The sequence below is a fragment of the Castor canadensis genome, chromosome 14, assembly GCF_047511655.1.
Source record: "Castor canadensis chromosome 14, mCasCan1.hap1v2, whole genome shotgun sequence".
Lineage (NCBI taxonomy): Eukaryota > Metazoa > Chordata > Mammalia > Rodentia > Castoridae > Castor > Castor canadensis.
In genome coordinates this window covers 79,346,444-79,490,198 of record NC_133399.1, presented here as the reverse complement: position 1 = coordinate 79,490,198, position 143,755 = coordinate 79,346,444, and the positions used below count along the sequence as shown (strand labels likewise).

Genomic DNA, 143,755 nt, shown 5'->3' with positions numbered 1-143,755 from the left:
CCCGCCTCACCCCCTCAGTTCCAGGCAGGTCCTGTTCTGCCCTCATCACTGATTTTGTTGAAGTTTTAAAAGATACAAGCATAATAAGGAAGACACATCGTTTTTGCTAGTTGAGTTAAGGATAGCTATGCAGAGAGATTCCTAACATTGCTTTTGTGTACCCATGCATAACGACCCAAGTTGATCCATCTGTAACTGATCTTTACACTGGTTCCTGATCGCCTTCTCATGATAACCTCTGTCGCTTTAAGGTTTCTGTATTAGTTCCTCTGGAGTGGGGACATCAAATGCTTTTGTGTTTTGGGTTTTCTACCTACCCCCATACCTCCCATATATGCTCTCCTTGTCATGTGACCCAAGTCCAACCACATTGCTGCATTCTCCCTAGATCTAAAGTCCCCGTATGAGGGAGAACATATGATTTTTGGTCTGAGCCTGGCTGACCTCACTCAGAATGATGTTCTCCAGTTCCATCCATTTACTTGCAAATGATAAGATTGCATTCTTCTTCATGGCTGAGTAAAATTCCACTGTGTACAAGTACCACATTTTCTTCATCCATTATCAATAGTGGGCATCTTGGTTGTTTCCATAACTTGGTTATTGTGAATATCACTGCAATAAACATGGTGTGCAGGTGCCTTTGGAGTAACCTGTGTTGCATTCCTCTGGGTATATCCCCAGGAGTGGGATTGCTGGATCACATGGCAGATCTAGGTTTAGATTTTTAAGAAGTCTCCAAATTTTTTTCCAGAGTGGTTGCAGCAGCTTGCATTCCCACCAGCAGTGTATAGGGTTCCTTTTTCCCCACATCCTCGCCAACACATGTTGAAGGTGGTGTTTTTGATGATGTCTATTCTAACAGGGGTGAAGTGGAATCTCAGTGAGGTTTTTATTTGCATTTCCTTTATGGCTAGAGATGGTGAGCATTTTTTCATGTGTTTTTTGGCCATTTGAATTTCTTCTTTTAAGAAAGTTCTGTTTAGTTCAGTTGCCCATTTCTTTATTGGTTCATTGATTTTAGGAGAGTTTATTTTCTTAAGTTCCCTGTATAGTCTGGTTATCAGTCCTTTGTCTGATGTGTAGCTGGCAAATATTTTCTCCCACTCTGTGGGTGGTCTCTTCAGTTTAGAAACCATTTCTTTTGTTGTACAGAAGCTTTTTAATTTTATGAAGTCCCATTTGTCCATCCTTTCTCTTAGTTGCTGGGCTGCTGGGGTTCTACTGAGGAAGTTCTTGCCTATACCTATTTGTTCCAGAGTGTTTCCTGCTCCTTCCTGTAGTAACTTCAGAGTTTCAGGTCTGATATTAAGGTCCTTGATCCATTTTGAGTTGATACTAGTACAGGGTGATAGACATGGATCTAGTTTCAGTTTCTTGCAGACAGGTAACCTCTTTTCCAAGCAATGTTTGTTGAAGAGGCTGTCTTTTCTCCATCATATATTTTTGGCACCTTTGTCAAAAATGAGGTGGGTATAGTTGTGTGGCTTCATATCTGGGTCCTCTATTCTGTTCTGCTGGTCTTCATGTCTGTTTTTGTGCCAGTACCATGCTGTTTTTATTGCTATTGCTTTGTAATATAGTTTGAAGTCAGGTATTGTGATACCTCCACCATTGCTCTTTTTGCTGAGCATTGCCTTTAGCTATTCGTGGTCTCTTGTGTTTCCAAATGAACTTTAGGGTAGATTTTTCAATCTCTGTGATGAAAGTCATTGGGATTTTGATGGGAATTGCATTAAACACGTAGATTGCTTTTGGTAGTATAGCCATTTTTGCTATGTTGATTGTACTGATCCATGAGCACAGGAGATCTTTCCACCTTCTGTAGTCTTCCTCGATCTCTTTCTTCTGGAGTTTGTAATTCTCCTTGTAGAGGTCATTCACATCCTTTGTGAAATTTACTCCTAGGTATTTGATTTTTTTTTTTTTTTGAGGCTATTGTGAATGGAATGGTTTCCATATATTCTTTCTTGGTTTGTTTGTTGTTGGTATATAGAAAAGCTAATGATTTTTGTAAGTTGATTTTGTATTCCACCACCTTACTGTAACTGTTTATGGTGTCTAAGAGTTTTTTTGGTCTTTAAGGTATAGGATCATATCGTCTGCAAATAAGGGTATTTTGACAGTTTCTTTACATATTTGTATTCCTTTTATTTCTTCTTCTTGCCTAATTGCTCTGGCTAGGAATTCCAGTACTATCTTAATTAGGAGTGGGGATAGTGGGCATCCTTGTCTCATTCCTGATTTTAGAGGAAATGGTTTCAGTTTTTCACCATTAAGTATGATGTTGGCTGTGGTTTGTCATATATAGCCTTTACAATGTTGAGTTACATTCCTTCTATTCCTAGTTCTCTTAGAGCTTTTATCATGAAGTGGTGTTGGATCTTGTCAAAGGCTTTTTCTGCATCTATTGAGATGATCAAGTGGTTTTTGTCTTTGCTTCTACTGATGTGCTGTATTTCATTTATAGATTTGCGTATGTTGAACCATCCCTGCATCCCTGGGATGAAGCCGACTTAGTCGTGGTGAATGATTTTTCTGAAGTGTTGTTGGATTTGGTTTGCCATTATTTTATTAAGGATTTTTGTGTTGATATTCATTAAGGAAATTGGCCTATAGGTTTCCTTTTTGGAGGTGTCTTTGTCTGGTTTTGGGATGAGAGTAATATTGGCTTCATAAAGTGAGTTAGGCTGTGTTCCTTCCCTTTCTATTTCATGGAACAGTTTAAGGAGAGTTGTTATTAATTCTTCTTTAAATGTCTGATAGAATTCAGCAGTGAATCCATCAGGACTTTTCCTTTTCGGAGGCTCTTGATGGCAGCTTCAATTTCTTTTTGTGTTATAGATCTATTCAGATAATTAATATATTCTTGGTTCAGTTTTGGGTGGTTGTCAGTTTCTAGAAATCTGTCCATTTCTAGAAGTCATTTTAAAAGTCATTTTGCTTCCCTTTTTAATTATTTTCATATTTTATAATGATATTTTAAAATAAAAGAGAAGCAAAATTTATAAAATGAACTTTAGAATATGTCTTCATGTAATTGGTTGGCTTCCCAGAAAGATGGCACTTTCCTTTCCTAGCAGAGCCAAATCTTGCTGCAGACTTTATCTTTTTCATGAGGTCTTATCTACAGTGGACCCCAAGGTATAAGCCCACAGTAGGCATAGAATCAAAAATAGGGTTCTGAGGCACTGTATAAAGAAATTCTATAGTCAAAGAGCTCAGTTGAGGCATGAGTAATAATTAGAAACTAATACATGGTTGTGGTTTGCGTGATGCTGTTTGTTACATTTAATAAGTGTGATCAATAAGTTCGTCACTTTTGGAAATGTTGAAAGATGTGGTTTCAGGGCGGGATGTGGTGATGCACACCTATAAACCCAGCTACTTGAGTCATTGAAGTAGAAGCACTTTGGTCTGAGGCCAACTTGTGCAAAAGTCTGAAAAACTAAACTAAAAAAGCAAAAGGACTGGGAATGTGGCTCAAGTGGTAGAGCACTTGCCTAGCAACCTTGAGACTCTGAGTTCAATCCCCAGTATTGGGAAAAAATATATATATAATTTTCAAATCTTTGTCAAACAGTATTGTATAATCATGAAGAATGCTCTACGTGATCTCCATTCTGCTTTCCAGCCTCCCAGCCTCCCATTTGCAAATCTTTGTTTAAACTTTATGGCTCAGAAACCTCTTGCTTTGTGAAGGCAAAACACTTTTTTTTGTGGTACTGGGATTTGAACTCAGGGCCTGCACCTTGAACCACTCCACCAGCCCTATTTTTTGGGAAAGGTTTTTTTTCAAGATAGGGTCTTGGGAACTATTTGCCTGGCCTGGCTTCGAACCACAATCCTGAGAAGCTGGGATTACAGGCGTGAGCCACTAGCACCTAGGTAGGAAGAGATCCTTGAAAGTGGCAGATGATCCTCTCAACCGGGACAAAGGCTCTCCCTTTTGACTTAAGGCGAGGAATCCGCTTTGGGTCATGTTGCATTCCTCTGGGCTGGGCCTAGAGAACACACTCAGTGTGATTCTGCATGGATTGCCATGATGCTGGCCTTTAAACCTACCCAGAACTGATACTCAGTAAAGGTAATGAGGGTACCTGATGATACTCAGCTGGAAAAAAACCAGATGAACTAATCCTAATAGGAGCCAGCACCATAGCTCTCTGCAGCACTTTTCCCTGCTGTGACACCTCATATGCAGATGAATTTCTTCTCTGGATTCAGTGACCCCAGAGGAGGGGAGTGATAACAAGAACAGAAAATGATTCCATTCTTTTGTTTGACTCTGCTCCAAATAGGCTGCAACCACCAGCGACCGACTGCAGCTCTGGGAAAAAAGCAGGTTATCAATTGTAGAGAAGAGAGCTAATTAGTGTTTTCTGCTTACCGTGTAATTCTTATACCACGTTGTCCCAAAAATGTTTCCTGAAGAGACAATTAATTAATATAGTATTGTTATAGAATGTAATGGAGTAGAGAGACGAGGGGAATTCAAAGAAGTGACCCTATTTAATTAAGCAGAGAAAACTGGGATCGTGCTCCTAAATTCTTTGTACCCGCCACTTTTGTTTCATCATCTCTCTTCCCTTACATTGCTACTGATATTTTAGCACAAGCAGCCTGGTTCCAGTTTAAAAATAGTTGGCCATGCTAAGAGATTTTTTTTTTTTTTTTGGTATATGAACTGGAGTTGTTTTGAGTAAGGTTGTTGGGTGGAACATTCCTGGAAAAAGTGCAGTCATCCTCAGTATACATAGAGAAGGGTTTCAGGACTCATCAGACACCACAGTTCTCTGGTGCTCATGTCCCTTGTCAAAGATGGCAGGGTATTTGCATGTCATCATATGAGAGCTAAGTACAAAGAAATAACCAACTCTCATTGCTTTTCTACCTTTTAGGCAACAATAAATTTGTGGAGAAATGACGGGACAGATAGACATCAGAGCTAGGACAGTAAATTCTAGGGATATTACTAATAGATGTTTTGGGGTTGAGTTAGAAGCTGGTGGAAGAGAGGGTGACTTCAAAGAGTTTGTTTATTCAGGTTCATTGCAGCCCTTGTTCCCAGCCTTGGTAAGTGAAGGAAGTGAACTGTCCCTCCCTAAAGACTCCTCATGTCCTGCCACATGTGGGAAAAACACAGGCCAAACGGCCCTCTTTGAAGTTACAGCTCCTCAAGTGGTTTCAACTCAACATTATCAATGTGCCAACTTGGTTTATGCTGAGATGGTGCATCCTTAACTCCTCAGTGCCCCTGGAGCTACCAGACTTGAGCAGATCCTGGTGCTACACTGAGCTCCACTTCTCTCATCTGTCAAATGTGGGACCAGATGGAGTGATCTCTGTAACCCTTTTCAGCTGGAACATTCCATGAATATCTATGCCCTTTGAAAAAGTAGTTTTGAATCTTTTCTCCGAGATGCTGTTTCAGTCTGCAGTGCCCATGAAATTTCACCTCCCAGTCAGGCTGAGTGCTTCATTTCAGAGCTCAACCCCTTGAGTGCCACCAGCTTTTCACACCCACGAGGCTGATGGATTTACCGGGCAGCTTAGACTCACGCTTCTGCAGCTTGCCTCTGAACTTCAGGCCTGAACTTGCTAATCCACACCAGCTGAATCTGAATCTGAATATTAATTCATCCTCAGAGCCAACACATGGAAAATATTAATGCCTCCTTCAAATAAATTTTTTTCCCTTTGGAAACAGACTTTTAAAGATGATTCTAGGGGGAACGGGGGAGTAATGGCCCAAACAATGTATACACATATGAATAAATGAATAAAAAATGATGATTCTACTTACTGTGCTACAAGAAGAAGGCAAAACCCCCATGCTTCCAAGTGCTGCATAGGGTCATTGCAATATCAGAAGTAAAGAAAAAGTAGTGTTTATTTATAAAGAAAGAATAAAAATGAAGGCAACAGTTTTATATTCATTAGAATTTATATTCGCTCAACAGTTTTATACTCATTAGCTCTAGTGAATGGGGCATACCATCAGAAGTATCCACGTGTTGCCTCTCTGCAGAGCTTGCTGGACTGGAACACAGTTTTGGGCTATTTACCTCTCAGAATCTTCCAGTACATTAGTTTCAAGTGTTGACCCTGGGCCAGCCCTGCTAGGGCCAAATCAAGTTAAAAATGTAAACACAAAATCTCTGAGCCCAGGAAGGGCAGTTCTCACAGCAACCACAGTCTGCCTGCCTGCCTGAAAGCCCTCTCGTGAGCTTCTGACTGTGGAGCTCAGGATAATGGAGTGAGTCCTTGTGCAGGGAGGGTCTTCCCAGAGGCCTCCCTCCCTCCCTTTCTTCTTTCCTTCCCAGTGCAGGGGATCAAACCCTGCTAGGCAACAGCTCTCCCACTGATCTATACCTCCAGCCCCAATGGTTGGCATTTTCTTAGTGTTCTTGACAAGACCTTCTTGGATACAGTGAGGACATTGTCCCCTGAATGACTCCATCCCTTCTCCTGAATAGTCCCCAACTGCATTCCTTGTAAGTAAATACAGTTTCCCATTCTTTCTATCCCTGGAGAGGACAAGTTCTGCAGAAGGGTCTCTAGAAAAGTGGATTTGGGTGGCGTTTTTCTGCCTCTTTTTTGCATGCCACCATTGAGAGTGGCCCCTTTCACTTTCAAGCAGATGAGCAGGCCAGTTTTCCACAGATCTGATTCTTAGACCAGGACAGAGAGCAAAGCCTTGTTTTCTGTATCCAAAGTTATTTTGCTGCTGTGCTAAATTCACGGGTGGTGTGCACAGCATGCATTGTAAATTATGTACTAATTATATGTTTGACTTCATTATCTTCTTTCTGAAAATGTGCAGTCTGTCCCAAACAATTAGCACTTAATTATGCTTCCATATTGTTTCCTAATTGTTCCATGTGTTGATTTTCACTCTCCATCCAGACTACACGCCCCTGGAAGGCAGAGATCAGTACTTAGGCTTCTTTGAACTCCCAGTGGGGCAGTACTTACTCGTCCTAATTATTGATTAGCACAGTCACTGGTGTGGTGGGTGTGTTAAGGAGGAGATGACACTATCAACTGATCTGAATTCCTTGGGAACAGACTGGGCACAGCTGTAGCGAGCTTAAAAAGAATGCTGAAAGCATTTTGGAAGTCCATTGATCATGCAAGTCCCCAGAAAGCAGGGGTCCTGTCTGTCTTTGTCACTGCTATACTCCAGCACCTACTTCCCAGTTTGCAGGAGCAGACACTAAATGACTCTGTAATTACAAGTCAAAAAATGAATTTCTTGAACTTCTGTTAATGCTTAGGTCTTGTGTTTTGTGACAAAGATACAAAGACAGTTTTCTCTCTTCAGGAACTTGCAGTTTTTGGAAGAGGAGAAATGGCAGAACTGAAAACAATTACTGTAAGATGTAAAGATATTTTAAGATATTAGGGTTCCTTTTTAAAAATTTTTTTTGGTGGGACTGGGGTTCAGACTCAAGGCTTCACACTTGCAAAGCAGGTACTCTGATGCTTGAGCCACACTTCCAGTCCATTTTGTTCTGGTTATTTTGGAGATGTGGTCTCATGAGCTATTTGCCCAGGCTGGTCTGGGATCACGATCCTCCTGATCTCAGCCCCCAAGTAGCTAGGATGACAGATGTGAGCCACCAGCGCTTGGCAAGATAGTTGCTTTCCCTTGTTTGCCTGTTTTGCAGTGCTGGGCTGTGCACACGTGTGTTAGGTAAACACTCTACCACTGAACCTCAACCCTGGCCCAGAAGAAGGTACTGCATATTAGGATTTCCTTCTGAGTGCTTTGAGATCAGAGAAGCAAGCAGCTAACTGACCAGGGGAGTTAGGAAAATTCCCATTTGAGAACACACACACAAACATTTGATGGATTTTGAAGAAGACTAAGAATTTGTCAGGTGGAAGCCAGGTGTGGTGGGCCATGCTTGTAATCCTGGCACACAAGAGACAGAGTCAGGAGAATCTCTAGTTCAAGGCCAGCCTGGGCTACAAAGTGAATTCTAAGCCAGTCTTGGCTACATAGTGAGACTCTGTCTCAAAACAGCAAGAGCAACAACAACAAAAAAGGTGCAAAGTGTGCAGGCATTCTGGACAGAGGAACAATTGGAAGAATATGAGAGCCATGAATGTCTGGGTTTTCTGGGAAGCCCATCACTCTTAAGGCTAAAGGATAAGTGAGAGGAAGTGAGGCTTGTCTGTGAGATTTTAGGATTGATCTTGCAGGCAGTGGGTTCCAGTGAGAATTTTTGAGTGGAGAATTGATGTGAGTAGGTTTGCATTCATGGAAGTTACTGTGGACAGCATGGTGTATGGACTGAACAGGAGAAACTGGAGACAGAATTACCTTGAAAGTGGCCTTGGCACTTTGCATTAGAGATTACAGAGGCAGAAAGTGGTGTAGTGAAATTATGGAGGGAAAAAAAATCGACTAACTTGAGCGCTAATCAGAAAGTAGAGTCACAGGAGGAGTAAGTGACTGACTAGATGTGGGAAGCAGGGAAGTGGGAAGACAAGAGTCCAGAAGGACCTCAGTTTCTAGTTGAAGCAAATGAAGAATCCAGGAAAGCAATAGGATTGGTGTGGCAGGAAAAGGAGGTTTTGTTTTTGGGTTGGAATGAAACCTCTTCTCTGAGTGTTAAATTGGGATTTGCTTTTCCTGGTCATGCTACAGAGAAGTGTCCCCTTTGTGAGGACTGAAGAAAAGTTTCTCCCAGTAGGTCACAACTTCAGTCCCAGTGGCAGCCATCTTGGAAGGAAGCAGTTTCTCTGACAGGAAGCTGTAATTCAAAAAATGTGGACTTAAGCAAGGGGAACTGTCTGGCCCTTCCTGAGTCTGATTGTCAGGAAATGCTTTACATATAGCTACAGATCAGATTGAAGGTAGGTTAAAGCCTACAAGACTCAGAGAAGGACATATTATATGAGCCAAGTGATTATATGTTGTCATGTACTTTTCTTAATATTTTTTATCCTTGAATAGAGTCTTATAAAAATACTCCAATATTATTGTAGCTATATTATAATTACTTTGAGAACAGAAAAGGAACAGTATAACCCTTCTTTCCTTCAGACCTGTCAGAAATAACTATCAAGAGAGACCCCTAAAGCAAAGATGAATTTGGGATGGGGTACAAGGGCTTCTCCCTTATAGAGATTCTTTCTCAATAGCTAACACTGAATGAAGAAGCTTAGGACTAGGGGTGTAGCTAAATGGTAAAATGCTTGCCTAGTATACATGAGGCTCTGACTTCTATCTCTTGCACTGAAAAGAAAAAAAAAGGTGAGGCCTTATTTTGTTAAGGAAAAAACCAACCCCCCCCCCACTTTCAACAGCTAGAAGGAAATAAGACATCACGCTCCTTGTATTAATCAGTGTTGTATTACTACAACAACATACCCAAGGCAACTAACCTTATAAAGAGAAAAGGTTTAATTAACTAATAGTTTTGGAGATTCAAGAGCATGGCATCTGCATCAGCACAGTTCTGACAAATGCTCATCTGGCTATAGTCACATCATTTTGGAGGCATCTGTATTTGGAAGAGCTTACATTGCCCAACAGGAAGTCAGAAAGAGAGACTGAACTCCCAGAATCACTTTCAAAGGCACACTGCCAATGACCTAAAAACCTTTCACTAGGTTCAACCCCTCAAATTGTCCACCACCTATCAGTAGCATTACCGTGGGGATCAAGCCCTCACTTACATTAGGAGGGACATATGAAACAATTAAACCACATCCAGACCCTAGCACTCCTTAATTTATCCTTCCCCAGATACAGATACTAACAAACTTATAGTGAATGGATTGTCAAATGGATCTCCAGCCTAATTTAGGTAAGGGTGTTCCTAGCCAATGGAAAGAACCCTTACCCAACAATTTTACAGTCTTCTTCAGACTGTCTACCCTTTTTTTAAAAGAAAGATAAATTTTAATTGTGGTAAAATCCTCATCTTTATTTTTCCCATTTTAAGTGTTCCATTTGGTGGTATCAGATACATTCGTATTGTTGTGAAATATCACTACCACCAATCTCCAGAGGTCTTTGCATTATGAAAAACTGTACTCATGGAAAAGTAACCCTATTCCTCTCTCCCCCAGCCCTTGGAAACCATCAATCTACTTTCTGTCTTTATGAGTTTGATTGATCTCTGTATTTCATATAAGTGGAATCATATAGCATTTGTAGCCAGTTTTTTTTTAACTTAGCATAATGTCCTGAAGGTTTATCTGTGTTGCAGTATATGTAAGAATTTCCCTTCTTTTAAAGACTGACTCTGTTGCATTGCATGTATATATCACATTTGTTTATCTGTTCATTTGTTAAGGACACTTGGGTTGCTTCTACCCATTGCTATGAACACATATGTATATCTCAATCCTTTTTTTAAAAATTTATTTGGTGATACTGGGTTTGAACTCTAGGCCTTATGCTTACTAGATAGACACTCTACCACTTGAACCAATGTCTTCCTTTTTGCCATATTTTCTTTTTCCTATAGAGCATTGGTCATTATCTGACATATTGTTTACTACTTTTCCTTCCCAACTAGAATGCAAACTTTTTAGGTCAGGAATTGTGTTCATCAGCTTTCTATCACTGTGACAAAATACAACTTAAAGGAAGAAAGATTTATTTTGGCTCAAGAAAGCCCAAGAGAATGAGAGAGAAATACATATATAAATAGAAAAAGGTACGGGATGGGTTGGCCCAACATGCCCTTCAAAGGCAACCCCCCATGACTTACTGCCTCCAAATAGGGCCACCTCCTAACACATTAGCTGCAGCCAAGCTGCTAGCACTAAGTCTTTGTGGGGTGGGATGGAATTTTAGACTCATCCCATATCAGGAATTTTGTGTTTTCCACAGTTGCATCCTCAAAATTAGGAGCAGAGTTTGGCATATGACAGGCATTCAATAAATATTTGCTAAATGAATGGATAAATGGGTGAAAAATCTTGACTGAACCAGAATTTCTGTACTGAGTTTTATTCTATTCTGTTGCTGACATTATTACTAGGCAGAGAAAGGCCTCCCCCAGCCCCCACACACTTTTATTGGCATGTGAAGTTGTACATACTAAGGGTTTTCGTCATGACACGTCCACACATACACATAATGTACTTTGATCATATTCACCCTCCCTATTCCTCTTCCTTATTCCCTTCTTCTCCTGCTCTTCCCCCCCACTTGTAGTTCCCCTTCACTTTCATGACCTTGTTTTGTTTTGTTTGCATGTAGCTTCCACTAATGAGAGAAAACATGTGAAACTTGTCTTTCTGGGACTGTCTTATCTCACTTAACATGATGACCTCCAGTTCTATCTATTTTTCAGAAAATGACAATTTCATTCCTCTTACTGGCTGAACTGTTATTTGTAGGAAGTGTTATATGGAGGAAGGGTTTTAACAAAATTCTCCAATTGTGCCTCAATTCCCTTATCTATAAAATGAGTATCAGTCTTTTGGATTTCTTTTTAAAAATTAGTTCTTTTTGACAAAAATTACATATGTACAGAATACAATGAATGAGATTTTTTTTTTTTTGGTTGCATTAGAGTTTGAACTCAGGGCTTCACACTTGCTAGGCAGGCCCTCTTACCACTTGAGCCACTCTACCAGTTAATTTTTGTGGTTTTTTTTTTTTTTTTAAGATAGGGTCTCACGAACTATTTCCCTGGGCTGGCTTCCAACAAGATCCTCTTGATCTTTGCCTTCTGAGTAGCTAGGATTATAGGCATGAGCCACTGCTGCCCGGTGAATGTGATGTTTATATATATATATATATATATATATATATATATATATATATATATATATGCATTGTGAAATGATTAAATCAAGCTAAAGTGTCACCTCAAATACTTATCATTTTTTGTGGTGAGAACATTTAAGATCTACTCTTTAAGCAATTTTCAAGCATACAATACATTCTCAGCTATAATCACTATGTTGTACAATAGCTCTCCAGAACTTATTTGTCTTACCTAATACTTTGTACCCTTTGACGAACAGCTCTTCATCTTCTCCTTCATCCCAGGTAACCATCATTCTACCTTCTATTTCTATCAATTCAACTTTTTTAGATTCTGCATAATACTGAGGTCATGCGGTATTTGTCTTTTTGTGTGTGGCTTATTTCACTTAGCATAATATCCTTCAGATTGATCCAGGTTGTCACAAATGACAAGATTTCTTTCTTGGAAAGCCTGACTTGTATTCCATTTAGCATATATACCACACTTTGTTTCTCAATTCGTCCATGCATGAGCATCTGGGTTGAGTCCATCTCTTGGCTCCATTGTGGATAATGCTGTAGCAACACAGGTGTGCAGATATCTCTTTGACATATTGATTTCATTTCTTTTGGATGATAGTCTTGATACTTAACAACAAGAATATGTTCTGAGAAATGTGTCATTAGGTAATTGTGTGAACATCATAGAATGTACTCACACAAACTAAGCTACCTGTTACGTCACTAGGCCATATAATCTTATGTGACCGAAGTCCTGTGTGTGACCCTTGGTTGACTGATATGCCATTATGCAGTACGTGACCACACCCTGTTGTACGACTGCCAGATTAACTGGTAGTTCTAGTTTTAGTCATTTGAGGAACTTCCCTGTTTTCCACAGTGGTTGTACTAACTTACATTCCCACCAACAGCACATAAGGTTCCCTTTCCCCTACATCTTTGCCAACACTTGTTATCTTCCATCATTTTGATACTAGCTATCATAACAGGTGTAGTAGTTATGATTTGCTGTTCCCTGAGGATTTGTGATTTGAAACCCTTTTCATGTACCTGTTGACCAGTTGTGTGTCTTCTTTAGAGAAATGTGTACGTGGGTCCTTTGCCCATGTTTTCTTGCTAGTGAGTTGTCTGAGTTCCTTACATATTTTCTGTATCAATCCCTTATCAGATGTGTGGTGTACATCCTAAGTGTAGCCTTTGAGAATTTTTTTTCCTCTGCAGTTTACTTGTGCTAAGAGTGACTGGCCTCTTGCCGGTCACCTGTGGCTCATGCCTATAATCCCAGCTACTTGGGAAGCAGAGATCAGGTGGATCATGGTTAGAGCCACCTGGTTGGCCCAGGCAAATAGTTCATGAGACCCATGAGACCCTTATCTTGAAAAAAAAAAACCAGCACAAAATAGGGTTGCTGGAGTGGGTCAACTGGTAGAGCACTTGCCTACTAAGAGTAAGGCACTGAGTTCAAACCCCAGTAGTACCAAAAAAAAACCAAAAAAAGAGTGAAAGAGTGATAGCTTCTTTTCTTGAGTTACAATTCTTTTAAATTAAAAGGTAAATTCCCCCAGAATAATTATTTGATGACAAAGATACTTTCTCAAATTATTATCTTAAACTGTAATCAAATGAAACTATGATTATACCAAACTTGAGTTATATCAGTTAGCAGGTTTAAACAATATTTTACATGTAAACATCCAATAAATCAGTCATAAATTGTACACAAACCATGAGTCATTCTGTTCAATTTGAATGATATTTGTATGTGTATTTATTATAATGGATTATTTGCAGAAAGCTTGAAAATGAACTCAAATGGAGTGTGGCTGTTCAGTTCGCTTGCTGTCAGGATATCTTATTTGTCTTGTGGAACAATCAGGCTTCTCAGAACTAGACTCCAGCACCGAAGCTTCTCATAAAAACTTACAAGCAGTGTGGAGCGGTGACTCCCTAGCAAATTTTACTTTTGCTGACCTTGCTTTACAGGTTTGAGAGCCATGAGTTTGTTTCCTGACAGCTTCCAATTAGCACTTTATATTTTTGTTCTGGGTAGGTCATCATAAAAGCTTTTTCTTCATGTGTTACTTTTCACAAACAAGGTAATAAACGGGTAATTTCTGAAAAATCATCTAGGAAGACAATTTTTTTAAATTTTTACTGTTTTATTATTCATATGTGCATACAATGCTTGGGTCATTTCTCCCCCCTGCCCTCAACCCCACCCTTACCACCCACTCCACCCCCTTCCTCTCCCCCCCACCCACTCGATACCCGGCAGAAACTATTTTGCCCTTATCTCTAATTTTGTTGTAGAGAGAGTATAAGCAATAATAGGAAGGAACAAGGGGTTTTGCTGGTTGAGATAAGGATAGCTATACAGGGAGTTGACTCACATTGATTTCCTGTGCATGTGTGTTACCTTAAGAAGACAATTTTTGTGTTATTACTTATTTAAGGCATACAGTATATTGCTAATGATTTGGTGACTGATAGACCAGAAAAGAAAAGGTATCACCTTTCTGTGCACCATCCTATCCTAGTCTCTTCAGGTCCATCAAGGTGGATCTCTGCACAAACTGCTCCTTTCTGTTCTGGCAAACGCTCTTTTTCTTGAGCAATAAGCCCAAGGTTGTGCTGTGTCTCTCGAGTTTCCTTTCATGTTAGCCGTAGTTTCATAAATGTCTTTTGCATTGAGCTGTCCTCTTCCTGAGTATGCTTCTTTTTTCCTGTTGGGTCCCTGTTTGAACCATAAAGTTTAAAACTTACATAAATAAAAAAAGAATCAATCTAAAAGTATGAAATGTACAGACCTTCTAAAATATGAGGCAATTCAGTAACAAAGAAATAGAAAATAAGAGAAAGAGAGAGGATAGGGAAGAGAGGTAGAGAGAGGGAAGGAAAATGAAAACCAGAAATCTTGGTGTTTTCAGAATTGGAGGAATTTTGAAGTTCAAAGCAACAGATGAATGTAAAAGCTACAGAGTACACAGAAGCAATAAGGATGACCACCACTACTTACTGGATGCACACTGTGTACTGGAGACCCGTTTAACTTATGTGCTACTGAACCAGGTGCACAATCCCAGGGGACAGGAAACAGGTAAAAGACTGGTGAGAGTGTATGTGGGGTGAGCAACCATTATGAAGGTGAGTTTCCAACTGGCTACAACAAAATGTCAAACCTGACCATAAGAGACCAACTTCTGAGATACCAAACTTGGGACACCATTCAAGGAAAGAGGGGGGAAAACTTTATCTACTGAGCTTATGCTGGTGTGAAGTTGGCAAGAGCCCATACAGAGCTGAGCCAGAGACCCTGGAGACAAGGGAGGCCAAGAGATCTGAGGGATGGGTAAGAGGCATCTGATACAACACCACAGCCAGTGCTTTCTGTGCATTCCTTCTAATCTTCATAGTAACCCTCCAAGTAGGTGCAGTACTGTTATCCCCCTTTGGGAAAGAGACATCTGGCATGAATATATTAGTCTGGTTACAAGTACAGTGGCACCCCACCCCCATCTGGAGTCTCACTTTCCTCATTTCAGTTACCTGTGGTCAAACACGGTTCTATAGAAGAAGGGTGACTACAGTACAGCTATTTTGAGAAAGCAAACACATTCACATAGTTATTACAATATATTGTTATAATTGTATTTTACTTGTAGTTATTATTGTTAATTTCTTGGTACATAATTTATAAATTAAACTTTATCATAGATATGAACGCATAGGAAAAACATAGTCATATAATTTGGTACTTTCAAGGTTTCAGGCAAGAGTCTTGTATGCCCAAGGGACAAGGGAGGAACACTGTAATACAAACTTACTTGGAAGGGGAAAGCCATTTCTTGGCTTAATAACCAGACTTTAGTTAAGACAAGGGTAGAGCAGACCTTAATACTGACTGGAACCAGGGACTTCCATATCAAGACTCTCTGTGTCTCTCTTAATTTTATCTTAATGGTTTTCCCTTAATTTTGGAACCATGATCTTGACAGATCTGACTCCAGCCACTAGAAACCAGAAAGAAAAGGTGTCCTTTTTCCCCTACCAGCTTGTAAATATTCCAGAGAAAGACTCCAACTTTGCTTTTGGTCATGTGACTGCTCCATGGGCCAATCACTGTAGCTGGAGAGAGGAGCCAGCACTGTGTTTGGCCATTATTGAGCCATGTGCCCCATCAGGTAGCTGAGAATCAGGGCTTCTTTCCAGAAGAAGGGAACAGCCTAAAACACTGTTCACCATGGAGCCTAAGTTGTTCACCATCAACTAAATAGTGAGGTTAGAGGTAAGTCTTTCCATTATTCCTTGCTCCTGTAAATAAGCCATGCCACACACCAAGAAGGAGGACATCAGATACCTTGTTTCCATGTGTATCTAAGGCCAGCCCTTTTTACCTTGCCCGGAAGGATATCTTAAGTAAAACATTTTACATTATTTTGCTTTCATTCTTTATGTGTAACCATTTACCACATTTGGTCAATTTCTGCTTTTTAAATGTCTTTTAAATTCTCCTTTCTTCCTGCTCTTGCTGCCACAGCATGGACCAGGCCCAGTCACTTGCCACTTGCAGTCACCAGCTATTTTCCTTGCCTTCCCATCTTGTCAACTCTGTGCTGTTGCCAGTTACTGCAAAAAACACATTTAATTAAACTATTCTTTTTAGAGGCCTTTGATAACCAATTGTTTTCTTCTGTATTCAGTATCCACTCTCTGAAACTTCCCTAGGAAAAAAGAATGGAAGAACTTTTTTCCTCCTGAAAGTGCCTTCCTAGAACTTTTTAGTATAAATAGTCCTCGTTAATATAAACACTCTTAGGATATTATCACATTTAATCGTGTACATGTTTGTGCATTCAGATGAATAGAAACACTTTATCTTCATAGACACAGTACTTTTCAGGCACTGGTAATTAGCATTCAGTAGCTACACTGCCTTATTCCATAGTTGCTGTAAAGGAAGCAAGAAAGTGAAAGGAAAGAACAATGGAAAGAAAAATGCAAAGGAGAGGGGAAAAAATGCAAAATTAAATTCAGTGTCCAGCTCCTATATCAAATAGATTTTGGAATATGTGAAGGTAAAAACAAGTTAACAAAATAATCATACTTCATATGAAGAACAAACATTTTTCTCTCTTGAAGATAATTTAGCCTGATATTTGTGGTTTGCTTCTTGGTCTTAAAGCACTATACTATTGAAATTAAGGTTGTGGATAATATAAATGCTAGAAAGAGCTCAAAGGTCAATATAAGAATATAATGACAGAAGTAATATATTAAGTTGTGTGTCAACAGTCTTTCAAATTACTTACAAGACACAGTGAAAAAGATTTTATGGTAGTCTTATTGTTTGCAAAAGAGGATTCTACATCCCTATTCATTGCAGGTGATTTCATGGCACCACTCTGTAAACAGGACCAGGGTGCACTTCCATATCCTGTAGTCAGGTTGTGCCAATGGAATATGACCAGATGTGACTTATGTCACGATTGAGCAGAAACTTCAAATGTGATGCCTAATGTAATGATTAATTTTAGTGTGAACTTGACTGGGCTAAGGGGTGCCCAGATAACTGGTAAAACATTATTTCCAGGTGCCAAAAAATTCAAATCAGTGCTCTTACTAATGCAGATGGGCGTCATCCAATCCGTTGAATACAAGGGAAGAGAAGGGAGACTTTCTTCTCTCTGCTTAAGCAGGAATTTCTATCTTCTCTTGCCCTTGTACATTGAAACTCTTCATTCTCAGGCTTTCAGACTCAATCAGGGATTTACATATAGCACTCCTCCCCCTATCCCACCCAAATTCCCAGACTGAATTATTCCACTGGCCTTCCTGGTTTTCTAACGTGCAGATGGCAGATCTGGGCTTCTCAGCCTCCATACCTATGATTGTTATCCAATTCCTACAAGAAATCTGTATAACCTGCTGGTTCTGTTTCTCGGTAGAGTTCTTCCTCATGAACTCTTGCTCTGCTGTCTGCTCTCTGTGGCACCAAACCATAGCCTAGGAGCAGCTCAGACACTGTTCTGTAACTGACTGACATGTAACATGAGCATGATATAGCAGTGTTTTCTGTTGGAAGGAGCTGACACTTTTTTGGAGTCATCTGTTACTAAGGCAAAGCTGACTACATAGAGAAGTTAATAAACATTCTTACATTGAAATAATCAACAAAAAACTCCTTAATGAGTCATTAAACCAAACATCATTGAAATAACAGACAATTATTGACGAGAGAAGGATATTCATTTTGAGTGTTAGAAGAATAGAATTTTCAATTATACAAATAGATAAGCAAATGCATATCATGCTATGGATTATGTTATTACTCCCAATTATTTGCTGCTTTTCCTGTAAGAGATAATTCTTCCATACATCAATTACATCAAACATGACCACGTGACTTGCTTTGATAAGTGAAGTGAAAATGGAATTGATACATGCCATATATATGGAGAAACTTTAATGAGGAGAACTTGAGCTGAAAATGGAAGTGTGGATACAGCAAGGGATCCTAAACATGGATTCATTCCTCTTTGTTGGGCTGTTTAAGGACCAGTGTCACCAGAAAGAGATCTTGTGGCTGGCCATCCAAGGAAAAGTGCTTCCTTTGTGACATTCTTGCCTTAGTTGTGCACATCCAGAAACTTTGTCTCCTTAGTATGGTTAGATCCCTGGGGAAAATGGCTCATGGTTGTACAACTCACAAGGGGACAGAGAATAAAATAAGATCACTAGCATTTTAATTTATAAGATACAATCCTTTCCAGTGTTGAAAGCTTCTTTTCCAGTTCCTTTCTAGTAGAAAGAGAGCATAGATTCCTTTCTATATTCCTCTGTCAGGAAGCTCAGGATAAATGGGTAAATGTGGAAAGATAAGGAAATAGCTTCTGAATCTTGTAAAGCTGGGATACCGAGTGCGATTAACAGAAATCGCTTGATTGTGCCTATCAGTTGAGCCATCAGTCTTGATGCTGCCTGGAGCTAGCTCCAGTCCTATTTTTGCCTCTCAAACCCTGCTTTTATTTCTGTGCTCACTGTCAAACATTCTTATTACTCCTCACTGACACTTTTCTTTAGCTATGTTTACAGCATTAATCAGTTTGCAATCATGTATTTGCTCTTCTAGTTCCTGGCAGATCTTTTGATTCTCAATCTAAAGATAGAGTGGGAAAAGGATGGATTCTGTAGCCATACAGATGTAGGTCCACATCCAGGCGCTATCCCTCACAAGCTGTGTATTTCTTAGTTATTCTTAGGTTTGCATTTTAAGCTATGAAATATAGGGATAGTCATACCTACCTCTCAGGCCTGTTTTGAGAAGAAAAAAAGAAACATGATTCTAACCTAGCTGGCACATAAAAAATGTGGGTCCCATTACTTTCAATTTCTATTAAACCTTAATATCAAGTAATCTTACATGTTGATGCGAACACTATCAACAACAGTTATACTTATAAACTCTCCTTTGTCACTGGTACTGTGTAGAAACTTGTCTGTTATTACTATTCACTGTTGAATTCAAAATGATCATTTCATGCTTTTTTTTTCCCTTTTTTCCTTTCCACTATTCTATATAAACCTTAGTTTTGTGTGGAAGCTAGAGATTTTCTGTAACCCAGATAGCTCTCGGTGTTGATGAAAACCTTCATATCTGATCCCATCTTATAATTACAAAGCCTCTTATCTGCACAACTGGTTCATTCTGAAGCACTCTTTCCATTATCGCACTGCTCTGATGAAGGGTTTATGACGGCTCTGCTCTTTAGTGTAATCACTGGAGAGATTAACTCCCAACTCCCCAGTCTCCTAACAGCCTTTCAACCTTTATTTCAGTAGGAGATTCCAGTTCTCTTTCTAACTGTCCAGCTGACATCGCCACCCAGCCCGTCTCTGGCCATGAACACATCCACATCTGCACCTTTAACTCACACTGATTTCTTTCATGTAAGCTTTACATATTCTTTTTCTCCTCCAGAACAAAAATTCTTGTCTTATTTCCCTTCCTCGAAATCCTACACTTCTTTCCAGGTCAAATTTGAAGTCCACAAGACTTTCCAAGACTAACCAAAACTCAAGTCTATATAATTAATATTTGTTTTACTTTTTAAAAATTCATTTATTCACATGTGCATACATTGTTTGGGTCAATTCTCTCCCCTTTCCCCCACCCCCTGTTTTACTTTAAAAATATTTTTTTCCAGGACAACAGGTCACATCTCTTCAGCTAGCACAGATTATAATACCTCAAGGATAAGAAAACTGCATTCTGTGACTTCATTGTTTCTCTCCACCTCTAAGCTTAACTCTGCCTAGGAGAAACAGTAAGTACTTAATAAGTGCTAAAATAAATTATTGTTATAATGATCAGTAGGTAATAGAACTGACCATCACAAAAACTTCTTAGACACCAAAAGATTTCAGAACATTCTGTGAAAAAAACCCTTTACTTAATTGCTATGTGCCACCCAAAGGGTTAACATCATTTTAAAATTCATGCATTTTTCAAAAAGCCAGCCTACTCAAAAAGAGTCCAAGAATTTACACTTGAGCTACATAAAGAATGATGAAAATTAAAATATGGATAGTTTATTAAGGACCATGTCAGGAAGGAGGAAGATAGTTGTACAGTTCTGTCTACAGATTGGTTGAAGGTTTACCTTCCTGAACATGAATTTTTCTGTTTTTTGGAACTTATCATAATTGCATATATGAATAAATGTCTTGCAAAGATGACAGAATGACAGTGACCAACCACTACCATTTAAGTAACTGCTACCATTGTTGTCCATATCTTAAAAAAGCAAATATAATTCTAATTGTAAATAAATTATGTGATTTATTTCTTAAGAGAAATATAAAACATAGTATCACATAGCATACCTTCTGTGTGTTGTCTTAGAAAAATGGATGGAACAGTTCTATAATAGACTGAAGAAAACAGAACATTTGTGGACTGGAGTCTTCCTGGAACCCACAGTGGGATAAAACCAAGTGGCAGGAATAAAATCTTCACTGTTCACACAGTTATGTGATTTTACATCATGGAAGGGACAGATACATGAGTATGAATGCCCCGAATACTTCTTAACTCAGGGATTCCTGTGCCAGGGTTCAAAGTTGAGTCCCACGTTTATGCTGGCTTCATGACAACCAAGGCGGGCTGATGATTTATGCGTCTTTGTTACTTCTTTTCCAGTGTCAAATGGAGAGAAACTGATCCTAGGACTCTAAACAGCTAAGACAGGGAGTCTTCAACAGAAATTTCAAAAGCATACGGCTTTTCTTGTTAAGTTCAAGAGCATAATATTCCAAGGTAGTCTTGTAACCTATTTTTACAGAGATCTAAAGTGACTTAATTTAAATAGTCCTTATATTAAGAAGAGAACTTGCGTGGACTATTTGACTTTTGTTTTTTAATGCTAAAAGCAGGACAAAAGAGTGGTTTAAGATAGTGTCAGGAATTCAAGTTAGCAAAGCCAATTCCTACCTTGTATTTTTTCTCATCTTTTTCTTTGTTCTATTTTGGTTTAGTTGTGGATTAAAAAGTAAATTATTTATGGGAACATTTTGTTACCATAGATAAGTAACATTTTTCAAACACTGAATGCTCCTGTGGTGTTTGTTGTGGGGGCGGGTTAGTTGTCTCTTCCCATGCTGTGATTTGGTGCATTGGCTCTTTTACGTTGACCCAAAACACAATCATCCCCTCCCATGGCATTCTCCCCACTCCCCACCCTCCAGCTTCAGCCAAGTGGTACATGGGAAGATGATGGCAGGTCTGGGCTGAATTGTTCCTGTAACTTATTTTCACTTTCCTCCATGAGCTTTCTTGCTCAGGGACCCTGGGCCATAGGATCAAGCTGTTCCACCCATGAGCTCTGACCCATGTGTGGCCTGAAGTCTTTCTTTGGCTCCCCTAAACGTTCATTGCATCTGGTCATTTAAAGATGGTTAATTCAGCATCTTTGTGGTGCTGTATCCTCTTCTAGGTTCTGAGCAGCAGGGCTGACTCAGGCAGACACGAGTTTTCCCCTCAAGAAGCTGTCATTTTAGTGGGAGTAACTATGGGTAACTATCATTCAGAGGCCATTCAGTAGTCACAAGAATTTGCACATATTGAAGAAAAGTAAGAAAGTAATATAAAGATCAGGGTTTTTCATTTGAAGCCAGCTGTACTGTAACTTCACAGAACTGGCACTTTGCCTGCAGCCCTCCTCCCAACATCCCTGGTCTACTAAGCTCTGTCAGTCACCTTGCAGCCTAGTCCTCCAAAGCTGTTCTAGTGCGTGGCTGCAATCCCAGATCCCCCAGCTCCTCTTTTCAACTCTTGTCAAAGGTCCTGGTCCAGAAACCCTCAACAAGTCAATGGTCTAGTAATTTACCTAAGGCAGTCCATAGCTCCACCATTCTCTAGTTCAGTCTCAGAATGCTCCAGTGGAATATGTTGCAGGGACCAAATGACCCCCAAGACTCCAAATGTGGGAACTAGTGGTGCTCAGAGTTCCACCATGGTCAGAATCAAAACATACCAGCTTCCCTTAATGAATGACCCTCAGACTGGATGAAAACCCTAACAATACAATTGATGAGGTTTGTTGGTTTACAGACTATGTCTCTGTAATGTGGAGGTTTGGTCATAGAAAGGACGAAAACCAGCAGTTTGAGAGGCTGGTGTTGATGGTAACCTCTGTGGATGTTATACACGGCCTGTGTCTGACAGGCTGGACCCACCATGCATAACAATACAGGAATCAGGCAATTATAGCCATGTGTTATTAAACGTTTCAATTTGAATCTCCTTTTCTCTGAATCTATGCCCATCAAGAATTATTCTGTAGAGAAAATAAGGTCTACTTGGGCCTACGGGCTCACAGGTTAGTTGTATTTCTTATTGAAATGAATAAATTGTAATTTTAATGTAGTTTAGTGCTTCGTCAGCATTTTCCTAAAGTCCAGTAAAATCTGGAACATTAGTCACATCTAATTTGTAAGTTTCAAAAACTTATATAGACTGCATTGGGAATTCATTTGACCTTTCATCCATTAAACTGAATATCTTTGGAAGCTTCTTACAGCCCAACCATTGTGCTTAGGAATACAGCATTGAGCAAAATAGATTGATCCTGACCATTAGTGAGCTCTCAAGCAAACAGGTACAATAAACTGTGACAAGGCATCTGTGTTTGAAGGAAAATGAGTTTTGAGTCTAAAAGAAATGACCAGTGGTGGGGTATAGTAGCTCATGCCTGTATAATCAGCTTGGGAGGCATAGGTCAAAAACAGATCAAAGCCAGCCTGAGCAAAAAGTTAGTGAGACCCCCCTATCTCACTAACTGGGTGTGGAGGCCCATGCCTGAAATCTTAGCTATGCAGGAGGCAGAGGTAGGAAGATAGTGTTACAGGCTAGCCCAGGGAAAAAGTGTGAGACCCTATCTGAAAAATGATATAAATAGGGCTGTGGGTGTGACTCAAGTGGTAGAGCATTCACCTAGGAAGCTCAATCAAGGCCCTGAGTTCAAACCCAGCACCACTACCAAAAAAAAGAAAGAAACAACTCGGGTCAGGAAGGCTTCCTAGAGTAAGCATATCTAAATAGAGGCCTGCATGAGAAGTTTCCCAGTGAATGGGGTAGGAAAAGAGAAGATAATGGAGGAATACAGGGGAAGGACGGAGGAGAGACAGGGTGAGAGGAGAATTACCTGGAGTTAGTTCAGTTGGGCCTGATTATTAAATGCAGTGGGGCAGCAAGACAGAGGACAGATGAAGGGGCTGGTGACCAAACTTTAAGGAGTTGGGGATTTACGCTCAAGCCAACAGGGAGCCACTGCCAAGCTCAGCAGTTAATTAGCATAATCAGATTTATGTTCTAAAAAAATCTCTGACTGTGCAGCCGATGAGTTAGGGAAGAGTGAGAGATGGGAGTGCCAGGAACTGGGGCAGGGAGGTCAATGAAGGACCTTTGGGATTTGGGTGAGAAGTGATGGTGTCCCAAGGCAGAAATAGGGACCAAGAGAGCAGTGTGCAGATTTGAGAGACATTTCAGAGGTGGAGCCGGTGCTTGTGGGTGGGTGAAATATGGGTGGGTGGTAAGGGAGCTGGAGGAGTCAGACATGATTTCCAGGCTGCTTGCTTTCCGGGGCAGTTGAGTGGACAGCGAGGGAGCCGCCTGACCTGGATGCTACTCTTGCACATGCACAGAAGAGACAGGTGTGCACAGGTGAGGAGAAGGAGCAGCTCTTCCAGGGCACATGGAGTCAACAGCAAAGCTGAGGATGGAAGCGAACAGCCCATTTTAGGACTTGCCTAATCTTCAGTAGTGAAGAAATTGGTTTACTGTTCAGATTGGAAATTGCTAGAAAAAGATCCCTTGCTGGTTCCCTACCAAGACTCCAGGAGATGGAAACCTCTAAGTAGTCAGATCTGACAATGATGGTGAATTAAAAGCTTTTCCCCTTAGTTCCTGGCTTTATTCCTCTTTCTATTTCAGATCTCTCTCAGAATGCTCATTTTAACACTCATCATCTCCCCTCTGTTTATTTCATAACCTTTGTCACCATATCAGCCTAGATTAAGGCTCTCCAGATTCAGAATCAATAGAATATATGTGGATTTATATGAGATTTATTTGGGGAATTGGCTCACATGATTATGGAGTCCTACATTTGCTATCTGCAAGCTGAACGCACAGTAAAACCAGTGGTATAATTCATTCTAAGTCCAAAGGCTTAAGAGCAAGCCTTGTAAGTCCTGAACTCTAATGGCCCCAAAACAAGGAGTTCCTATGTCCAAGGGCAAGAGAAAATGGATGTCCCAGTTGAGGAAGAGAGAAATACAATTTGACCTTCCTCTGCGTTTTTGTTCTACTCAGGCCCTCACTGGATTGGATATGTCTGCCAACTGAGCAGATGGTCTTATTTAGTCTATTCAAATGTAAATCTTTTCTGGAAACACCTATATCAGTTCATTTTCTTACAATATGACAAAATATCTGAGGCTGGGTACTTTATAAATAAAAGAGGTTTATTTAGCTCACAGTTTGGGAGGCTGAAAGTCCAGACAGCATGGTGCTAACTCTTATGAGGGTAGCTAGCTCTATCACATCATGGTGAACAGAATCATGGTAGGTGTCTGTGCAGAATCACATGGTAAGACAAAAAGCCAGACGGAGCAATTCAGAGATAAGACTTTCTCTTTTATAACAAATACTCAAGAAATAACGGGGTCCCAGGAGAACCACTTAATTTCTTCTGAGATCTATGCCTTCAATTACTACCTACTAAGCCCTTCCCCTTAAAGGTATCTCTGTCTCCGTCTCTGTCTCTCTCTCTCTGTCTCTGTCTCTGTCTCTCTCTCTCAAAACTATCTCTTTACATGAATCTTTTGGGGGATGTGCTTAAACTGTATCTGAACCATGGATTATCTTCAAAGACAAATACAGAAATAATTTTTACCACCTATCTTGGATTCCTCAGTCCTGCAATGCTGGCACATAAAATTAACCAATCTTCAGTTGGTCTAATATACTCATTTGCAATGTGACATAGCCACTCTGTTTTGGGACCCTCAAGTTTGCTGGTTTATTTAATTTCTATCTCCTTAATTGCATCTTAATGACTCCTTTGTTCCTCATGAATTATTGAATCCTGCACACCTCTGTTAACATTCCCTCCAGTCCACCTTGCAAAGCGCACTGTTTTATGTTCAAATCCTCATCAACATTCTAAATACTAACACTGAGACAGATTCTTCTGGACATTTCACGGATCATTTAGCTTTTAGCCACTCTGGTATATTTCTTTTAAGCTGTTAAGGAGGAAAAAATTAGATTGTTACCTTAGCTTTCATGGATTAGAATTTGATGTCCAAGAATGATGAAAGAAAAATACGGATGAGAAAATATGTGTAAGAAAAAAACTGCTATGATGTCTGCCTTGAAAATAAGTATCAAGAGAGATACTAACATTATTTAGCAAGCTTTTGACCATCTTCCATGAGGGCTGTGAAAAGAGACATTCCTACATGGATAATCACCAGTTTCCATCAACTGGTCTGCCTGGAAGTCCTAACATGTTCCTTTGGCTTACTTTCACTGGTCTTGACCATTCTACCTTCCTCAAATCTCTGATCCTTTTCCATCCCTTCTCACTTTCAGCTTCTTAGAGTAAACTGAAGCCATCAGCCAAGAGCTCTCTCAATGTCCTCTAAATTAATCAGCTGGCACCTACATCCAGCCTCTCTGTACTGTGTGTTACATTCGTAGGTGATCTTTGTCCTGACCTGTCCACCTCTACTCCAACCCCTTTTGCAATCAACCCTGCACCTTTTTGCGCCTTCCACCTTTCTCTTTCAAATGGATTCTTCTCACGACACGCTCATGACTCACCTAAGGCAAAACCAAAACAAAACCCCATGCCTGATTTGCACTGCCTCCCCAAACCGTAATATGTCTCTTCTCTCCTTTGGTTATAACCAAACTGTTGAAGATGTGTTTCGACAGGATTTCTACTTCCTCACTTTTCATTGCTCAGTCCATGACCATCGCACCTATGTCTTGACACCCAAGCTCTCAACAGCACTTCTTGCTCATTTCACGTGATCTCTGAGCTACGTTTAACACAATAGCAATTTACTTTCCTACTTAAAACTTTCATCCTTTGGTCAATAATATCAGGATTCCCTAATCTTTGTCCCCAGCTCTGTTCTCATTCTCTACTCTCTCAGATCTCTCTAAATCTCAGCTCTGCCAAGGCATCCATCATTATTGCTGTGCTAACGTCTCCCAAATTGATGGTGCCAGCCCCAGTTTCTATTCTCAATTCTAGAGCTTGTCTACTTATGTCTGCATTGGGATATCTTCAAAGCTTCTCAAGTGTCCACAGCTGAATTTGTTGTCTTCATGCTAAAAGATAAGTCTTGCATGGCTCCATATCTCTGTGGATGGAGCCACCAGGCAGGTATACAGGCAGCAACCCAGATACTGTCTCATCAACTGGTGTCTTTACCTTTTGAATTTGGTACAACAACCTGATTCTGTTGCTTTGTCCCCAAATAGGTCTTAAATATTCTTCCACAGCCATACTCTTCTCTGAGCAACTTCTAAGGTTCTTCAGTGAAATCAGGTAGCACTCAGATTTTTATGAGTTCCCTTCTCTTCTACCTTCAGATTTGACTAGTACCAGGGGTCATGGATTTCCATAGGACAAATCATGAAGTATAGGATAATGACGAAGTGATTGCCTAATTACTTTGTATTATGAACAATATGAAAATCAATTAAATTATTATGTTATTACTTTTTACTTAGATTACATTCTGAATAAGATTGACATTTTACAAATCCAATGTGCAATTTACAACTATTTAATGCCTGTTAAAAGACTAAAATAGTCTGAAAATAATATATAGAACTGATTTTTTTTTTTTTGAGGTACTGGGGTTGAACTCAGGGTCTTCACCTTGAGCCACTGCACCAGCCCTATTTTTGTGAAGGGTTTTTTGAGATAGGGTCTCAAGAACTATTTGTCTGGACTGACTGCGAACTGTGATCCTCCTGATCTCTGCCTCCTGAGTGGCTAGGATTACAAGCGCCAGCCACTGGTGCCAGGCCAGAACTGATTTTTTAAAGAGCTATGCACCAATAAACAAAAATTGATTGCAAAATATTATTTTACATGAACTCAATGTAAAGCCAAGAGAAAGTAAATACTAAATGAAAACCTAATACAAATCAGATTCAAATGAGAAAATGTGTTTGCAAAGTTTTGTCGTTAGGCAGTATGACAATAGAGAAAAAGCACATCTGATTAAACAGGCTCTGCATATTTCAAAACACTGTCTTGGAGAGAGGTCACTCAATGTGTAGGAGTAGTTGTAACAAGAGAAAAACTCTTTCACCAGTACAGCCTGGGCAGCAAAAAGCTCTTCACTGTCACAACCAACGGCCCACGAGTAACCATGACAACAGCCTCTGTAATGGTTAGCAGCATGCCTCTTAGAAAACGATAGAGTTCAAGGTCAACTCTGCATTTGGATAAAGGCCTCATCCTGTTCCACTGCACAAACTTGACATTGAACAGCTGCCAACATTTGAGGCTCCCTCAACCTTGAGGCTGTTGGCCAAATGGCCGTGCTAGCTTCCCTGCTGTGTCCTGCCTGGACTTCCTGCTTCTTCTTCCTACCTTAGGCCACATGGCCTCCTCCATTTCCTGAGAACGCTCTGTTGGGGTAGGGGATGGACTGGGTGGCCAGAAGTCCTTCCACTTGGTTTCTCCATCACTGGGCCTGTGATGCCTCAGGGCCCCTTATTCTGCTTTCCTTTGAAATTATTGAATATTTTTTATGACTTCATTTTGTGTCTTTGTTACTTTAGTGATACCTCTTTTTTATTTAACTGACTGGTTTAGGGTTTATAGTACATATCAAAGCTTGGCAAGCTACATAACCCAGGAGCCAAGTATGGCTTACCACCAGTTTTTATAAATAAAGTTTTATTGGAACACAGCCATGTTCACTTGTATATTTATTGCCTCCGGCAGCTTTTGCACTACAACAAAAGAGTTGAGTACTTGTGGCCAAGCCCATACAGCCTGCAAAGCTTCACATATTTACTGACCATACAGGAAAAGTTTGCCCACCCCCACTAAGCAGTTTATCCTGGCTTGACTTTTGTACTATTTGTCAAAGACTGTGGCAATTTATTAACCACAAAATGCATTATTGTTATTTTTCCTTGACAAGATTATCTTTTAAGAGAGATTTTTAAAAGAAACATTTTATATTTACTCCCCACACAATTACCGTTTCTGGTGTTCTTTATTCTTTGATATTGATCCAGAAACTCTGCCTAGGGAGTTTCTTTAACATTTCTTGTAGTACAGATCTACTGCTGTCTTTCAGCCTCTGGATGTGTGAAAAAGTCTTAATTTTGATTGTGTTTTGGATAGAGTGTTCTAGGTTGACGGTTTGGTTTTGCAGAGGTTTTGGTTTCAGTGCTCTAAGAGGACTGTTCTACCATCTTCTGGTTTCCAACAAGAAGCTCGACACCATGCCACCATGCTTGTCTGTTCCTCCATACCCGTGTCTTCTTTCTCCAGTTGCTTGTCTCCTTTCTCCTCTTTCTTACCGGATTTAACAGTTTTTTGTTTTTGTAGTATCACGGCTTGAACTCAGGGCCTACACTTGTAGCCATTCCACCAACCCTTTCTTGTGATCTTTTTTTTTTCGAGATAGGGTCTCGCCATCTATTTGCCTGGGCTGGTTTCAAACCATAATCCTCCTGATCTCTGCCTCCTGAGTAGCTAGGATTACAGGTGTGAGCCACCAGACATGGTTTAACAGTTTAATTTTGAAGGACTTTGCTGTAGCTTTCCTCATGTTCCTTGTGATTGTGCTTTGTTTCTTAAACCTCTGGATTTGCAGTTTGTACTGCATTTGGAAAATTTTTGCCTATTATTTAATCCAGTATTTTTTATGAGCCTTTACTCCCCGCTCCCACCAACTTCATTTGCATAATTACACATGGATTAAGCTGATTGAAGTTGCTGCATAGCTTGCTTATGTTCTTTTTTTTTTTTCAGTCTTTGTTTTTCTTCCTGTGTGTGTGCTGTAGTTCGGGTATTTTACATCACTCTGTCTTCACATGCATTTCTTCTGTGCTTTCTACTCTGCTGTCCAGGCTGATCCTGACTCCCAGACTCAAGCTATCCTCCTGCTTCAGCCTCCCTCCTGAGTAGGTGGGATTACAGGTGTGTGCTTTACTTTAGCACCTGGTAAATTGGGATTTGTTTGTATTTCCTATCTCTCTTTTTAACATGGTCATGCTTTCCTTCACCTTCTTGAACATGTGGGATATACTTATATTTTCCATCTAAATGTCCTTGTCCACTAATTCTACCATCTCTCTAATTCCTGAGTCTGTTTATGTTGATTGATGTTTTTGCTCATTATGGTTTGTGTTCCACTTCCCCCCAAACCTAATAATTATTGATTGGATGCTAGATGTTATGACTTTTATCTTGTTGAGTTGATATTTTGTTGCAAATATCTTGTTGCTAGGTATTTTTTGTTTTTCTTGAAATATTCTTGAGGTTTATTCTGGAAAGCAGCTAAGTTACTCGGAAACAGTTGGATCTTTTCAAGGCTTTTGCACTTTTTAGGTGGAACTAAAGCAACATCACTTGTAAAGCTAGTCTTGACCAGTTATTGAGACATATCTGACGGGTGTGCTGAGCACTATTCCCAGTGCCTGGAGTGTTTCAAGGTTTTCCTACTCTGGTTGGGGAACTTGAATTTTCCCTGTCCTATGTGAGCTTTGGGGGTTGTTCTGCCTCTTGTCAGTGGTTCTTTCCCTAGCTGTAGACATTTTCTTCAAACCCTTAAGCTGATCACAAGTCAGTTTCAGCAAATGACCTTTGCAGATCTATCAATCATGTATCTATCAATTTATCACTCTATTTATCTATCTAATTGATCAATCAGCTGTCTCCCTTTTTTCCCCAACCATTTCCTTTTCCTTCAAATTCTAGCCATCTTGGTCTTAAATTGAGAGACATCATGGCAGCCTGTCTCTTCACCTCAAAAGGACTGCCAGGCTCTGTTTAAGCCTCATCCCCCCCATGCTGTGGACGGGAATCACACTCCAGGTCATAAAATGAGGCATTCCTAGAAGGAATGTCTGTTTTATTATTTAATTTCTTATTAGGGACTCTTTCAAATATACACAAGAGTAAAGAGGATTTCATAACGAGTTCCATATGCCCACTGTGCAGTTTCAACAACTATCAGACTTTCCCCAATATTGGTTATGTATTTCCCCAATATAATTCCTTTTTCTTCAGCATTTTGAAGCAAATCTCAGACAGCATGTGTCTAATAAATACTTCAACGTTTATGTCTAAGTGATAATTAATAGACTTTAAAATATAATCACTCTGTCATTTATCATTTGATAAGGTTAATAACCATTCTTTAATATAATCTAACCTCCAACTAGTATGTAAATTGCCTGACTTTCTTTTTTAAATGTCTCTGTTTTTTTGTGGGTGGGGGGGTTGGTACTGATACTGGATTGCCGATCCTGAGTTCGGGTCTGGGTGAAGTTGAAGGTTGAAGACGCAGGAGCAGTAGTGAAGAGAAAAGCAAGCGCAAGGTTTATGGAAAGCACAGCAGAGCTCCCACGGGGGCGGGGCTGAGGGAGGCTAAGCGTAGCATGGCTGGAGTCTAGGGAGTGATATAGGGCTCTGTCTGGCTTAGGTCCAACTAGCCTGTCTTGAAACCTACTACACTTGTGATTGACTGGTGCCTAGCCAACTTCCTGGTGAACCTGGTCACCTGACCATTCACATCCTTATCAAACAGAACATTCTGAGGAGGTCAGGTCAGCTTGTCCTGGCCTTGGGGCCTGCCACCCACATTTTGCAGCTGCATTCTGTTATCTTGGTAAGAGGCTTGTTACTTCTCTAAGAAGCCTGTTTCTCATGCTTCTTCAGATGTCTGCTTCTAAAATGGCTCCCTTGTCCAAAATAGAGTCACACTGTCATTTGTTCCCCTCACAGTACGAGGGGTTGAATTCAGGGCTTTGTACATGTTAAGCAGGAGCCACCCCCAACCCCAGTTCCCCAAGTGCCTTCTCTCTGGGAGTCAATCTGGTTGCCGTGATGTCTCTTCAATCTTTTGTTTGGTAATAGTCCTTTTCCTCAGCTACATTATGTTGATGAAAATAGATGACTTGTCTGCAGACTTCCCCACAATCTACACTTGCTGATTATTTCCTTGTAAAATCATTTCACTTGTCATGCAAACTCTGTGTCAATACATTGATAGTCAGAAATGGAAGTCTAAAGGCAGGCCTGAGTTCAGTTTCACACACAAGAATCCTTCATGTGAGACACTGAGTGCTGCTTTTGGCAGTAGGTGATGTGGTACGTAACGGCTTATTGCCCTACTTCTAGAAAGGCCAAGATTGATGAGCACATGGCAGATGTGTCAGACTGATCCCGCCATCAAGATGTTTTCCCCAGGGCTGGGGAGGGCTCAAGTGATAGAGCGCCTGCCTAGCAAGCACGAGACCCTGACTCAAACTCCAGTAGCACCTGTTCTCACTAACATTTCATCTAACAGTTTTGTCTCCCTTCGAGGACAATTTTATACTTGGATTATGATCAGCAGAGCTAGTGTTTTTAGAAAGAGACTTGCTTGAAATGGCGAAGAGCTGGCTCTAGGAATATTCTTGGCTCAGGCTTAGGCAGCATCTGTTTCTCCATGGCTTCTCTGTTCCTGTAGCCTTTTGCAAGCCCCTTAGGGTGACTACTTGTGGGAGAGGGCTGTTGGCTGTCAGAACTTCAACACTGTTATTCCAGTGTCAGTCCCCTTTGGAGGTTTCATGGGATCCCATACAAGAAGCTAGAATGTTAGGGCCGGAAATTAAGAACAATAGGGTGGTGTGTGTGTGTGAAATAGTCTTGAAGAAGACTGTCATTTAGCTTTAAATAGTTCTATTCTTTTGAGAGTTAAATGTCCTTTTTTTGACAGCATCATGCTTACAATGGTTGGGAAGCAGGTAGCACAAAGCTGGCATCTTTATTTTACTGATTTGTGAAATCAAAATATCTCACGTAGGAGGTTAAGACGACTTCCAGCCTAGGAGCACATGACAATCTCAGGGTGGCATGAACTTTTAACATTTTTCCAAGGAGGGTGTGGTTAGAAAAAGGAAAAGATTGAGAACTACTGACCTGAAGACAATGGAGTCAGCACGAGGAACATAAATCTATCAGGTGGCACGATGGCCATCATTGGCAGGCTTCTTTTAACCTACCGGGACCCACTAACTTTCAGTACCTCATAAAAAATAAATAGTCCCAATGAGCTAGCCCCACAGGGTGGCTCCAATGAAAAAGAGAAGTGATAACACATGTTGGTAAGGATTTGGAGAAATTGGAGACTTTGCACCCTGCTAGTGGGAATGTATACTGGTGCAGCCAATTGGTGGATTTAGTTTTTCTTTTTTTGGCAGTACTGGGGTTTGAACTCAGGGCCTCACACTTGCTAAGCAGGCACTGTACTACCCCTGGGGAAAGAGTTTGGGCCTAGGATTGTCTGTGACCCAGCGATTCCGTTCCTATGTGTTTATATATATAAGGGACAGAGCTGAAAACATGTCCACACAAAACCATGGACGCAAATGTTCACAGCAGCACGTCCAATACCTATGGATACAAGACACTCCAAGGTGGATGGATCTCGAAAACATTACTCTCATGAAAGAAACCAGCCACAAAAGATCACGTACCGTAGGATTCCACTCAAGTGAAACGTTCACCCAGACACGAACATGATTGGTGGTTGTCTAGAGTTTGGAGAGCCGGAGTTGTGAGAGGAAGGGGAAGGGCTGCTAGTGTGTGTGCTTGGAGATGGTGAGATTATTTCTTGGTGGCCGTACAACTCTGTGCATAATTAAGAACCACTGAATTTAACACCTTAAATGGGTGAGTTTGACACCACAGAAATATATCTTAATAAAGTTGTTGTAAAAAAAATAGAATTGGGGCTGGATGCATGGCTCAAGTGGCAGAGCTCCCATCCAGCAAGCATGAAGCCCTGAGTTCAAACTCGAGTACTGCCAAAAAAAAAGTTGGCTTGATTTTCTTTTTTTCTGGTGGTGCTGGGGATCAAACTCAGGGGCTTTACATGCTAGGCAAACGCACTGCCACTGATGCACATGCCCAGACACAGAATGGATTTTTTTAGCCATCTGTTCTTTTCATCTTATTCTTTCTCCACATGAAAAATTTTATATTAAATTAACAAGAGTATACATTTATTAACAATGAAAGATTAATCTACTAATGTAACTGGTGTGAATAAATACACTAACACCATCAAATTAGATTAAAAGGTTGTTAAAAGTTCGGAATAAATGCTATCAGACAAGAAGGGAACGTATGCTGTGCACGATGGCTCACACCTGTAATTCCAGCTACTCGGGGGATAGAGAACAGGAGTATGGTGATTAGAGGCCAGCCTGGGCAAAAAAGTTAGCAAGCCCTCATCTCAACAAATAAGCAAGGCATGGCGGTGCATAGCAATAATCCAGCTCAGATCAAGGTTGGAGATTGGCCCTAGGCAGAATTTGAGAAAAATAACAAAAGCAAAGGGCTGGGGGTGTGGCTTAAGCAGTAGAGCACTTGCCTAACAAATGTAAGACCCTGAGTTCATATCCCAGTACTGCTAAGAAAAATAAGAGTAAGGAATATGAAATGTCCTAGGTCATAGGAATAGTGAGCTATAGGTTTACTTCCATGACCAGTTCTTTTTCAAGAAGAAGAGAATGAGAGTCATGGGTGGGAAAAGACAGGAAAAACAGGTTGATTGATTCTCGGGGCTTTCGGTGCAAACTGGACCTGAAAACATCCCTTAAGATGCAGTTGATCAGAGTGGAAGGCACAGGAGTCTGTGAAGAACAGCCCTCAGTTTCCAGTGAGGGATGGTAGAGAAGACCGTGACTTCCTTCAAAATAACAGTGTAGTGATCGATGGCGTTTTAAACTCTGGAGAAGCCGAATTTGAAATGCAAATATCAAATGCCATGTCCAACATAGAGCTTAGGCCATTATTTTAATACCAAAGGTTCAGAGTCCCTCACAGTTCAGAGTCCACAGCCAGTCAGATCTTGCATGGAGGCCCTTTCTGGGTTTCCGCAGAGCTGGCGATGCTGTGGCCCTTGACTATTGCTCTGGTTTGGACATGGTGTACCCCGAAGGTTCCGGTGCTGGAAGCTCAGTTCCCAATGAGGCAGTACTGGGAGATGGTGCCTTTAAGGCTAGATGATGTCATTAAGAGAGATTAGGCTTTTCTCTTGAAGTGACTTTCTGCTTTCTCTCTCTCTCTCTCTCTCTCTCTCTCTCTCTCTCTCTCTCTCTCTCTCTCGGCAGTACTGGGAATTCTTAGGTTAGTTTTTGGATAGAGACTTATGTTTTTGCATGGGGCTAGCCTCAGACTGTGATCCTGTTACCTACAGCCTCTGTGTCTGGGATCATAGGTACATATCACCACACCTGGCTTATTGATTGAGATGGAGTCTGGCTAACTTTTGCTCAGACTTGCCTCAGACCTTGATCTTCCCAATGTCTGCCTCATAGGTAGCTGGGATTACAGGCGTGAGCCACTATATCCATCTGAACATATTGCTTTTGTGGGACTACAGTGTTACCAAGACAGCGAGTTGTTAAAATGTGAATCTGGCTCCCTCAGCTGGCTCTCTTGCCTCCTCTCTCAACATGTGACCTTTCTCACTTGTATGTGGTGCTGTCCAGCTGTGTGATACAGGCAAGGGATTCTCACCAGACACTAATACCGTACTCTTGGACCTCCAGAACTGTGAGCTAAATAAACCTCTTTTCTTCATGATGTGCTCAGTCCAGGCACTTTGTTACAGCAATGGAAAACATACTAAGACAATATCCCAGGAGACCAAGCAGCACGACGCCATACAGAGGCACTCTACAGAGAGAATAAAAGACTCCCAAGGGTGAGTAAGAAAGGAAAACAACAGAAGATGTTGGCTCTTAACCAATTTCAAAAGGCTTAAAACCTAGAAAGCTCACATTCTTATTAACCTGTGGTTAGGAGGCAAAATTTGTCCAAAAAATGGAGATTTTTTTCTCAAAGATATTTGGTCTCCCAGTGTTGCAAAAGCAATTTCAACCACTGCAATTTCCAATAGACATGAAAGAAACAACAAAAAGCATGAAAACAGCCGTGAAGTGATATTCTCCATTGGTGACATCTTGAGATTCTTCGCAAGGTTTCGATGCCAGGTGCACTTCCATAAGTAAAGTCACAAAGTCTCTCTATATTTGTCATAAAGGACTAAGTGAAGTGAAATTTAAGGCCCAAATTCCTACAGTCACCATAACAATTAATAATCAATCATAATAACAACATTTTAATAAGGAATTTAAGTAGTCATTTAATACTTCATGTTTTCAAATCTCTCCACTGTCCTCACTGCAGACAGTTGGAGACCCTCTTCCATCTTTGAAACTGGTCATCGACTATTTTCAACTGTGTCAGGAATGGTTGTCTCAAGTCGCAGGGGACTCCATGTTCATCCGACAAGTTTCAATTAATTCTCCCCACAGGCCACACTTGTGGTACAAACAGCGCTGCGTGAGGGCCAGAGCTCAGGGTGCAAGTGTGTCACCTTACAGTGGTGCCATCATACTTGCTCACAAGCCACACACCTGGCACCTCCACCAGCTGTCGGCTGGACTCGCCGGCTTCTGTGTCGAGAAGTTCGTCACCCCTGTGTAAGTGTCACCTCCGGCAAGTGTTGTCACAGCTTTCTTTAGTTCCCCACTTCAGATCTGTCAGGCAAGAGCAGTAGTCATGTTACAGACAGGAGGATGAAAAGCAAGCTATTTATAACTTTGTTCTTCTGGACGGTTGCACAACACAGGGTGGTGCATGGCCTCAACCTGACGCTGTGACCCCACTCTGAGCTCAGGATCTTCTGATGTTTATAGTGCAATTGCAATTCCTAGCAAGCCATTCATATTTTAAAATCCCAATGGAAAATTGTATAGCTTTATTGATTTACAACTCACCTATCACACAATCCCCCATGAAAGGTGCACAGTTCATTGTCTGTTCACACCTTCACCAGGTTCTGTCTGTATAGACCTGTCTATTCTGCACGTCATAGAAATGCATCTTGTCATGCCTGGCTTGTTTCACTTTGCATGTTTTTAAGGTTCATCCATGTTGTTCCATGCATGGATACTTCATTTTTCCCTCCCTTGGTGATACGTTTGAACTCAGGGCCTTGCATTTGCTAGGCAGGCTCTCTACCACTTCAGCCATATCCCCCACCCCCAGCCCCCAGCCCTTTCTGCTGTAGCTATTTTTCAGATAGGGTCTCATGCTTTTTTGCCCAGGTTGATCTTAAACTGATCTCCTTCTACCTATACCTCCCACATAGCTGGGATGACAGGCAGGTGCCACTGTGCCTGGCTTATTCCACCACACCGGGTCCTGATACTTCATTTATTTTTATTGAGAAATAATATTCTAATGTTTGCAGTTACCAGGTTTTATTTATGTATTCATCAGGTGACAGACACCCAATCCAAAAAAAAACCTCTAAGAAAAAAAAAAAAAAACTGGGCATAGTGGCACCTATAATCCCAAAATTTAGGAGGATGAGACTGGAGAATCATGAGTTCAAGGCCAGCCTGGACTACATAGTGAGTCTCTTCTCAAAAAAAAAAAGTGGTCATATATAATCACAGAATTTATCTTGGCTGAAATATATGTTCTGCAATAATTTTTAAAATCCCAGTTGATGAATAATTTCCCTGCAAGTCTGGCTATGAATTATGAAACAGAACATGAGTTATAGTGTGCAGTGCTGTACTCAGGATTTGCTGGATTAGTAGACTTTCCTGACACGTGCACACGTCACACAGCCAGCAATCCCTGTCCTGCTTCTGCAGTGGCATGAGAGTGTGCTAGGGCCTGTCAGGGGTGCTTCTGTTCAGTCCATGTGATATTCACCTGCTGAGGCTTCCATGGTGGAGGTCCTAAAGAGCCAGGAACTCGCAGACCACCCCAAACTAAATGCGCTGTCTGCATGCAGCCCTCTCAAACGATGTGAGGAGAGGTTTGAATGGAGTCTCAGGCTGCAGAGAGATGGCCGTCCTGACGGGGCCTTCCAGAACTGATGACTCACTGTCTATAAACGACACTCTGGGCTCCTTTTGCAAACATTACCTAGGCCAATTTTTGCAGAGATGTGTAGCTTACACATGAAAATAGCCATTTTCGTAAATGATGCTATATTATTGCCTGAAGGTGAGGTACTTACCTTACTGGCTGTAGCAGGCACAGGAGCAGCTGAAGAGCCACCATTATAATCTGTACATGGACAGGGCCAACTATTATATAAAAGAAATGGCACCCAGTGTGAAGAATTTATGAATAAAACATTACAGTGTGGGATGTAGAGGTCGGCAGAGGATGGGCTGGGGTGGAGGGAACGCAGCCACTCTCAGGTTCAGGAACAAATGTCCTAGAAATACAGTGCTGTGTCTTTAGGCTTGCTCAGCCAATGCCACTCCTCGCTATCTTGTCTGTTTACTCCACTAGAAATGCAGATGGTGGAATCATTGTCAGAGCAGTGAATTGAAATAATGTAGGAAAATGTGCCTAAAGCAGCAGGTGTTCTACAGATTATTCACTGGATCTGAGAAGAGAGACATGACTCCAGTGTGGCTCAGGGCAAAGACCAGTATGGAAATCTCTACTTTACAAAATAATTTCCAAGAGCCACACAGTCATTTAGAGAACTCCAGGTTTCACTAGAAGTTGATCTGTGTAGAACAATTAGTTCAAGTCAATACGGTGCTGGGGACATGTAGTGTATAGAGCAGACACAGATGCCGTCCTCAAGACATTCGTGGTCTCCCAGGGTAAGGTCAGAGGTGACCAATTCTACCAGGTGCCCTATGAGTTCTGGGGAAATACCTCTTTTTTATTGCAAGTCCTTTGGCTACAAACAACTAGATTATAAAAACATAAAATTCATGAACTTATATGAGGCCAAGTGGTTTGGATTTTGGAAGGGGGCAGTACTGGGATTTGAATTCAGGGCTTCATCTACTGCCTCAGCCATGCCTCCAGCCCTTTTTGCTCTGGTTATTTTGGAAGTAGGGTCTTGCTTTTTGTCCAGGCCAGCCTGGACTGTGCGTCTCCTATTTTAACTTCTAGCTGTAACTGGGATGGCAGGTGTATGCCACCATGCCCTCCCCCTCTTGAAATGGGGTCTTGTAATTTTTTTATTTTTTATTTTTTGCCCAGGCTGGCCTCAACCCTCTGGTTCTAAGTCTCCTCCAAAGCTTGAGATGACAGGTGTATTTCACATACCCAGCTAGTGGCTGAGATGGGGTTTCAGGAACATTTTGCCTGGGCTGGCCTTGAACCACCGTCTTCTTGATCTCAGCCTTCCAAGTAGCTAGGATTATAGGTGTGAGTCACCGGTGCCTGGCTGCCACAAAGATTTATTGATGAAGATTTAGAGTTATGTGTAGAGAAGAGGGATTAAAGTATTTGTCATCCAGTCGTACATGTAAAACTCCCTCTCAGGCCACGCACTGTCCAGGAATTGTCTCTTTTGAGTTTTGTCGTCAGATACCCTGTTCCTCATGATTGTCTCATCTCTGTCATGAGAAAGAGGTGGAAGCCCTGTTGTTACTCAAATGCCATTGCTCTTCAGAACCTGAAGGTACTGGACTATAGAACTTCTTGCCTCTGCACTTCTCCAGTCCCTTTTATCTAATGCTGATTACGTCACCACTCACGCTGTCGCATCGGCCACTGGGCTCCCCATGACACCCTCCAAGGTTATTACTGTGCTGCATTGCTGATGACTGTCTTAGTCTGCTTTCTGTTGCTATTAAAGATACCTGAAGTGGATCACGTATAAGGAAACCAGGGCTGTTTCGCCACAGGTCTGGTAGTCTAAGAGCTTGGTGCTAATATCTGCTCGGTGACGATCTCGTGGCAAATGGCATCACAATGGCAGAGTGACGCAAGGCTCAGGCTAACTTTATGTGCATGTATATACAGCTATATATACATATCTATATCTACATATACATGATCATAGGACCGCTACTAATCTACTACAAGGATAGGTCCCCAATGACCTAACTACCTGGCACTGAGCTACACCCCAGTGACCTAACTACCTCGCACTGAGCTACACCTCAGTGACCTAACTACCTGGCACTGAGCTACACCTCAGTGACCTAACTACCTTGCACTGAGCTACACCTCAGTGACCTAACTACCTTGCACTGAGCTACACCCCAGTGACCTAACTACCTGGCACTGAGCTACACCCCAGTGACCTAACTGCCTGGCACTGAGCTACACCCCAGTGACCTAACTACCTGGCACTGAGCTACACCTCAGTGACCTAACTACCTGGCACTGAGCAACACCTCAGTGACCTAACTACCTTGCACTGAGCTACACCCCAGTGACCTAACTATCTTGCACTGAGCAACACCTCAGTGACCTAACTACCTGGCACTGAGCTACACCTCAGTGACCTAACTACCTTGCACTGAGCAACACCTCAGTGACCTAACTACCTGGCACTGAGCAACACCTCAGTGACCTAACTACCTTGCACTGAGCTACACCTCAGTGACCTAACTACCTTGCACTGAGCTACACCTCAGTGACCTAACTACCTGGCACTGAGCTACACCCCAGTGACCTAACTACCTTGCACTGAGCTACACCTCTTAAAGGTTCTGCCACTTCCCAGTGCCACCACACAGCTTCCAGCACATGAACCTTTAGGGGACAATGTGAACAATGACTTGCTTCCTTGTCAGTTCAACTTTTCTGCTTGAAATGTTATGGCTTACACATAGAGCAGCACACCACCAAACACGTCTTCTCTTCTACTCTCCAGACTGTAATCTGTGCGTTGGTAGAATATGGCGTCTTCAATGCTGTCAGCACATGACCTTCCAGCCACTGCCACCAGCTAAGATGATAGGCGAGGGGGTCATGAGTGGAGAGAGAAAAGTGATTCCATTTGTGCCAGGATATTGGTACTTTTTTTGGCCAAAGGCAGCATATTGATAGAAAGCAGAAGAAGGCTTGAATTAGAAGGATATGTTGGATTGGAAAGGCTTGTGGGCATCATGGAGCAAGAGTCTCATAAAAACTCACAGAGGACGGAATCATAGCCATCTCTGGGGGACATAGAGGAGGTGGGTGGCTGCCCTAGCTGACAGTGGTGGGGGCTGCACAGAGAAAATGATGCCTGCTACCTCCCCCTGTGCCCTTTGGGTGCTATAGATGGGAGGTGGCACCACAGTTTGGAAATGGGTGAGTGAAAGCCAGGGCTGGCTGCATGGCTTCATGACTTGGTCTCATAGAAAAGGAATCATATTGTATAGTGTTTTCTGACTGGTTTCCTTTGCGTAGCATAGTGTTTGAATTATTAATAATTTTACCACTGAGTTTGCTTTATAAGTGAAATCTGATGGGATAATGGGATATGTATGTGAGCACTGGAGCTATGCCAGGGGCCTCCGTCTTGAGCAGTGGCCAGGCAGCCAGGTGCACTGTGGCATGCCAACATGCCCAGACAAGGACTTGGGTCCTGATTGCTGGTGACCCCAGTGGTGGCAACAGCACACTGGTGACAATTGCAGCAACTACAGCCAGGCTCCTACAGGCGAACTACAGAAGGTTCCTGAACCAGGTGTGGTGAAGCACGCCTGTAATCCCAGCACTTGGGAGGTTGAAGCAGGAGGATCTCTAGTTTGATACCAGGCTGGACTATATATCAAAACCCTATTTCAACAACCTGCTCCTCAAAGGCTCCATTTGGGCACAGTGACCTGGTGTGGGAGACAGTTTGTTCCTCTATGTCTAGAGCACACCCCTATAGACTGCGGCTTGAGAGCAGAGACAGGAACTGCAGATGAACAGGCAGCACACTTCATCAGGAAATGATTGCAAAAGACAAACATAATCGCACTGCAGTGAAACATGATAGGCAGCTATTAGAGTTTTCAAACAGTGTGGGACTTCCAGTTTTTCTAAACTATTGGACATTGCAAAGCAAATACCCACAGGCTTAGAAATTAAATTTAAAGGTCATTACATTCAATGGAAGAGAGCTACTTTTTATAAGAAGTGCCCAGTAAATTAATTATTAATGAGAAAGAGAACTTTGAAATTAAATTTTCCTTGTCATTGAAGCTATAATTATTGAATGCATAAGCAAGTGTTTTAAATTGTACAAAAGTCATGAAGCCAATTTCAAGTGACCTCTATAATTAGGAGGAAATATCACAGAAAACCTTGAAATGCCAGTGTAGAAAATTACATTTGAAATCAAATTCAGTTTTGCAGAAAACTGATCTGTAAAGTGTTAAATCTGCTTTAAAAAATCATTTTGTGAGGACTATTTCTAAATTTGTATTTCAAAATAATTTAGAGGACATTTATCCCAGTGTTTTCAGAGATGTAATACTCTTGTCTAGGCAAAGATATCTGTTTCTATTACTCCTACTTCAACAATTGTTCTGGAGATCTTAGCCAGTGCAACAAGTCAAGAAAAAGAAAGAAAAAATAGGTGAACTGACAGGAACAAAAAGTGAGTAATTGTTTATGTCAAAATCCTTTAAAATTGCAGGGCACTGGTGGCTCATGCCTGTAATCCTAGCTACTCAGGAGGCAGAGATCAGGAGGATTGTGGTTCAAAGCCAGTCATAGGTCATAGTTTGTGAGACACCATCTTTTTTTTTTTTTACATTTAATATATGCTTTTTATTTTTATTTTTTATTTATTTTTTCAAATTTCCAATCTCCTTATTTATTTATTTTTATTTATTTATTTATTTTTCCTTTTTCTTTTATTATTCATATGTGCATACAAGGCTTGGTTCATTTCTCCCCCCTGCCCCCACCCCCTCCCTTACCACCCAGTCCGTCCCCTCCCTCTCCCCCCCCAATACCAAGCAGAAACTATTTTGCCTTTATTTCTAATTTTGTTGTAGAGAGAGTATAAGCAGTAATAGGAAGGAACAAGGGTTTTTGCTGGTTGAGATAAGGATAGCTATACAGGGAGTTGACTCACATTGATTTCCTGTGCGTGTGTGTTACCTTCTAGGTTAATTCTTTTTGATCTAACCTTTTCTCTAGTTCCTGGTCCCCTTTTCCTATTGGCCTCAGTTGCTTTTAAGGTATCTGCTTTAGTTTCTCTGCATTAAGGGCAACAAATGCTAGCTAATTTTTGAGGTGTCTTACCTATCCTCACCCCTCCCTTGTGTGCTCTCGCTTTTATCATGTGCTCATAGTCCAATCCCCTTGTTGTGTTTGCCCTTGATCTAATGTCCACATATGAGGGAGAACATACGATTTTGGGTCTTTTGGGCCAGGCTAACCTCACTCAGAATGATGTTCTCCAATTCCATCCATTTACCAGCGAATGATAACATTTCGTTCTTCTTTATGGCTGCATAGAATTCCATTGTGTATAGATACCACATTTTCTTAATCCATTTGTCAGTGGTGGGGCATCTTGGCTGTTTCCATAACTTGGCTATTGTGAATAGTGCCGCAATAAACATGGGTGTGCAGGTGCCTCTGGAGTAACCTGTGTCACAGTCTTTTAGGTATATCCCCAAGAGTGGTATTGCTGGATCAAATGGTAGATCGATGTCCAGCTTTTTAAGTAGCCTCCAAATTTTTTTCCAGAGTGGTTGTACTAGTCTACATTCCCACCAACAGTGTAAGAGGGTTCCTTCTTCCCTGCATCCTCGCCAACACCTGTTGGTGGTGGTGTTGCTGATGATGGCTATTCTAACAGGGGTGAGGTGGAATCTTAGCGTGGTTTTAATTTACATTTCCTTTATTGCTAGAGATGGTGAGCATTTTTTCATGTGTTTTCTGGCCATTTGAATTTCTTCTTTTGAGAAAGTTCTGTTTAGTTCACTTGCCCATTTCTTTATTGGTTCATTAGTTTTGGGAGAATTTAGTTTTTAAAGTTCCCTATATATTCTGGGTATCAGTCCTTTGTCTGATGTATAGTTGGCAAATATTTTCTCCCACTCTGTGGGTGTTCTCTTCAGTTTAGAGACCATTTCTTTTGATGAACAGAAGCTTTTTAGCTTTATGAGGTCCCATTTATCTATGCTATCTCTTAGTTGCTGTGCTGCTGGGGTTTCGTTGAGAAAGTTCTTACCTATACCTACTAACTCCAGAGTATTTCCTACTCTTTCCTGTATCAACTTAAGAGTTTGGGGTCTGATATTAAGATCCTTGATCCATTTTGAGTTAATCTTGGTATAGGGTGATATACATGGATCTAGTTTCAGTTTTTTGCAGACTGCTAACCAGTTTTCCCAGCAGTTTTTATTGAAGAGGCTGCTATTTCTCCATCGTATATTTTTAGCTCCTTTGTCAAAGATAAGTTGGTTATAGTTGTGTGGCTTCATATCTGGGTCCTCTATTCTGTTCCACTGGTCTTCATGTCTGTTTTTGTGCCAGTACCACGCTGTTTTTATTGTTATTGCTTTGTAATATAGTTTGAAGTCAGGTATTGTGATACCTCCTGCATTGTTCTTTTGACTGAGTATTGCCTTGGCTATTCGTGGCCTCTTGTGTTTCCATATAAATTTCACAGTAGATTTTTCAATCTCTTTAATGAATGTCATTGGAATTTTGATGGGAATTGCATTAAACATGTCGATTACTTTTGGGAGTATCGACATTTTTACTATGTTGATTCTACCAATCCATGAGCATAGGAGATCTCTCCACTTCCTCAATCTCTTTCTTCAGAAGTGTACAGTTTTCCTTGTAGAGGTCTTTCACATCTTTTGTTAGGTTTACACCTAGGTATTTGATTTTTTTTTGAGGCTATTGTAAATGGAATTGTTTTCATACATTCTTTTTCCGTTTGCTCATTGTTAGTGTATAGAAATGCTAATGATTTTTCTATGTTGATTTTATATCCTGCTACCTTGCTGTAGCTATTGATGATGTCTAGAAGCTTCTGACTAGAGTTTTTTGGGTCTTTAAGGTATAGGATCATGTCATCTGCAAATAGGGATATTTTGACAGTTTCTTTACCTATTTGTATTCCTTTTATTCCTTCTTCTTGCCTAATTGCTCTGGCTAGGAATTCCAGTACTATGTTGAATAGGAGTGGAGATAGTGGGCATCCTTGTCTGGTTCCTGATTTTAGAGGGAATGGTTTCAGTTTTTCTCCAGTAAGTATAATGCTGGCTGTAGGTTTGTGTGAGACACCATCTTGAAAAACCCATCCCAAAAAAGGGCTGGTGGAGTGGCTCAAGTGATAGAGCATCTGCCTAGCAAATGTGAGGCCCTGAGCTCAAACCCCAGTACTACCTCCTCCCCAAAAAAGTCCTTTAACATTACAGAAAACATAAGCACACTTAGCATGGTTATTGTATGTTGATCAACATAGAAAATCATATCTCACCTCGTTATCAATAAATGAATTAAATAGGCATGATGCATGATAGCATATTAATTCCTGAAATGATCATGAGTAAATCTGAAATATACCCACAAGAAATGAATACATCTGTTTACAAAAAGAAGCATATGGGATTGTTCATGACAGCTTTATGGGTATTATGGGTAATACCTCCAAACTGGAAAAACCACATGTGACCACCAATTGGAGATGAATAAACACAGTGGACATCCAGTCAATGAAATATTAATCAGTAAATCAAGAAGGAACAAACTGATCCATGTATCAACACGAATAAATTTTAAAACCAGAATATCGAGTGAGAGAAGACAGGCACAAAACATGAGTATCGTATGGGTTCATTTATATGATCATTCTGAAAAAGGCAAACCTATAGGGACGGTAATCAGAATGGTGGTTTCCAGGGACTGGGGGTTTGGGTGGAGGGTGACTATAAAGAGTACAAGGAAACTGGAGGGAGGTGACTGAAATGTTCTGTATCTTCAGAACAGTAGTGGTTATATAACTGTATAATATTTATCAAACCTCATGTTTTCATAGGTATAAGTTTTAGCTTAATCTTATTTTTTTTAAAGTCTGTAATTCCAAGAACAGAAGAAGAGCAAATAGTCTTAAAGAAGAAAATAAAGATCGTAACTACAGCTGGGCACCAGTGGCTCACACTTGTAATCCTAGGTTCTCAGGAGGCAGAGATCAGGAGGATCATGGTTTGAAGCCAGCCTGGGGAAATAGTTTGTGAGACCCTATTTAGAAAAACCCTTCACAAAAAAGGGCTGGTGGAGTGGCTCAAGGTGAATGTCCTGAGTTCAGGCCTCAGTATTGCAAACAAAACAAAACAAAAAAATCAACCATTAACTCTAAGCATTTCACACCGTGATGGTATGAGGAGAACAGAGTACCATGGAGATAGCTGCATTATAGGAAGACTTTTATCTGTTGGGATTTTCTTTTTTAAAAACACCTGGTGGATTAAACTCCTCTTGAATTCTTCTCAAGCTCTTGGAATTTTATTCCCTAAAGGGCATCCTAAAACTCTCAACTCTCAAAGTAAGTAAATTTTAATTACTCTGATGTAGAAACATAGTATTTTAGGAGAAACGTGGATTTTTGCATATGCGTAATCACCTCCAAAATCAAATGGATAAAATATAGAGTTGTAACAGAATATCTAGAATTGTATAGAAATACAGTTAGCTTCTCAGTAATTACACTAATTATAAATGGGTTAAGTCTAGTGACTTTCATTTCTATTATTGTAATTTCTACTCCAGAACTTCTGTTTGTTTAAAAAAATCATTTCTATCTTTTCATTGATATTCTCTCTTTGGTGAGACCTCATTCTGAAACTTTCCTTTTAGTCCTTTAGACATGGTTTTCATTTAGTCTTTTGGACATATTTTAAGTAGCTGATTTAAGTCTTTTTGTTGTTGTTATTTCAATATCTGGGCTTCCTAAGTGACTGTTCCTATAGATTGCTTCTTTCCTGCATGTGCACCATACTTTCTTGTTTCTTAGCATGTCTAGTAGTTTTTTTGTTGTTGTTGAACACTACACATTTATAATCACATCATATGACAACTCTGGAAATCTGATTCTCTCCACTCTCTGCAGTCTGTTATTACTGCTGTTGTGTTTTAGTGCTGTTGGTTAGTGATCTTTCTGAACTAATTCTGTAGTCTATATTCTTTCTCATGTGTGGCCAAGGAAATTCCTATTCAGTTAGCTTACGGGCAGATAATAATTAGAGAGAGATTTCCTTAAACATCCGGAGCCAAAAACCCTCCCAGCCTTTGCCAGTGGTCAATCATACATGTTGGGTGTGCCTTCAGTAATCAACCAAGCAGTTAAAAAGGCTGACTTAGTTTATATTTCCTTCTTGTGTGAGCTTCAAGGTCAGCCAGAGACAAGGATTTAAGGCTTTCTTGGCCTTTCTGGATTACGCACACAACCCTGGATTAGGGCATGCAGACGGCCCTACGTGTGTGTGGATGTCTAGGTTCTCAATACCATATATCAGGTTTTCAGAATGTTATGGACATCTCATTTTCCAGCTTTTCCTTTGTAATATTTTAGTAAGCCTATTATTTGCTCGATGCTACCTCCTGCCCTCAACAGCTGTGAAGTTCAACAAATGGCTTTCAGTGTTTTTGACAAATGTCTCTGAGGAGAGGCTTTGGCTCCCCGTGAGCTCTGAGTTAGGCCAAATAAAGTCTTGCAGGTGGGGTCTTCCAGGGAAACACCTAACAGGTGAAATGGCAGTTGTTTAGGAATGAGGTTTTGAAGGACTTACTCCAACCCATTTTCGTCCCTCTGGTGGCCTCCAGCCATTGGTTTTCACTGTGATTGAAAGGCTGTTGGTTTTTAAGGCCAACACAGAGCTGGAGAGATAGAGATGGGAATAGTTTTTCTTTCCAAGCTTCAGCCATTTTTCTTGAATAAACACTCGTTGGTTTACTGTAAACATTTAATTTCCAGAGTTCTGGAAAAGAAAAGTTAATATTTTTTTTTGGCATTTTCTCATTGATTTTTAGAGAAAAATTTTCAGAGGTTTTTGGCCAATATTTGCTGACATCAACTCACAGTAAGGAAGTACTGATATACACTCATCACCCTATTCAGTCTTATACTTCATGTTCGTGTTAATGGCTTTAACATTTTGTAGCAGCATAGCTCTGTTTTTCTGAAGGTCCCCATGACACCTAGAGCCATGTGCTAGTGTCCATGCGTCCTGACACATTTACCGTACATGCTGTGGTCACACTTCACAGATATTCTTCTGAATTACAATACCAGGTGTTGCAAAGCACCTTGGGAAGCCTGTTCTTCAGGGACCAAAACACATAAATGTAAAACAAAATTATCTCTCAGCAGTTTTAATTAATTTTGTTTCACTAATTCTGTATTTCTCATGTTTATGTCACATAATTATTTGTAAGTGATGTTCATAACTGTTTCTTAATTTGTAGTAATTTTATCACTCAGAGGATAATTGTTAATTATTTTTCCCTATGATTATCATGGAAGGAAAACAAGGCTTTTAAAAACTGTGAAATGAAGGGAATTTTAAACAGTCATACTCCCCTTTGCCCTGACATCCCAGATGGTGTCGACGATTTGTGTTCATAGTTATGCAAAATGACAGATGTCAGGAAGCAAATATTTTCAGCATATTAATAGGAATGAATGCCCTGCCACCTTCTGTATCAGCAGCTCTGGCGCTGATAAGAATGCTGACAGAATACTCTGCTGCAGCAGGAAGAAGGGCTCATGCACTCTCGGTTGGCCTAGCATCTGAATCAATGGATGAAAAATCAAAGACTCCAACATTCTCCCACACATTCCACCAGAGACTCACTGGGTGGCTTTGGGAATGAACCAGGGCAATGAACTCATAAGTTCACCAGTAAGACCAAACAGCGAGTAACATCTCATTTATTCAGTGTCATTATCAGAGAATGAAGCAGTGTATGTAGTTTTCCAAATACTTGAAGCTTATTTTAAGCTCTGAAATATTTATTTTTCAATTTTAAGGGAAAACCCTCTAAAATTTATCTTATTGTTAATGTCTTTCTTAATGTGGAATGCACAAAATATAATTTCAACTTCATTGCTATACCTGAGGCCTGTAGGAGGAAGGATGAATAGGTGATTGCACTGTGTGACATAGCACAAAATGACTCTGGGGGAGACCATCTAAATTTGACAGTCAGTGCTGGGAGTCTTGAAAACTGGTTAAAGCCCCTAAACAGATTTCCTTCAAAGGAAGGTCTAATTACCAGCCACTTTTTATCAGCAACAAAACCAGAAGTGCTACAATGACCTCTTTGTTTTGCCAAAAGATGAGAACCAACATAGACTTCTGAATCCAGTGAAGATGTTTTTAAATAATAAGATAATATTCAGACAACAAAACACTGAGACAGTTTACCATTAGCAAATTCACATTAAAAGAAATTTGAAAGGATATATTGTAAGTAAAGGCCATGTTAAGGCAGATGGATTGTCTGAGATGTGAGAGCAAATGTAATAAAGAGCAAATAAAACAGAAAACTGTGGCTGCATCTCAGGACAGACTGTAACATAATAGTCATATGGCATAACAAGGAAGCCCCAGCACTCACTTAGTGGCTTACAAGAACAATGTTTGCTCCTCACTCATGCCAGATGTTCTTTGGGTGTTGCTGGAGAGTCTGCTCACATGACCTCCATTCAAGGGTATGACTGATGGAGACTTCTCCCTCTGGAATGTGGTCTCCAAGTGTTGGAATGGTGCTGGTTGCCATGGTAGAAAGAAAAGGAAACTAACAATTCCGGTTCATCTGTCAAAGCAACTCACGTGATCATGTCTCACTTTAAAAGGGTGAAAAGAGCACTTTTACCATGTGTGAGGAAAGAGAAAGACCGGAACTTCCACTGCTGTTGGAAACTCTATAAAACCAACTCCTTGGAGCAGTGGTAACTATCAGAGAAACTGAGACAACAATATCAGCACAGAATCAAAATTTCACAGCAATAATGATGTAACTAGACGAGGAGCAGGTAAAAATTTAAGCTTTAAAGTGCACTGTCTGGGAGAAGGCAAGCATTTAATAAGAGTTAGCCTTTTATAATTTAAGCATGTATTTGAAATTTCTTGGATAATCACTAAAATAACAGGAACAGACTATTTCTAGAGAGATGAAAGGAGAAGAAAAATGTACTAGGATTCTTCAGGGAAACTGAACCAAGGGTATTCTTATATTATAGAAAGAGACTAATGAAGAATTGGCTCATGTAAATATAGAGATAAGTCATCCATCAGTAAGCTCAAGACGCAGGAGTGCGGATGTGCCGTTCCGGTTTGAAGGCTGGGGCCTGGAGACTCAGGAACACTGATGGTACAGATGAAATGCAAAGACCTGCTGCTGGAGAATTTTCTCTCACTTGCAGAAGAGTTGGTCTTTTTGCTCTACCCAGATCTTCAACTGATTTGATGAGGCCCACTCACATGTTGGAGAGCAATCTTATTGTTGATTAAAATGTTGATCTCATTAAAAAAAATGCTCTCAGATAAACTCTAAATAATATTTGAGCAAATATTTGGGTCCGTTATGGCCCAGTCAAGTTGACACATCCAGTTAACCATCATAAAAATATATGAAACAGATGGGCCCAATGAAAAGGTAGATATAAATCCAAATATGTCAGAAAATAGATTACATGTAAATTGGTTATATGTTGCAGTTGACAGAGATCTTCTGTGGTTCAGCATTCTCTTCACAATTTGACAGCTTCCAAGGAAGCCTGCACCTGTTGGAAGTGACCTATCACTCTTCAGAGGCCTCTGGGCCTCACTCTCCCCACGTCCCCAGAGGAGTTAGACTCAGTGTGGGTGTTTGCAGGTCTACAAGTCAGAGTCAGTGCACTCTTGGGGGTCTTCTGGAATGTGTTCGTGGATGAGTTAGGTCTTTTCAGCATGTGAAAGCAATATTTTAGTTCCATCACCCTGTTCTAAGGCTCTTTTACTGTCCCCAGTGCAGGCCTCAGGTTCAGATCACATTCTAGGAGAGTGGAAAACTGATGTAACTGTTTTCGAGTAGTGCTTTGGAAACATTTATGATGACATCAGTAGTTTCTGTTCATTAATTTTAGCTCCCTCTGCCGTTTCAGCAATATAGATAATTTAATAAGTAACTAGAAAAAAGAAAAAAAAGAAGAAAGAAAGAGGGAAAGAAAGAAAAAGAAAATCTAAACACAAACTGGTTTGGGGCTGGTAAGCAATATCACTTAGATTTAGTTTTTGGTAAGAAGAAATCTTTATAGGAAAGACAAAACCAGAAGGTAGGGAAAACAGTTTTCTAAAATAGTTACTTTTTTCTTTCACTACATTTTCCTTTTTGTCATTTTTAGGGTAGTATCAATAAATATTGTCAGCGTGATCATAATTATTTATGGCTTGGAGTTATTCATTTAGTCTTCAACAAATATTCACGGAGTGTCCTTTATATGCAGGGTACATTGGGCTGGGTGTTGAGGATACAAGCATGGGGAAGGGTTTTAATAATTATGATGGTTACTCTTGATTGTCAACTTGATTGGCTTGAGAGATACCTAGGAGATTAGTAAAGCACACTTCTGGGTGTGTCTATGAGGGCGGTTCCAGGAATGACTGGCATGAGGGACAGCTACTGAGAGGGAAGACCTGAATTGAATTTGTGAAGCACCACCCAATAGGCTGGTGGCCCAAAGGGAACAAAAAGTGAAAGAAGTATGGAGCTGGCAAGCCTGTGCCTGCTCCATAATTCCTAAATGAGGGCATCTATGCTGTTGCCATCACCTGTGGACATCAGACTCCAGCTTCTTCAGCTTTGCAATGTGGACTCCCTAGTGACTCTTTCAGGAAGCTTCCAGGCCTTCAGACTTGGGCTGGGGCTGCACCATTAGTCTCCCTGGTTCTGAGGCATCCAGTTTCTTGAACTGAGCCGCTATTGGGCTCTCTGGCTTTCTAGTATACAGACGGCCACTGTTGGACTATCCAGCCCACAACTGTGTAAACCAATCTAATAAATCCCCTTTTGTAATTATAACCAATATTCTATTGGCTATGTTTCTTTAGATAACCCTAAGAGAGAAGTGCTCTTTTATCTTACACATCTGCATGCCTTTATTACAAACTCCTCTCATGGTTAGTCTCATTCCTTGGCTAGTAGATGAAATCGCTAATGAAGATTAATGCAATTCACTATGCATTTATGTATAAAAATAAGACCTCTATGATGATTAAGGTTGATTGTCAAATGTCAATTTGGATTCAGAAGTGCCTAGGAAATTTGTAAAGCACATCTCTGGTTCTCTTTCCAGAAAGGATTAACTTAAGGGGGAAAACCCTCCTTGAATGTGTGAGGCATTCTGTAAGCTGGAGACCCAGATGAAATAAAAGAAGAAAAGGAGAAAACTTGCTAGTACAGGACTTCTCTGCCTCCCTGCTTCCTGGCAGCCACGATGGGAGCCTCTGCACTGCCACACCCTCCCTGCCATGACGAACTGAAGCCTTTGAAACCATGAGCCAAAATAAATCCTTTCTCTCTTAAGTTGCTTTTCTCAGGTATTTTGTCACTGTGATGGAACACTGGAAAAATCACTCTTGCTGTTCTGTCTTTGATCTTCAAACCTGTCATTGGATCCAGCAGAGTAGAGTTTAAGAGCACAGACTTGGGCGAGTGGCAAACTTTCTGTTCCTCAGTTTCTTCATACATATAAATGGGGAATGATAATAACACTATTTTATGTAGAATTGTTGGAAGTGAATGAGTTTGTGTGTGTGCTTAGACTATCAGCTGACACATAGAAAGCAAAAAATAAATATTATTTTCATTCATTTGTGAATTTACAGAGTACCTGCTATCTTTCCTGTCCTTATAAACAAACATTCAAAGATTTCATTGTTTCCAACCCCTTTCTCATTCCTTTCAATAGCAAAATTCCTGAGAGACAAGTCTTTTCCTAGTTGCATCTCTGCCTCTTCACTGCCGGCTCACTTCTAAATCTTTGGCACGTGGATCCTTACTCAGGTTCCCTTCAGAACCTGTATTCCCAAAAGTCACTTAGTACCCCAAAGTACAGTAAGGCATTTCTGTGAGCCTATTCCTTCTCATAGTCTTGAAGGCATTTGGTCCTTGACACATCTTTCTTGGGGTTTCCCTGACATGGTAGTGGCAGAGTTCTAATATCTCTATGGCCCTTTTCTGCTCCTTATGCCCTTTCTTCTGGCCCAAGAACAATGCTTCCCCAAAATCTTGTATTCAGTGTCTTTTCTTCCTACTTCTCTATCCACCTCCTTGACTGGTATCATCTGGTATCATCTATTTTCACGAGGTCAACTACTGCCACTGGGGCTTCTCTGAAATGTTTCCAGGACCAACCACTGGTCCACCAATTCTCTGGACACCACAGTGCTCTACAGTTCAACTCAATTCTGACACTAACTCATTGACTAAGTTTCAGATTCCACAGATTGAGATTTGGTCCTATAAACCCACCCCTGCTTCAGACACCAGTTAGCAGTCCTGGCCTTGTGCAATTATGACTAGCTCATTACTAAAACTTAGGGGTTCCACCACTCCCTGGTCAGGTTCAATAATTTGGTAGAAAAGCTTACAGAACTTAGAGAAAGAGTTTACTCATATTTTCTGGTTTACGATAAAGGACAGAATTCAGAAAAAGCCAATGGAAGTGATGTATAGAGTAAGGTGTGGGATGCAAGGTGCAAGGAACTTCCATGACTCTCTTGGTCTGCCACCCTCCCAGCACCTCCATGTGTTCATCAACTCATGAATTTCTTTGCTTTTTTTTTTTTTTTGTCAGCACTGGGGTTTGAACTCAGGGCCTCATGCTTGCTAGGCAGTTGCTCTTAACACTTGAGCAACTCCACCAGCTGAATTTTTATGGAGCTCCAACTCCAAAGCTCTGCTTCTCAGCCTAGGAGGTCAATGTGTGAGGCCTCCAATTACTCAACTTTTCTGGTACCAGATTTATCCTGAGATTATTTAGGGGCCTCATCCTAAATTGCCTCATTAGCATAAACATAGAGGTGATAGCCCATTAAGAATATCAAAAGAGTCTCCAATCATCCAGAACTTCCGAGGGGCTTAGGAGCTCTGTGCCAGGAACTGGAGGCAAAGGCCAACTATATTTCTGGTTAAACTACAGCTCTAGAGTATGACTTCAGTAATCTCCGTGTGTCCCAGTCTCCTGTTAAATGGTGATAATGGCAGAACTGACTTAATAGGTTTGTCATGAAGATAGAATGAATTAATAAAAGTATCTAAAAGGTACCTGGCACTGGGTAAGAAATACGAAAGTGTCTGGTCACCATTCATTCTTGGCTTACCCCACAGTAAGATAAAATTGTAGCTCTCTTGTTGCCTCTGGGCTGAATTCCAAAGGGTTGTCTATTTTGTAAAAGCTTCAGTGACACATTACCCACAGCAAGTTGTATAATAAGCATTAACTAGAGCTGAGATTGGTCAGATGCGCTATTTATTCCAAGTGGTGACTTTGGGAAGCAGAGTGTATTGGGAGTGAGGTTCAGAGAATCTTCCCGCTGGAATACAAATATTTAGAAGGAAGACATCTAGGCTGTCAGTATAACTATTGGCACAGGCTTATGTTCAGGTAAATGCCTGACATAGTCCATGTATAGTGCTGTAAGGGATACCACAGGCTGGGTAATTTATAATGAATAGAAATTTATTTGGCTCATGGTTCTGGAGGCTGGGAGTCCGGGATCAAGGGGCCCCATCTGATGGTCTTGCTGCATCATAACATAGCAAGGGAAGCTACATGGGTGAGAAAGAGAGCAAGAGAACACAAAAGGGGGGCCCAACTTGATTTTTTAACAAACCCACCCTAGCGAAAATCACATTATTACTCTGCCCTCAAAACCTAAACCTTTCCCGGTAGGCTCCACCTCCTAATACTGTTACACTGAGGATTACATTTCCCACATATGACCTTTGTGGTACACATCCAAACCCTAGCAGTTCCAAAATACTGTTTTCAATAAGAGTGAAGAAAAAAATACCTTTCCAAATCAGAAACTGATGAGTGTTTTTTGAATAAGATATAGAAATAAATTACATTCCTAGTTGCTGGCAGAATATCAGTATTTCCATTATAGAATGTTGATTCAAATACAGATGCCACAGGGCAGAGTCCACTGTGTTCCATTAAAACCTTGGAATTTGATCTTAGAAGATGGCGGCTAGAGGGAGGAAGCAGAAAGTGTGCCTTCTATAGCGAAATCTTGGAGAGACACTGGAGACATACCTTGCAGGCAAAACCACCAAGAAGGGCAAAACTTTGACCCCTCCAGACTTCCAGCCACCGCAGAGCATCTCCACTTCACGTTAAATGGAGAAACCAGGAGGGCCCCCAGGCCGCCAATCGCCTGTGTGCCCAGACAGCTTGGGAAGACACGGACAAGCTCACTGTCAATTAGTACACTAACGCTCACTGTTTATACCTTTGAAACTTTTTTGTTTGATTCCTTGTTTTGTTTTTTCCTACTTGTCTGTTTGTTTTTCCCTTTTCTTTAACTTCTTGCTTTCCATCTCCTCTCACCCTTCCATTCTAAATATCACCATTGTTATTATTACAAGCTAGAAAATACTTAATTGCACACAGTACAGGGACAGTAACAACACCAAGGACAATGATGGGAAGACAGAAAAAACAGGGAAACCAGTTTCCTCACAGCAAAAAATTAGTACAGGAACCAGACGGAAATGAAGAAAACAGATACTCAGATCCAGACTCCAATAAAATGAAGATAAACTATGCCAAAGAACCCAATGAAGCCCACAAGAATAATTTAAAAGAAGACATACTACAGGTACTCAATGAGAATTTTATAGAGATGATAGTGGATAGGGTCAACCAAAATGTACAGGAGACACTTAAGAAATTCCAAGACAGCAAAAATAAAGAATTTGAAAAAGCAAAAGAAGAAATAAAGGAAACCATAGAAGCACTGTATAAACACCAAGTGAAACAGAGAACACAATGAATAAACAGATAAATGAACTCAGGACAAAAATAGACATTAAAGAGGAAACCAGCCAGGATATGGAAAACCTCAGAAAAAAGAATGAAACAGAACTGCAAAACAAAACGGAAGGCCAATCCAGCAGAATAGAACAAACAGAAGACAGAATCTCAGAACTTGAAGATGAAATGGTAATTAAAGGAAAAACTGAAGAACTATTAATTAGACAACTCAAGACCTGTGAAAAGAAAATGCAAGAACTCACTGACTCCATCAAAAGACCAAACTTGAGAATCATGGGCATCGAAGAAGGAGAAGAGGTGCAAGCGAAGGGAATGCGTAATATATTCAACAAAATAATAACAGAAAATTTCCCAAATCTAGAGAAAGATATTCCCATACAGATGCAAGAGGCCTCCAGGACACCAAACAGACCAGATCAAAATAGAACTACCCCACAACATATCATCATTAAAACAACAAGTTCAGAAACTAAGGAAAGAATATTGAAGGCTGTAAGAGAGAAAAAACAAATAACATATGAAGGTAAACTCATCAAAATCACAGCAGATGTCTCAACAGAAACATTAAAAGCAAGAAGAGCTTGGGGTGAGATCTTCCGGGCACTGAATGAAAATAACTTCAACCCCAGGATACTCTACCCAGCAAAACTATCATTCAAAATAGATGGAGCAATAAAAGTCTTCCATGATAAGCAGAAACTAAACCAATATGTGACCACAAAGCCACCACTACAAAAGATTCTGCAAGGGATTCTGCACACAGAAAGTGAAACCCAACTTAACCATGAAAAGATAGGCAGCACCAAACCACAGGAAGAGAAAAAGCAAGACAGTAGAGAGTAACCTCAACTTAGGTACACCATCAAACCTCGAAATAACTAAGACAACTAAATGGCAGGAATCACCACATACCTATCAGTTCTAACACTTAATGTTAACGAACTTAATTCACCCATCAAAAGGCACCGTTTGATGAAATGGATTAAAAAGGAAGATCCAACAATTTGTTGCTTATAGGAGACCCATCTCGCCGACAGAAATAAGCATAGGCTTAGGATGAAAGGCTGGAAGAGGATTTACCAAGCCAATGGCCCCCGAAAACAGGCAGGAATAGCAATACTTATCTCTGACAAAGTAGACTTCAAACCTACATTGATCAAACAAGATAAAGAAGGACATTCCACACTAATAAAAGGGGAAATAGACCAAAAGGAAATAATAATCCTCAATCTGTACGCACCCAATGTCAACACACCCAATTTCATCAAACATACCCTGAAAGACCTAAAAGCATATATAAATGCCAACACAGTGGTTGTGGGAGACTTTAACACCCCATTATCATCAATAGATAGGTCATCCAAACAAAAACTCAATAAAGAAATCCAAGATCTAAAATATACAATAGATCAAATGGACCTACTTGATGTCTACAGAACATTTCATCCAACTTCTATACAATATACATTCTTCTCAGCAGCCCATGGAACCTTCTCCAAAATAGATCATATTCTAGGGCACAAAGCAAGCCTCAGCAAATATAAGAAAATAGAAATTATACTGTGCATACTATCTGATCACAATGCAGTAAAAGTAGAACTCAACAACAAAAGTAAAGACAAAAAACATGCAAACAGCTGGAAACTAAATAACTCATTACTTAATGAACAATGGATCATCGATGAAATAAAAGAGGAAATTAAAAAGTTCCTTGAAGTCAATGAAAATGAAAACACAACCACCGGAACCTATCGGACACAGCAAAGGCAGTCCTGAGAGGAAAGTTTATAGCCATGAGTGCATATATTAAAAAGACTGAAAGATCCCAAATCAATGACCTAATGATACATCTCAAATTCCTAGAAAAACAAGAACAAGCAAATCCCAAAACAAATAGAAGGAGAGAAATAATAAAAATAAGAGCTGAAATCAACAAAATAGAAAACAAAAAAACCACACAAAGAATTAATGAAACAAAAAGTTGGTTCTTTGAAAACATAAACAAGATTGATAGACCCCTGGCAAACCTTACTAAAATGAGGAGAGAAAAAACCCAAATTGGTAGAATCAGGAATGCAAAAGGGGAGATAACAACAAACACCATGGAAGTCCAGGAAATCATCAGAGACTACTTTGAGAACCTATATTCAAATAAATTTGAAAATCTTAAAGAAATGAACAGATTTCTAGATACATATGATCATCCAAAATTGAACCAAGAGGAAATTAATCACCTGAATAGATCTATAACACAAAATGAAATTGAAGCAGCAATCAAGAGTCTCCCCAAAAAGAAAAGTCCAGGACCTGATGGATTCTCTGCTGAATTCTATCAGACCTTTAAGGAAGAACTGATACCAACCCTCCTTAAACTGTTCCACAAAATAGAAAGGGAAGAAAACTGCCAAACACATTTGATGAAGCCAGTACTACACTTATCCCAAAACCAGGCAAAGACACCTCCAAAAACGAGAACTATACGCCAATCTCCTTAATGAACATTGATGCAAAAATCCTCAACAAAATAATGGCAAACCGAATTCAACAACACATCAAAAAGATTATTCACCACAACCAAGTAGGCTTCATCCCAGGAATGTAGGAGTGGTTCAACATACAAAAATCAATAAATGTAATAAACCACATTAACAGAAGCAAAGACAAAACCATTTGATCATCTCAATAGATGCAGAAAAAGCCTTTGATAAGATCCAACACCACTTCATGATAAAAGCTCTAAGAAAACTAGGAATAGAAGGAAAGTATCTCAATATTATAAAAGCTATATATGACAAACCTACAGCCAGCATTATACTTAACGGAGAAAAACTGAAACCATTCCCTCTAAAATCAGGAACCAGACAAGGATGCCCACTATCTCCACTCCTATTCAACATAGTACTGGAATTCCTAGCCAGAGCAATTAGGCAAGAAGAAGGAATAAAAGGAATACAAATAGGTAAAGAAACTGTCAAAATATCCTTATTTGCAGATGACATGATCCTATACCTTAAAGACCCAAAAAACTCTACTCAGAAGCTTCTAGACATCATCAATAGCTACAGCAAGGTAGCAGGATATAAAATCAACATAGAAAAATCATTAGCATTTCTATACACTTAGAATGTATGAAAACAATTCCATTTACAATAGCCTCAAAAAAATCAAATACCTAGGTGTAAACCTAACAAAAGATGTGAATGACCTCTACAAGGAAAACTATACACTTCTGAAGAAAGAGATTGAGGAAGACTATAGAAAGTGGAGAGATCTCCCATGCTCATGGATTGATAGAATCAACATAGTAAAAATGTCGATACTCCCAAAAGTAATCTACATGTTTAATGCAATTCCTATCAAAATTCCAATGACATTCATTAAAGAGATTGAAAAATCTACCATGAAATTTATATGGAAACTCAAGAGGCCACGAATAGCCAAGGCAATACTCAGTCACAATGCTGGAGGTATCACAATACCTGACTTCAAACTATATTACAAAGCAATAACAATAAAAACAGCATGGTACTGGCACAAAAACAGACATGAAGACCAGTGGAACAGAATAGAGGACCCAGATATGAAGCCATACAACTATAACCAACTTGTCTTTGACAAAAGCGCTAAAAATATACAATGGAGAAATAGCAGCCTCTTCAACAAAAACTGCTGGGAAAACTGGTTAGCAGTCTGCAAAAAACTGAAACTAGATCCATGTATATCACCCTATACCAAGATTAACTCAAAATGGATCAAGGATCTTAATATCAGACCACAAACTCTAAAGTTGATACAGGAAAGAGTAGGAAATACTCTGGAATTAGTAGGTATAGGTAAGAATTTTCTCAATGAAACCCCAGCAGCACAGCAACTAAGAGATAGCATAGATAAATGGGACCTCATAAAGCTAAAAAGCTTCTGTTCATCAAAAGAAATGGTCTCTATACTGAAGAGAACACCCACAGAGTGGGAGAAAATATTTGCTAGCTACACATCAGACAAAGGACTGATAACCAGAATATATAGGGAACTTAAAAAATTAAATTCTCCCAAAATTAAAGAAATGGGCAAGTGAACTAAACATAACTTTCTCAAAAGAAGAAATTTAAATGGCTAAAAAACACATGAAAAAATGCTCACCATCTCTAGCAATAAAGGAAATGCAAATTAAAACCACACTAAGATTCCACCTCACCCCTGTTAGAATAGCCATCATCAGCAACACCACCACCAACAGGTGTTGGCGAGGATGCAGGGAAAAAGGAACCCTCTTACATTGTTGGTGGGAATGTAAACTAGTACAACCACTCTGGAAAAAAATTTGGAGGCTACTTAAATAGCTAAACATTGATCTACCATTTGATCCAGCAATACCACTCTTGGGGATATACCCAAAAGACTGTGACATAGGTTACTCCAGAGGCACCTGCACACCCATGTTTATTGCAGCACTATTCACAATAGCCAAGTTATGGAAACAGCCAAGATGCCCCACTACTGACGAATGCATTAAGAAAATGTGTTATCTTTACACAATGGAATTTTATGCAGCCATGAAGAAGAATGAAATGTTATCATTTGCTGGTAAATGGATGGAATTGGAGAACATCATTCTGAGTGAGGTTAGCCTGGCCCAAAAGACCCAAAATTGTATGTTCTCCCTCATATGTGGACATTAGATCAAGGGCAAACACAACAATGGGATTGGACTTTGAGCACATGATAAAAGCGAGAGCACACAAGGGAGGGGTGAGGATAGGTAAGACACCTAAAAAATTAGCTAGCATTTGTTGTCCTCAATTCAGAGAAACTAAAGCAGATACCTTAAAAGCAACTGAGGCCAATAGGAGAAGGGGACCAGGAACTAGAGAAAAGGTTAGATCAAAAAGAATTAACCTAGAAGGTAACACACACACACAGGAAGTCAATGTGAGGCAACTCTCTGTGTAGCTATCCTTATCTCAACCAGCAAAAACCCTTGTTCCTTCCTATTATTGCTTATACTCTCTCTACAACAAAATTAGAAATAAGGGCAAAATATTTTCTGCTGGGTATTGGGGGGGGGAGAGGGGGGCGGAGTGGGTGGTAAGGGAGGGGGTGGGGGCAGAGGGGAGAAATGAACCAAGCCTTGTATGCACATATGAATAATGAAACAATAATAATAGTAATAAAACCTTTGAATTCAAAAGTGCATTTGCCCTGATTCTCCTAGTTTATTGCACAATTCCCTTTGGAACAAGGATAAAATTAGCTGATTCATTAATCTGCCTATGACACGATGGTAAGCAATAAATTCAAAGACAAACCCCATACAGGAAAATCAAGTTGCAAAAACTAATCATTCTCACATACCCACTTGTCTTTCCTTTGCAGCTATCTTGGGTGCATATTGCAGTGTAATTTTTGAGGACTCATAGAATCCTTCTGAGGATCTGTTTGGTATTTGCTCCTTTGTGCCAACAAGGCCCTAGGCTTCCTCTGAGGCCTATTTTAAGTCATCCATATCGTGAATCTTCTTGCAGCCTTATTTAGCCCTTATTTATAGACTAAATTCTATGTGCCCCCAAATTCATGTCCTGAACTGCTGACTCCATTGTGATGGCATCAAGAGTTGGGGATTTGGGGAAATAAACTGGTCATGAGGGTAGAGCCTTCATGAATGGGATTAATACCTTTATAAATAAGACCAGAGTGCTCCCTTGCCCTTTTTCTGCCATGTGAAGATGCAAGAAGTCAGTAGTCCTCAACCAGGAAGCAGGCCCTAGCTGAGTCCAGTCATGCTGCCATCTTACCTTGGACTTCTAGTCTCCATAATGGTTAGAAATACATTTCTGTTGTCTGTCAGCCACCCAGCTTGTGACAATTTGTTACAGCAGCCTTGCTACTGGAAAGCTTGTTCCTTGGCCTCAGCATCAATTCACAAATAATAAGAACAGGTGTTTGAGGAAAAGGAAATAAAGCTTATTATTTGTCAGATGAAGAGGAGGATAGGGAAAGTCATTCTCCCAAAGCCTCATCATCCCACTTCTGAGAAAAAAAATGTGTACTTTTAAAAAGGAAGGGTTCAGGGACTGTGTTTGACAAAATTCATGTCCCACAGTAGGTAATGGCCTTGGTTCTCCCAGTTTACTGGCACCGTATCTCTGAAGCTGTAAGTCTTGGTTGACATGTTTATTCCTTCTGATGGTTAGAGAGAGATAAGAGGGAGAAAACTGCCTAGTTTAACTGAAGAGTAAAGTGGAGATGTTAACCTTGGGCTCTCCAGCATGTTGAGTGAGAGAGACAAAGGGGAAAAACTGTCTGTTTGAATAACAAGCCTGGCAACCAAAAGTTTTTCTCTTTTGTAATTCTAGTTACATTTTCTCCACTGTCAATTTGTTCCTTCCATTTCTATGGAAAAGGGGCGTCAAAATCATCTAACTGGTTCCTTCCCTTAGTTAATTCATGGGCCCAAGTAAGGTGGTTCCTCAGAAAAGCAGCTTTTGAGCACTAGTTAGACATTCCTAGACCACTGGAAACTGTTGGTTCATCATCACAATCACCTATGAGTTTTCAGAAAAACAAAAACAAAAATAAACTCAGACCAGACTTCTAAAGATCCCCGTTAGGTTAAGTATTGGGTTGACGCAGGGAGCTACAATTGTAAAAGCTTCCTTGGTGGTGACAATTATCAGACTTGTCTATCTTAATCACCAAGCACTTCACAGACGTGCGTTTCTCCCAGGCCTGTTCTCAAGGCTGCCTTTGTTTCCCCACCCCCACCCTAGATGCCTGGGCTTTGCTGTGTCTTTTTCATTCCAGTGTAGAGGGTCCCACTGGACACACAGGTCATTCTCATACATGCTATCATTCTTCTGTGTCTATCTTCTTCTCTGCCATGCTCTGCTGCTCCGCCAACATCCTTGTGACTTGCACTCAGTCTCTTAGGGAGGTTCTCATTACAGCAACTTCAGGCTTACTATCTCTTCTTCTAGGGAGAACTGCTGCTTCTAGTTGCCTTCAGACATATCCTCAAGACTTCTTTTTTGAAGAAAAAGAGTGTATTTATATTTCAAATGGTTTATCTTTTTGAAACAATATCCTTGCAACTTGCACTGTTGTGTGAATTCTCCTAATTGTCAAATTATTTCCTGATCTCTCATACAGATTTTGAGTTATGTGCCTTGGTTTTAATGTTTGATATTCTAATCCTGACGTTAAATTCACCTCATTTGGAAACTTAAACATTGGATCCTCTATTGGCATCTCAGGGACGGTCATTTAATTAAAAACTAATGGAGAAGACATTTCTTTAATAATTGATTAATCTTGCAATCAGTTAAGCATACAGCAGCTGTATCCTTTGGGAATAAGTGACTTTTACCTTTCTTCTTTTCTGTAAAATCCACAAATTTCCATTAGTCCTCTTAGCATTTGGGTTACTTTCCATTCCTTTAAAACTTGCCTTTGAAAATGACCCAAGAGACCAGTGGAAAATGCAGAGTGCATGTTCTCTTTGAGGATGACACAGTGAGTGCTTGTCCTTACTGCCCCTCTTTTGCTCCCCAAATCTGGTGGGGTGATATACAACAGAATTCTTAAAACAATATATCCATAACAGAAACTGGGCGTGGTACATCACACCAGTAATCCCAGCACTGGAGAGGTGGAGACAGGAGGATCATGAGTTTGAAGCCAGCCTTGGCTACATAACAAGATCCTACCCCAAACAAACAAACAAACACACAAAAAACTATAACAAAGCTGGAAAAAAAGGTGTGTTTGTGAATCTGTGTATGAGGAGAGGGACTTCTGGAATCTTGAAAGCAAATGGCACCAGATTTATTCAGAAACCAAGGCAAAAAGTTACTCAACACAGGTAGGTGAGAGGCCTGGTAATGGAGCAGTGATTTTTCCCAAACAGAGCTCCAGAGAAACTCCACGCTTATCAATGGTAACAAGGACCAACATTAGTTCAAAGACTTCTTGCAGAATGGAAAAGGCTGCAGTTTGCTGTGCCTCTGTGGCACAGTCATAGAAAAACCTCGTGTATCAACAAGAAAAAGACAAAGTAGAAACTTGTGAAGGATACTGATGGTCAGAAGAGATCCAAATGGCCCTTAAATGCATGAAAATATGCTCAAATTCTCTAGTACACGTGTTACTCAGCTTTTGTAGGTATGAGAAAAACGAGGAGGAGAGATTTATTCTGGCTCATGGTTTCAGAGGTTTTACTTTCTGGTCGGCTGGTTCTCTCATTTCTGGGCCCAGTGAGGCAGAACATCATGGCGGAGAGGTCAAACCAGAGCAATGTTACTCACTCCATGGTGCCAGGAAGCAGAGAGATGAACAAGAAGATGCTGGAGACAGGGTGTGTCCTTTCAGTAGATGACACCACTAGTGATTTACTTCCTTCAGCTACTTTCCTCCACCTCCCAGTAGTGTTATCAAAAGACTAATCCATCAATGGATAAATCTATTGATTAGGTTACAGCCTCCATTATTCAATCACGTCCCCAAAGTCCCACTTCTGAACAGTTCATTAGGGACCCAGCTTTCAATACACTGAACCTGAGGGGGACATTTCATATCCAAGTGACAACAGTAGACAAATGCAAAAGAATGGCAACAGTGTACTGTATTTTACTCATTGAAAGCTGATACCATGCTGTTTAAGTAGAATATGAGTGAAAGGCTCTGCCTCTGTTGGCGGGAGTTTGAAGGTATAGTCTTTCAGGCTAGCAATGCCAAAAATCTAACAAAATGCCACATGACCATAGTCTTTCATACAGCAACACTGTTTGCAATAGTCAATAGTTAGAAATGATCTATAGGGAAATATATGTAGATCAGGATTTATTGACTATGGGATACAACATTTAAAATAACTGCCATTGAGCTGGTGACACATGTCTATAATCCCTCCACTCAAGAGAACAAGGCAAGAGGTTTCGAGTTTGAAGCCAGCCTGGGCTGCAGAGAGAGTTCTAGGCCAGTCTAGGCTAATAGTAAGACCTGTTTCAAAACAGCACCTCCCCCCAACCCAAACCCCTTCTCCCCAGAAAAGATCTAACATGGAAAGAGTAAGACCTATTGTTAAAAAATCAACAGCAACGTGCATCCTGGATTATCTCAGGGGACTCAATGTCATCCTAAACGTCACTAGAAGAGGAAGGTGGTGGGGTTAGGGTCAGAGTAAAGGGGACAAGGACCAGAGCTGTGAGGATCAGGAAAGGTACCTTGAACAAAGACACACAGAGTCTGGAGAAGGCAAAGGAACAGTCTTTCCTGCAGCCTGTACTTCTTTGGCTGTTGAAATAATTTCAAACATACTAACAGGTTTTAAGAACAGTGGAAACTTTTTTCCTGAATCATTTGAGAGTAAAATGCTGACACAATGCCCTATCACCCTGAATTATTTAGTTCGTAATTCCTGCAAACACGGACGTTATCCTACATAAGCAAAAATACTATAGTCAAAATTGGTAAAAGTGAAATCTTCATTCAAGTTTCTTCAATTGCCCCAATGATAATAAGTGAAAGAATCCAGGCAGAATCTCCCACTGTCTTCATCTGTCACATATCTCTAGTTTCCTGCTGTCTCAGTGTTTTCTCTTGCATTCTGTCAGCTGGTATGTGCTTTGCTTTGTCCAGTACTACAGAGACGCACTATGGTTACTTGAGGGGATAGTATCTGTCAGGTTTCTCCACGAGGTTCCTAACCTTTGTGCAAGCAGTAAGGAAGTGTAAGACTGTTTTTTTTCTTTATTCATTTATTCATATGTGCATTCATTGTTTGGGCCATCTCTCCCCCCTACCCCGTTCCTTCCCTCTCCCCCCACCCCTGTTCTGCCCTTTCCTCCAATTTTGTTGAAGAGAACATATGTGCCATAATAAGAAAGACATAGCGTTTTTGCTAGTTGAGATAAAGATAGCTATACAGAGAGATTCCTAGCATTGCTTCCATGCACAAGTGTATTATAACCCAAATTGATTCATCTCTACTTCCTGGTTACCTTCCCATACTGACCTCTGTCATTTTAAGGTTACTGTATTAGCTCCTCTGAAGTGGGGACATCAAACACTTTCAAGTTTTGGGTTTCCTACCTTTCCCTAGTCCTCCTGTATGTGTTCTCCCCTTAGCGTGTGACTCAAGTCTAATAATATACTGCATTTGTTTTAGATCTAAAGTCCACATATGAGGGAGAACGTATGATTTTTGGCCTTCTGAGCCTGGCTAACCTCGCTCAGAATGATGTTCTCCAGTTCCATCCATTTACTTGCAAATGATAAGATTGCATTCTTCTTCATGGCTGAGTAAAAGTAAGACTGTCCAATTTCATATTAAACTTTGACCTACTTACTTTACATTCAAATTCCCTCCCTTTCTTTCCTCCCTCTCTCCCTTCCTTCCCTTCCTCCCTTCTTTCCCTCCCTCCCTTCTTTCCTTCCTTCCTCTCTTCCTCCCCCACCTTCTTTCAACAAGGTAAGGCTATCAAACTTTTTATCCTCCTGCCTCAGCCTCCCTGAGTGCTGGGATTACAAGTGTGTGCCATATACCCAGCTGGTTGATATTTTTTTAATTATTACAATATTAACTGTCCAAAAGTGGTTTTCTAATTGCACCATATTTTCTACATTTACTTGTTGCCATTTGTGTTGGTCTTTTATTGCACATCATATTATATTAGCACTGATATAACAAACTACCATAAAGTTGGTGCTTAAAACGACATACCTTTATTATTTTATAATTATGGAAGTCAGATGAAATCAGTTTCACTAGGTCAAAAGCAAGGTGTTGCAGACCTGTGCTTCTTCTGAAGACCCTGAAGAAGCTGTTCCCTGGGCTTTTCTAACTTATAGAGGCCACTGGCATTCCTTGGCTTGTGGCCTCTTCCTCCATCTTCAAGCCAGTAGTGTAACATCTTTTCTCCTCTCTGCTTCTATCTTTTCATCTTCTCTCTGACTTTGACCCTCATGCCTGTCTTTTCTAAAGACTCTGTGACTACATTGGGTCCACATGCATAATCTGTGATAAATTTTCCACTAAAGCTCCTTAACTAAATCAGATATGTAAAGTCCTTTTAAAGTCCTCACTTAATTGCATGTTATATTCTTTTCTAGCCAACAGTTAACTATCTTAATTTAAGACTCAATTAATTTTACCTTCACCAGAAGGTAAAATACTTACAGAGAACGAAATATATATATATGGGAAATAATGTAATGTAAGTATATATGAAATTTACATACACACATATATTTTTATACACACATAGACATATAGATACATATATATGAATATGCACACACACATATACATACACACACATTCAAACTCACATATGGTCATGTAACATATATAATATACATATATCCATATTTATATAATCAAAACCATGAGTTCCCACCAGTACTTCTAGTTCCAATCTAAACCATAAGAGTCAGATTAATTTTCATCTTTCACAGTTGTAACTCCTTTCCAATAATGGAAAACCTGCCTCTCACTGTTCACAGTATTTTGAACTACTGTACCAATGCCTGTTGTCTATATGCAACACCCCATCCTTGACACAAGCCTCTCATGGAGTCACTCCTGACCTTCAGTGATCTGCACCAGGGACACCTTCATCGTCTTGCGTGGCCTTGGACGCCCTGCTCCAGGCCTCCCCTGCCACCCACCCTCCATGTGGATGTCTTTTCTCTACCAGGCTGTAACAGCCCAGACTGATTCCTGTGGGTGTTCTTCTCATCCTATGAGGATCTAATATCTTGTGCAGGTGGCTGCCACTGCTCCTCCCTCCTCTCCCCAATCTTCCCACTCCCCCCACTCAGCTCCAGGAACCAAGGTTGGGCCCAGACTACTTACACCCTCCTCAGCCCACCTTGTCTCTGAGACTCGAGCCCTACTCAATCTCTTTCCTCATCTCACTGGGGCTCAAACATGCCACACTACATCACCCACCGAGGGCTGTGCAAGAGCTGGTGCACCCAGGCTCATTACTGCCAATTGTCCCCCTCTTCCCGGCTCTGCATTCAGAGCTTGGAACTGGCCGTGGGGTTCACACCAGAGCAATCAGCAAACTGTTCAAATCAACTTGTTATTAAACACTTACACACTTCTGGCCCTACCCACCCAGGCCTCTGCCTTACTCAGCCCCACCTATGGCTTTTGGATTAATAGGAGCAAGGAAGGAGGACTTCTTCATTGTTTAGTTTTTGTGTTGCTTGTTCTTTTTCATAGTGCTGGGGATTAAACCCAGGGCCTCTCATATGCTAGGCAAACACTCTGCCTCTAAGTTATACCCCCATCCCTGTTTGTTTTTCTGTTTTGTTTTATTTTGCTTTACACAGAACATCAGATTTGTATTTAAAAAATACACAGTGAGTGGTACAATAGTTCTATTGTTTTCTTAAATGATACTACTTATTTAGAACTAAATAAGAAATCATTCAAATTTTCCATTATCCCAAATTAAATTAAGATAGTTACTGTTGACTAGAAAAGAACATAACATGCAATTAAGTATGGTTTTATTATTTTATTTTCCAGCCTACAGAGACTAAGACTTCAGTCTTCACATTGAGTAGACAAGAAAATGTGTTTAGATGACAATAAAAGTCTGATTAGACTTTCAGACAAAATTATGGTAAAAGTATTTTTGATATTGAAACAAATGACCACATAGAGGTTAGAAATTTCCTTGACTCAAGAGTAAATATAATGAAACTGAGCTATTAAACTCTTCTTATTCAAGTAAATTTCTGTAAATCTTTAATTCAGAATATAACTATTAGTCATGGCTCTTCAAAGAAATAGAACTAATAGGAGATATCTATTCATGTGTATATGTGTGTGGTATATGTTACATATCTGTGTGTATGTGCATACACATATATGTACATATACATGCATATATATATACATGCATATATATATGTTTATATGGTAAGTCTGAAATCTGTTGGGCTGGCCTGCAAGCTGGAAGAGCAGATAAACACTGATGTTGAAGACTTTTTTTTTCTGAAGGTACTGGGGTTTGAACTCAGGGCTCCGCCTTTGCAAGGCAGGTGCTTTACCACTTAAGTCATGCTGCTGGCCCTTTTTGTTCTGGTTACTTTGGAGCTAGGGTCTTCCTTTTTGCCCAGGCTGGCGTAAACTGTGATCCTCCTATTTTACACTTCCCTTCTGTTGCTGGGATGACGGCATGCTCCACTGGTGCCTTGCAATGTTACAGTCTTTCTTTCTTTTTTCTTTTTTTTTTTTGGTGAGACTGGGGTTTGAACTCAGGGCTTCAGGGCTTCACACTTGCCTCCCAAGTATCTAGGATTGTAGATGTGAACACTGGGACCTGGCTTGCTGCAGTCTTATGTTTGTAGAGGAGCCAAGCTTGACACTGAGGCAGGGTTTCTATGTTTCAGTTTTGGGGTAGAATTCCTTGCTCTTCAGGAAGCCTCAGTCTGTTTCTAAGGCCTCCATTGGTTGGATACCTTCTTCACAATATCTAGATCAGTGTAGAATACCTGAGCATGACAGCTTACCCAAATTGACACATAATAGCTACCACAATAATTACCTGCCTTAAAGGAATATTGATTTTCTTTGCTTGGCTATTCTAAAAAATTGACTTAACTTTGGTTTTGGCATTGGTTAACTAGCAACGAATTACCTCTCAGCTTATTATAAAAGTTTGCATGCAAATCTTGTTAGAGAATTGATTTTTACATGTTAGGAAGCATTTACTGCATTGTTTCAGATCAATTCTACTTTTTGCATTCTTGTTTTTGTGATCATGTATTGAATTTTTACTGGTGATTTTCCTTGATGTTTGGGAGAAAATACAGATTAATTTAATCAAATATATGTTTTTGGAAGGGCTTGGCCAAACAGCACTGAGAGTCTTGTGGTGCAGACTGGAGCTCAGATGAGCAGAGGTCAGTAGATGTGGTCTCTGACTCTTAGCACTCTGTGGGGTGACCCTTCAGTTGTGCAAGTTGTACTAATGTGGATCAGGACTCCAAGAGAAGGACTTAAGTCCCCCGCCCCCACTCAGTTGCTTCCTCTTTTTATAGAGCAAGACTGAGAGTGGCCTTGCCAGCTGGGACTAAATGTCAACTTGGGCGTCCAGCAGGTGACAGCTGCTTAGGGTGTTGGTTGTCTGGAGTGCTTGCTGCCAGCACCTGTCAGCCTTATAGCTTTTTTTCCCCTTGTTTGTTTTTTTGGCAGAACGGGGGTTTGAACTCAGAGATTCATGCTTGCTAGGTAGGCACTCTACCACTTGAGTCACTCCTCTAGTCCTTTTTCTGGTTATTTCTGAGATTAGACTCTAGGTTTTTGCCTGTGCCTGCTTGGACAGCAATTTTCATGCTCCTCACAGTAGCTGGGATTGATAGTGCCTCCATGACCAGCCACAGGCAAACTTTTTTGCCTGGGCTGTCCTCTGTAACTCTCCCAATCTCAGCTTTCCCACCTTTCCAAGCAAAGAGTACAGATGTGAGCCAAAGTTCAGATGTGAGGAGTACAAATGAGTGCCTGCTCATTTAAATGTTTGTCAGGCAACCAGGGTCTTTAGGGCTAGACAATCCTGTTAGTTTTCCCACAAAGTATATGGAAAATTCATAAATAAAGCATATTTTAATTCCAATTTAGGTTTTGAGGAAACATAAAATAAGACTTTTTCTCCCTCTTTTTCCAGTATCACCCTCAAATGTTACTGATTTGAAATAACTTTTAGATGACCGTGCAGCATAGTCCCTGCAAGGAAGAACACAGGGATTGGGGCTGGTGGTGCAGTTTTGTAGTGGAGTGCTTGAAAACAAGCCAAAACAAATAGAAAGAAATAAAATAAAACAGAACACAAAAACAGGAATAAATATCCCACAAGCTGAAACTGATATTGTCACAAAGAAGTAGACATAATGATGCACGGTAATGTACAGCCTACCATTTAGATTATGCAACAAATATAAACTATTTCAATGGTTTGAGTTCAGCATCTCCACAGAGCTCCGTTTAATCATTTAAGGCACTTTTTTAACCTCTAGTATATTTTAATACATCCCCTGCCAATGCCATTGAAAACCTTCCCTCTAGTCCCGTGCACCCAACAAGGTAACCACTAGCCACATGTAGTTATCTACATTAAAATTAACTAATTTTTTGTGGTGCTGAGGAAGAAAATCAGAGTTTTGTGTATACTAGGCAAGCACACTCCCAACTTCTACAACTGACTCATTTAAATTAACAAGTTTCACACTAGTCATATTCAAGTGTTCAGTAGCCACATGTGGCTAGTGGCTACCTTACTGGGGAACACGGCTGTAGAATAATTCCACCATGACAGGAGTTTATATTGGACAGTGCTGTTGAGCTTTGGCAGGAAATGAAGTCTTGGAATTGTCTGATACACAAGTCTGATCAAAAGCCTGCGTAAGAGGCAAGAGCTACAGAAGATTGGCGGAAGGGTGCCCATTCCTTTGCTTTCTTTGAGTTTTGTGTTGAGTCAAGCAAGGCTGACATCATTAGCATTTCTTGGCTCTCCACAGAAATGATTTCATTGAGCTGTGTTTCAGGATTTTGTCTAAGAACTTTATTAAGAAATAACCTTGTGAATATTGCAATGCTAGCCAGTGAAGAATTACTCAAGTATGATATAGATACCAGTTGATTAGGTATTCCCCGGCCATATCCAGGAGAAATTGAGCAGCAAAATAAATGATGACAATGTGGACTACAGAATCAATCCAGGATGGAACTGAGTCTATAGTGAGATAAATAAATATGTGAAGGAGACTGGAAAGTTCTTCCTAACTGAATAATGCCAATAAATGTATGCATAAGAATGATGGAATTAGACCAGCACCATTTGGCTACCACCATGGTCCTGTGTTTGAAGCAAGAATCAGCAATAAAAGTAAGTTGGTGAAGAAATAATACCAAAAGGTATCTATATGATATCAAAGTATTTCCTTATAAATATTTTTAGTTTTTAACCAAATGTCCATAGTTAACCTCACCAGTAATGAGAAGAGTAGATATCAAGTGTCTGCTGATGGGATAAACCAAGCTGTTCCTGGTAAAAACCCATAAAGACCTGATTCTAATCATGAAGAAACATTTGGACAAACCAAAATCCAGGGACATTCTAGAAAACATCTGAGCTGTACTGTTCAAAATCGTCAAGGTCTTACAAGACAAAGAAAGACTTAAGGAAGTGTTCCAGATCAAAGATCAAAGAGACATAATAAACAAAGGGCAATTCTGAGTCCAGATAAGATCCCTGAACGGAACAAAACTTTATTGTCATAAAGGTCATTTGGGAAAAAGGGTAAAATCTGAAAATGTCTGTAGTTTAGGAAATAGTACTTTATCAATGTTAATTTCCCGATTTTGATCATTATTTGGGGCTGTAGAAGAGAATGTCCTCATTTGAGGAAATACACACTGAAGTATTTAGGAGTAAAGGGCCACAGTGCCTCCAACTAGGGTTCACAAGTTTGTGTGGATGTACAGTGTGTGTGTGTGTGTGTGTGTGTGTGTGTGTGTGTGTGTGTGTGTATACAGAGAGAGAAGGAGAGAGACAGACACAGAGAGGGAGGATGAAACAGTGGTAAATATACAGTAACAAATACAACATTTGGGGAAGCTAGGTGAAGAGTATGTGAAACTTTTTGTACTATGTTTGCTATTTCTCTGTAGGTCTGAAATTATTTCAAAATGAATTTTAACAACAGAGGGGCTGGAAATGTGGTCCTGGGTTCTATCCCCAACTCCACAATACAATAAAACTAAACCAAACCAAACAAAACCCATTACTATATTTGTTGTGGGAGGCTTAAACCTCTTGTTTATTCCCACTGTAAAACTTAATATGAAAAGTTCTTTAGAGTTAAAAACTATAAAAGTCATGAGTCTTCCTGAAGACTGTATAGTTTCTTCTTTTGCCTATTAAAGGTGTGTAACTGTTTCTCTTTTGTTTCTTCTCTTTTCTTTTTTGGTGGGACTGGGATTTGAACTCAGGGCTTTGCACTCACAAAGCACGTGCTCTACTGCTTGAGCCATACTTCCAGTCCCTGTTTCCCTTTTGACTTTGATCTCCAAAAAGTGCAAAACCAACTTTCTGACTTTCATAATTATGTAGAATCCTGTAGAAATGTTTCAGTGTACTCTGTACTCCTTTGGTTCTATCCATCATGTATTCCCTAGTTGAGGAGCCTTTGTGTATACTTTATCTGTCACACATCTTCTGTGAACACTTAGCAGCATCTCTATTCAGCATAGTCTAGGCCCTGGTCCCTGCAACTTTTACTTCTACCTTATTTAATGGACTCGAAACCCCAGAGGCTACCCCATTTTATAGATGGGAAACGGCAGTACAGAGGTGCTCAGGGCACACAAGTTTGCCAGTTTAGTAAGTGGGTGAGCCAAGAGTGGCACCTAAGCAGTCCACCTCCATAGCCAGTGCTGTCAATAGAGTTGAGGATTCTGCCCCTCCAAAGGGGGGACTCAGAGAGGGCAAGCACTTACTCTATTTGCACTCTTTCCTTAGTAGAGAGTTAATAACTCTCAGGAAGGAGTTAAACAGTCTTGAAAATAAATACAAGAGCACATCATATTGGTATAATTGTTAAATTAGCATATGGTAATATTACAGGAGAATTTTATCAAAATGAATAGTATGTTCCTTGAGTTTTTATATATATAGTTCAAATCAGTTATATTCTTTGATGATGTTCTCACATATGATGTCAAATAAGAACTGAATCAGGAAAGGGAAGATGTTAAAATGGCAGGAGAGTTGGTTAGTCCACCCCCCCACCATACCACCTTATTGTTTTTCGGAGAAGATATATATATGTAATATATACGTGTGTATATATGTTATATACATATATATATATATAATATACATATATGCAAATGTACTTCTACTTTCCTTTTACCAGCAAAGGTCACACAGAGACAAACAAAACTGTTCTCAGAACCAAATGAATACAATGAAAGACCTATGTGTCTATGTAATATGTATGTGCTCATGGATTATTTTTAAAAAAAAGTGAAAGTTGTCAAAAGTCAAAATGGAGTTGCTTGTGTCAACCCTAACTCAAAAAGATAAATAAGTCAGAAGATTATAAAGGAAGGTTCTTACACAATTGCCTGATAATATCTACTGCCTAAAAGCTGCCAGAACCACCAGTTTGCACAGAGGCCACCACAACCTTATAGAAAAATACTTGTACAGGTAAAATTAACAGAACCAGAAGCAATGCTCAGCCCTCTCCCCTTTTGTAGCCATTGTTGAAGCAGCAGCAGCCAAAATGAAGTCCAATTCCTTTGTGCCTTCTGACTGAAGCAAGCACCACAAGCAGCATGTCAATGTACAGCCCCTCATTTGCGGGAAGATTGTATCTTCCCCTCTTTCCAAAGAGCTGAGACGGAAACACAATGTTTGATCTACGCCCATCAAAAGCATAATGAAGTTCAGGCTGTGCAAGGGCACTATAGAGATCAACAGATTGGCAAAGTTATCCAGGTTTACCAGAAGAAATATGTCATCTACATTGAATGGGTACAGCGGGAAAAGGCCAGTGGCACAACTGTCCAGCTAAAACTAGACAAAGACCACAAAAAGATCCCAGAATGGAAAGTCAAATCTTGTCAAGTTGCAAAGAGCAAATACAAGTAAGAAACAATTGAGAAGATGCAAGAATAGAGTAGTCTTATATACAATTTTCACTAACAACTGCCTCAAGGAAAAAAATACTTCTACAACAACATCTGCCTAGCAACTGCTTGGTCTCCCACTCCAGTTATTAATCATTGTGGCCAAAGATGATTATTTCAAAATATTTAGTGTAATCTTCCTCACTTTTGTCTTTTAAAATTTCCTCAACTTCTTTGAATATGCCTGTAGTTTGCTATGCATTCCTATTGCAATGCTCTCTATTCCCAAGTAAATATCACTTTTCTCTGGAGATTTCTGATGTTTTTTAAATTGAGTACACACACCCCACCCCAAAATACAGATGCACACACCAACAAACACTCTGCAAACTTAAAACCATTAGTAAGGCAAAAGACTGGGTAGTGAATGTAGTCTTTGGGCCAACCACTAGTACTCATTCATGATAATCAAAATGGCAGGTATATTTACCAGCTGATGGGCTCATCTCACTCCCATCTCTGGCTAGCCTGGTCCAGTCCCAGGAGTCTAGAAAAAAGACTGCCTTTCTGGAGCAAGGATCTGGGTAAAGGCACCTGGCTCCCTGTTGTTAGAATGCGTCAAACAAGAGTAGTGGGTTCTTCCTGTCAATCTATTCATAAAGTATGTTTTCTCCTTCATAAAATTTGCTGTAAGTAAATTTTAAATTATAAGCAAATGTACTTCTACTTGGCTTTCACCGTAAAAGCTTGCACAGAGACAAACAAACTATGCTCAGAACCAAAAAATTAAAATAATGAACTGAGACTGTTTACACTTTGGGTGACAGAACTCATGAATTTTTCCATTTGTTACTGATAGTCCGGGGCACTGGGAAACCCAATAGTAGCTCATGATAGGCTTTATCTCTTCAGTAGGATAGCAGTTGGCATATGTAAGCATCTTTGTAAAAATTAGGGAAAGGGGACCCATCCTTTTGGCAACCAGGGAAAAATTTCCTTCTGTGTGACATCATCTCAGACCTGGGCACGTGGCATAAAAATCAATGGATTTTAGCCTCTCCTGCAGGCCTTTGCGCAAGGCATCAGTGTACACGCTGGCCTTGCTTTGCTGGGATTGTAAGCTCATGGCCCAAGGGCCAACCTAACCCATGGCCATCGTTTGGTAGACCTGCTTTAAAAATATTTCAAGAACCAACGTGTAAAATTTAAGAGCACCTACACAAAAATACAGAATTTTTGCTTCTCTTTAAAAGATCTAGTCCAGCTCCTTCCTTCTTCTATGGCAACAACAGGATGGAGTCAAATTAGCAGCTGCTGACTTTGAACTCTGTTGTTCACCATGCTTCTTATCACTCCCAATTGCCCGACTCAGAGACCAACTAGAAAGCTGTCGCTCCGTAGTGCTTTATGGTTCCTATGTTCCAATTTTTGTGAAAGGCAGGCTCCTGCAGGCTTTTAGGCATTCAGTCCCTGCCAGATTCTGACTCTCTTTTGATCACAGGTGACAACAAGTTCCAACCTTATACCTCTAGGCTTTAAGCCGAAAAGTAGGAGCATCTTTCTCAGAGCGCTGCCAACTTGCTCACAGTAGGACCAGACCAAACCTTACAACAGTATAGGAGTGTTGCATTGCTGTACTTCCATTTGTTTACAGTCTTGCATTTTCACATCTTTAGGGTTATGGTGGCTTAGAGGAATAGGATAATATGTATACTGTGGTTGTGTTTAGATTTCAGACAGAAGGCTTCTAAGAAGGCACTGCTCTTGATCTTATTCTGAAAAAGATGGAGAAACACAGAGAACTGGATGATCATGTCAGGAGGAGGGTGGGACAAGGAGGGAAAATCTGTCCAGGGTCATGAAGAACAAGCTGCCTTGGAATCCCTTAAGACTTTTCTAGCCATGTCTTTCCCCCCCTTTTTATGTAGTCTGATGCTTCTTGTGATGCCCACCTTCTAAAAACTGTCAGTCAGAAACATTTGCTGATATAAAGGCCATCTGTCTGTTCCAACTGCAGGTACCAAGCTGTAGGGATGCCCCAAGAAATACAAAACCAAAACTGAGCTTACTAAAGAAGCCAGATCTGACTTGGTTGTTTTCTGGAGGCACTTGGGCAGTTCTTGGCTTCATTGGATGTCCAGAAGCTGGGAGGACAATATCCCAGCATTCCCAGGTCAGGTCCTGCTGTGTAAGCTGATATCTCTTTCTTTGGACTCAGAGAAGATGCTTGCTAGCACTACACAGTGAACACCCAATGGCAGTCAGTGATCCCAAATGGCATCAGCTTGTAATGCTGGAAAGATACCAGCCAAGGCAAGTCAGAGGCAATGGAATGCAGCAATCCACTGTAAAGTAGGAGTACTTGGTTTCTAGTTCATGTGCACACCAGAGCCCTGGCACTCACTGAGCGCTCAACACGGCCAGTGATGAAGTGGAGCTCTGCAGTGCAGGTGAAGAGAAAGAAGGCCCAAACCTGGCTGTGAGTGAGAGATCAAAGAAGGGCTTTCATATTGTTATCTGAGAGGAGACATTACAGCACACTTGCTTGCTGGAAGGAATGACCCAGTAGACAGAAATTGATGATGAGATGGAGCAAGGGGGTAACTGCAGAAGTCTCTGAGAGCATTAGAACTCAAGGGAAGGAGTGGGCATTTTGGATCATGCGTAGGGAATGGCTGTGTACATGGACACAGGGTGGGAACTGTGGTGGGTCAAAGCTGAGTTACTTTGAACAAGTACTTTTCCTCTAAACCTAGAGAGGCACTTGATCACAGGTACTAATATGAGTTTTCATAGGGAAAGGAGATATGGATTGAGAGGAGATATGGTTGTGATGAGCACTTGGAGGATGGGGACATGGAAGGCAGCTATGCTCACCACAAAACCACCAATAACTCTTAAGGAGGATGGGGAACATGGAGTAGAACTTTGGAATTTTACAATAGCTTCTGGGCTCTGTGTGTCTGTGGAACAGGGGAGGGAGACACCAGAAGACAGGAGGGAGGCACAGCTTTGTAGGTTTTTTGTTGTTGTTATTGTTTTTGGTGGCACTGGGGTTTGAACTCAGGGTCTCACTTGCTAGGCAGGTGGTCTTACTGCTTGAGCCACTCCGTCAACCCAAACTTTGCAGTTTTCATCAAGCAGTCTAAGGTAGTGCTCCAAATTTTGAGTTGATGACAGAATGGTTTACTTAAGCACTCATAGATTTCTTATTTCTGATTTTAATTGTAAATCTTTGAAGAAACCAAAATCTGTTGTGTCAATCAAAGAAAATCAAAAAAGTATAACTTCCAGCAGGGAGAGGAGTTTTAGGGAAATTGCTGGGGAAACTGCCTTGGCCCAGTGGCCTAAGGAACAGGGGTAAGAGTCTGTGGAGCCAGACTTGATAGAGGGTCAAGTGTATATTTTGCACTCGGATCTGGGCCTACTAAGTGACAGGTTGTGATAGGTTTTCTCCACTGAAACACTGTCCCTCAGCATTTCTTTCAATAATACGAAAAATCATTGAATGTAGAAAAGGAAAATTATTTGAGGATGCAATTTAGAAAGGAAAGTCTAAACTGATTATTCACTACTTCTGAATGACGTTTCTCCTTGTGCTTAAAGAAGCACAACGTGGGTGCAGAAATTCAGTATATTTTTGTTTTTAATCGCGTATTCAACACAGTAGTAAAGTAGGCATTGTGCCATAACGCATGATGTGGTTAGAATGTCTCAGAGGCACAGATCAAGTGGGGAACAGGGTACAGCCAGTTCTGTAGCTTATGAAAGATACGGGGGGATTGAACAAAGTGATTTTGCTCTATACTGAAAAAATTTAAAGAATCCATTTGCAGACAATGAAGAGTAATGTCTTTTGTTTGTTTGTATCTTAGACTTAACTCTCTAGGACTATCATCTTGCTAGATGAATTGGTGCAGGGATAGAGCTCTCTCAGCACTCTGGCTGGCTGATTTGTTAGAATTCACTCACATTGACTCTGCCACTTTGGTCTCATCTAAGCCCTGTTCTGGTAAAATACAAGATCATCTCATGTGAAACCACATCTACATTTAAGTCAAGCCACAGTTGAGGACTGAGAAAAGTGGTTTTCAATTTGTTTTTACTAGAACTTACAGTAGATTTATATCACAACCTATTACTTAAGTAAACAATCTTTTATTCTAAAACAAGTTGAAAACATTTCACAAAACATTCTTACAATGTGTATTGCTGTCTGATCTGTTCTGTTCATGTTAAATGATGCGGCTAACATTTTACAAAATTGAATTGATGTCCATAAATGGGTTGTGAACCAGTTTAAAAAAAGTTTAGAAAATGGATTTTCTTTCTCATTTTAGGTATGTATGTAATAGAAGGGTAGCTAAGGTTGTATAAACTAGGGAATAGTTGATATTGATATTCACAGACATCTGAGTTGAAGAACAAAGGCAACATGAGTATTCATTGTAATTTTTTTTCCAGAACCAAAGATTGAATCCAGTGCCTAGCACACACTAGGCAATGTTCTACCACTGAGCTACCTTCACAGCCCCTGGTATTTCTTTTAAGAAATAGTAACTACTACTTACTGCCTACTCTCCAGTCATTACAGTACTAGGTTCTCCACCAACATGTTCTCTAATTTTCATAACAACCTGTACCTTTGGGTACTATTATTCCTGTCAAAGGAAGTACTCGAGCTTACAGAAGATGGTGAGAAGTAACAAAACTCCAAAGGAGATGATCAGGTAAGTAAGCAGACTGACTCACCATAATGTCACAGTTGTTAAAGTAGACATGTCTCAGTGGACCAGAGTGAGACAGTTTATTACTCTAGGCACAGCAAATGACAGCTGGGATGGGCCAGATGACAGTTCTGCTTATAATGGTTGTGTGTGAACCTAGGGCCAAGAGCTCAGCACCATTTAGAGTAAGTTGTAACAAGCCAGACTCCCTCCCAGTGGTGACAGGGACACAGTAGTGATACTGTGGTTGCCTAGGTGAAGAGTAACAGAGACAGCATCAGATGGGCCTCTCAGTCTGGCATACTCAGCAAGGACATGTGTGGCTCTTGGGGCCCATGGGAGACTGCCTCTCCAGCAATTCCCCATTTCATACTTGAGACACTGAGGTGAAGAGGTGTCACTTTTGTAAATTCACATGAGTAACGTGGCAGAACCCATTCTGATGCAAATGCTCTTTTCACTCTACCACACAGCCTTACACCCACCCATGGCTAATCTTGTGCCTTTCACCCAAAATACACCCACAGCTACTGGTGACTAGGCACAGTCACGACATAAGTCACTAAGCTCGGACATGATCATTTCACATGCAGACAAGCCTGACATTAGAGCAACTCTTAGAACTGGAATTTCTGAACCAAAGGCCTTTGTGATTTGGGCAAATATTGCTGAATTGTCCTTCATAAAGTTTGCATCAAGCCAGGTGTTGGTAGGTTACACCTGTAATCCTATCTACTCAGGAGGCAGAAATCAAGAGGATGGAGGTTCGAGGCCAGGCTGGGCAAATAATTCAAGAGACACTATTTCAAAAAATACTAAACACCAAAAAGGGCTGATGGAGTGGCTCAAGTGGTACAGTGTGTGCCTAGCAAGTGTGAGGCCCTGAATTCAAACCCCAGTGCCACAACTTTGTAGGGGAGGACCTATTTCCTCATACTTTCAAAAATAATGTCACCAAAGTATTTAGTCTTTGCTAATATCATAGGAGAAAAATGAAATCTCAATGCATAAGAAGATAAGTATCTTCTTATCTATTATTTATATTCCCTTCTATGAAATTGTTACATTCTTTGTCCACTTTCTATTGTCTTTTTTTCTAAATTTCTAAGAGCTTTACATATATAAATAGATATATTAAAAGTACTTTTTCTGTGTTGTTTATGTGAATTTTTTCTCACACACAATTTTTTAAATTTTCTAAAAATGGCATCAAAGTTAGCATTTTATTTTATGGCTTCAGTTTTGTGTCATCCTGAGACTATACATCTGAATCCTACCTGTAATCCCAGCACTCTTGATGCTGAGGCAGGAAGATCACAAGTTTGAGGCCAAACTGAGCTACACCAGTGAGATCCCTCCCTCTCCCCCAAAATCCTCCAACATTTTCTTAAAAAATATTTTTCATCTCTGCGGAAGTTACTATGATATTGAGTATGAGAAAGTACTTTTCCTTCTTTCCTTTAGCCTTTTCCAATGGCTATCCACTTATTTAAGACATGTTTTCTACAGAGATGTCTGGTAAGTCCCCACATACATTTAGGTTTATTTCTGGTTTCTATTCTATTTTTGAGTAGGTGTCAACATCTTGTTGCTTGAAATATGCTTCACTAACTGGCAGAAGTAGTCTCACTTCATTACCCTTCGTTTTTAGTACCTTTTCTAGCTATTCTGGTAAGGTTTGCCATAAGAACTTTGGAGGGCCAGGCATGTTTGCGCATGCTTGTAATCCCAGCTATGTGGGAGGTGGAGGTTAAGAGGATTGTGGTGAAGGCTGGCCTCAGGTGAAACATGAGTCTCTGAGTTCAAATTCCTGTACTGCAGAGGGGTTAAGGGGAAAGAATTTTGAAATCAGCTTTTCCTTCTTTAAAGAAATCCAATGGCACTTTTATAGGTGCCATACACTTATAGGACAATTTAGCTGGAATTAATACTTTCTGATTTCCCATTGGTGAGGTTGAAAACATTGATGTCTTTCTCCCACACCCTTCATTTGATCCATTAGCAAATGCTTCCACATTTCCTTCAACATATACTAAAGGAAGAAACCATCCACTTCTCACCCCCTCTACCTGCTACCCTCATCAAGCCATCACCACTGTTCACCACTTCCTCCATATCTGCTCTCCCTGACCTCTTGCTTCAGTCTATTCTCAACACAAAAGGCAGAATCAACTGTTCAAGAGCCAGAGCACCTCACAGCTCTGTGCAAAACCCTCTACAGGCTTTCCACCTCTTTCTCACTGTGGGGAAACAAAACTCTGGTGGTGAGGTAGCCATGTGATTTTGGGGTAGGAGGCGTGCCCTGTGCAGGAAGCAGCCAGAGCAAAGGCTCTGAGGCAGGATGGCAGGGTAGTAGCAGAAGTCACAGACACAGCAGCCAACAGAGGCCAGGGATTCAGTTTAAGCAAAAATAGTTTAAAGTTATTACCAGCCTGGGTGGGAACTGGGATGGCAGAGCGAATCCTTTCATGTTAAGAGCCTTGTGGAACTACTTGACTTCTAAAACTATGCGTGTGACTTTAACAAAAATAATGGGAAATTTAAACTTACATATGAAAGAAAAACATAAAAACTCACAGACAAATTAAACAGATGGCACTGCCAGGATGTAGGGAATCAGGCTTTTCCCTTAGCAGATGGACATTCTTATAACCCAGACTCCATGACTTCTCAGTTATCATGGGGATTTTAAAGAAACTAACAACCCTTTATCAATTAAAAATTTAATTTTGCTGTCTCTGAAAGGTGAGGAATACTTAGTGTATCCAGCATTTACCAAGTCACATGGAAAACTGACAAGTTGTAAATTTAGTGATCTTCGGAAAAACATGACAGAAGAAAAGGTTCCAATTTTTCTTTTCCTTTCATGTTTTAAAAAGGATCATTCTATTGAGTAATTGGAAAGGGTATGATTTTTAAGAAAACAAAGCAAACAAGTGGAAAGAATATGGGGATGGAAGTGTTTACTTCCACTGAAGATGTCTCAGAGAGATGGAGAGCTCTTCCAGGCTGCTTAACCATGAGACTGATCCTAAGTGAGTCAGAATACCCATTGTCCTCTGAAAAAACTAACAGGGTTTCATCCTGCAGTAGAAGCAGAAGGATGAAGAGCTTAAAAAGAAAATCCTCAGTTTATATCCAGTAAAGTGCAGCCTCTTGTAACTACACATTCACCGCCAATGAAACCTTTCTCTACTTATCTTTCTGTACTCTACAAACTGCTAAAATGCTAAAACTGTCAATGTTAACTTTTTTCTTCTGTTTTTGAAAATTTAATTTTTTTTGGTGCTAGAGGTTGAACCCAGGGCCTCACTGAGCTATACCTCCAGCCCCAAGGTTAGTCAGCTAATTATGAAGCCAAATGTTTTTAATCTCATCTCCCCTTCCCCATGGACAAGTTTCTTCCATTTCCAAGTTGCATTCTGTTTCATTAATGAAAAGGAGAAAGAACTGAGCAGAGACAGTTTGCTGTTCACAATATCAAGGTCAGTTTTTCAACAGGCCAAATCCTCATGGAGGGGTCTGAAAAGGCCATATTATTTCCCCAGAGGACTGCAGAAAAACATGCAAGATACCTCATACCTCCCAGATGCCAGCAGTAACAAAAGGAAAGCAGGCAGGGGTGGGAATGTTTCCTGTCTATTCGATCACCACCATCAGCCTAGTAAGACAGTTTATTTTGGAAACTAGATTTGTACCGGAAACTCAGCAAGCAGAAATGGTGGAAAAATTGAACAAGTTTTTATTTTTGGTTCTCATCAGCAAGAAATTAAAGCTATTAAAATGATTAGGCACTGCCTGTTAAAATGCTCTTCAACTCCTCATATTAACAAGACTCAGCATGCAGGAATTTTCATTATTACACAAATTTACAAGATCAGTAAAGGTCCTACTTTAAATCAAATATTTGCCTCTCTTCTAATACTGTACAACTAGAGCTATACATAATTGGTCTTCAAAAAATGCATTGATGGTAAGAATCCTTAGCATCTTGAAGGTCACATTTTGCCTTTAAAATTTAACACTTTAAATAAAAGTTATCTATCTTTTGTTTTTTTGATCAGTGTGGCTTTCAAACTCTTATTTCAGTACTACTATTAACTTTAACGTAATGACTCAGTATCCATACATAAACACCTACATCCAAGCAAGTTTTCATAAGGAGAAATAAACTCTTATAACAGGGACTTGCACACTGGTCAGTTCTATTCTCTTCCATTCCATCAAAGAATGCTAGTAAAGACCCTCAATTACTTGCCTCACTAATGAATCACAAATTAGTTTGAAAAGCACTCCAGATTCTGGCAAATAATTGAAAACACTCAAATTCTGAACCACAGCTTACCAGATAATCATTCTTATTCTGTGGAATATTCGATGTTAGAAAACAAGCAAAAACGAAACAAAAAAACAAAATGCAGAACCATCTCTATTGCTATAGCCTGATTTTTTTCCCCTAGTACTGGGGTTTGAAGTCACAGCCTCCTGCTCTTTAGGCAAGTGCTATACTACTTGAGCCAAGCCTCCAATCTGTCTAAGCATGACTTTGAAGTTTACTATTATTTAAAACTGTGCAGCCTGAAGAAGTTGAGGTGGGATGACTGAGATTCAAAAGCTGCAATTAGAAGAAAACCCCCAAGTGCAGGATTGTCTATACACTTCTGTTCTGACTTTCCAAAGTATACTGCAGGCAACACTTGCTTTATCTGTAACTTTAATTCCAATCACTGTATTTTTTATTTTAAGAAGTTTTGTTTGGTTCTTTTCCTAATCTGCTTGATGATTTTGAAGTTTCTTGTTCCTTTCTCAATTGCATTAAATTACTTGATGATAGTAATACCAATACATCCTTGTGGCTCTTATTCCTCTGAAGTTTTTCTTGGCAGGCTTTCATGCTGCCTTGCTAGTGTATGTGTGAGCCACATTCCATGAACTCTGTATGTGGGACCACTTAGGGGTTTGGGTTGAAAGTGTTTTTTTCCAGAACAGATGTGTGTTTGTTTTTACCAGGTGCCTAGATACCCTTCCAATTTGATACAATTTTAAACTAAAACCTTGGCTTAAGGTTTTGTTTTGTTTTTAGATCACCAATATGGGAAGGAATTTGGGGTGAAATTCAATTGTGAAGTATTTTTTGGGCACAACTGCCACGAGACTACACACACACATATACATCTTACTCCACCATCAGAATCAAAGTTCAAGATAGGAACTCTTCCTCGAGGGCGTCATTGGAGGATGGATCCAGCCATAAGGATGCTCCTGTGTGTGTGTGTGTGTGTGTGTGTGTGTGTGCGCACATACATGTCTGTGTGTGATTTCCTACCCTGCCAAGTACTGACCCTGCATTTGCCTCTCGTGTGTGTGTGTGTGTGTGTGTGTGTGTGTGTGCACATACATGTCTGTGTGTGATTTCCTACCCTGCCAAGTACTGACCCTGCATTTGCCTCCTGCCTTCTGGGAAGGCAGTTTCTGAAGTTGTGAAAACTAAAGTTAGCCTTAATTTTCAGATTGTAGCTCCAGGTATTCCTTACTTTCTTTTGAGCTCATTCAAAAAACATTTTTTATCCAACATTTTCAGAAGGAGAGTACATCTCACACCATGACAATATGTGGATTTATAACATTAACCATTCTTTTTGAAGTGATTTGAAATAAAACATGTAGAAAAGTCACTATAATTCAGACTTTATTGCTTATTAGTTATGTCATTCCACACAATTTTAAATAAACAAACTTTGAGAAAATATACTGGGAGCATTAAACAGATGATGGCAATATTGATGAAAATGTTCAAGTGTTTTATTAAGGTAACAAGAGGCACCACTGCCACCATCACCCCCAGAAATTTGTACATTTCATATAAAAAGAGTAAAAATAGTTCATTGGCATTTAACTAGCATTATTCTTTGTAATCTAGGTACCACGATAAACCTGACCAGTTTCAGAATCTTCAGTAAAACAAATTTTTTTCCACTACCACATGTTTCTTCAAAAAATATGAACAAACAAATAACATAACAACAAAAATTACATACACACAACCTTGAAAACAAAAGTTGGCATATTCTAGTGGTCCTCAACTTTAATATGAATTCAAGAAACAAAATGTGATTCAGCTTTTGAAAATGAGATTAAACTCCTTCACTATAATTATATTTACTTTATAATTCAAATAACTTAACTGAAGCAGGATTAACTTTGTAAAAACCATGGACATATCTCAAACTGCTTTTATGCCAAGGTAATTTCTTTAAAAGTTAATCACTCTTTAAAACTTCAGTCGCAAACTGCACATGTGTAACTTGATGTACTAACAATCTACCGTCCAGATACATAGCAGTAATTCTAAGTGTTCTTAGAGATGGGGAGCATATACAAAGTCACTGTAAATGACACAAAAACATCAATAACTTTTTCTAATAAAACTGTACCAGTAGTTTCTTCTATTAATGATTTTTTAAAAGTTAAGCACATATAGCAGTTCAGCATTTGAAAGACTCCTATATTATTAAAAAGATGCAGAGGTTGAAAAATATATTTGGATACTTGAAAAGACACTACGAAAAAAAATAAGGACGAAATGTGGTTTTATGTTGAACTTGAACCCATTTAAAGATCTCAGTTATCCAACAACTAAAATTACCAAAATAGCAGATAAATAGTATTTATTAAAATCACTGTCTCCAACAATACAAAAATTAAATATTAAGGCATCTTTTATTCCCATCCTGGCATATGCAGCAAAGAGAAATGTTTTGAATAAAAGCCTGCACTTATTAAAATGCTTTCCTAAGTATCTGGCAAATTTGTTTTTATATTCTCCTATTACACATATCATTGAAAGCTCTCATGATCAAACACCTTGACCCAAATCAAGAAAAGAATAAATAGACATCAATTTATTAAAGGGAAGCAGTTCATTTTTAAAAAATAAAAAGGAATTACAAAGAGTTATCATGTAAAGTTCAAATATGGGAATTTAAATTTCTCTGAAGCAATTCATACTTCAGTAACTAAGCAAAAGAAGAGATGAAGACTTTAAGATGAGAAGCCTGTTAATATGGATATGCTATAGAATAACTATAGACTCAACATTCTCTACTGACAGCTTGAAAAGGGCTTCGTACTCCTTTAAACATTACCACAGCTATCAGGGTAAAATCATACCAATTAATACTGACTATTAGTGCTCATCTTTGTCCTTTTACAAAGCTCAACGGGCTCCATAAAGTATTCTAAAGAGTAACATTTTCACCTTTTATTAAGGCAATTTTGAGAATTTAATACAACCCGATCTCTTCATGAACTTTCTATGTTTTTACATAAAAACATACAAAAACTTGTATTTTATAAAAAGCCACCTCAATATCAGAAAATAGTAATGAAAGATGTTGAACGTAGTTTACTTGTTAAAGATGCTTTCCTTGTCTCAAATCCCAAGGATTATTCATCATCTTTAGAGCCAGTTTTGCTTAACTACAAGAAAAATAGAGAAAAGATATTCAATGTTTAAGTAATCATAGTACTTGAGCCATCATTTCCACTCAGAATCAAAACTAAGTAGACAGAAAATAAAGTCCAAGTAATGTGAATTTTAAGTTATCTATTGCTTTTACTGTACATAATTGCTTTTCAACTTTAGGCTTAGCTACTTCAAACAGGTTTAAAATAAAATCTTAACAAAAGCATAACCTCAACAGAACAAGGGGAGAAAATAACCCTTGAAGTTTTCCAAGAGATAAATTTGAGCCAGGAATATATCAATAGAGGTACCATTTATAAAATGAATGATATTCTTCTGTTTTCTATCACAGACAAATTCTGTGTGTGTGTGTATGTGTGTGTGTGTGTGTGTGTGTATGGTGCTGCTAGGGATTGAATCCAGTGTCTTGTGTATGTTAGGCAAGTGCTCTACCACCCTCCCAGCCCAACAGACAAAACATTATTTTTTAGTATTTATTTTTAAAAGTTATGTGGTTAAAAAAAAAAACAAACCTCATAATGTAAGATTTGCCAGACATAAACATCTTAAATCGCAATTTTTTGATAAAAATCTTTGGCAGAAGTAGACAAATTTGGGGGTGAGGCAGATAAAGTTCTCAAATCATACAAAGATAATTCTGATTAGAATAACCATCTAGTCACTAAGAATCCCCCAGTGCACCTGGTAACTCCTGAGCATATGGAAAGCTGGGGACAGAGAAATGGCTTAAGGTAGCAGTTCTTAAACACTGTGGACATCCTTATGCTCTAAGTAGCTTCATCATTATCATTATTATTATTTTAATGTGCATTTAAAATTAAAACTGAAGTTTCATTCATGTAAAACCATTAGATGAAAAGCCAGTAATGTATTTTAAAGAGAAATAACTACATTTTCTAAAACAAAATTTAATGTGAAGAGTGGTGCTAGTTTTACATTTTTGCAAATCTCTATTATTTAGTTCAATACAGGACAGGAGCCTCACAAATCTGCTCCTACAGAAAAGCAGATATTGTGGAAGACAGCAGGGCAGAAGTACTAAGAACAACCTGAGTTAATAGTGGTTTAGATCTCTAAACCTACTGCTTTAGATAATTCTAGAAAACATAAGAACACACAAAAGCACCCATTCTGTTAGCACTTTACTAGAGCACTAGTGGTGCTGTCTTACACGTGTAGCTCAGGGGTAGAACACTTGCCCTGGGTTCAATCCCCAGTATAAGAGAACAAATCTTTTCCTGTCTCCCAAGATTACTACGTTTGAAGCTTACTTTTTAAATTTTAAACTTCGAATTCTATGCCTATTACCAAGGATTCTCTTAAAAACATCTAAATAAACAAGCAAACAACTTTCAGAGTTAGGGAAAAAGGAGCACTTTCACCTCCTTTACATCAAGCAGATTATTTTTCTCCTCACTTTCAGCTGAGACCTGCTGTACTGGGGAAGCAGCATTCTAAAAAAATTACTCATCCTGGAGCATAGAGCATTTGAGGAAAGAATGGATTCAGTGGGTGAGCTATATGAAGTGTCAAGCAGGCATCATGGAAAGGTAGACAGACACCACCACCAAAGCTTCACTGTGTAGACATTTCTATAGGGTCAGCCTCCTTCCCAGGAAGAGAGGAAGAAAAACTCTGCTTTATTCTGATTGCACTCTGAGGCTCACAACTCCCAGGTAATATTTCTGTGCTACATTCTAGAAGTACAAAAATTATTTTTAACAACTTTCATTAAAAAATGCATTCCATGGGCCAAATAGCTGACTTTAAAATAAACTTTTGGGCTGGCAGAGTGATTCAAGTGGTACAGTGCCTGCCTAGCAAGCGTGAAGCCCTGAGTTCAAACTCCAGTACCACCAAAAATAAAAAAAATTAAAATAAATAAATAAACTTTAGAGCTGGAAGCATGGCTCAAGCGGTAGTGTACTTGCATGACTCTAACTTCAAACTCTAGTACCACTAAAAGAAAACCAAAACCAAACCAAAAAACCCCAACTTTAAGAATATGCTGATTGCAAATTACTCATGCTGTGTGTCCTCATTAAAACCCTATTCTTTACTCTTGGGTCATGTGAAATACTTCATCATAGCACTTGTGGCACTAACCGGCATGTAAAACTTATTTCATGAAGTCCTACAAAGAGAACTAATTTATTGGGCTGGGGATACAGCTCAGTGGTTGGGTGTTTGTCTACCATGCACGAGGCACTGGGTTTGATCCCCAGTACCACAAAAAAAAAAAAAGAGAGAGAAAGAGAACTAACTTATTGCATTAAGTATCAGTTTAATATGTTTAAAACTAAACAGTCTTAAACAATAAAACCAGAAAATTTTTCTTGGCAATGACAGACAACTACATTTAAGGTCTGTCCTTAAAAATAAAAAACAAGAGTGATTTTACCTAAAAAAAAAAAAAATTAAAGCATTAAAAAAAAATTAAAGAATTCCTAGCCAGAGCAATTAGGCAAGAAGAAGGAATAAAAGGAATACAAATAGGTAAAGAAACTGTCAAAATATCCCTATTTGCAGACGACATGATCCTATACCTTAAAGACCCAAAAAACTCTACTCAGAAGCTTCTAGACATCATCAATAGCTATAGCAAGGTAGCAGGATATAAAATCAACATAGAAAAATCATTAGCATTTCTATACACTAACAATGAGCAAACGGAAAAAGAATGTATGAAAACAATTCCATTTACAAGAGCCTCAAAAAAAAAATCAAATACCTAGGTGTAAACCTAACAAAGGATGTGAAAGACCTCTACAAGGAAAACTATACACTTCTGAAGAAAGAGATTGAGGAAGACTATAGAAAGTGGAGAGATCTCCCATGCTCATGGATTGGTAGAATCAACATAGTAAAAATGTCGATACTCCCCAAAGTAATCTACATGTTTAATGCAATTCCCATCAAAATTCCAATGACATTCATTAAAGAGATTGAAAAATCTACTGTTAAATTTATATGGAAACACAAGAGGCCACGAATAGCCAAGGCAATACTCAGTCAAAAGAACAATGCAGGAGGTATCACAATACCTGACTTCAAACTATATTACAAAGCAATAACAATAAAAACAGCATGGTACTGACACAAAAACAGACATGAAGACCAGTGGAACAGAATAGAGGATCCAGATATGAAGCCACACAACTATGAGCAACTTATCTTTGACAAAGGAGCTAAAAATATACGATGGAGAAATAGCAGCCTCTTCAACAAAAACTGCTGGGAAAACTGGTTAGCAGTCTGCAAAAAACTGAAACTAGATCCATGTATATCACCCTATACCAAGATTAACTCAAAATGGATCAAGGATCTTAATATCAGACCCCAAACTCTTAAGTTGATACAAGAAAGAGTAGGAAATACTCTGGAGTTAGTAGGTATAGGTAAGAACTTTCTCAATGAAACCCCAGCAGCACAGCAACTAAGAGATAGCATAGATAAATGGGACCTCATAAAACTAAAAAGCTTCTGTTCATCAAAAGAAATGGTCTCTAAACTGAAGAGAACACCCACAGAGTGGGAGAAAATATTTGCCAATTATACATCAGACAAAGGACTGATAACCAGAATATACAGGGAACTTAAAAAACTAAATTCTCCCAAAACTAATGAACCAATAAAGAAATGGGCAAGTGAACTAAACAGAACTTTCTCAAAAGAAGAAATTCAAATGGCCAAAAAACACATGAAAAAATGCTCACCATCTCTAGCAATAAAGGAAATGCAAATTAAAACCACGCTAAGATTCCACCTCACCCCTGTTAGAATAGCCATCATCAGCAACACCGCCAACAACAGGTGTTGGCGAGGATGCGGAGAAAAAGGAACCCTCTTACACTGTTGGTGGGAATGTAAACTAGTACAACCACTCTGGAAAAAAATTTGGAGGCTACTTAAAAAGCTGGACATCGATCTACCATTTGATCCAGTAATACCACTCTTGGGGATATACCCAAAAGACTGTTACTCCAGAGGCACCTGCACATCCATGTTTATTGCGGCACTATTCACAATAGCCAAGTTATGGAAACAGCCAAGATGCCCCAGCACAGACGAATGGATTAAGAAAATGTGGTATCTATACACAATGGAATTCTATGCAGCCATGAAGAAGAACGAAATGTTATCATTCGCTGGTAAATGGATGGAACTGGAGAACATCATTCTGAGTGAGGTTAGCCTGGCCCAAAAGACCAAAAATCGTATGTTCTCCCTCATATGTGGACATTAGATCAAGGGCAAACACAACAAGTGGATTGGACTATGAGCACATGATAAACGCGAGAGCACACAAGGGAGGGGTGAGGATAGGTAAGACACCTAAAAAACTAGCTAGCATTTGTTGCCCTTAATGCAGAGAAACTAAAGCAGATACCTTAAAAGCAACTGAGGCCAATAGGAAAAGGGGAACAGGTACTAGAGAAAAGGTTAGATCAAAAAGAATTAACCTAGAAGGTAACACCCACGCACAGGAAATCAATGTGAGTCAATGCCCTGTATAGCTATCCTTATCTCAACCAGCAAAACCCCTTGTTCCTTCCTATTAATGCTTATACTGTCTCTACAACAAAATTAGAGATAAGGGGAAAATAGTTTCTGCTGGGTATTGAGGGGGGGGGAGCGGGAGGGGGTGGAGTGGGTGGTAAGGGAGGGGGTGGGGGCAGGGGGGAGAAATGAACCAAGCCTTGTATGCACATATGAATAATAAAAGAAAAAAAAAAATTAAAGCATTCCTTCCCATTGATGGGGTTTCTTCAGGTTCCATATTATCCAGAATTTAGAGTCATATTTAAGCACAGCCATCCATGAGATATGCCTAGATAAACAGTCACACTTTATTGTAATTATAACTCAGGTATACAGATTTTCCTTTATTTAAGAAAAGAAATCTAAGATTGAGGGTGTTAGGAAGCAACAAATGTGAAGGAATTAAAAAATACTTACATGCTAAATATGAAAAAGTAAACAATATCCCAAAGAATTCCATAGGTTGCAGGGAAGAAAAAGGAAAACACAAATTTTATTATTTGACAGCAAAACTTACAAAACAATTTTAAGTCTAAAATGTAAATATTATATACCTTCACAACATCAACCCAGTTCCAGCCTCGAGGAAGTTCCCCTTTATGATCTGGAGAAAAAAACATAGTAACTTTACTTCTAAGACTGATAAGCTATTTTTGAATTAGTTAGTGTTCAAGCAAATAAGATTTTATATGTACGACAAAGATATTCAAAGTTTAAATCACATACTACTAACGTGGTAAAACAGTTTATCACCTTTGTAAATTGACAGCACTGTTCTGGGAATACTTGCAACATATGGAGGTATATCCTCCTTTTACATCTACTTGATTTCCATTCAAGACAAAACCTCTTATTAAAGAAAAAATATGCAAGTGGGATAGGATCAATTTATTATGTTAATGCATTTGCCCAACTCTGCCTTATATTAGGTCACTACTTACTTTTTTAAGTTGTTTTAGTTCACTCACTGTTTTACAAGACAGCATTTCACATCAGGAAGTTAGGTTCAACACAGGAGGCCTCATAAACCAATGTTTGGCTTCAAGTCTAAAAGAAGCCTAGTTAACTTACATATTAATTGTGCTCTGATAAAATATTCATTATTTAATCTAATATTCTTAAAAATAGCTTTACTCTACTGAGTAATGCTTGAAAATAAAGCCATAAGAACTTATAGTCTACAGATTGCTTTCTTTTCATAGAGTTTTAAAATTTAAAGGACAGTTTAACAAATACTATTTTAAAATTGTTTCAAATGGCTTGATTTTCTTTATGCTTCATCTATGCTATATGTCTCATCTTATGAAGCCATCAAATCTGCATTTAAAACAAGCATATTACATAGACTGAGCATTTCTAATCCAAAAATCCAAAACCCAAAATGCTCCAAACTCATCCAGAATCTCATTTTGGATTCTGGAGTATTTTGAAGTTTGAATTTTCAGATTAGGATTGCTCAACTGGTAACTGCAAATATTCCCAAATCTGAAAAACACTGAAATCTGAATACTTCTGATACCAACCATTTTGGATAAAGGATATTCAATCCGTATTAATTTTATACAAAGGAAATACAGAAACCAACTCCATGATTCTTATAGGAGAGAAAGAATATTACTAGACATCAGTTTTAAATGCTAATCGTTCTTTTATCTTTCATACCAATCAGGATCCTACCCCATTGCTAAGTTACTGGTTATGAGGGGCACAGTGGCAGATCACCAATTCTGGTTAACTAAAGCTTACCCACAGTGCCGTGGCTCTCTTATTAAAAGTTTTATTTAGAATGAAAGCTCCAAGTCACAAACTTGAATTCTCTATTACAGGAAGATAATGACTAGCTGGGCACATCAAAGAAATGAAGGCAGGAAGACATTAATGACAGGAAATGATCACAGGTCTTTATGCATGAAAGCAATAAATAGCAACTGACAGATACTAAAACATTCCACAAGAGAGTAACCAAAATTTTGTCTAAAAAACCAACTATAATAGCTAATAATTTATTACTTTAGTTGTTTATACAATGATGATGCTTTGACATGTGATTTTTATTTCATGAATCATTACAATTTCAAAAATGTATTTTGGGGGCTAACACAGGGTTGCTTCTCTTTATTCTTCCACAGACAAACATCAAACAAAATCTAAACCATCAACCCTACTATCCTTTTACAAAAGAAATGGCATTTAAACCCTCCCTCACCAAAATTAAAGGTTCAGTTCTCAGTAGAGGGCAGTTTGTAACCTTACACCAGAACAGATGCACACATATTTAAGTAAATATGTGTTGTATACACATGATAATGGCCTCACTTTCCCTAATTTGGAAAAACTTACGGACTGATACCATAATCCTTTTCTAAAGGACTCTGATTTATGGCACATGGAAATTCTATTCTTAATTCTTACTGTTGTAAAAATAAGTATAGACAAAAAATACTAAATTATTTACTGTGCTAAGACCTAATGGTGTTCTAGACTTTTTATTTCAAATGAAAGTGAAGTTCCCATAGAGGTAAATGAATAACTAAATCCCAAACATGTTACAGCATACAAATAGGACACATGCTTTGTATATTGTTGTAGTGTTCCCATTTCAAGACTCAGTTCTGGTTACTTTGAGACTTAGTTACCTTCTTTTCAAATGCTATCTCTTATGCTGATATTGTAGTCAATATTTACAAATATATACAGTATTCTTGTACTGTGACCCAAGAGATCTCTGATCCAAAAGTGGATCTTCTAAATCTACATATATTAAGCACCATGACACAACAAAAAGATATCCATTTCTCTACGCAATAAAAGACAAGAAATAACACAAACCTGTTTTATCTGCCAGCTTACGTTTCTGGGCTTTTGAGAGTTGTTCTTTTTTATCTTTTTTCTTACTTGATGGGGCTATATTAGGAGTTTCAGCTGAGATGATATTGCTTATGGATGTCTAAAAAACAAGAATGGCTCTCAGACTCATGTCTTAAAACTTACTGAGTTACACTATATACAACTACATCCTGAAATGAGTCAGTAATTTCTGGACCTATAAAAGAATGCCACTTGTATTGTTCACATACTAAATCAGGTGCCCTTAACACATTATTGGTTTTGTGCCTTCAAAAGATCACAATCACATCAAAAGACACAGGTTAGTGCAACAGTTAAAACCAGAACCCTGAAAAGATCTGATAATCATATATTATGTTGAAAATCTGAGGTTCCAAGATAGTTTTAGAATTCAGTTAGCTTGCTTGTAAATTTAAACATATCTTTAAAAAAAACCCACATCTACCTAGAACGTCCTGATTTCCTGAAGAAATCTTTCACACATTTGGGTTGGTGTTGTCAGTGTTTATGATAGCTAAAATTAAAGTGCTTACCAGGTGACAAGCATTACTGCAAATGTTTTCCATATACCACTCACTGGATCCTTACAACAATTTTGTAAGTAGATACTCTATAACCCCTAGGATACAGATGAGAAACTGAGCACAGAGACATTTAGGAAACTTGCCCAAAGTCACAGAGTTAATAAGTGGTGCAGTGGGGATCTGAACCCAGGAAGGCTGGCCCTCAGCTCATGGTCTTTGCTACCTCCATCTACTGCTTCTCCATTTGCTTCTCTGACTTCTGCTGAGGTCATGGAAGCCAGAACCACTTAAGCAGAAGACAGCCTTTGCTGCTAGAAAGCTTCTAGTTTGGTTCACAAGACAAAACTCAATTAACAATGAGCCCTTGGTGTAAAAAGGACCTATGTTAGATGTTTGAAGTCATAAAGATGATTGCTTCAACTATTTACAGCATAATAAGCTCATGGAGAAAGAAATTTCATACATATTTTAATACTACATATATTCTTTAATTATCTAAGCTTTATAAAGAGATTAATAAATTTTTTTAAATGCTAGGTTCTACAGTACCTGTTTTATTTGTTTTCTTTTTGAGATACGGTCTTGGTATATAATCCAGCCTGGTCTAGAACATACTATGTAGCCCAGTTTGGCCTTGAACTCATGATGCTCCTGCCTCAGCTTCCTAAGTGCTATGAGTATAGGGGTATGCCACCATGCTTGACTTCAGTAACTCAGTTTTGATGGGCATAATAAGTATTTTAGTTTTAATGACAGGTAAAAGAATAATTTCATTTTCTAAGTTAAGTAGAAGAAATCTAAAATTCATTATTCTTACTTAAGTCAGATGTAACTTTCATTTTAAATCTCACAGTCTCCTTCAAATTTGCCAAAATATTATCTAGCAAAAATTCATCTCAAGGAGACCAAAACCAACACAACAACAAAATCTGGAAAGAAACAGTTATATACTCACTGTAGAATTAATGGGATGGTGATTCTCCATGAACTGCTCTTTATTGTCCTTGGCATATTCAAACAATGTATAGGTCATAGCAGTGCCAAGGTTAACCTCCACTGCTTCCTGTAACTTGGCTAGTATACTCTGCTTTACAGCTGATGATCTGCAATACAGAACAAACATGTTGTCAAGAGTAAAGTAAAATAGGGAATAAAATGAAAAAACAATGAAAACAAAGCTACTTACATTGTGTTGTTAAAAAAAGCATTCATAGATATAATTGGAGGTGTTTGGGGGTATGTTTCTGTCCAGGAAATCTCTATTAAGAAGGCCTTGGGATCGCCATTTTCACCTATCTGAAGAAAAGGGAAATCTTAGGCTTGTGAAAAGTGTTAAAAGAGACAAAGTACTAAATTATGATCTTTAAAATGATTAATTCTTTCCAATACTCATGTGCAAATCAGAAGTATAATATTTTGGAAAGTTCAGGGTTAAAAGCTAAGACTGAGCTGGGGTCCAGAAAATACAGTCTGAATTTTAATTTAGCCCTGGTCTGCCTTAACAGGTTTAGTTTATGCCCATGGTCTGTTGCTCAATCAGCTAACTAGCTTTTCTAGTACAAAGAGTACATTTTATACAAAGTTTTCTGAGGATAAAGATGAAGACATCAACTTGGGGGAAAGGAGAAGAGAAGGGACAAAAATGATAACTTACAAACTTGAAACATTTCATCTTTAAGTTTTCCAACTGCTAAATCATAATAGGCACCAAGAACAAGTAAATCTGTATGTATTGGCACAATCCCGAGAGATCAGAAAATGAAGTGTAAAATTGAAAGGAAAGAAAAAGGCAAAAGATAAGGAAAAGGAATGCTTTGGGTTAAGCAGCAACGTCAAAATAATTTAAGAATGTTTTTTATTTCTTTTGCTCCCCAACTTCTTATTTAAGTGTTTTTTTTTTCTTTTTTGGTGGACTGGGGTTTACAAAGCAGGCACTTGACCACTTGAGCCACACCTCTAATCCATTTTACTCATATTATTTTGGAGATGGGGATCTCTTGAAGTATTTGTTTGGGCTGGCCTCGAATTGTGATCCTCCCAATCTCAACCTCCTAAATCACTAGGATTACAACTGTGAGCCACTGGCACCCGCTATTTAAAACATTTTTAACCTTAAAGAAAGACTGAAAATAGTGAATGTTGATATATATTTACTAAGTATTTTTGCCCATTTATTTCTTCCTTTCCCCCATAGAACCAACACTCACTTCCCAACTGTGTGTTTTTTTTTGCCCCCTCTTTGTTTTTTGATGAACCATTTTAAAGTAATGAAGTACCTTCAGATATCTATGAGCAAAGTATCCTCAGGACAGTCTCTTCTGTAACCACAAGGCTACTGTCACACTCAAGAATACAACATTGATGTAAAAATATAATATGTAATTCATATTAAAAATTCCAAACTCCATTAAATATCCCTTAATAGACATCACCCCTAATCTACAAATCTAAAATCCATTGAAGGACCATGGATTGCTTTTGGTTGTCATGTCTCTTTATTCTTACTTGATACAGAACAGTTCCTAGCCCCCTCTCCTGCTTTTTATGTATTTTACGACAATAATCCAAGCCGATTTTCTCATATAACATTCCTCTGTTCAGGTTGAAGCTGAACATTTTTGGTATGGATACCATACAGGTAAAGTGGTATGTTCTCACTGCACCATAAAGGAGGCAAATAAACTCTTCTGGAAGCATCATTGGTGATACTAAGTTTGGTTACTTAGTAAGGCGATATTTTGTTCAGACCTCTCCAACGTAAAAGTACCTTTTCTTTTTGCAACTAAGAAGTAATGCTATAAATTATGTGGATTCCCTGTTTCTCAACAACCTTTTACCCAAAGATTTTAGTATCCAGTAATACTGCTGGTCTGAATCAACCATTGCATTAGTGGCTGCAAAATGGTGATTTCCTACTAAAACATGAACTAGTCCATGAATCAGCATTATTTCCTCTGTATTTTATACACTTATTTTAAAAATATTTATTTTAACCAACAGCAGTAAGATTTAAAAATTTTTACCTTAAATTACTATCTGATTTAACCTTATTTTCTGTTTTTCATCTTCTTTCCCTTACCATCAATCATATTCCATACAGATATATAAGATAAGATTGAGAAATCACACCAAATAAATTTAGGGATCTGTTGGTATACCTGTGTAAGTTGATTATGTGCGTAATGAATGTTATCCGTGTATGCTTGAATACAGAGACAACTAAAAGTGATGAAGGTACTTGCTTTATGCAGTCATGAGCGCTTATTCAAGATGCGTTTAAAAACAAATTGCCATGTTTCACATCGTGATAGGTGCTGAAGATACAAAGATAAAGGCAAAATCATTCCTGTCTTCAAAAGAGACTAGACATTTAGATAACTCACTAAACTGCAGTATGAATAGTAGCTTAAAAGTGAAAGAACAAAGTCTTCAAAGTCAGGGCAGAGGTAGGAGAAATGGGCCAAATATATCACAGAAGAGGTGTGAGTTAGGCCTTAAAGGGAAAGCCAGATGAATAATGGATGAAAAGTGAAAGAAAGAGCAATCAGTGTGCCCAAAGACATAATATTTAAGAAAAACCAAAATAATACAGGAAAATACTTAAGAATTCATTATGTCTACCTGACGTTTGGCTGGGGAAGTTTGGAGAGGCAGTTTAAAACAAACAGGATGCTAAGTGGCAAACTAAGGAATACAACTCTCATTCTGTAAGCAAGAGAAACCCATGGAGAAATTTTTTAAACAAGGGAATGGTAGACTACGTAAGTATTTCAGAGAGCTAAGTAGCAGTCTGTTGGAGGACTGATGGTGGCATGCAAAGGCGGAAGGTGAAGAAAGAACTGAAAGCAAGGAACTCATTTAGGAGCCTTATAAACCATTCTGTACAAGAAATGAGGGCCTAGGCCAGGCATGGTGGTGCAAACCCATACTCCCAGACTAGGGAAAATGAGGCAGACAATGGTGACTTTGAGTTTGAGGTCAACCTGGGTTACATATGGAGATCCTGTCTCAACCCCCTCCACCACCAAAAAAAAGAAACAAGGGCCTGACACAGGTAGAACGCTCTTCCCCTGTCAACACACTAGCTCCAATCTCATGTTTCATCCCTCTTAAGTCTACTCTATAGTGCACACACATCCTGGAGCATTCTGCATTCTATGCTCAATACATAACTAATGTTGTTAATGGACATGTTTAGGGAAGTATAGGAAAATTCCAATCTCTTACTTGCTAAGGAGAGGATAGCAGTGGTTGGGAAAGTTTGGGAAAGCAGCTGGATTCAAACAGAAGGGACTAAGACTTAACTCCATCATGATCTTTGTCATTACAAGTCCCCTGGTTGTTATATTGATGGAGATGGTGTGAAGACTATTGAGTTTGAAGGGGAATAGAGAATTGCAGAGCAGGAAGGGGAGTATCCAAAGGAAGTAGGTATAAAGAATCTATTTCCTTGGGGCTGGTGGAATGGCTCAAGTGGTAAAGTGCCTGCCAAGCAAGCTCAAGGTGCTGAATTCAAGTCCAAGTAGCTCCAAAGGGGAAAAAAAAAAAAGAAAGAAAGAAAGAAAAGAAAAAACAAATTTATTTCCTAGCTGGGTGTGGGAGAGTGCACACCTGCAGTCCTAGCACTCAGGAAGTTGAGGCAGGAAGATTGAGAGTTCAAGGCCAGCGTGGGCTATATAGCAAGATACTGTCTTCAAGAAAAAGAAAAAGAGTTTATTTCTTGTTACAGTCTACAATAAAATCATGTATAAGGATTACTTTTTCATACAATTTATTTTAAATGGTAACAATGTTCATAATAACAGTAAGTCTTTTGTAATAACATTTTCCATTCCACTACTACTTATTTGGAGAAATGATCTATCTAGCTAGCTAGCTAGCTATCTAATTTTTCTGCAAAATAAAATACTAGTATTATTATATGTTGAAGATATATACTTACAAGAAACTCCCACATTTAAAGAAAAAAACCATGTTTTAAAAGCCACATGTGTTTGGAACACAGAATTAAGAAAATATCAACTTCTCTTGACTATACTACAAGGTAATAAAAAGAATACTAGACTTGGGATACATACCTGATTTTAATCCTAATATTTATCAATATCAGCTGTGGGAGCTTAAGAAGCTATGACTGAGAAAAGTCATCTTTAAGGTAAAAGTAAGGCAGGTCTGGTGGTACATGCCTGTAACCCCAGCTATGCAGGAGGCAGAGATGGAAAGACTGTGCTTGAGCCTAAGGCAAAAAAAAGTCAGTTGACACTATATCTCAAAAATCAAACCATGCGTGGTAGTATATGTCTATATAGAATCCCAACTACCTGAGAGATGGTGGTAGGAGAATCGAAGTTCAAGGTGAGAAACTATTTGAAAAATAAACTAAAACCAAAAAGGCTAGGTGTGGCTCTAGGGCCCTGAGTACAATTTAAAAAAAAAAAAAAGCGCACGCGCACGCACACACACACACACACACACACACACACACACACACATACACACACACACACACATTACCTTTGTTTTTAAAAAAGGATCTGAATTAAGTTTTCAAATGCTAAAATATGATTAATGTCATTGTGGTGTTTGAGAAAATAGAATGATAAAATAAATTTAAACCAATAACTTAAAAAAATAAAATTAACATTTTAGCAATCTTTAGATTTTTCTTTTTAGGAAAGCAATAAATGTACTTATTTATGCCATATCTTACCCTATATTGAAATGAAACTGGACTTAATTCCCGGAAACTTTCATCCCCTTCGTAAATAGAACGTAATGCTTCTAGCTCCATCTGAAAGGAAAGACTCAATGAGTTTTGGTTAGAGATATAAATAGATATGAAAGAGTCTAGTTTCTGATTCAAGCCCACCGAACTGGGCTAACTTATACGGCCTCAGATGTTTATGATGGATGTGGACACATGACAATTATACCAATAATACTTAGTTTAACACTATGTACCAGGCACTGCTAAGCATTTTACATTGAATCCCACTTAATTCTCACATGGATCCTGTGAAGAAGATCCTATTTCCATATTTCCTCCTTCCTTCCATGGAGGAAAGTAAGATACAGTTTAAGGCAACTTTATAGGTAAGACACCTAAACAATTAGCTAGCATTTGTTGCCCTTAACGCAGAGAAACTAAAGCAGATACCTTAAAAGCAACTAAGGCCAATAGGAAAAGGGGACCAGGAACTAGAGAAAAGGTTAGATCAAAAAGAATTAACCTAGAAGGTAACACACACGCACAGGAAAACAATGTGTGTCAACTCCCTGTATAGCTATCCTTATCTCAACCAGCAAAAACCCTTGTTCCTTCCTATTATTGTTTATACTCTCTCTTCAGCAAAATTAGATAAGGGCAAAATAGTTTCTGCCAGGTATTGAGGGGATGGGGGGGAGAGGGAGTGGGCAGAGTGGGTGGTAAGGGAGGGAGTGGGGGCAGGGGGGAGAAATGACCCAAGCCTCGTATGCACATATGAATAATAAAACAATAAAATAAAACAAACAAACAAAAAATCACTGAAATGTTACCTTTCAAGTCATGAAACTGTAAGTTTAGTTAGTAGGGTTTTTTTTCAGTACTAAGATTTGAATTCAGGGCTTTGTGTTTGCTAAGCAGGTGCTCTACAACCTGAGCCACACCCCCATTCCTTGGTTAGTAGTTAAAAAATAAAATTATGCTTATTCCATTTCAACTTTGTGGTATTCCACTATGCCCAAGATTATCTAAAACCTTATCATATTTCAGAACTATCTACACAAGTATTTTAAATAAACATTTTTCCCTTAAAATTGGTGGCTATAGAAGTCTCTGGACTTTTCCATTTATGTTACCTGTTTGATGAATGATGGATATTTTAATTATCTCACAGTGCTCCAAAATCCCAAAGTGCTAAAACCATCAGTTGACAAGTGAGAAGAGGCTGAACTCTCTAACTTTAGGCTGGGCACAGTAATATCATTCCAATTTAATATACTGAGTGTGTTTTATAGACCATTTCAAATCTCCCTTCTATAGGAAAGTGAAAAGATGAAAATTACTGAAGGACTATAAAGTTTAAATACAGGGTGTGAATTACTGTATAGACCAACATAAATTCCAGCCAAGGCCTGCTATGTTTTAGCCATTCTTCTGGGACCCTACAGCATTGATGCTTACTGGGTGAGGGACAGGTCACTCAGCCAATCAATGCAAAGTTTGAATTTTTTCTCTTTCCTACTTATTTCTTGGTTCCCTGAGTTTCTATTTCCCCACCAGAATGGAAGTAAGATTTCTGTTGTGAAACTGATATAAATAAAATGTATGAAACCCTGAAAAAAAAAAAAAGGCAACTTTAGAGTATCACTCTGTTGAAGAGTGGGTGTCTGGAGTAGAAAAACCCTAAACTTGGAGACTGAGAAATGTGAAGCACAATAAGCTCCCATTTTTTATACATGTTTATTTATATTTATAATCATTCTATAGAATGGTACAAAGCTTTAAAAAACACTTGAGAGCCACAAAAGGAACTTTAAGAAAAAGTTGGCAGGATCTCCTCAAGATGGGAAATAATTAGGTTGGGAGAGAAAATGCAGCTAATAATTCTGGCTTGCGATATTTCTTAGCACACTGTGATCTTACAAATGAGAAATCTCAATCACTCATGTGATTACTGAAGAATCTCTGAGAACAGAAACAAACACCGACTGCATTTGTTTCAGTTTTCAAAAGAACTGATGTCAAAAATGCTCCAAACAAAAGATGGTGACCTTGATGTACATGGACAAAACTTTAGAACAGAGTAATTATTAAAGCAACAGTGTATGATAACCTGGGAGGGCAGGGAGTAATCTCTAAGACCTAACAAGCATGTGCAAAACAAGAAGTAGCTGCATAACTTTCTCAGGGGAACTAGAGTGGCACATTAGAGAAAGGGGCCAAACTCATTGTACATTTCAGCAAACCTCAGGGTTTCTCTTGCTTCTTTTACAGAAAAAAATAGGAATCCCAACTGGATTCAAGAATAAGTAAGAAGACTGGGATAAACAATGCTATTCAAAATATAGCAATTCTATTTCTGTCCTTAATCATTTCTCATATTTTAATTAACGTCTTGGAGAGGAACAACAATAGAAGGCAGGTTTATTAAATCTGTGGATGATAATTTGATGAAACAGTGAATACGCTGGTGGAAGAATAAGAATCCAGAAAGTACCCGAAAGATACGCTAATGATGAAATTAAACAGGATAAGTAGAACTTGTATGAGGATGAAGACAACTTGCTTTGTATAAAGCACTTAAAGGGCATTAGTTGACTGTAAATCAGAAAACTGTGAAAACAGCATGAGGCCATAGTTTTAGAAAAGGTACATATGTAAACTTAGAATCCATTATAAACACTAGATTCTGGGATAGTAAAGAAACTAAGGAGACTGGATGTGTGAAGAAAAGCTAAAAGGAACCATTTCATTAGGAAAAAAGGGTATGGTTGTTTTGTTTTTGCTTTAGTTACTTTTAGGATAGGGTCTTGTGTTTTTGCCTCAGACCAGGATCATCCTGTCTTGGCCTCTTGCACAACTTGGATTACAGTTGTAAATCACCATGCCCAATTTGTTTGTTGAGATGGAATCTTGTTAACTTTTTTTTGCCTGGGCCAGCCCTGGAACCATGATGGTCTGGATCTTCATCTCCTGAGTAGATGGGATTACAGTTAAAACACATGCACCTGCTTTTTAGCAGCCACCCATGGTGGTTCATGGGTTAAACTTTGAGAAATATCACACTATATATTCTGTGCTTTGCTGGGAGAAGGAACTATTTTTTTAAATTGACATAATAATTGTACATACTTATTGGGTATCATGTGGTACTCTGATACATGTATATATTATACAATGTTTAAGATAAGTAGTATATCACCTCAAACCGTTTCTATTTCTTTGTAAGGCCATTTGAAATCCGTTGCTAGCTATATTAAAGTACATACTACACTACTGTTAACTGTGGTCACTCTATTGTGTAACAGAACATGGGAACTTACTCTTCCTAATTGTAATTTTGTACCCATTGGCTATTTCTCCTCCTCCCCATCTCCCCTGTATCCTCCCTGGGAAGCTTTAATGCCTTGGCTTCATTCACCTGAGAAGAATACCTTAGAAAGGTATTCGGGTGTCAACTAGCTTGTTGGGGTCCTTACAGGTAACTTTCAATCCAGAGACTCCACTACCTCTGTCATGTGAAAATGCTAACTTTGAAGCAACAGATTCTAAATATACGGTGAGCTACTACTCACCTCAAAGAGACTTAGGTTCTAATCCTAATTCTACTGCAAACTCACAGTGCAGGCACTCTGTGGCTTTAGACACTTCCCTCATCCAGACTCGTTACAGAGTTAGAAGGTTCCCCTACAGCACGCCCCTGTGACATTCTCTCCAATCCTAATACATGATTCCACGTCCAACTGACACGTTGCAAAAAAAAAAAAAAATCTAAACTTAAACCATACAAATCTGGTGGCACCAGGTGTGCTCAAGACAGATTTTGTATCCACTGGACAACTAACAGATGGATAAATGGTTTTACCAAATATGGACAGAAACCAGAGACACTGCTGTCACTATTTTCCTCCACCAGAAACTGAACTAACTCAATGAGCTGTACCTGACAGCACATTTTTAAAATTTAAAGGTGGTCAGATGCCAAGACAGCACAACTCAGTTCACAAGGGATTTAAGGACAGACGACCGTGCCAGGGTCGTGCACAAGCACACTCATCTTGTTAAGACCGTGTTTGCAAAGATGAGCAAAGCCGCGGGGGGAGGGAGGCGGACCCCTGCCCCACCCATGCCCGCCGGCTCCCCTCCGGGGCCTCCGAAAAAGTGGGGCACCCCGGCCAGGACCTGAGGGCTCCGAAGGCGAAGAACGCGTGCGGGGGCCTACTGCTCGGGGTCTCCGCGGGAAAAGAGGGCTCAGCCTGAGGGTCTCACCTCCTGGTCCTCGTTGGCACTCATCGCGCAGGGCGCCTCCGGAGCAGACGGCGTTCGCGACAACTAAAAGAGAGGGCAGGGGTCCCGAGGCTGGGGCGCCCCACTTCTGTGCCTCGGCTGCCGAGACGGGGACACACTCTTCGCAGTAGCGGTAGACACGAGTTCACGCGCGCCCCCTGCCCTGGATATAGAGTCAAGGCGCCGGCAGTGGGCTGTGGGCCAGGAGCCCAAGGCCACCACAGGTGAAGCGCCGGGGCGTGGGGAGTGGCTGTAAGGCGGTCACGACGGAAGCTCCGCCCCCTCCCTCTTATCCTGTCTTCTATTGGCTTCTTCTGTCTCCACCCCCAGCTCTTCCTCCTTTAGGAAATGAATCACCCTCCGTTTGTTCTGAGGAACAGCGTAAAGTTCGGGGGTTGCGATTGGTGGTGAGGTCTGTCACTCAGGCCCAGAAAGTGCTTCCTGTGCCAGTGGAGGCGGGGAAAGGGAAGTCCCGCCTAGTGGAGCCGGCTCTGAGGTTGCGGCTGCAGGGAAGGTCCCTTGCGTTCCTGGACACTTTTGCCTCCTTCCCCTTATCCTCTCCCGCTGGCGGCGACCGGCCACAGCTGCAGCGGGCCCAGGGCGTGCGGCCCGGGTGAGTCCGGGTGTGGAGATGTGCGGGGCCAAGCGAGCACTCGGCCTTGCCAGTGCTAGTTTAGGGGCTTGCTTTCTCTAAAGCGTCAATGGTTGCAATCCTGGCGCTTCTTCCCCAAAGAAAAGCGCACTTAAAATTCCAGGGCCTTCCAGGTGTGGCCTTGGGTAGTAGCCGGAGGAGAATTTCGCCTACCTTTAGGGTGCAAGGTTGTTTTCTCATCGGAGCTACCAGGGCAGAACATTGAGACATTGGGGACCGTGTCTTTTTCCCAAGTTGGTTTTTGCTTCACATTCTCGACATCAGCTTTTTTTTTTTTTTTTTTTTTCTCCCCATTCACCATTTCGGCCCCAAACTGCCGTTTTTCGTTTGATCATTTTGTAGTTGGATTTCTCTGGATTCTTACTAGCCTTTGCCCTGCACCCCGAACCTCCAGTTAATAAAGCGACCATGTTGTTTTTTATTTGCCAGTTTGGTTGGGTCACCTCCTGTTGTCTTCCATGCAGAGAGCTCGCTTTCTACTTCTGCAAATTTGGTTTGTTGCTCTACTGGCTTCTAAGACGCCAGGAATTTTCCTTCCCTTGGCTGTCATTTAGAGTCAGTCCATCTGCTCTTGCTCTTAACTGGTGGTCTCTCTGGTCCCATCCCTTTGCCTCAGAATAAACGTGAGCATAGAGCATGGCAGAAATTTCTGGTACAGTTTTCATACAGTAGTTTTTGGAACAGATTTACCATAATTTAGAACTGCTCTGTCCAGCTAGTACCTCACTGTGGCTGTTGAGTGCTAGTCGTAGGCTAGTTGGAACTGCGATGTGTTTAAGTATTAGACACACACCAGATTTTGAAGACTTACTACAGAAAAGGAAAATATTTCATTAACTTTTACATTAATGTTTGGATAATATTTTTGGACATACTGGGTTAGACTATTATTAAAAATGAGTTCTACATGTATTTTAGTTTTTAATGTAACTGCCAGAAAATTTAAAATTATGTGACTCATATTTTATTCTTCTTGGGCAGCCTGGATTTAAAGCTTTGTAAATCATTTCTAGTTCCTCTATTTCTACTCCATATTCAAAGACCTCACCTATTGCTTTTGAACCTCGGGATTATTACCAGACATGAGCCTTTAGAACACTAGTCTAGATTCTTTGGTATTAGGTAAAGGTACCATGTTGGATTTTAACCACCTTGTTTTTATTTTCATCCCTAAGTTCCCTAGAAGTAGAGTATTTCTTTTTCTTGTATTTTTATCCTGAATTCCACAGAGCTGGTGTATTTTTTTTTTTTGTCCTCATATCTTAATCCTATCCTAAAATATCTTAAGTAAGCAATTCTACAAATTTATGTTGTAGACATCATTTCTGGCAAACTTTTGAAGTCATTTTTCAATATCCATTGTTCCTTCAGTACTTAAGCAAGAGATGCCTAGCAGTCTTTCTTTCCTAAGTTATTTCAGTTATAAATACTTCACACTTTAGGGATCCTGTGGTATACTATGCCTCATTTTTCACAAAGATTATATTTGAGTTCTGTATAATTGAGAGCACTTCTTAAAAGAAGTTCATGGCAAATCTTTTTTGGAAATGAATTTTTTTAAAGTATAATTTTGTTTAGGATAAACACATTTTATATCATTGCTTTTCTGAGTCTGCATATTTAAATTTATTATAGGCTCAACTAATACACACCTACTCTCCTAGGGGTTTTCATTCATTATTAGTTTTTCTTTTACAGATTTTGCTTTAAATAGTACACTTTATATTTGTCCTATTATGAATTAATAAGCATTAACTATAATAAGTTATTTCAATAATATCCTAGGCATTGAGAAATTAGATGTTGGCAGTTACAAGAAATTAGAGGAAGATGTACCTTTTATATATGTAAGTCAACAATTTCCTTTTATTACTTATGTTGGAAATAGGCCATGTAGCCTTATTATTTTTATTGTTTGAGACAGTGTCTCCCAGTGTACTGCAGGCTGCCTTGAACTCACTCTGTAGCCCAAGGCTGGCCTCAAATTTGGCCTCCTGAGTGCTGAGTTTAGACCTATTTTAATTTGATCACTTTCTTACCTTCTTGGTCTGTTAATAAAAAAGTTTATTATACATTTTGAGAAATTACTGAAAATACTGATTGGTCTAAAAGTTGTCTACAACTTGTTTTAATGTGAAAGATTTCTTTTAGAAAATCTAATGTAGTTTAATCATTTTAATAGGTCCAACTCAGGAATTAAACTTTTCCCTCTTACTCTCTTCTATTTGCTTGACAATTTGTAGACATGCAAAGCCTTTTGCCTTTTTAAATTTTTTCAAATGATCAGTATTCATGTATTAGATATGAATGTCGTTTTTTAAAAATTAATTATGAATGTATTAACATTTGTATTTCAGATTTTTCGTGACATCTTAAACATGAGTCCCACACAGTGGGACTTCCCTGTGGAGTTATGTTGTCGGCCTATGGCTTTTGTTACACTTACAGGACTAGACGTAGTATATAATGCTGTCCATCGAGCAGTCTGGGATGCTTTCTGTGCCAATCGGAGAGCTGATCGGGTACCAATTTCTTTCAAGGTGCTCCCAGGTGACCATGAATACCCCAAATGTAGACCCAAGGTAATGACATTAAGATTGCATGGGTTCTCTTCCTGTGTGTGTTTATGTGATATGTGTATCTTTCTTGTTCCTATTGTGTGTGCTACATAACTCCTGAATTTATCAAGGCAATGGTTACAGTGGTACTTAAAAGAAACCTTAGGCATTTTCACGTACTTTGTAGTATATTACACATATGTTTAATATTCAGTTATTTTTTAAGCCTTAGAGGAATAATTCCTTTGTTTTTTGGCAGTACTGGGGTTTGAACTCAGAGCCTCATGCAAAATAATTACTTTTAAAAGCTTTCTATCCTATAACTTACATCTTTCCCTCTCCGTTTTTTTAAAGGGAAAATAAAACACCATGTCACCACAGTTGCAGCAAAGTGCTTTTAAAAGGGAGGTCTTACAGTTCCCATTCATCATTGCCAATATCATTATAGAAGACATGGCCTTTGTAATTTGGTTCAATTTCACACATATTTTTTGAGTGCTTGCTTTGTGTTAGGTAATTAGAACCATGCAACAGGCTGGTGATACAAATTTAAAATGATACTGCCCTTGTCTTTGGGGAGGTATACATAAACTAAAACAGTTTACTCAAGGTGGAATGAGGAAAAATGTTGAGTTCAACACTGACTTTTAATGTGAATGACATTAGAGACTAATTTGCCTTAGAAAAATAATAAATATGTGATAATATACTGCATATATATGCATAAATATATAGAGAGAGTGATTATTTTGTGAAATTTACTTTTAAGCAACTGAGTATATTGATTAATTTGTAAATGAGTTTTGGCCTGGCCGACAAATCAATCAAGATAAATCTACCTTGTGTGTGTGTGTGTGTGTGTGTGTGCATTTGCTGTACAACAGTGTTTCGGACAGAGTGATCTCTAGATCATAGATACCATTTTCCTGGGGTGTTTTTTTTAATTCTTTCTCATTTTTATTAGTATATGTTCATTGTACACGGGGATTCATTGTGACAATTCCCAATAGGCTTACTTTGGTTAGATTGCCCCTATCATCTTCCCCCCTACACAACCTCCTCCCTACCTCACTTCAGGCAATTGCAAGAGGTTTCATTACTCTATTGCATATATGTATATGAAATCCATCAACCATATTCTCTCACCTTATCTCCTCCATTTACCTCCCTTCTCCTACAAATACTGCCCCCACACAGTGTACCTATTTTACAGTCCTGTCTTTCATTATTAATTCCAAAGTCAATGTTCAAAGGGGTTTCTTGATGTATTCCCACTGTGAGTATACTGTACTTTAGTCAATTCAACTCCCTCTGTTACTCTCCTTTACCTCTTCCCTCCTACCCCCGCATTGTTCAACAGCCTTTTTGTTTTGTTTTGATGGGACTGGGGTTTGAACTTAGGGCTTAATGCTTGCAAAGCAAGCCATTGGCATCCAGCCACTTGGGGTGTTTTATAAAAGTGTAGATGCCAGGCCTTCTCGGTTAAACTCTGGGAAGGTAAACTGTGGTCTCCTGATCCAAATCAAGATATGGTCACTGGCTAGTTATTTTGCTTTCATATTTGAGTCTCAGTTTCATATACTCATCTCAGGAAACTGAGCTCTCTAAAAACTCATAGTTATTATGTAAGTAATAGCACTGCTGTTCCTGACACTTAACATGCATTTTTTTTTTTAAATATGGTGTTTGCCAAGGAAAGGCCCAGCACAACTCCCCCTTTCTCTTCCCTTAATTCTCCAGTTCAGAATGCTTTTTACTTCTACACCCAGTTCTTTCCTGAGTCCCCAGCTTATTTTGTGTTGGGCTTCCTTACTGTCCCTGTGTTTGCTTGCATGAAGCAAACATTAAACCAGCAGGAGTTGGAGTAGTCTGAGTCAGCACAGGTGATTTGGAAGTAATTTGAAACTTCAGCTGAGATCTTGAAGGCTGAAGTGCAAATTTCCGGTATTCTCCCACTGCCTGGCACTTCTACCAAAGTGACTGCTGTTTTGTTTCTAGTTAAGAATTGTCTTTCAGTTTTTACTTCATCCACACCTAAGGTAGAATGCAGTTATGGCAATATGTCTTTGAAACAAATGAAACAACTTGGATTTTAGACAGTATTTTATTTGAGCAGCTTTTGCAACAGAAAGTGGAATGGGAAAGATTAGAAAGTAGAATTTACTTTGAAAAAAGCTGGGTACTTATTTATAGTGTTTTGAGATCCTCAGCATCCTTAGGAACTCTGGCTTTGCTCATTCTTGTTTCTAGCGTTGAGATTCTATGTACAACACTTGCTGTCTTATTTAGTCTCAGTAGGCCTACATTTCCTCATCTTAACAATGGCCGATGTGTATACTGAATGAGATAAATGCATTTAATGTGCCTGGCACTCAGTAGGTGATTTCTGCTGCTCCTGTTCTCAGATAACTTTTTAACTTCATTGCTGTTTGCAGAGAACGTCATACGAGTGGTACATTCCTAAAGGGATCTTGAAGACTGGCTGGATGAATAAGCATCTGAATCTGGTACCAGCCCTGGTGGTTGTGTTCTATGAACTGGACTGGGATGAGCCTCAGTGGAAAGAAAAGCAGTCTGAGTGTGCGACCAGGGTAGAGATCGTCAGGTATGCGTCCATGTATCAGGCTGGCTGTGGTAGTTTGTTGAACTGAGTACTGGATAGACTGCAGGGGTCACTTTGGTGATCAACAACGTACATTGAAACTTGTTCAGCTCCTAATAAGAAGTGAAAGTATAACGTGTATATAATACCAGGGTATGTGAAGAAATTCAGAAGACATGTTGGTTTGGATTTCCAATTTTTTTTCTTACATTCATGATCTGTTTTAGAGATGATAATTTGCCATTTGGTCCTATTAGATACTTTTCCTTTATTACGATTCAGTTTTAAGACAATTCTTTTGGATGACCTAATATCACTGCATTATAATTCTATAATTTTTACATAAAAGTATATGTTAAACTTCTACTTTCTTTTGTTTTGATGATACTGCGGTTTGAACTCAGGACCTCACATTTATTAGGCAGATGCTTTACCACTTAAGCCACCTACCCTGTCCTTAAACTTCTACTTTTATTGCAGATTCTTGTAAGGATTTGAAGATTGATGTATGTAAGATTGTACTTTTTAAATGGAAATTATTATGGTATATACGTTCTTTATGTGCAGGAAAAGATTTACTCTGATTTTGATCTTTTTAGTTGAAATTTATCTTCAGTTGAATCATCAAGCTTGTATTTATATAAAGCTTTGAATGAATTTAGTTAAAACAATTTAATTAATTTTATTGTTATTTTTCTGTGACAGGCAAAGTTTGCAAGGAAGAAACACAAAAGTCGCAGTGGTTCTGATCCAAAAGAAGACCCCTCTGCCTCCAGGTATCTACAAGTTAATGAATTGATTGCTCTATGCCTCCAGTTCTTAATATCAATTCTTAATAAATAAATCTTTTATGCATTTGGCTTTGAAACTGTAGTATGCTTTTAAAAAGCATGCATGATGCATGAATCAATTTGTTATAAGATAATCAAAAAAGGTTGTAAATCTTAATTCCTACTCCTCCACTTCCACTTATCTCCTCCTTATAATCAAATATCAAAGTGGTTAAGAATGTTATTTACTTACGTGAGCTCTAGTAAAAAAATTTTATTCCTTACATAAAGAAAAATGCTATAGGATTACAATTTTCTCTGGGAAAATGTTTTCATTTTAAATACTTACTTCTCCTTTTCCAGATTTTCATAGGTCAATATTTGTTTTTATGTTGAAACTTGTAGCATGCCAAGTGTTTTTGGAAACTTCCTTCATGAATTACTGCTTTTTTCTGGTGGTACTGGAGTTTGAACTCTAGGCCTCAGGCTTACTAGGTAAGCACTCTATCACTGATATCACTGAACCATGCCCCCCATCTCTTTTTGCTTGTGCTGGCCTCCAACTGTGATCCTCATGATCTCTGCCTCCCAAATAGCGGGGATTACAGCTGTGAGCCACTGTGCACGGCCTTAGTTATATTTTTTGGAATAGCTATCTGATGTATTTGTTGGTGTTACTTGGCCTACCTATCCTGGCTCACTAGGAAATTCCACGATGTTTTCCTGACAGGTTCTCAAGGAGCCCAGGAGTTGCAGTGACATGGTGAAGAGTTGTTTGTTTTTTGTATCCTAATTCCAGATTTGGGGAAATATTAATATAGAAAATACAGTATGTATTATATTTCTCTTTGTCTTTCTGGGGCTTGTCCACAGGAGAAGATGTCATTGCTTCAGAAAGGGCTGCAGCTTTATGTAATGTCTGTGAGCTCTCAGGAAAGTCCTTGTTTGTGCTGCCCCACACTGATCACCTTGTAGGCTATATTATAAGGTAAGTAAATGTCTAGTAAAGTTCTTTTTAGATTATTCCTTAGGAATTAAAAAGTTGGTAGCATAGACACACTTTATTTATTTTCTGTTACTTTTTTTTTAATCTGGTTTACTTGAAGCAGGGTCTTGCTGTATAGTCCAGGTTGGCCTCAAACTCAAGATCCTTCCTGATGCTGGGATTATGGGTATGCACCACCATACCTAGCTTGCTATGCAGTTTTAAAAAGCAACATGTTCAAAAGGGAAGAATTCAAATGGTACAGAGGATACGGAGTAAAGTAATAGTCCCTTTTTTGAACTCCTTAGCACTCCAATTCTCTGTGGCAACTACTCTCAATAATTTCTTGTTTTCTTCCAAAAAATGTTTTTGTATAAAAACTAATACATATATGTCTTTATAATACATGCACATACATAGACATACAAGAAGAAATGTAATATAATGCTCAAAGATCTTCCACTTACCATTGTGTCATTGACACTTTTCCATGTATACATCAAGGCCAACCTCATTTTTTAGAAAGTGTTTAGTTGGACACAGTGGCACATGCCTATAGTCTCAGCTACCCTAGAGTCTGAGATAATGAGGATTGCATGAGCCCAGGAGTTCAGGGGCCTGTCTGGGCAACATAGTAAGGCCTCCATCTCAAAAAAAAAATTTTTATATATATATATATATATACACACACACATTTTTTTTTTTTTAACTTTCAGTAATCAGCATATGTTCTTTTTTATGACTGTCTGTTTCTGGTCTCTTTATTGCTTCTTTCTTTGTATATTGATATATCAATTTAAATAATTTTTTAAGAAGGCTCTAAGCCCCATCCTGTGGTAAATAACTTTTTTTTTCAGAATTTTTATAAAATTATAAACTAGTAGGATAAGGATAATCTTAGCGATTACCTAATTTTTAGAAATCAGAGGAGGTTGTTTTTATTAGTTATAAGTACATAATCTTAAATGGCTGGGGGTGTTCTTTAGAAATCCAGGTTATACCTTGCTTTGCTTTTTATCTAAATCCTCAGGGAAAGTAGATATTATCTTCGTTAGAATTTTACCTTCAGGTCTCATAAATATGATTCCTGAAAAGAGTTTGGTTTAAATGACTTTAATATTTAAGTGTTGGATTTTTTTTAACAGATTAGAAAATGCCTTTTATGAACATGCACAGACTTATTACTACACAGAAATCAGAAGAGTGAAATCTCATAAGGAATTTTTGAATAAAACAACACACCAGGTACGTTTCTTAAAACAGCAGAGGCATTCTAGGGCAGAGTGTCCACTGTTGATTGCTATAGCTTTAATACTTTGTAATTTTAAATGACTTGAGTACTTCTAAAATTTTTTTAAAGCGTTTAAAAATGAACTTAAACTCTTTTCCCTTAAGGTTTGTTGTTAAACTCTTTACCCTTAGAAGTTCTCAAAGATTTTATATCCTTTTTTAACTATGTTCTTCTTTGTTGGAATAATCATTGAATTTTAATTTTGAATATTTTCCTTCATACTATAATGTCATTTTAACACTTAAAAATACATATATAATAGTGATTCTCTGTCCTTTTTTTCAGCTTTTATTTGTTAGACATCAGTTCAAAATAGCTTTCTTCAGTGAATTGAAACAAGATACACAAAATGCTCTGAAGTAAGTTTTAACAGTTTACAAACTAAATTTTTCTTATCTGTGTCTTAATGATAAGATACTAATGGCAATTTCTAAGTCTCAGCCAAACTTTATTTATTTATTTATTTATTTAGTTTTGCAGTTCTGGGGTTTGAACTCTGTTTGCCTAGACTGACTTTGAATTGTGATCCTCCTGATCTCTGCCTCCCAAGTAGCTAGGATTATAGGTGTGAACCATTGGCACCCAGCTAGAGCCAAACTTTAATGAATTTTAAAATGTTTATGTTGGTTAATTTCAAGTACTTAATATTTAGTTTGTGTAGAAGTGAATGGAATATAATATTTTGGGATTTAAAGAGAATTTCCATTCTATTATCGGAAATAAGTTTTAGTATCATAAAGCTCTTTAGTCTAATTCGATTAAATTTCATGATCTAAACTAATATAACATTAGATTTTTCCCTGTCTTCCTGGCTATTTCTTCTTTGTATATTCTGTAGAATCTTCAGTTTTCTTTTTTCTTGAGTTTGGAATGCTTGTTTTTCATATCACTTTCCATCTGAAGGCTCTGCTGAGAGCCTTGGATTCGTTGCACATGTGTTGGCAGTGATTAAATATTTTATTACTTTGTTTTTACCAACCACAGTTTAATAAAACACAATGTCTATTGCCTTCATGCAGCTTTTTAAATTGACAATCAGAGTTTTAAAAGGATGTATTTAAAAAAGATACTTATCCTGTAATTAAGGAGGTAGAGAAAAACAGAATAAAAATAATAATTGAACTTAAATGTAGTTCATTTTTATGGATGACATTAGTTAAAAACCTTAAATTTCAGGTCTATTGAGAAATTATACTGAAAAGAATGTATACTTTTTCCTGTAGAGAAGCCTGTTTTGGGGTTCTCCCTTACCTTCTTGGTTAGGTGCCTCTTCCCACAGGGCTCCTCCTCACTGGCCACCCTATGATATTTCCCTTCCACTGTAGCCTGAGATCAGTGGTAGCTGAGATTAAAAAGTGTCTGTCTTGATAGCACCTTTACTAATCATGGTTTTGTCTAGAAGCTCATAATGGTACTTTAAAAAATATTTTTAATGCTCATTTTTCAATGTAATTGGTAGATAACTGTCCAGTTTACCTTTTTTTTTCGGTGGAACTGGAGTTTGAACTCAGGGCTTCACACTGGCAAAGCAGGCACTCTAATGCTTGAGCCACACCGCCAGTTCATTTTGCTCTGGTTATTTTGGGGATGGGGTCTTGCAAACTGTTTGCTTGCGCTGGCCTTGAACTGCGATCCTCCCAATCTCAACCTCCCAAGTTGCTAGAATTACAGGCCTGGGCCACTGGCACCCAGCTTGCCTTCATTTTAAAACCTGTTTTTTAATTGGTTATTGACAGATGTTAATGACAGAAAGAACAATGCACATGAGATGGTTCTGTTCTTTGTGAAAAGTCATTGATTCCTCTTAGGTATATTAGTAATCAGTAAATAAGTTTTCAGGACCTTGGAGATTGCTATGTATAAGCAGTTATTGAGCTGCTTAGTGCTAAGAAATGTTGAACAATTATTGTCTGTTGTTTATAACCACTTTGTTCTTAGGAATATTTTCTTAAAATTCACTTTTATCTTAACCACCCTCCATGTTTATGTTAGGAATTACAGGACTGCCTATAATCTTGTACATGAATTGAGAACCCATGAAACTAATATTCTGGAAATTAAGACTATGGCAGGATTTATAAACTACAAGGTAATAGTTCTACTTTCATATGAAGAAATTTGTCTTTAAATATTGTTACCTTTTAAAATTTTTAAATCAAAATTAGTTTCTTTCTCTGCAAATTGGTTTACTGAAGAAGGGCTTCTTAGCAGTCTAATAATAATGTTTGGATTTTGAGTTTGTTGGTCCTGGTTGTTGATTGTTAGGGGAATTTTTTGGGGTTTATTTGTTTTTGAGTTGGAGCAGGAGGTAGAGAGAAGAAAGCTTCCTGTGTGATTGCATTTTAAGAGATGCAACATAGTGGCACCATTCACCTCTAGGGGTTTTTTGGTTTCCTTGTCTTGAGATTGGGTCTCACTGTGCTACTCAGGTTGGTCTCTAACTCATGAACTCAAGTGATCCTTTTGCATCATCCTTTTGAGTAGCTGGGGTTATAGGTGTACATCACCACTTCTGGCTCTATTTACTTTAGAGGAACTTTTATAACTATAGATTGTATGCTGTAGAAATAGATTTCCTTGGTGGGCAAATGAAGGTTGTTTGCTTTACATTTTTCCACAGTCAATTATTTTTGTTTTTGTTTTCAGTAATGGCCTCAGGGCATATGCTTACTGAACAAGCACTGTAGTACTTAAGCCTTGTCCCAGCCCCACACTCATCTTTGAAAGGTGTCTGATGCTGGGTTAGTGATGTGTGAGCAAATGCTCTAGTTTGGTGTAAGTGTAAATTGGTGCTGTGACTGCAGAGAGTGTATTTGCAGTGACTGCGATTAGAGTGGATGTTCTCTTGGACTTAGAAGTTCTCCTGCAGGAAACGTGACATACTTGCTAACAAGGGCATGTCAGTACTTAGTCATCTTCTTATAGGAAAGGATTAGGAGTGAAGCAGCAAAATCTGATTGGTTGTATAAATTAGGACTAAACATTGGAACATCATACAGCTATTAAGAATGTGGCAGTGCTATAGATTGATGTGGAATAATATCCAGGACCTCGTTAGGTGAACTCAGCTTATTTAGCATGATGCTGCTTGGTATACTAGTTTATGTGTATAAACAGACACACGGATTTGTCTATGTGTAGATTATCTGGCATATTCCAGAAAGTGATGGCCTCTGGGGAACAGGACAGGGATAGACAGGAGGCTCCTTTGCATGGATTCCTTTGTACCCAAAAAAGAAAACTGAAAATTATAATAAGCATTTGGAAATAAATTTAGGCTTTATTTCCTTTGTTATTCCATTTGCCCCAAATACATGTTAATTAATACTGCTTTGAAATAGCATTCCACACAAAAGTTGTTGAAAACTCATGTAATCTGTGTTAGAAGTGGAGGTAATGCATTTTGATAGCACTGCAGAAAATGTTTAGCTTTTTGACAACTCGAACACAGGAAGTCAGTCTGTCCTTTCTCAATTTCTTATTAGAAATGTTCTATTGTAGTCTATATTTATGTTTTTCATTGGGTATAAATTTTTAAATTCTTTTCTTATAAAAGCTTTTTTAAGATATAGAATAAGTATTGAATGTATTTTATTCCATTTTTCAAAGGGATGTAATCTCTGGTTTTGGCAAACCCATTTTGATGAAGAAAATCAATTCCATTGCAAAGAACTTCAGAGAAGGGAATTCTAGTCTTTGTAAAAGTTATCCTCAAAAGTATTTTTAGATGAATGTGCCTTTGACTTCCCCCCTTTATTGTTTTTATATTTTGCAGATCTGTAGGCTGTGTTTTCAGCACAACACCCCATTGGATGCAATTGCTCAGTTTCGAAAACACATTGACTTATATAAGAAAAAACTTGGAAGCACGGAGTTGTCTTTTGAGCATGCTGCATGGATGGCTAAGCAGTATGTTTTAAATTGTGCTTTCCAAACATTTTAAAAAATAAGACACAGGATGTAAAGAAATGGAATTTTGTGTACACTTTGGTTTAAAGTGAACTAGGTTTGTTTTCTTTTCCCCCAGCAAGCAGGTTTTTAAGTAATGTAATGTTAATGTTTCCAGAAATAGTATATATTGAGTGGGACAATTTGTTAATAGAAGTCAGTTAATTTACAGTACCTTTTTTTTTTACTGGGGTTTGAATTTAGTACCTCACACTTGCCAGGCATATGCTCTACCACTTGAACGACTTTACCAGCTGTACCATCTTTTTCATTCAATACGTATCGCTGAGTTTCCACTGTACATCTACATCCTGAGAGCATAGGAGTGAATGGAACAAACTCCTGCTGATGTGTAACTGCTTGAGACGGATGTTTAAAAGTTGCTAAAATGAAATACTTAGATGTATTTATTTGAGTGGTGAGAACTATGTCGATATCTGGTTTGATGGCTTATTTATAGACTTGTTAGCACAGAAGAGATGGTTTAAATGTAGAATAGATTTGTACCATACAATTAGTGTGTATTAGTATTTGCAAAGAGATTATGCCAAATAGTAACTGTTAATCAGCAGCATTATTTTTAATACAATATGCTAAGGTTATGGTTCCCAGAATAATAATTACTCAAAGTAAACTGCTTTTCTTTTCATTGTTTTCTATTTCTTGATTTTTTTTTTTCTTTAAGATTCCAAGTCTTTGGAGATTTATTTGATGAAGCGATTAAGTTAGGGCTGACAGCTATTCAGACTCAGAACCCTGGTTTCTACTACCAGCAGGCAGCACACTATGCCCAGGAGCGGAAGCAGCAGGCAAAAGCCCTTTGCAGCCATGAGGTGAGTCCCAACTGCTCATATGTTAGCATTTGGGAAACTGGTTAATCCTCTCTAGAAAGAAGCTAGTACTGTCTGCTACTGATCATTTTTTACCAAGTCTTTGAATATAATACTTTTATCTTTCATAGCTTTAGGCAATATGACTTCGATTTTAGTTGAATGTTCTATTTTTGAGCAGTTTTTCTGTTTATATGATTTATAACTTATTTCACGTATTATGTTTTAAAACCTTGACATAATTTGAATGCAGTATTTTAGAAGATGATTGAAACTATTGGAACTATTAATAGATAACTTTCATTGGAGTGTAAAATAATACTTCTGTCAAAATTAATTTGAACAGCTTTAAAACTAAGCATGTCCATTCACCCAAAGTTTCATTTTCAGAAATGCTCAGGCAGGTAATAGATCTTAAGAGCTAAGTACCAAGATTGATTTATGAAGTTCTCTAACAGATTATTGATTATAAAGTAAAATAGAAATAAGATGAACAACTATAGGGAATTTGTTAAAATATGGAGCACTTGTCACACATGAAAAATAATGCTTAGAAGACTAATGATATGGTGAAATGTACAGAATATATTTAAATAGAAAAAAACAGTTGGAAAAGTATTTCAATTGGAAGTCTTTTTTTGATGAGCAGTTTGAACTCAAGGCTTCACGCTTGCAAAGCAGGCACTCAACCGCTTGAGCCACACTTCAGTCTTCCAGTTGGTAACAATTAAATTTTTCATAAAGGTATGAAACAGTAATGCATATATATGAAATAGTAGTAGGCTTAAAAGTAATTTAAATTTTCCTTTTGGTTATTTTGTACGTTCTTAAACAGTGTACTTGTATTTGCATTTTGGTTTCAGAGGGAAAAAAATTATAAAGAAGAAAAATAAAGCAGTGTAAGAATGTCAACTCTGGTTCCCTAAATACCCCCTTCCACCAATACCAGGATAGAAGTGATAACAAGGAAAAATAGAGTCTTCTCTTTAAAACTCCTTATAACATTGTTTTTTGTTTATGTAGAGAGCATTTATCTATATGGAATATCAAACACCATTTGTAATATATTTTTACTGGTTTATTATAGCAAAAAATAAAGGAAAAATGTAAAGAAATTAGTTGTCACTGTGAAGTCATTTGTCAGAATTAGATGGATTTATTCAGTTTTTATAAAATTTTCTAAATACTGAGCTGATGGAGTGGCTCAAGTGGTAGAGCACCTGCCTAGCAAGCATGAGGCACTGAGTTTAAACCCTACTACCGCCAAAAAAAAAAATACAATAAAAATATTTTCTGAATATTAAATAAAACATTTTTAGTTTAATTTTTTTAATGTACTTCATGTTGATAGTCAGCTATGATATTGAATGTGTGTTTGATGTTTGTATTAGTTAAAGATTAGACAAGAGTTGATTTATGATGGTTTATATAAAGTCTTATTTAAGTTTGTTTTAAATTTACAGGCTTCTGTAATGTATCCCAACCCTGATCCCTTAGAAACACAAACAGGTGTTCTTGACTTTTATGGACAACGGCCATGGCGACAAGGAGTACTAAGTAAATAATTTTCCTTCTCTCAACCTCAAAAAGGCAAAGATAGTTACTAGAATTTCTTTATGCCTAATGAAACCAGTGGAAAAAATATGTTCAAATAAACATACATGACTTTTTCGTAAGCTTTTTTATTGTTTTGAGATTTTCAGTTTCCTAATTTTTAGAATGGTTTATATCACTGCATCTTAGAGTAACTTTATAATTAAAGGTATTGATGTGATTAAAACATTGGACATCTGTTGTCTTAAATAAGCCATTGTTGAGTAAATATTTTAATTCTAGTTAACTTTAATGATTTTTTTTTTGAAATTTTAACACCATTGACTTGTATCACCTTAAAGCAATTTAGCTGCATCTCTTTTGTGTTTTATACATAATTTAATCAAGCAACATCTATGGCAGTTGAACCTTAAATGTTAAGAAATTATGCACTTGAATCTCCAGAGAGTGTGTTCTCTATAGAGCATCAGCTATCAAATGGTTGATCTACTATGTAAAAGAACACTGAGCTCAGGCATGTTCTCTAAGAACAGAGATCACAGAAGTTCCCACGTCAATAAAGCTGTTTCTTAGAATCTTCAGAATGTTTAAGAATCTGAAGTACATTGTATTAAAGCAAAGGATTTGGGGAGTATGCACATACAATGTCCATGTAAAAATTTATGTTAAATGAGCTATCTAAAATGGGTTGTGTCTTATCTTACACAGGTTTTGATCTTTCTGATCCTGAAAAAGAGAAGGTAGGAATTCTTGCCATTCAGCTGAAGGAGAGGAGTGTTGTTCACTCTGTAAGTTACTTTTTTCCCCCCAATATAAACTGTTCTTGCAGTATTCAAGGGAAATAAGGGATTTTATTTATTTAAATATTTCACACTTTATCTTTTCTTACAGGAAATAATAATAACCCTTCTGAGCAATGCTGTCGCACAATTCAAAAAGTATAAGTGTCCAAGAATGAAAAGTCATCTAAGTATGTATCCATAACAAGCCACAGTTTCATGCAACTTTGAATATTTCAAATTACGTTCATGAACTTGTTTTCTTTTATAGTGGTTCAAATGGGAGAGGAATATTACCACGCAAAGGATTATACCAAAGCTTTGAAGTGAGTCCTATTTACTACTTATTTTTATGTGTTCTCATGGTCTTACAGTGAAATTGGAATGGACATTTAATTGAAGGACTTATTACTTCCATGTTTATTTCTATTAAATGTCATTTCCGTGACATGTTTTCAAGTACTGGCATAATCTTTCTCAAAGTTTGAGAAACCTTAGGTTTCACTAAATGTGAAAGATACATGTTGAACTATCTCAGTGAGATTGTCTTATATTTATATAAAGTGAGAAAAGTTCATGTCTTTGCCAAGAACTCTTTAAACCCTTCTTGGGAAGCTGTTTGAGTACATCTTACGTTTTGTCTTCTCTTAGGTTGCTAGATTATGTGATGTGTGATTACCGAAGTGAAGGATGGTGGAGTCTGCTCACATCTATACTGACTACAGCGCTGAAATGCTCCTACCTCATGGCCCAGCTAAAGGATTACATTACTTATTCCCTAGAACTCCTTGGAAGAGGTGAGTGGATATTCTTTTTGTAAAATTCCAATCCACTCAAGTATTTAGCATCTTTAACCTTTTTAAAAGAATCATTTTAGTAGTATTTTTAGAGTCATATTTAGTAGTGTTTATACTGTATGTACAAGTCACCATGCTTAGTCATCTCAGAAGAGGTATTTACTTTAAAATATTTTAGAAACAATAAGTGGAAGTAGTGAACTTATTTGCCTGTCTTACAGTTCTTTTTTTTTCTTTTCTATTTTAGCATCAACTCTGAAAGATGACCAGAAATCTCGGATAGAAAAGAACCTCATAAATGTTTTAATGGTAGGATGGAATTCATTGTATGAAATGTGTTGTAGGGATATGTGTATGTGTGTGTGTATATATATATATATATATATATATATATATATATATATATATATATATATCTTTATTTATGTATTGTTTTCAGCTGTTTGAACAAATGCTTAACTGTGTTGTTGCAGAATGAAAGTCCCGATCCTGAACCCAACTGCGATACTTTAGCTGTGAAGACGGCTCAGAAGCTGTGGGCAGACCGAGTTTCTCTGGCTGGCAGCAATGTTTTTACAATAGGAGTACAGGACTTTGTGCCATTTGGTAGGTAGCCAGCAATATTATTTCAGAAAAAATCCTCCATATAAAATGAATAGATGCAGAATAATAAATAAAAAAGTCTAAGTATAGTAATTTTATGGATAAATTATGTATTTGTTTCTTTCTCCTCAATGTCTTATAAAAGTAATCAAGGTATTAAACTTTGAAAATATGGCCTTGACCCATGAGTTAAATCAGTATCTAAATGAATGTGTTTTATTGATCAGATCTAGATAAGTGGGAGTACAGCATACATCTGGGTATTCTTAAGAGTTACTTTTTGACGTCTTATTTTTTCATTAATTACATATCAGTATTTTGTATCATGAAAGAAATTAATTTTATATAATTGGATGTGTCAGGCATCTGTATTAGCTGATTTGATGGCATGAGGTTATGAAAATGTCCTGCCCCTTTTATTACTGTTCAAAAAGGAGAAGGGTGATAATGTTAAAGGTGAAAATAGCAATGCAGTAGATTTGAATACCTTGAAAAAATCAATAAGGTATTAAATGTGTCTTAAAGCATACTTCATTTGTGTTTGAAGCACACTTGAGAAGATAATATTAAAAGATCTATGCTTTAATGTCTAGGCAGGTATTTTAAAATACTAACAGAATGGTTCTCTTTTCTTTAAAGTCTGTCACTGACATTTTAGGGGCAATGATGTGTTTAAAATTAAAGATGGTTTTGAAGCTGCATTTATGTCTGTTGAACAGCCTAAAGTGCAGAAGTCTGTGTGAATACCTTACATAAGAAGTCAGTAAGATGAAAGTGTCTGTTTCTGAAGAATAAAAGTGGTTCATGGGATAAAGTGTGTGGGTCTTGAGTATCTGGTACTGTGTAACTCAGTCCTTCTTGTTTGACTTCTAGTACAATGTAAAGCCAAGTTTCATGCCCCGAGTTTTCATGTCGATGTTCCTGTTCAGTTTGATATTTATCTGAAGGCTGACTGTCCACATCCCATTAGATTTACCAAGCTCTGTGTCAGCTTTAATAATCAGGTAATTAATTGCACCATTAATGTGTTATTACTGTGTGTGTATATTATTGTAGCTTGCATTAAACTATATAAAATGAGTTCAGCAAATTTTAGGTTTTAATGCTTTCATAGTAATCAATGAACTTTGGACAAGTTCTACTAAAAAATAAATGTACTGGCTAGAGGTGTGGCTCAGGTAGTAAGAGTACCTGTCTTGCAAGAGCGAAGCCCTGAGTTCAAATCCCAGTACACCAAAAAAAAAAAGTGTACTTAAATCCCTAAACTTCTAGCAATTCAAGTTTTATTCTTTTCCCACTCTAAATTTTTATTTTTACTTTGTACTTACAAAATCTAAGAACTCTGTATTCTTCCATTTTTTATAATATGTAACGAATTTCAAATTTATATTCAGGATGAATATAATCTCATTTTTGAAACCATTTGCTGCTTTTTTTTAGCATTGTTAATTTTTTATTACAGAATTAATGTATATTTGATGTTTTAAAAAATGGAAATGGATAAAAAGTGGAAAAGTAAATGTATAAATTTGTGATCTTCCAATTCTATTTTCCCAGAGGTCTCGGTTAATTTTTTAAGTAGTCTAGACATTTTCTGTTCATGCATATGTAAGCATTTTTTTCCTGCAGAATCTGACTTATACCACTTTTCATGCATTTGAACACTTTTGAAGTGTGATGTAATAAAGCCAACAGCTTACATTCCAACCCTTTCATTTATATGCTCACATGACAGATAACTACCTTCTGGTCACCTAGAAAGTATATGGAGCTTTTAATAAACAAACATCTTTTGAGAGTTACACTATTCTTAGTGTCCTGAACCTGAAAGAGGAATAGCATGTCATACCTGTTAAAATGTCATATTGTAGGGTTCAGGTCCAGGACTGACTCACAGACTTCCCATGTATATTATGAAGACCACTACAGTATAGGCTAATGTTGCAGCTCCATTAGGCATGCCAAAGGAAAGAGAGAAGTCCCAAGAAAAGGTGAAATTAAGTATGGAAAGATGGGATGAGTTTAGGATTGTCAGTGAGAGAATATTGCACAGGAACACTGTGTGCCCTGTATTTATGGATAAGTCAAGACAACAGCCTTAACAGACCAGAAGGGTTTTTGAGCATGGGTGGTGGAAAGTAAGGCCAAGTGGCTCACAGTAATCTTTAAGAGTTAAGTGGAGGTAGACCAGTAAATAGAATTCTTTTAAGATTTATTTATTCATGTTCTGTCTCTTTATTGGATAATGATTTTAAAAAGGATCATTTAAAGAATACTTGATTAATAATAAGAACTGAGAAATGGCCTTGTAATAGGAATGATTAGATGAACGTGGGTCTCCTGAAGATCAGTGTATTTGTGTAAGTTCAGACCCTCACCTAAGGATTCTTTCTAAGAAGGAGGACATTAGAGCCAGACTATAAAATTTATGTCTTAAGAAACTGCTGTCGTCATAAAATAAAGGAAAAATGACACCATGGATACTAGTTGAGGCTGTTTATGTACAAAGCCTTGAGGATTTGGAATAGGGTGCTAGTGGTGGGAATGGAGACTTAAAAATACAAGGTACATCTAAAATAGATATGCCTGAGTTAGTGAATAGAGGGGATCGGAAATGGGGCAGCAGGACACAGGACAGGAGATTTGTTTGTGTTGTGTACTCTGCTTAGATCGGTTTGCCAGTCTCTCTCACTGGTTAGTTCTCCCTGGTCTTGTAGCACTTAAAAGCATTGCTTCCTCAGGAAGTCCTCCCCTGACTTCTGTGACTGATTGCCTTAGCACAGATCTCATATCCCTTCATCGTATAGTCACATCTGTGCTCTCACATTGTGTGTGTGGTTATTGATCAGTTACTTGTTTGCTCACTAGAATCAAAGTTCCACAAGGACAGGTCTTTTCCCTTAAATCTTGAATAGAAGGTCTGTGTAGGGACTCTTACTATACTTTTCTTATACCCCACTGTACCATTCCTTTGTTCTTTTTTTTTTTTAATAACAAGCATAACTACTTTCTTAATTAAAAAGTGATATAAGTGCTACAATAGAATATAAAACAATTAGTTTTTAAAAATTATTTTTGAAGCCAAGCATGGTGGTACATGAGTACAATCCCAGCTATTCAGGAGGTGGAGCTCAGATGGATCACAGTTTGAGGCCAGCCTGGGCCAACCAATAAGCTGGGCATTGTGGTGTGCGACTCATAGGCATAGATAGAAGGGTCACAGTTTGTGGCCTGCCTCAGGCAAAAACACAAGACCCTATCCAAAAAATAACAAAAGCAAAAAGGGCTGGGGACGTATCACAAGGCCAAATTCAGACCCCAGTGCTGCCCCACCCCAAAAGAATTATTTTCTGAATATATCTTATTTGAATTTTGAGATACAAATTATAAGGAAAAGTGGAGTGCTTGTTTTCTAATACTACACTAGAAATGAAAATTCAAGAAGAATGCATACGACTTACACTGTATAAGAGTTTTCTGTGACAGGGATTCACCTGCTGGGCTAGGTGGTGGCTCTCGGAAAGCTCTCAGTACTGACTCGAGCAGGTGAGAATGGTGGTTTCCTGGGTACGTGAAAGACATCTCCATGTATTCACATGTAGAGTGTGCTGTTCTAGAAAGGTGGGAATGCATGCAGTCTGGGACATGCTGAGTTTGAGGTGGCAGTGGATTGATTCTCAGCAATCGTCAGTATAAGCCTATGGTTAAGGAAATAGGACAGATTAGGATTGTTTTTATGTGGGAGATTTTATCACAAAGGTGCAGAACATCAGAAAACAGGTAAACTTGAAAATGAGGTGAACATAAAAAACAATAGAAGAACCAAAAGCCAAGGACAAAAACTTGTTGGAACTCTGAGTTAAAGGAACAGATGAAGGGAAAAAAATGCCTATGGGGACTGGATGTGGGCATGCATGCCTTTAATTCCTGCTACTGAGGAGGCAGAGACCAGTGGTTGGAGGTCAGCCCTAGGCAAAAAGTGTAACAAAGGGCAAATCTCTGTTTCTCCCTTTACAGAAGAGACATGGGAGTGTTTTCAGGAGTGGGGTTATATATAGTGAGCTGTTGGGTTGTTTTTTTCTTGTGGCAACGTTGAATAGATAAGCACCTGAATTTAGCTTTCAGAACTTTTTATTAATAACCCCTCATGATGCCTCAGTATAGTGGTGTTAAAACTGAATGCCTCCAAATCACTTGGTGTTTAGTGTTAGCAAAAGAATTGACATTTGGCGATTGCAAACTGACCTTTGTTTTGTTTTTTTTTTTTTTTTCATTTTTCTTTTATTATTCATATGTGCATACAAGGATTGGTTCATTTCTCCCCGCTGCCCCCACCCCCTCCCTTACCACCCACTCCGCCCCCTCCCTCTCCCCCCCCAATACCCAGCAGAAACTATTTTGCCCTTATTTCTAATTTTGTTGTAGAGAGAGTATAAGCAATAATAGGAAGGAACAAGAGTTTTTGCTGGTTGAGATAAGGATAGCTATACAGGGCATTAACTCACATTGATTTCCTGTGCGTGGGTGTTACCTTCTAGGTTAATTCTTTTTGATCTAACCTTTTCTCTAGTACCTGTTCCCCTTTTCCTATTGGCCTCAGTTGCTTTAAGGTATCTGCTTTAGTTTCTCTGCTTTAGTTTCTCTGCGTTAAGGGCAACAAATGCTAGCTAGTTTTTTAGGTGTCTTACCTATCCTCATCCCTCCCTTGTGTGCTCTCGCTTTTATCATGTGCTCATAGTCCAATCCCCTTGTTGTGTTTGCCCTTGATCTAATGTCCACATATGAGGGAGAACATACGATTTTTGGTTTTTTGAGCCAGGCTAACCTCACTCAGAATGATGTTCTCCAATTCCATCCATTTACCAGCGAATGATAACATTTCGTTCTTCTTCATGGCTGCATAAAATTCCATTGTGTATAGATACCACATTTTCTTAATCCATTCATCAGTGGTGGGGCATCTTGGCTGTTTCCATAACTTGGCTATTGTGAATAGTGCCGCAATAAACATGGATGTGCAGGTGCCTCTGGAGTAACAGTCTTTTGGGTATATCCCCAAGAGTGGTATTGCTGGATCAAATGGTAGATCAATGTTTAGCTTTTTAAGTAGCCTCCAAATTTTTTTCCAGAGTGGTTGTACTAGTCTACATTCCCACCAACAGTGTAAGAGGGTTCCTTTTTCCCCCGCATCCTCGACAACACCTGTTGGTGGTGGTGTTGCTGATGATGGCTGTTCTAACAGGGGTGACGTGGAATCTTAGCGTGGTTTTAATTTGCATTTCCTTTATTGCTAGAGATGGTGAGCATTTTTTCATGTGTTTTCTGGCCATTTGAATTTCTTCTTTTGAGAAAGTTCTGTTTAGTTCACATGCCCATTTCTTTATTGGTTCATTAGTTTTGGGAGAATTTAGTTTTTTAAGTTCCCTGTATATTCTGGTTATCAGTCCTTTGTCTGATATATAGTTGGCAAATATTTTCTCCCACTCTGTGGGTGTTCTCTTCAGTTTAGAGACCATTTCTTTTGATGAACAGAAGCTTTTTAGTTTTATGAGGTCCCATTTATCTATGCTATCTCTTAGTTGCTGTGCTGCTGGGGTTTCATTGAGAAAGTTCTTACCTATACCTACTAACTCCAGAGTATTTCCTACTCTTTCCTATATCAACTTTAGAGTTTGTGGTCTGATATAAGATCCTTGATCCATTTTGAGTTAATCTTGGTATAGGGTGATATACATGGATCTAGTTTCAGTTTTTTGCAGACTGCTAACCGCAGACTGACCTTTGTTTGCCTCTTTTTCAGGAGTACAACCAGTTCTGTGTGATAGAAGAAGCATCCAAAGCAAGCGATGTTTTAGAAAACTTGACCCAAGGAAAGATGTGCTTAGTTCCTGGTAAAACGAGAAAACTGCTGTTTAAATTTGTGGCAAAAACTGAAGATGTGGGAAAGAAAATTGAGGTTAGTAATGAAATTTGTTTAAAATATTTTCGATGACCAAAGCAGTATGTGTATGTCAGAAAATTCAAATAATACATAAAGATAACAGTTGCTAAGTAAACAGTGAAAAATTATTTGACTAAATCCCTAATACTGTATTTTATTTGTCACTTGGTACCTGAGGAAGTCTACCAAATGTTATAATTAATAATCCTATTTTGAGTCCTTTTTCTGATAGATTTAGTTCAAAGAAACATTTAGTTAGTCGTCGAATAGGATTAAATTCATTGGACTAACATTTCATAATTACTATTATACATATTTTTAGGAAACCTAGTTTTGGAATTGAATAAGATTTTAAATGTATCATGGTCATTAAAGCACTTATTCCCTTTAGCCCCCACCGATTAAGCATCTGTGCTGGGTGCTAACATCCTAATGGCCCCATCCAGTCTCTTAGCTAGAAAGCCGGGTCATGATCTGTTTTAAAGGTGAAGAAGTTGAAACTGAGCACACTGAGTCAGTATCCCAGCCAGAATGAGACTGTTACACTATGGGTGTCCTGGTGAATGTCGCATGCCAGTAGTACTGAGTGTGGTTTTGTAGAGGGGACGATGACAGCAGGTATGGGTGGCACATCTGACCACATCCCTCTTTCAGATCACTGCTGTGGATCTGGTTCTTGGCAGTGAGACAGGCAGGTGCGTGGTTCTGAGTTGGCAGGGAGGGGGCGGTGATGCCGCTTCCTCCCAGGAAGCCCTGCAGGCTTCGCGCTCTTTCAAAAGACGGCCTAAGCTCCCGGACAACGAAATTCACTGGGACAGTGTCATAATTCAGGCGAGTACCATGTAAGTCTTGTTTTTGAGGCAGAGTAAAGATCATCCCTTTTTTTTTCCTTTTAAATACTTTATTTAAAAAAAAAAAAACCAGTTACTTAGCTAAGGTTTGTTTTCAAAGGATCATTTCCAGAGTCCCAAACATCTCTGTATGTCTTCAACATGAGCCTCCTGCCCTGATGAATGAAATGTATTGTTTGGTTGTGACCGTTCAATCCCATGAAAAGACCCAAATCAGGGATGTGAAGCTCACTGCTGGCTTAAAGCCTGGTAAGCATTCATTTTGTAAAGTTGGTCAGAACTAATCTAACAGAGCAACCACCACTGTGTCAAGGATAGGATATGTGTTTAAAAGGTAGTATGATATAGTGCCTTTCACACAGCATTGATCGTTATGATGTTTGACCTCTGTGTCTTAAAATCTCTCTTAGGACAGGATGCCAACTTAACTCAGAAAACGCATGTGAGTCTTCATGGCACAGAACTATGTGATGAGTCCTACCCGGCTTTGCTCACGGACATTCCTGTTGGAGACTTAGATCCAGGAGAAAAGGTGAGCTTGGTCATTGGGATTAGAGAGGAAATTACTTGATTTTAGTTTTAAGTATGCAGTGAGTTTTAGACAGTTTCGGAGCATTTTAAAAGCATATTCTAGGATAAAAAAGTGATTTAATTAATGAACACTTTACATGTATTTTTACATATTTAAATGTGTAAAGTAGCTTAGGCAATTTTTATATAAAGAATTTTAGAACCAATAACCCTGAGCTGGAGAACTAGTTGCTAATAAAATAACTGTTGTCTGTGACTTAGTGCAGTAACCTCTCAGCCAGCTTCTGTTTCCAAAGCAAATACAAAAAATTGCTAGGAAGTTTTGAGGGTAATAATCAAGGATGGAGTACCAGTCCCGTTGTGTGGTGGTGGTGGTGGTATACCCAGGGCTCTTCATGGGGAACTTCATTACATTAGTTACACCACAACAGTAAATGAAAAAGAATTTAGGCAGTTGCTTCAGTAAACTAAAAGTTGAGAACATTATTATCCTAGAATAATTATTTACATATATATATTTATATAATAAATATAGTTATATGTATATTTCAGGAGGAAGTCTCTGTAATACTAATTAAATTATAATGTTTTGTTACAGCTGGAAAAAGTGTTATATATTCGCTGTGGAACAGTGGGCTCAAGAATGTTTCTTGTATATGTTTCTTACCTGATCAATACAACTGTTGAAGAAAAGGAAATTGTCTGCAAGTGTCACAAGGTATTTTTTCTTACCTGTCTCATGAAACATTGTACATGGAGCATTTCTGTATTTTGCATCATTTTACTTACTATCTTCTTGATCTTGGCAGCAGTGTTGTGCCAACTTTTTCTTAGGAATTGGTTACTCACCTCAGAAGAAGAAAATACCCTGCAGTTTGGGGATTTGTAGTTCAGGTGTACAGATTCTGGGCTATGGGTTATTTATCAGTCATTGGGAGAGGAAAAACTTGCCAAAAAGGTAAGCAACATTTCCCAGTTGAGAGCGACAAAGACATGTCAAAGATTTGATATACCTAGTGTAAGGTGGAGCCTAGATGTAAATTGGAAGCTAAGGCTGCCATCTGCGCACTTCCCGTGCAATGTCTCATTTAATTGTCATAACAACTCCAGGATTATGAAACTGATAGTTAAAGTGTCCATGCTGTATGTGGGTCACTTCCAAATCACATCGTTATGTCTGAGGTCATGGAGCTCATAAGCATGTGTCTGGCTGGGATTAGAAGCCACATCTCTCTGGCATTACAGCCTGAGCTTTTAATCAGTGCAGCCATTTTTAAATATTTCTGTCCAACTTTGGAGATCATTTGTTTTGGAGATCATTTGCTTTTCAAACAGACTCTTATAGAGAGGCAATGTAGCATGTTGGCTAAAGGTAGAGCTCCAGGATCACATTGGGTAAAGTTTCTGCCTGTCACTTTTGTAGCCACACCTCCTCATCTTAAAGTGTCAGTCTTAATGTCTCCTGTTTCTTTGGGTGATTATGAGTATTACATGGTACATGTATAGTGATTATAACAGTGTCTGTCACATTATTATTATTTTCATGTTGTGTTGTTATTGTAGTCCTCTTGAGTCAAGGAGAGGTAAAACTTGCAGAGGGGAAGGCCCAAATTCCAGACTTGGAACCATTTGTGGCCTTAGGCAAGTGACTTTATCCTTACTAACATCTGGTTCCTCTTCTGTACAGTGGTAACAATGCTTGCGCTGCCTACTTACTGGATCCAGAGATAAATAATGTAGAAGCAAGCATGGTACAGAGTGAGTTGTTAGAAAGCTGTAAACAATTTACTAGGAAGAGTGGGTCTCTCAACATAGAGTTTTACAGATATTATCTAAGAAAAGATCCTTGCTTCTTAATACAGAATTAGGGACTATTTATTGATCAGTTATTATGTATTATATGCCTTTTATTAACTTTCTTGATATGAAAAGATTTAGAAAGCCACTGAATGTGTCCTTTAAATGTTTGCAGGATGAAACTGTAACAATAGAAACTGTCTTTCCATTTGATGTTGCAGTCAAGTTTGTTTCCACAAAGGTATGTTCCTATAATGCATACTGGAAAGCATTTGGGTTATAGAAATTGACAAGAGAAAATAAAGTGGGTTAATCTCTTATCTTCATTGGTGGCAGTTTGAGCACCTGGAAAGGGTCTATGCTGACATCCCTTTTCTGTTGATGACGGACCTTTTAAGTGCCTCACCTTGGGCCCTTACAATTGTATCCAGTGAGCTGCAGCTTGCTCCTTCTATGACTGCAGTGGACCAGCTGGAGTCCCAAGTGGACAAAGGTGAGACTTGGCATCATTCCCACTTAAGGGGCCGAAGGAGAGTTGTGTGTGTGCCACATGTGTGTAAGCTAGCAGTGTAAGTGTTAGATTTTTGCCAAATGAGGCAAATTGAGACTTCTAGTCACAAAAGCAAACACATTTAGAATTAATGTCATTTACCATTTGTTTGAGCTACCTTATTTTAAAAGATTAGGTTTACTCTGAAGATGTCACACTTTGAAAAATGTACTTTAAAGTGGTAATTTATTTCAAGTTTGAATATTTTTATATTTTGATTCTATTAGGGATTGAACTCAGGGCCTCATGTGCTAGGCAAGTACTCTGTCACTTGAGTCACACCCCCAATTCTTTTGCTTTTAGGTTTTTTTTAGATAGGGTCTTATACTTTTGCCTGGGCTGGCCTTGGACTGCAGTCCTCCTACCTCTGTCTCCAAAGTAGCTGGGATTACAGGCATGTGCTACCATACCAGCTTATGTTTGAAAATTTTAAACATTCTTTTTTCTTACTAATTTTAGATTTAATTTTACCATTATTTATAATTTGAAATAATACATTTATTAAAGAAGCTGGAAAATATAGGAAAGTAGAAGATTAATTTCCTAAATCACAAAAACCAACCAAAACAATTCATAGAACAGATTTGAACCTAGGACAACACCTTTCAGTTCAGTGAACTTTGAGCTTGTATGCCTCTTGAGCTCTTAGAGATAATAAAAATTAGTTTCGATCTTTACCCAAACAAAATTATACTCAGTTGTAATATAAGACTGTTATATTATATTGCAATGATTTATTTATAAATCTGGCTTCCTTTAGAGCCAGAGCTGTGTCTGTTCATTTTTGTATTGTTTTTTGGTTTGCTAAAAGAGTTCAGAGTAAAAGTTGATGCAGCTTTTTTCCTTTTCACTGTGGTTTATTACCTATCAACAATTAGACTTCCATTAATTGTTTCTTCTTTGAAAAACTACAAAAATAGCAACCTAATGTTGAGGAGTGCTGTCGTTATTTCAAAGTTTCACTTGCAGATTTGCTCAAACACATTAGATAGTACCACTGCCTGCTTGCATGTGAGAGTGACATTCTAGGCTGAAAAGTGGTGAAAGCTAGAGAAGCCTGAGTTAGATGAACACTTATCTTCTCATCAGGGAATTCACTCTAAAACCAGTGAAGGGAAATCTTCCTGCACAAAAAGGTCACTGGCCACACCAGGCAATAATGAAGGAATGTGTGATATATTTACATTTGAGTGGTATCAATAATACCTATTTACTCAGAGAAAGCCAGAAATTTAAAAAATAACATTGTGAGTACTTACAGTAACTAAAATTTTTTCTCTTTGTCTACTCAAAAATGTTTCCTTTGGAGACATGAAATCATTTGTAGAAGAAAAATAATCGTGTAGAGTGTCGCTATCTCCCAGCTCTGCTCACTCACTAGCGTTAGTAGGACTTTATTGCAGGCGACAGGTGAACAAATGCCACAGATGCTGCACTGGCTTCTGTTACAATACAGCTTTGATAAATTAGCACAAACACTGGACTTTGTGACTTTGAAAGTCATTTAACATCGCCAAACCTTAGTTTCTCAGTCCCATACTATAAATATTGATTAAGTAATAAGGTATTTCTTTGTTATGTTACTTGGATATGAGACTCTCATAGATACAGTCATTGCATAAGATTATAGGGATTCTTTCTTGTAGTTGTCTTACAGACTGGAGAGAGTGCTAGTGAATGCTTTTGCCTTCGATGCCCATCTGTTGGAAGTGGTGAAGGTGGAGTAGCAACTGGACATTATATTATTTCCTGGAAGCGGTAAAGATTGTTTCAGCCCTATCTCTTCCTGTCTTTTTATCCTAATACTTCGATTATTTGTTATTTTCATTTAGCATTCTGACGAGTAGAGTAGAAGTCACATGAATATGGGTAAGCATGTGTTGAAAATACAAAGACTAAAAAGAAAAATTAAACTTTGTGTTTGTCACAATTTGTGACTTATATGCTAAGTGAAATGTTAGCCAAACTAAATCTGAAGATAGGACTATTGAAAAGCATCAGATGAAACTGTCCTCATATGTAGTCAATGGGATTATCTACATAAAACGCTCAAAGAACTGTGAGTTTCAGCAAGGTTCCTGGATATAACGTCAGTGTACAAAACTCAGTTTCATTTCCACAAATCAGAAAGTCTCTAGGCAATGTACTTTAAATAAAGTTGTTATTGACTTAGCCCAGGCTATCTGGGAATGTGCATAATAGAAGATTTTAATTACTTTTATGGAGAAAACTACAAAACATTAGAGCATTAAAAGAAGATCTAGATAAATGGGAAAGGTACACAATGGTCATGCTAAGAATTATTCTTTTAATTTTTTCTGCAGATCCAGAGTAGTTCCTTTATTATTTCAGTAGATTGTTTTGTTTTTGTGTAACTTGACACTCAGTTTTAAAATTTATATGGAAAGGCAAAAAGTTAGAAATAGTCAAGATAGTTTAGAAAAAGACCAGACAGTAGTACTTACCATTCTAGATTTTAAGATTTGCTGTGAAGCTATAATAGTCAACACTGTAGTATTGGCTCAGGAGTATGTAAATAAACCAGTGGTACAGAAAAGTCTAGAAATAGTTCTGTAGATTCACACATATATGGAAATGGTGTTTCACTGAGATAGCATTGCAAGTCAGTGGGAAATGCTGAACTGTTTTATCATTGGTAAATAATTGGCTGTGCATTCAGGAAAAAATTAGATCTCTACTGTAGACTAGATATAAAAAATTCTTTCCAGGTGCATTAAAGATCTAATTGTCAAAAGCAAAACGTTATGACTTTTAGTAGAAAATATAAGAGAATTGCTTTATGACCTTAGGGTCTAAAAGAACTTCTTTGAGTAAGGCACGAAATGTTCTAGTTTCTAAAACTGATTTATTAAAATTAAGTTTTTGGCTCACTAAAAAATATCATAAAGAAAAATCAAAAAGTAAAATACAAACTGGGAAATGACAGTACAAACTGGGATAAGATATTAAAATTATTTCCAACATGTATAAGTGACCAGGACTAGTATTCATATTAAGATCTTCTATAAATCATAAGAAAGACAAGTCTCCTATCAGAAAATGGAGCAAAATATTTGAGGACACAGTTTAAATTAAGCTGAGGGAACCAGTTGATCAATAAATGTATGCAGAGAGGCTCAATCTTAATAGTACTTGGGGAATGACAAATTAAAACCACATTTGAGATTCAAATTCCACTAGTTTGGAAAAAATAAAGGTTTAACAATAATATGTTAAAGATGTTAAGTATGAATTACAGAAATTGATTTAGAAATCTGTCAGGCAGTGCTTGATAAGGTGGAAGATGACTGTAACCTGCAGACCTAGACAGAGTCTCAGACTTGGACACAAAGGAGTATGTCTAGGAATGTTCACAGTAGTTCTGATTATTGTAGTAAAAACAAAGCTGGGCCAAGCCTAACTTCCCATCAGCAGGAAAGTGAACCAACAATGGTGCTTTCAAGCTATAAGTGGGCTTAGTTACTGTGTGTCATTGTGACCAAAGCACCTGAGTGAACAGCTTACAGGAGGGAAGATTTATTTTGGCTCACTGTCCATGGTCTCCTAGCCCCATGTGCTTGGGGAAACCATGGCAGCAGGTACTTCTTCACCTCATGGCAGACAGGAGGCAGAGAGGTGGAGAGGGCTGGGGAAGATGGGCAGTGATGACCTACTTCCTCCAGTAGGCCCCTCCTCGTAACGACTCCAGAAACCTCCCATAATATTTGTGCACCAACTGGGGACCAGGCAGTCAACTCATGAGTCTCTGGGGACATTTCATATTCAAACCATAAAAAGAATACTGTTTATCAGTGAACTACATGTAAAATTTGGAATTGTGTAAAGAAATACATGGGAATGATAGATAACCAAATTCGACATAGACATGTTGCTAGGTATGGTAGTACATGTCTGTAATCCCAGCACTCACAAGGTTGAGATAAGAGGCTAACCAGAGCTACATAGTGAGACACTGTCTCCACAAAACCCCACAGCAACAATGAAAATGTTTAGTAGATGTAATTCCATGACATCATTATTCTTCTTATAAATTGAATGCAAAGCATAGAGAAGAAAGTTCTTCAAAGAGGTCTGATATCAAATTCCACAAAGATAGAGGACAATAAGAAGCTATGGATGGCAGTTCTCAAACTTTGTGGCCTCAGAAAACCTTTTCACTTTGAGAAATTACTGAGAACCCTAAAGAGCTTTCATGTATGTGAGTTACATGTGTATTTACCATGTTAGCATTTAAAGTTGAAATTTAAAAAATGAGAATAGAGAAATAAGTAATTTTCTTTAAAAACAAATCTGCCTTATCTTTTCTTCCCCTACTTGTGAGTTTATCCTGTAATGTTTAGTTTAACTTGTGTGTGGATAGTGTTGAAATGGCTCTTGAGAGGCATGCTTAGTGCTCCAGCATGCTGCTGCAGTATTCCAAAGCTAGTTGGTTTACTGTTCAGGGGGCTTAGCTGCTTTGCCTCTTGCTGTTGCTCTGAGAAGTGAGCACATGATGTCAGCTGTTCCCCTCTTCATTCAGACCTTTCATAAGGGATTCCCTAGCAGTCAGACAGCAACAGTGACAGAGGGAAACTAATGTTGCTTTAGCTCAGCAAGTGTTAGAACACCACTCTGCCTCCTGATAGTAAAATAGCTTTTAATTCTTCAGTTTCTGCTCTGTACCTGTGCCTATTGAAGTAGTCTGGGGCCCATTTGTGATCCCTTCTCATGAGATAAGGAGTTGTGCCATGATGCAGATCACTGCACTGCTTTGGCATTGAGAATGTTCTGCTACCAAGACACCGAGTGAAATGGTGTGCTTCATGATTAACAGTCGGACACAACTCCTGACTTATCCCCCGGCTGGAACAGATAGTAGCTCTGGGTTATAACATTTCTACAGAACTACTTCTAGACATAAAGTTTTAGGAAATGGATAATTTAGATTTTCTTTGAAAATAACGTGTGAATACACATGTTTCTGTGTTTGATTTGCTAGCTTTTTACATAAAGTGTGAGTTTAAAATATAACCTTCTCTGCCATAGGACTTCAGCAATGGAAAACACACCTGTCATCAGCACTGTCATCACGCTGCCACATGTGATTGTAGAGAATCTCCCTCTCCATGTGAATGCAGGTAGCAAGAGTTCATGTACTACTACTTAATAATAAGTATTCAGTAATATTTCTTTCAGCTTCTGAGACTTTAGTTTTTTAGCTTTATAGTATGAAAAATGTCTAACATTTCTAGAACTTATATTTGCTTCTCTCATCCAGATTATTTTAAAACAAATCCCAGAGTCATTTCATCTGTAAATATTTCAATTTGCCTCTTTAGAGTGGCTCCTTTTCTAAACATAATCATACCAGTATTACGACTTTTTAAATTAACAATAAATTCTTTTTTTTTTTTAATTTAGGTTTGTTTTATTTAAGCTTAATGTTAATTCCATGCTGTGTTTGGTAAGAACGATACAGATTTTGTATCTGTAGCTCCAGTCAGATATCCAGTAGTACAAATTAGCTTCAAGTTACACATACTGAACAAAAGAGGTTGAACGAGTGAAAGAGAAGGAAGGAGAGGTCGGGGGAGAGGGAAAGAGAAGAAACAAAGAATTGAATATGCATACAGGCAAATTAGCAATAAATTCTTAATATCATCGAATTTTCCTAGTTGACCCTGAATGTTTTTCAGTTTGTTGTAAGGTCTATACACTGCAGTTTATGCATGTCTCATTCTGTCCATCTAAATCTATATGTAGGCTGGCTTCCTGTCCCCTATATCCTCTCTTCCTTTTCCCATTTGACCCTCTTCCACCTCTGTTCCAGTACTTCTTTCTCCCATCACTCTCCCCTTCCCCACCACCACTTCCACCTTTACCTCCTCCTTTTTCTCTTCCTCTTGCTGGTTTTTTTGAAGAAACCAGGCATTTGTCCGGTAGGGCTTCCCACAGCCTGGATTTTGCTGATTATATGTGTCATTTTTAAATGTTTCTCAATCCCTATAAATTGGCAGTCTGTAAGCTTGATCAGATTCAGGTTCAAGTTTTGGGCACTAATACTTCAGAGCTAATTAGGGATGTTCTCCATAGGTGGCACATAATACCTGTCCTTTCTTCTTTACTGGAATGCTTTTCTCAAGAGAAGCTTCCCTTTATCAACTGTTACTGCAGTGTCTATAATAATTTTGAAAAAGCTTGCTTCAGCAGCACAAAAACTAAAATTGGAATGACACAGAAAATTAGCATGGCCCCTGTGCAAGCATAACACACAAATTCACGAAGCATTCCATATTTTGTGTTCCAGGAAAAACAAAACAACTGAATTCCAGAAAAAGATGTAAACAAAGTGTATATCTAAATGAATGAATAAATGAAAGTTTTACTTAGCATTTCACTAAAGCACAACTTTTGCTTATTCTAGAACTATGATGGTTACTTTGAGAAATTGTGGATTTTTTAAATTACTTGTGTAGTTTAGTTCTTGATAGCCAAACCTTTCTAAATTAGTCATTTTTAGGAGACATTTTCTTCTTGGTCTGTTTTATCATAGTCCTGTGGCTGTTGTTCACTCAAAGAAGTTTCTTACCTAGCAAAAATGCAGGGATAGTATGATTGAAATTATACCATGGATCAGTTGAATGAGATTCTTTCACAAAGACACCCCACAAATAATAAGCTGTATTTATTTGTAGCCAAGAGAAATGTGTCCTCTTTCTACAGATCTGCCATCATTTGGGCGTGTCAGAGAATCATTACCTGTCAAATATCACCTGCAGAATAAGACGAACTTAGTTCAGGATGTGGAGATTTCTGTGGAGCCCAGTGATGCCTTCATGTTCTCAGGTCTCAAACAGGTAAAGACCATCTTTCGTGATGTCGACAAGAAACCGAGAGCAGGAGTTTTTTATAATGACCATGATTTATATTGTTTCGATAATAGTGAATTTTTAAGCACTTCTGAGGATTGTGTACAACTTTCCACAAAGTTGGGTTTCCCTTTTCGTGTCACCAAGATCAGGTATATAGGTTCTTACTCCTTATAAAACTAAAGTTCATGAATCATTGGACTATACGATAATATGTTAGAATTCCCCAGAAGTTTAAATCTCACCTTTATTTACCAGTGCCTAGGGGAGGAGTGTGTGGGGAGCTATGGGGGGTGTGTGTCTTGATCTGAGGCTTGGATACATGACTATACCAATGTGAAAAGCCGTGTTTTCTTCTGAACTATCAGCAAAGTTTTGTAGAAATTATTTTGTATCTATATTTAAAAATACATTATCCAGGCTTTTTAATTTGATCAGTCAAGTCAAGTGGAAAGTTTGTCTATCAGGCAAAATCATACTTCAGTAAGAGTATCATCCTCTACTGTTAGAATGATAACAGACACCCCTCAATTGTTAACAAATACTTTTTAATTAATAATGGCCTAATCATAATTACAGGAATAAACATATACCTAGAAATACCTATCCTGACTAATTAGTCAGCTTTGCTCTGCAAAATACAGTTTTATATGAAATACACTATACATTCATGTACCATTTTAAATTTATGACATAAAATATTAAATATACAAGCTATAGTACATTGGTATTATACCTGTGTATTATCTCTTACACATCGTATACATATGAGTACACATTTCTTACTTTCAAATATATAAATTTCTCTTGAGTGTCCTGATCTTTCCAGGTATTTGCTTATAAATAGTTAGGAAATAAAACAATGCCAAATTGTGCAAGTTTTTATTCCTTTTAAAGTATTGTTAAAGATTTCTTCCTGGAAGTTGTTTACGTTAACACAGTGGCAAAGTCGCTATAAGAAAATAAGCAGAAACAACTAGTTTGGGTTATATTGACATATCTATAAGGAGACACAGTTTAACAGATTATCCTATAACATCTGGGAACATAAAATCCCTGGTCTGAGACACACAAAGCAGTAACCTGACTAGTATTCTTTTTCTTAACCAGGTACAAATTATTTTCAGATCTTGGTAGAAGCTGAGAGATTGTACATGCATCTTTTAATTTGTTTCCTGTCTGCCTCATTGGACTTCGTACTTACTTAGGTCTACATTTTAGAATGTGACTGAAAGATTTTTTTTTTTTTTGGTGGTACTGAAATTTGAACTCAGCCTTACACTTACTAGGCAGGTGCTCTACCACCTGAGCCACTCTACTAGCTAGGATTGGAAGATGGAATAAAAGAGTTAATATTTCATAAGAAGGATTTGGGTGTTCATCTTTTGTAAATAATTAAGGGTAATTAACCATATAAATGTATATATGTACATGTGTGTATGTATTATAAATACACGTTTGACTATTTTTTTCTAACTTTTTACAATTAGATTCGATTACGTATTCTACCTGGCACTGAACAGGAAATGTTATATAACTTCTATCCTCTCATGGCTGGGTACCAGCAACTGCCATCTCTCAATATCAGCTTGCTCAGACTTCCTAACTTCACAAATCAGCTGCTCAGGCGTTTTATACCTACCAGTATTTTTGTAAAGGTATGGCTTCGAAATTTTCTGGTTTTTAAACTCACCATCTTAAAAGCAAAGGCATTTTCTTTTGTAAACTTCATTAAGCAATATTTTGAGACTGACTAGCAGTGATGGGTTTGACTTTTATTATCTGAATTTTGTAATATTGCTATTCGTTTCTGTAGTCATACTATTTTATTGACTCTAATTTCAGAGACTTTTTATTCTCTTAAATATTTAGTGATTTATCCCTGAACATGCTTTCTCTGGCTTAGTCAAGTGTGTTTTCCTCTCTCTTTTTTTTTCTTTTGGTGGGTCTGGATTTGAATTTAGGGCTTCAAACTTGCAAAGTAGGTGCTTTGTCATTTGAGCCACACTTCCAATCCAATTTTTTGCTCTGGTTATTTTGGAAATAGAGTCTTGTGACCTATTTGCCTGGGCTGGCCCCAGGCCATAATCCTCCGATCTCAGCCTCCCAAGTAACTAGGATTACAGGCATGAGCCACAGGTGCCTGGTTAATTAGGTGTGTGTTTTAACATTGCAGTTTGTAACTACTTTTTTTTTTCTTTTTTGCAGTACTGGGGTTTGAACTCAGAGTCTCATGCTTGCAAGGCAGGCTCTCTACCACCTAGCCATTCCACCAGCCCTGTTTTGTATTGGGTTTTATTGAGATAGGGTCTCCCAAACTATTTGCCTCAGTCTGGCTTTGAACCATGATCCTCCTAATCTCTGCCTCCTGAGTAGCTAGGATTATAGATGTGAGCCACTGGCACCTGGTTGAAACTAGTTTTTATCAAATGGAACTGGCAGAGTGGCTCAAGCTGTGAGTGTCTGTATTACAAATGCGAAGCCCTGAATTCAAACCCCTTTGCCACCAAAAAGAAAAGAGTCAGATCAAATGGATTACTTTCTAAAGTTTTAAAGAATTATATAATTGCCAGGTTCCTGCAATAAAAGAATATGTATAATGATTGTGGTTAGCATGTAAGAGAGTGAGTTTGCCAGAACAAATGTTTAATTTAGCTCAGCAGACCACCTCTGATTTAGTCATTACTAGATGCTGAAATCAGGGCTATCCCTCAGATGGTTCTGGTTTTCTTCTGTAACTCCACTTATATAAGTGGATATGGATCTTGGGCCCCCTGTATGTTCACACCATAGCCTTTGAATTGATGGCTTAATTGCTCCCTACCTCCTTGTTTGTGTCTGTCTTATTCAAGTTTGGGGAAACTTTTCCTTGTAAGGATTTAGTGGATTATAAATTAGTCTGTATTAACATCCCCATACTCTTCCTTGCTTTTATCTTCTTAGACTGACCTTATGGAATAGTTTTGTTTCTAAAACTGAGTATCCTCCAGTAGGGACTAGGAACCTATTTCATGCATTCCATTCCCACGTTGAACATTAAAGACCTGTACTTACATGTGCATGTGTATGTGTACACACATACTTGTACACATGCATTCATAGATCTGTGTATATTTACTACCTTGGGGAATGATACCCTGGGGAATCATTCCACGTCAGGCATAGGAAATGACTTTTGATTGTGAATTTGTGACATTATTTTGTTTCATTCCTGATCACCATCTTGCATGCTTTCCCCAACAGAAGTATTTCGGTATATCTGTGTAATAAAATGACTTGCAAGGATTCTTTAAACTACTGCATAACTGGCTGGGATGTTGCTGAACTGTCAGAAATCTTACAGCTGAAAACAGTTATGTTTATTCCCAGTACCACTATACAGAAAAAACGTTATACTTGTATTAATTCTTAGCTTTGAGTTTTCTGTTGTGATGTTTCACATCTTGGTCAATCAGTATCCTTAGAAAAAGGAAAATGTTTGTTTTTATCTTCTCCTTCTATCCTTGTGCTGTATGTACTATTAGACACTCTAGTGTTTGTTGCAAATAACTTTTTTCTCAAACAAGAGCTCTTGAGTGCCCAAAAGGAACTTGTCTATCAGCTCAAATTTTTGGCCTACTTAACACTTGAGCCATAGGAGGGCCCTGAGCAGTAGAGAAAAAATAAAACTTACCAGTTAGGCAAGAATGGCAATTAGCTTCCATTTCATGGACCATGAGCAGTAGATCGCAGGGGCAGCTAGTGCACAAGGCTGAGAGAGAAGTACTGACTAAAGTGGATCCAGCAGGTGTAGTCCATGGTCAGCTAGAGATGTCAGCACTTGGTGCCAGGGGCAAGTGGGGTCCCAGCAGGCCATGCAGTTACCACCTAGGTTCAAGGGAAGAAAGAAAATGGAAAAAAAGGAGAAAAACTTCTGTACATTTAAACAGTTACAAGAATTTCAAAGTCCTTTCCACTACTGGTGCTTTTCTTAATCGTTACCACTTTGTAACTCCCTTTTGTTTTCCCCATTGTAAAGCCGCAGGGTCGCCTCATGGATGGCGTCTCTATTGCTGCTGCATGAAGTTCAAGACCAGCCCTTGCTGTTCTTACAGATGCTGCCAGAGCTGTGGGGTTCTGCTGTGATCTGTAGCTTTGATCATGGTAAAAAGTTAACCTTTTCTATTTTTTGATGGATGTCATACCAACTGTTCAGAGGAACTCATGCTTAAAATACTAAGAAAACCATCCTCTCTTATAGTTTCACTAATAAAAAAATGAAATCTGTCAGTGTGATGTGAAAGGATGCCAGGACCATTGTTACTGTGGAAAGTCAATGTATGAATAGTAAGTTCTTTCAAAAGTAAGCACTTTGCATATGGAGAAGTAAGCAGTATCAATGGAAAATTAGGCATCCCAAAATATGACTGGACAAAGAGAAAAGAATGTACCCAGTACCTATACGAGTAAAGTTCTGAATCCCTGGTGAGTCTCCTGTAGAGTTGGCCAAAGTGGAGAGAATCCATTCTAAATGCAGTGCGTGCTCAGAGAATACACACAACAAACAGCATATGCAGCTATACAGAAAATCTCTAGAAGGTCTTAATCAAAGCAGTGTAATTAAAAAGCATCAAAATATTGCTCACCATCAAAAAGTGTCAAAAGGTCTTCAGCCTGCAACCAAAGTGTGGCTCATTTATGAAGTAGGTTCATGTTCCTGAAGCAACAACCCAAACTGCAAAAATCTGATAATAAGCGTAATTCCTAAACTGAAATCTTTTGAGAATGATACAAGGTTTGATTAAGAGCTCTTCAGTTCTGTTTTGTAGTTTCAAAAGAACTATTTAGAACTCTTGAAAATTCATGTAAGTAAACAAAATATAGGGTAAAAGTTTTCTTTATTAAAATATCTCCCTGATTTTTTGGAAATTTTTACTATTTAAAAGTGGAAGTGTTGTAAAAAGGAAATAGTGATGTAAATAAATATGTTGTCTATCAAATATACTTGTATTATGTATCTTTTGTTTATTTTAAGCTTGTTTCATTTCAGCTTCCTGAAACACCTTTTCCTAAGAACATTGTTCATGAGGTGTAGTGGAGAGAAAGATTGGAAACTGGGTATCTGTTCTAGACCTGACTCTAGCAGCCTTATCTGAGACTTGAACACCGGGATAGGCTGTCTTGGGGGACATGAGTTCTGACCAAGCTTTTCAGGTAGAGGCCAGGGGAACATGAATGGAAGTCAACTCTCAAGGATCAAATCCCACCTCTGCTGCTTGATGGCTAGATGACTTGGTTACTCAGCTGAGCTCAGTGTATCTTGGTTTTCCCAAGGATAAGATATAGATGAGAATAAGACCTGTCATTATATCATTATGAGGATGATATAAATTAATACACAAGGAGAGCTTGTCATCTGTGTTATTACTTTTGATGGGAAGGCTGGAGAGGACCTTCATGCATCTCTTGGAGAAGCCTTGTTATCAGAATTTGTTACACATTGTTAATTAGTTGGTGCGTATGAGTATATAAAACCACAAGCACAAGTTTCATGATAATACTTCCACTCTGTGTCCTCTTTCTTCTTCTTTTTTTTTTTCTGTGCTAGGGTTTGAACTCAGCCTCATACTCGCTAGGCAGGTGCTTTACAACTTCAGTCACTCCACCAGCCTTCTGTGTCCTCTTACATTTTTTTATTCTACTGTGTTTTGTGTCACTCATTGTAATTGCCAAGTTGATTTCATGACCCACTAA

General features: G+C 38.6%; 2 protein-coding genes, 1 long non-coding RNA gene and 2 pseudogenes across 4 annotated transcripts; 4 read left to right on the top strand and 1 right to left on the bottom strand.

The window, feature by feature from the left end:
* Positions 1-29,386: 29,386 nt before the first annotated feature.
* On the top strand, positions 29,387-51,873 carry LOC141416448 (uncharacterized). The gene is made up of 2 exons (XR_012441171.1): positions 29,387-29,493; positions 51,644-51,873. It is a non-coding gene; the product is annotated as an uncharacterized lncRNA (long non-coding RNA).
* A 21,778-nt stretch (positions 51,874-73,651) lies between these two features.
* On the top strand, positions 73,652-74,046 carry LOC109690005 (large ribosomal subunit protein uL24 pseudogene; annotated as a pseudogene).
* Positions 74,047-84,396: 10,350 nt separating this feature from the next.
* Positions 84,397-104,388, bottom strand: Rwdd4 (RWD domain containing 4). The gene is made up of 7 exons (XM_020169100.2): positions 104,097-104,388; positions 99,834-99,914; positions 95,310-95,419; positions 95,079-95,226; positions 93,582-93,699; positions 91,307-91,356; positions 84,397-86,203 (listed from the first exon to the last, which is right to left on the bottom strand). Exons 1-7 carry the CDS (start codon positions 104,118-104,120, stop codon positions 86,171-86,173), a joined length of 564 nt encoding a protein of 187 aa, XP_020024689.1. The 5' UTR covers positions 104,121-104,388; the 3' UTR covers positions 84,397-86,170.
* A 179-nt stretch (positions 104,389-104,567) lies between these two features.
* Trappc11 (trafficking protein particle complex subunit 11) lies at positions 104,568-143,001 on the top strand. Of its 2 annotated transcripts, XM_074054889.1 has the most exons (31): positions 104,569-104,727; positions 106,552-106,613; positions 107,124-107,348; positions 109,760-109,929; positions 110,632-110,702; positions 111,570-111,684; positions 112,827-112,926; positions 113,258-113,331; positions 114,965-115,061; positions 116,748-116,881; positions 117,606-117,753; positions 119,214-119,307; positions 120,013-120,092; positions 120,196-120,274; positions 120,355-120,409; positions 120,735-120,880; positions 121,128-121,189; positions 121,354-121,486; positions 122,357-122,487; positions 127,284-127,439; positions 128,079-128,266; positions 128,376-128,524; positions 128,686-128,807; positions 129,405-129,524; positions 130,779-130,844; positions 130,940-131,096; positions 132,800-132,911; positions 136,200-136,291; positions 137,877-138,010; positions 139,513-139,680; positions 142,041-143,001. In XM_074054889.1, the coding sequence occupies exons 3-31, from the start codon at positions 107,145-107,147 to the stop codon at positions 142,083-142,085; spliced, it is 3,402 nt and encodes a 1,133-aa protein (XP_073910990.1). In that variant the 5' UTR covers positions 104,569-104,727; positions 106,552-106,613; positions 107,124-107,144; the 3' UTR covers positions 142,086-143,001. The 2 variants fall into 2 exon arrangements, with proteins under 2 accessions (XP_020024686.1, XP_073910990.1); XM_020169097.2 differs by lacking the exon at positions 106,552-106,613 and having other exon boundaries at positions 104,568-104,727.
* Positions 137,352-137,452, top strand: LOC141417030 (U6 spliceosomal RNA; annotated as a pseudogene).
* Positions 143,002-143,755: the final 754 nt, after the last annotated feature.

What these genes read in the sequence shown, in the direction of transcription:
- Rwdd4 (XM_020169100.2), bottom strand. Translation starts at nt 104,120, where the DNA reads ATGAGTGCCAACGAGGACCAGGAG. An exon ending in GTGCCAACGAGGACCAGGAG is followed by an intron (nt 99,915 to 104,096) that starts GTGAGACCCTCA and finishes CTTTCCTTTCAG; the next exon opens with ATGGAGCTAGAAGCATTACG. An exon ending in GCTTTTTTTAACAACACAAT is followed by an intron (nt 95,227 to 95,309) that starts GTAAGTAGCTTT and finishes TCTGTATTGCAG; the next exon opens with ATCATCAGCTGTAAAGCAGA.
- Trappc11 (XM_020169097.2), top strand. Translation starts at nt 107,145, where the DNA reads ATGAGTCCCACACAGTGGGACTTCCCTGTGGAGTTATGTTGTCGGCCT. An exon ending in ACCCCAAATGTAGACCCAAG is followed by an intron (nt 107,349 to 109,759) that starts GTAATGACATTA and finishes TGCTGTTTGCAG; the next exon opens with AGAACGTCATACGAGTGGTA. An exon ending in CTACCAGTATTTTTGTAAAG is followed by an intron (nt 139,681 to 142,040) that starts GTATGGCTTCGA and finishes CCCATTGTAAAG; the next exon opens with CCGCAGGGTCGCCTCATGGA.